This window comes from Myxine glutinosa, chromosome 1 (assembly GCF_964187855.1).
Source record: "Myxine glutinosa chromosome 1, kmMyxGlut1.1, whole genome shotgun sequence".
Classification (NCBI taxonomy): domain Eukaryota; kingdom Metazoa; phylum Chordata; class Myxini; order Myxiniformes; family Myxinidae; genus Myxine; species Myxine glutinosa.
In genome coordinates, this window is record NC_136261.1 from 26,454,271 (window position 1) to 26,593,991 (window position 139,721).

General features: G+C 45.2%; 1 protein-coding gene across 1 annotated transcript; it reads left to right on the top strand.

Moving 5' to 3' along the window:
* The first annotated feature begins 12,493 nt into the window (after positions 1 to 12,493).
* On the top strand, positions 12,494 to 121,290 carry LOC137422054 (uncharacterized). The gene is made up of 15 exons (XM_068108786.2): positions 12,494 to 12,624; positions 49,679 to 49,727; positions 64,097 to 64,177; positions 69,175 to 69,305; positions 76,041 to 76,143; positions 78,787 to 78,814; positions 79,853 to 79,912; positions 80,393 to 80,586; positions 81,754 to 81,967; positions 94,090 to 94,157; positions 110,493 to 110,721; positions 114,031 to 117,111; positions 117,337 to 117,461; positions 120,107 to 120,145; positions 120,348 to 121,290. The coding sequence occupies exons 2-15, from the start codon at positions 49,680 to 49,682 to the stop codon at positions 120,441 to 120,443; spliced, it is 4,497 nt and encodes a 1,498-aa protein (XP_067964887.2). The 5' UTR covers positions 12,494 to 12,624; position 49,679; the 3' UTR covers positions 120,444 to 121,290.
* Positions 121,291 to 139,721: the final 18,431 nt, after the last annotated feature.

The window sequence follows — 139,721 nt, forward strand, 5'->3', positions numbered from 1 at the left end:
GGCCACCCGCTCTAGGGGGGCCCCCACCTGGTGTAATTGAAGGGGGGCCCTCATCCTCCGTGCTGGTCCCTTTTTGGCAGTACAGGCGTCGCATCTCCGACACCAGTCCTGTATGTCGCGCCCCATATTCACCCAATAAAACCTCCGGCGTACCCGCGATATTGTCTTTGTCCTGCCCAAATGGCCGCCGGAGCGGGTACCATGCACCTGTTGCAATATGACGTTCTTGAATTTGTCAGGGACTATCACCAGCCAGGAGGTTCTATCAGAGGGAACCTCCACCCACTTGCGATACAAGATGTTATCCTTCAATTCCAGGGTCTGCCACTGAGCCCAATATGCCTTTGTTTGTGCCCCGAGGGGGGTGACCTCTTCCCCCTTTGGTCTTTGCCCCAATTTGACCCAATTGAACACTGGCCCCAGGACAGGATCCTCCTGCTGGGCCGTGCTCCATGCCAAAGTTCCGAATTCCTCATCTGCGGTTAGTGGCAAAATTGGCCCTCTCACCCGGGTTGCCCGGACAACGAGGGTCGGGTCCGAATCGCCCAATTGTTCCCTCTCCTCGTGTCTCGCACAAAATTTGCAGTTTTCCCCCAGACAAGGACGCCGAGAGAGTGCGTCCGCATTACCATGGGCCTTCCCGGCCCTATGGGCCACATCAAAATCGTACTGCTGCAACTTTTCCAACCACCTTGCAATTTGGCCCTCTGGTTCCTTGAACCGAAGGAGCCATTGCAAGGAGGAATGGTCAGTTCTAACCAAAAATTTCCGCCCGTACAAGTACGGGTGGAAATGGTTCATGGCAGCCAGCATAGCCAATAACTCTTTCAGAGTGACGCAATAATTTCGCTCGGGCCTACTTAAGGCCCGACTATAATAACCAATCACTCTCTCCACGCCCTCCTGTGTCTGGGACAAAACTGCGCCCAATCCTTCCTGGCTCGCATCCGTGTCCAGGGTAAATGCCCCGTTGCTAGTGGGGTACGCTAGAAGGGGTGCGGATGTTAGACACCCCTTCAATTTTTGGAAGGCCTCGTGGCACTCCCGTGTCCAATTAAATCGCGTCCCCTTCTCCGTAAGCCGGTGGAGGGGACGGGCCAACTCCGCAAATTTCGCCACAAAGCGCCGGTAGTAGGAGCAGAGTCCCAAGAATCCCCGCACCTCCTTGATGGTACGTGGTGCGGGCCACTCCTCTACCGCTTTAATTTTGTCTGGGTCCGTTTTTACCCCCTCGCGGCCGATCACGTGACCTAGATAGGCCACCTCTCTTGCAAACAAAGTGCACTTACTCGGGTTCAGCTTCAACCCTGCCTGTCTGAGGCACCCGAACACCTGGTCCAAATTAGCTACTGCCTGGGGGAACGTTTGGGCATGTACCAGGACGTCATCCAGGTACACCAGGCATGATTGCCATGGCATGCCGCCTAGTACATGCTCCATCAATCTTTCAAAGGTGGCGGGGGCGTTACACAAACCAAACGGCATCACAGTAAACTGATACAGTCCCTTACCTGTGGAAAATGCCGTTTTCTCCTTCCCTGCCCTATCCATCTCCACCTGCCAATACCCACTCTTGAGGTCCAAAGTTGTGAACCAATTTGAGCCCGCAACGGCATCGAGGGTGTCATCAATCCTTGGCAGGGGATATGAGTCCTTGAGTGTCACGTTGTTTAGCTGGCGATAGTCCACGCAGAACCGCGTGGTCCCATCCTTCTTTTTGACCAGCACAACAGGTGACATCCAAGGACTTCCCGAGGGCTCGATCACACCTGCGTCGAGCATTTTTTCAACCTGCTCGTCAGCTTCCGCCCTCTTGCTCCAAGGGAGCCGTCGGGCGGCCTGACGAATAGGCCGGGCCTCACCGGTGTGGATCTGATGTTTCACCAGGCCCGTACGTCCAATATCCTCGGTGGACAGGGAGAAGAGGTCCAAATGGGACCCAACCAGTTTGTGTAAGGCCTCCCTCTGAGTACCTCCCAACTCTACGCTACTACGATTTACCATCTCGCAAATGGGATCGGGCCAATTCCTACTTCTTATTGAAGGCTCCCCCCGGGGTCGGCTCGGCTGGACGTTCTCGCCCCTCACTGTCGCGACTTCCTCAACTGGGGTGCAGCCAGCTACCCTCGTGCCCCTTACTATAGTGCGTGGTTCTGTACTCATATTTATTACTCGGACGGCCACTACCGGTCCGTCCGTTTTTACAAGAGTGCGGCCCACGATTAAACCCGGTATGGACTGCGCTGCCACCGGTTCGACCAGGCCGCAGGACTCCTGCCATGTTGGGCGAGCTGCCCACCGGGCCGGCACTATCGCCTCGGCCCTTGGGGGGATGGTCACGGCCTCGGAAGCCTCCAGCTCCGCTCTCTCGGCCGTGCTCACTCCCCCTAACGGCAGCTCTTCTACTCCCACCTGCAGGATCCCCCGGCACAAGTCGATTTTACAGCCGCTGGCAGTCAACAGGTCCAACCCTATTAAACATGGGTCGCACACCTCCGCCACCCAAACATCTATCTCCCTCCTTACCGACCCTAACTTGAGGGTCACAGAACCACGCCCTATGATCGGGGCCGTTACCCCGGTAGCAAGCTGCAAACTATAATTTTGCAGGCGCTGGATCTTATCCCAGCCACCTGCGCTCGAATCAAGGACCACAGGGCTGATGATCGTGGCGCTAGCTCCTGTGTCCACTACGGCGTCTACCCCCACGCCGGCAATTTTGCATCTAATTGTCAGGCTACCGGTTCCAATTTGGCCACAATAAATGACCTGTCGCGTCAATGAGGGCTCTCCTCCATCCTCTGCTGCCGAACACCGCCCTACGTGCCCGACACCTTCTAGTTTCCCGGGGTCTGGCGGGGGGGTGTCTGGGGTCAGCTAACCCGCTCCCCCCTGGGCGGAGTTGAGGACCTCAACCGCCGGGGATCATCCCGGCGCACGGCTCGACAGTGCCGCGCCAGGTGACCCAGACGGTTGCAGGTATAGCACCTCACCTGATAAGGTGCTTGCCTCCGGAATTCCAAATTTCCCCCCCTGTAGGTCCGAATTGGATTACCCGCTCGTGGTCCACCGCGGGCCACCTCCGGGGCCGCCTGCCATGGTCCAGGTCCCGCCAGGCGCTGGTCCACCAGCCTCCGGACCATGCCCGCCAGGTCAGGACCCACGTCGGGGGCGGGCCCCCTAAGGGGTCCGCCCTCCATCGGGGGTCCCACCTGGCGGACCGCCATTGCGAGACGCTCGCCCCCCCGGGCCAGGGGCCTCGCTGCTTCCCAACGGGCCGCAGCGTCAGCCGCCTGGCTCAGAGTCTGCGGGCGCCACATGGCGAGCTGTTGCCGGAGCTCAATGTCCGGGAGGGCCTGGATAAAATGGTCCAGCGCCAGGCTTTCCCGGGAATCCGCTGCCATGCTAGCATGTGCGATCCCCACTGCGCGGCGAATGTCGTGGGCAAGTTCCCCGATGGCTTCCTGGGGCTTGCGTTTTCGCAGCGCGAGCTGAGCTTTAACAAGCTCGCTCTGCTGTTCAATGCCGAATCGATTAATTAGGGCGTCGCGGAGGGCTGGCAGGGTGAGAGCACCCGCTGGTAATGCCGTCAGCACCTCCGCCGCCGTGCCGCGCAATGCGGCCACCAGGTGTACTCCACCTTCGTCCTCACCCCAACCGTTGCCCTTACACACACAGTCGAACTGCGCCAGGTACGCGCGTAGATCACTCTTGCCGTCATACGGCGCGAGTGGGACCTTGTGGGACCACCTCGTATGCGAGTCGTTGCCCGCCTGCCGGACCCCGTGCGTCGCCCCTTGCGGGGTCAGCGCGGGGCCGAACCGGCCGGGCCCCCACAGTACATTACCCCCAAGGGGCTCCCGTGCCTCCCCGGTCCCTCCAACAACTACCCCTGTTGGTGTCGATGCATGGGTCACACCTCCGCAACCCGCTACCCATTCCATACCACCACAACCTTGCTCACCCACACCTCGCACCTCTCGTTCCATACCCTCCGGACCAGCCATACACCTCACTCGTGGCCTCTCACGAACATCCGGGTCTATCTCGACCCCCAAGCTTATTAAATCCCCTGGCGCATCATACGCACGACCATATTGGTCACCACTTACACCGGGTCCTCTTTCTCTTCGCTTCTCCTCCATCACCTGCGAATCCCTCATCCGGTTAATGAGCACATCATCACGATCCGAACACAGACTTTGGACCAATTCTTTTACTTCCTCCTTTATCTCTTTCTTATCCTCTCTCCGTCGCTTCTTAATTTCGCTCACCCCTTCTTCCACTTCTTCTAATTTCTGCTTCACCTCCTTCATCTCTTCGTGCGCCCCTTTAAGTTCTTCCTCTAACTCCACTTTATTTTTTTCTATGTGCTCCCGCACCTCCCGCTCTTTAACCTCCATCACCTCTACCACCTTGTCCATTTTCCTCGTCAGGTACTCATGTACCGTCTGACACTCTTTTTTAATTACCCCTACGTCCTTTTTCATCTCCTTCTGTGTCGATTTTAAACCCTCTATTACCGCTGTGTTCTTCTTTACCTGGTCCCCCAACTCCTTTTGTCCCACTGTCAGTTGTTCTACTCCCAGCGTCAACTCCTCTATACCCCCTTGCAGTTTTACAGTCCCCTTTCTCACCTCCTTCTCCATGCGCTCCTTACAGTGCCTCACCTCCTCGCGCACTCCTCCGACCTCCTCACTCACCTCTCTTCTGATCTCCTCTCCCATCACTTGCATCTCCTGCCCAGATGCCACCCTCATCTGCTCCATTTCCTCCCTGTGAGCATCCAGTTTGGTTTCTACCCCCATTCTGACCCCCTCTATCTGCTGCCCCATTTGTTTAACTTCCCTTTCCGCTTGGTCCCTCATGTCCCTCAATTTGCCTTCCATCCTGTTTTCTAACCCCTCTAACCCCTTTTGCATCCCTTCCATTTGATTCTCTTGAGCGGCCATTCTGTTTTCTACCCCCATTAACCCATTTTTCACCCCTTCTATCCCATTGTCTAACCCCTCTAATTTCTTGTCTAATCCCTCACCGGTACCCCTCGCTTCGTCCCTCATTACCCCCATTTGGCCCTCTAATCGCTCACTATCAGCCCTCATTTGCTCACTCTGAGCGTCCATCCGATTCCCCATTTGTCCCATACTGCTTTTCAAACCTCTAATTTGGTCTCCCAATTGCTCACTATTCTTTTCCATAAGGGCCGTCATTTGCATAAAAAAAAGATTCAAATCCCCCGGTGGCGTAACCACGGTCGCGGGCGTGTACGCCGTGGCCATCTGCGAGGCGCCATTTTGCGCGCCCGCAACGTCGGGCGCAACGACGCTATTTTGTGCGTCTGCTACCCTCACTGCTTCGCTCTCCTTATGTCCCTCATTTTGGTCCTGGACCGACCCTGCCTCACTCTCCTCTACCGGACCCCAGCCGACTTGGTCTGCCATAGCGCGACTTTCAAAATTCGGGTTTTTATATTTTGTAAAACACAATCAAATTTCGCCGTTATAATTTCGAGCGCGGGAAACGCGCTCCGGATCGAATTCTACCTCCCAACACCAATTGTTACCCTAGTGGTACAATTGGTGTTCCAAAATTTGGGCCTAATAAATTTAGTCCCAGGTCCGAATCCGACACTCCTGACACCAATTGTTACAGACGCGGTTGTGGATGTTGGTTTACCGAGCGGTTTGGTATGACCGCGTCTGCACGTTTACCTGATTATACTCGAACGTTGGCCGAGTCGCGCTACGCTAAATCAATTGAGGAAAAGGACACAACGGCTGGGTTAAAATGACACGACACCAAGGGTTCAGTTCTCAAGACCTCCGGAGGAGGTTATAATATTGCGGAAGGTCAGATTACAGGGATGAGAGAGGTACAGCATAGTAAGATAGGCACTTAATTACGGTCTTATAATAGCCCCGACAGACGACAGATAAACAGGACAAAACTGGCTCACACGGGGATTGATGGCAAGGAAAGCGGGTAGTCGATGGCTCAAGGTGCACCTTGGCTCAGGGACAGAATCGACCCGGTCCGGTCCAGTAGATGCGGGGAGGTCGCTCAGCGCTCGGAGGTCGCGACTTGTCTCTTCTTCAAGCTCGGGGCGCATCTGACGTCACGTCCGGTAGGCTGCGTATATCCGGCGGGGAGTGACACGCCCTCGGCTAGTTAGCTCCGCCCCAGATGGAATCGGTCCGCCCTTCTTATTGGGTGCGGGGGGGTTACCGGGCTCCGCCCTTGACGAGGAGCTGACAGTGAGCCCCTTCGTGGTAACCCCATCGGAGCGCATGGTCAATGGCGGCTAACCAAGCCGGTGTGAGGACGCACACTCCCCGCACGCCGTTGTTGTAGTTGTTGTTTCATGGGGAAGATGGGAGGAGGTATGGGGAGGTCCTAAACTCACTACTGGTGCCATACCATCACATTCTGGTGCAACGAAGAGTCAGAATTAATGGAAACGAGTCCTTAACTGACATAGACTAAGAATAACTAGCAAGATGTCCGAAAGTTGTCTACGTGAGATGCGGTGGACCTGGGTACGACATTTAATGGGGGGAAAAGGGGAAGGTCGGTTCTACAGAGTGTTGTTTACAGACAATGGGACTAGGGAATGGGGGATTGGGGATAGTTGGGGAGTATTGGGGAAATAGGGGAATATTTACAAGCGGATATGGAGGCCAAATTCCATATCCGCAACAATATATATATATATATATATATATATATATATATATATATATATATATATATTGTTGCGGAGATGAGGATTGTATTTTTTTGATTGTGTGCTGTACTATTATTATTATTGGTTATTCTGCGCCCCCCTACCTCCGGAGCTGTGTAAAGGTGAAAGGGCATCCCATAATTAGTCCACAAGCATACACGTCAGCCAAGTAATAGAATACCCCTGTTGATAGTTATCTCTTATTCTGTGTTCTAGGGTAAGGCTATGTCTCCCATTAATTGAAGTACTCCATTGCACCAGTGAAAGAGAATAGATCCCCTTTCATTCCCATCCCCAAAACCTCCATTTCCTATCACATCCCCTTTCGTCATTGCTGAGCCCTCGATTCTCAATTACCTCCCCTCCAATAACCGCCATTGACCACGAGGCTCGAGTCGGGGAAGAAAGGCGTGTCTCCACCTCGTAATAGAGGGGAGGAGGGGCGTGCCCGCCCGTCGTCATCCAGGGCGGAGCCCGAGGGTCGCGCGACCAACCAGGGCCGAGGTGAGCACCCCGATGGGCGTGTCCAAAACGCCGGCGGCTTAATCGCTGGAGGCGCTATAAAAGGCGCGCACGGAAGTGAGTCGTGAGTTGGTCTGAGTTGGTTGAGAGTCGGTCGTCAAGTGGAGAGTGGTGAAGAGTCAGTCAGTAGAGTCGGTGGTCAGTTGGTTGCGTTGGTTGCGGTGAGGAGTCGGTGGTGGTGGTCAAGTGGTTGCATTGGTTGCGGTGAGGAGTCGGTGGTAAAGAGTGAGGGACCAAGAAAGAGTTGAGGGTTTGGACCAACGAGTCAGACAAGTCCTGGGACCGCAGCGGAGGCCGCAGCAGCAAGAACACCCAACAGCCACTTGGGGCCTGAACGGCGGTTTGGAGCAGGGCCGAAAAGGAACGGCGGCTGCTAAACGCGCCGGTTGAGCTGCAGGACCCCCTTGGACCTCCCTCTCCCTCCAGCCATCCACCTCCTGCCTTTCCATCCTTCCTGTGTATGTGAGTTTGTTTTGTTTGTTCTGTCCCTGGGTATTTAATTAAGTCTGTAGGTAAGCTAAAATTTGCACTGTCACCTGCGTCTTATGTGTTGTAAATAAACCTTGATTGCTCCTTTTTGCTTGTGTAAATAATAAATCCAATTACTCTTCTGTCCGTCTTCTCGTTTTATTCCTTTTCCTCTTTGCATTCGTCGTTTTCGTCTTTTCCCTCATTGAGCAGCTGCGGTGCGATACGGCCAAAGTTCTGGGTGAATCGGGTGAGTCAGGGATCCTGTAACGGTCGCGGCAATACCACCGCTCGGTAAATAACATCTTAATCCGCGATCCGTAACAATATATATATATATATATATATATATATATATATATATATATATATATATATATATATATATATAGTCCTGTCCATGCCGATAAAAACCGGTCTCGGACGGATTGCCGATCGAGCATAACACTCCGAGGCATTCAGTCAAAATATAACGGAGTTAATACGCACGTGGGGGAGGGCGAGCTCTTACCTTCACGGTCCCGCCGGACGTCTTCGAACCTGGGATAATTAATGCCAACCGACACGGATTTAGAATGTACAAAAATACCGGCTTTATTGAAGAAATGCCGGTGAACCAGGAATCTACTATATAAGAGAGCCGTTGGTCTGTCTGTGTGTGTGTCGCCGTTTTTCTCAGAGATGGCCGAACGGATCTTTGTCAAACTCTTTGTGTGTCGCCTTTTTAACAAAAAGGTAAAATTATGATTTGACATTTGTGTTGGATTCTGATTTGGATGTAATTGCTTTTCCATTATATTTGCCCTCATTTCAAATGTTAATGTTTCTTTTTCGCTTGAGCAACGCCGGGTACTCCAGCTATAAACGCTTGTGGCGGACACAAAAGCCCACTGGCGTGGTGACATCATTCCACGCACCAAGTGGGCGGTGGCCACGCCCGAGGGGTAGGCGTGGCCTCATGATATACACCGGGCGACCAGCCCGGAGGAGTTCAGTGTTACAGTGTAGTCTTACAATAAAGACGTTTATATGTTACCGCTTGTCCGCTTCCTCCTTGCTCACAAGCAGCGCGCGTAACGCCGCGCTTTACTGGTGACCCCGACAGGCTCCCCTGGGTCCTGCTGGGCCTCCGGACGGCGCCCAAGGAGGACCTGCGCGCATCCGCGGCGGAGTTGGTCTTCGGGCAACCGCTGCGGGTGCCGGGCGAGTTCCTCCCCGACTCCACGGCACCATGGTCCGCGGCACAGCAGCGCTCCGCTCTGCAAGAGACCGCCCAGAGGTTCGCCCCGGTGCCAACGGCATGCCACGGGCACCCACCGACGCACGTCGCCCCGGAGCTTCGCACGGCGGAGTACGTCTTCGTCCGCCACGATGCCCATCGGACACCACTGCGGCCCCCGTACGACGGGCCTTTCCGCGTGCTGGAGACCGGGGCGAAGCACTTCACCCTGGACATCGGCGGTACTCCTGACCGCGTTTCGGTAGACCGCCTCAAGCCGGCCCACCTCGATGTGGACCATCCACCGCCAGTGGCCCGACCCCCACGTCGGGGCCGCCCTCCTGCGGGCGGACCCCCGGCACCGCCCAGCCCCGCCGCCACGGCGCCCCCCGGTCCTGCACCCATCCCAGGGGCAGCCAGGGGCATCCCACCTGGTATCCCTGCACCCCGGACGCCGCTGATCGCCAGGGGGCGCTTCGGCCGGGTCATTCGTCTGCCCCGCAAACTGGCCCTCCAGGTGCGCGGGAATTCTGGGGGGGCGCGTGTGGCGGACACAAAAGCCCACTGGCGTGGTGACATCATTCCACGCACCAAGTGGGCGGTGGCCACGCCCGAGGGGTAGGCGTGGCCTCATGATATACACCGGGCGACCAGCCCGGAGGAGTTCAGTGTTACAGTGTAGTCTTACAATAAAGACGTTTATATGTTACCACTTGTCCGCTTCCTCCTTGCTCACAAGCAGCGCGCGTAACGCCGCGCTTTACGCTTATATACTTTATTGGGGTACAAATCCAAATACAACTTTGGCTCGGGGGTAACATAGGCTATGTGGCCGAGGCCTAAATTCGGGGGTATGGGGGACCGGGAGAGGGACGTAAATTCTCTATGTAAATGTGTACCGTGCAGCGCCGTCCACCCATCAACCTGGTGATGGTGGCTGAGGGTATTACAATTTCCTTTTTTACCTGGGCAATACTGAGGTGAAAGCACTCTTTTCAAAGGTAAATTTTTCCTCCTTTCCTTCCCCCCTCCCCCAAAACGGAGGAGCTGTCAAAGCCCCCCCCCCCCCAAAAGATGTATATGTAGTATATCTTTCCCCTCCCACTCCCTTCCCCACCCCACCCCCTCGGCGGCGGGTGGACGTGGAACTCAACGACAGGTGGAACTCGGTGGTGGGTGGACGTGGAACTCAGCGGCGGGTGAACATGGAACTCTGCGGCAGGTGGAACTCGGTGGTGGGTGGACGTGGAACTCAGCGGCGGGTGAACGTGGAACTGTGCGGCAGGTGGAACTCGGTGGTGGGTGAACGTGGAACTCAACGGCAGGTGGAACTCGGTGGTGGGTGGACGTGGAACTCAGCGGCGGGTGAACGTGGAACTCAACGGCAGGTGGAACTCGGTGGTGGGTGGACGTGGAACTCAGTGGCGGGTGAACGTGGAACTCAACCGCCGGTGGAACTCGGTGGTGGATGGACGTGGAACTCAGCGGCGGGTGAACGTGGAACTCTGCGGCAGGTGGACATGGAAATTGGCAGCAGGTGGACGTGGAACTCTGCGGCGGGTGGACGTGGCATTTGGCGGCAGGTGGAACTTCACGGCGGGTGGAACTCTGCGGCGGGTGGACGTGGAACTTGGCGGCTAGTGGATGCGGAACACGGCGGCGGGTGAACGTGGAACTCGGTGGCCGGTGGAACTCGGCAGCAGGTGGATCTCGGCAGCGGGTGGAACTCGGCATCGGGTGGAACTCGGCGGCGGGTGGAACTCGGTGGCCGGTGGAACTCGGCAGCAGGTGGAACTCGGCAGCGGGTGGAACTCGGCATCGGGTGGAACTCGGCGGCGGGTGGAACTCGGTGGCCGGTGGAACTCGGCAGCGGGTGGAACTCGGCAGCGGGTGGAACTCGGCATCGGGTGGAACTCGGCATCGGGTGGAACTCGGCGGCGGGTGGAACTCGGTGGCCGGTGGGACTCGGCAGCAGGTGGAACTCGGCATCGGGTGGAACTCGGCATCGGGTGGAACTCGGCATCGGGTGGAACTCGGCGGCGGGTGGAACTCGGTGGCCGGTGGAACTCGGCAGCGGGTGGAACTCGGCAGCGGGTGGAACTCGGCAGCGGGTGGAACTCGGCATCGGGTGGAACTCGGCGGCGGGTGGAACTCGGCAGCGGGTGGAACTTGTCACTCGGCAGTGGGTGGAACTCTGCGGCGGGTGGACGTGGAACTGGGCGGCGAGTGGACGTGGAACTCGGCAGCAGGTGGAACTTGTAACTCGGCAGCGGGTGGAACTCTGCGGTGGGTGGACGTGGAACTCTGCGGTGGGTGGACGTGGAACTCTGCGGCGGGTGGAACTCGGCAGCGGGTGGAACTTGTAACTCGGCAGCGGGTGGAACTCGGCAGCGGGTGGAACTCGGCAGCGGGTGGAACTCGGCATCGGGTGGAACTCGGCATCGGGTGGAACTCGGCGGCGGGTGGAACTCGGCAGCGGGTGGAACTTGTCACTCGGCAGTGGGTGGAACTCTGCGGCGGGTGGACGTGGAACTGGGCGGCGAGTGGACGTGGAACTCGGCAGCAGGTGGAACTTGTAACTCGGCAGCGGGTGGAACTCTGCGGCGGGTGGACGTGGAACTCTGCGGCCGGTGGAACCCGGCGGCAGGTGGACCTTGTAACTCGGGAGCGGGTGGAACCCGGCGGCAGGTGGACCTTGTAACTCGGCAGCGGGTGGAACCCGGCGGCAGGTGGACCTTGTAACTCGGGAGCGGGTGGAACTCTCCCCCGGCTGAGTCATACAGTCATACCAAAGGCTTTGAAAGTGCTACGTGCTGCTTCCTTGCTTCCGCATTTTAAATGGATGGAGCATGGACAAGCAACCATATGTTGGCAACCATAGCGCCCGGCTTTGGTCCTGCGTTTTTTGTTCTTTTTAATGTCAAGCAAGCCGGAACAATCGTTCTTGTGATGGTTTCAAGGATTGTGGAAATGTGAGAGGAGTTTAGACATTTTTCTTCCGCTCTGCCTCTGGCAATGAATCCAGTAGTGGAGATGGGATAACTCGTGAGGTACAAACCAAGTAGCTGCTGCGTCACCGTGACTGGCGATGATGCAATTCCCGCCAAAGCGGCATCCCAAGCGCACCACGTATTTTAGAACTGGATTGAAAACAGAATGTTTTGAGTGAATCTGGTGGAGCCTCGACGCGTCGGCCTTACCAGGACGCCTGTTGTGTTAACGGATAGGTAACAGACTTGTGGCTGCATTTCGAGCTATCGCGATGAGGCGCCAGTCGTGGAGTCGACCTCGGTATATCGAGTTCCAGACGCATGAGCGGACTGAGGGGAGGGAGGAATCCTGAAAGCTCGAGTGTACGGACAAAGCCTTGCGTCGCCGGGCCGCCATTGGACCGACGTCAGGAAGCAGGGGGAGGGCTCAGCTTATGCTTCCAGTGAGGCGAAGAGCTGGGAATACGAGGGGATGCTGGAACAGATGAAAAGGTGGGGGCTCGGGCATGGAGCAAGGAGCCGGTTGTGGGAGGGAGACGGACACAGGCGGGAGCGGGGCGGTGGCTTTGAGTGGCTCATACGAGGCGGGAGCGAATATTACCAGCAGGAGCGACGTGCAGGCGACTCCACCGCGTCCGTGCTTTTTGGGTCCGTGCAGAGACGGAAAGAGGACGCTTTGATCCGAGGCAGTGGCTGCTCGGGTGAGAAATCGAGTTTACTCGGGCGACGTGAGCTTGCTGGTGAGAATGAGTGGAATAGGTGCGAGGAGTGAGGAATGGAGACGTGACAGGATGCGAGTTCGCGCCTTCGATGTGGAGCGGTCGTGATTTTTGGGGGATTTGCGAAGCTGGCTTCTCGTGCTCCCGGGAGTGAGATCGAGGGATGTGAGCCCGAATTGCGGGAGACTGAGTGGATCAGAGTGAGTGTGGCGGCTGACAGCTAGCTGGGTGTGGTTTAACATCGAGGCTCCTCAAGTGTCGCGCAAAGCTGAGAGAACGGCAGGAGCAACATAATAGCATATTCTGTCTCCGAAGAGCGACGGAGGAGTGATGGTCGGATCAGGGCGAAGACCTCCATTGGTGGTTTGGGCAGGATGAAGCAGGGATGGGTTGGATGTGATGTGCAGTGTTACAACTGGCTCGTTGTGGGATGCAGATATAGTTGTGTTAACACAAGGTGGTGGCAGTTGGAATGAGGCATTAGGTATTGGTGAAGGAGTAGAAGCAAAGATCATGGCTACCTACCTCGAAAAGGCACGAGGAGGGAGAAGGGCAGGAATTAATTAATGAATGAAGAAGAAGAAGAAGAAGATTGCTCCTGTATTTATGGATCGACATGAATGAAATGTAAAGATGGTTTTAAGGCATTAATAATAAATTAAACTTTATTTAACATAAATTATATATTTAATAAATTTAACATACATAATAAAATTGTACTTTATTCAACATAAATAATTAAATAAATAATTAATTATGAATCATCACGGTTGATTCGATATATCAATTGTGGGAATGGATATATGCAATTAATATATATATATATATATAAATATATTTCTGGATTTGTTCGGATTGTTTAACATTGGTAATGATCGTGCGGTGGTGGAATGATCAGACCTGACGACCATCAAGGAATAGACATTAGTTGCTCACGAAGAGAGAGATAGCGATAGAGAGAATAACTGTAAATTCTGTTGATGCGTTACTGTGAGTGTGATCAGTAATCATTGCCTGTTAGCAGAGCTGCCGCAATCTCACTACATCATCCAGGATGATCATCACCTCGGTCCAGGTGCTCCCAAATAGGAGGATGGAGCTGATTTTAACACTCCAATGTTTAGCTCTATTTGAGTGCATTTTGTATTTGCCACCCACGTCCTCCTCTGTGCATCTTGGCATTCCTTTTTGAGGATGATCTTAATGCGGAATCACAACATTTTGTGCATTGTGAGGCCACGTGACATAATAAGTTCATTTATGCTTTCATCTGGCTGCGTGGGCTGACATTGTGGCCTAGAGGTGTGCACACTCACATCTTAGCTGCACACTCACACCTTAGCCGCACACTCACATCTTAGACGTACACTCACATCTTAGCTGCACACTCACATCTTAGCAATACACTCACATCTTAGCTGCACATTCACATCTTAGCTGCACACTCACATATTAGCTGTACACTCACATCTTAACTGCACACTCACATCTTAGCCGTACACTCACACCTTAGCCGCACACTCACATCTTAGACGTACACTCACATCTTAGCCGCACACTCACATCTTAGCCACACACACATCTTAGCCATACACTCACATCTTAGCCACACACTCACATCTTAGCCACACACTCACATCTTAGCCGCACACTCACATCTTAGCCGCACACTCACATCTTAGCCGCACACACACACATCTTAGCCGCACACACACATCTTAGCCGCACACACACATCTTAGCCGCACACTCACATCTTAGCCGCACACACACATCTTAGCCGCACACACATATTAGCCGCACACACATCTTAGCCGCACACACATATTAGCCGCACACACATCTTAGCCACACACTCACATCTTAGCTGCACACACATCTTAGCCGCACACACACATCTTACCCGCACACTCACATCTTACCCGCACACTCACATCTTAGCCGCACACTCACATCTTAGCCGCACACTCACATCTTAGCCGAACACTCACATCTTAGCCGCACACTCACATCTTAGCCGCACACTCACATCTTAGTCGAACACTCACATCGTAGCCACACACTCACATCTTAGCCGCAGTCACATCTTAGCCGCACACACATCTTAGCCGCACACTCACATCTTAGCCGCATACACATCTTAGCCGCACACTCACATCTTAGCCCTACACTCACATCTTAGCCGCACACTCACATCTTACCCGCACACTCACATCTTACCCGCACACTCACATCTTTCCGCACACTCACATCTTACCCGCACACTCACATCTTAGCCGCACACTCACATCTTAGCCGCACACTCACATCTTAGCCGAACACTCACATCTTAGCCGCACACTCACATCTTAGCCGCACACTCACATCTTAGCCGCACACTCACATCTTAGCCGAACACTCACATCTTAGCCGAACACTCACATCTTAGCCGCACACTCGCATCTTAGCCGCACACTCACCCCTTAGCCGCACACTCACACCTTAGCCGCACACTCACATCTTAGACATACACTCACATCTTAGCCGCACACTCACATCTTGGCTGCACACACTTCTTAGCTGAACTCATATCTTAGCCGCACACACATCTTACCCACACACTCACATCTTACCCGCACACTCACATCTTACCCGCACACTCACATCTTTCCCGCACACTCACATCTTACCCGCACATTCACATCTTAGCCGCACACTCACACCTTAGCCGCACACTCACATCTTACCCGCACACTCACATGTTAGCCATCTACCCTGGGTTTCACCCCGACCCAGCTATAAAACTGTCATCCCGGTTTTTCCACGTGCACCTGTATCACAACCCTTGGATGGGCAAACGGTCGTCGGTCGTCCCACCTGACGGAATTATTCGGTGGACGTTAAAGTTCCCAACGGTGTCCTTCGCGAAGAGGGCGCGAGTTATCTCTGGCACCCTGAACAGATTACAAATTCCAGCCCTAACTACTGCTAGGAGAGGGATGGCAAACAGTTTTTAACAGATCGGGTTCCATGTTTGTTCTTCGACGACTTTGTGCGTACCTGGCATGTCGTCGTTCGGATAGGAATACCATGGCGCAATGGAACAAGCATGGCCTGATGAATTTGTCAAACCTTTCCTGCCACACCCATGAGAAGGGAAGCTATGAATGGGGGAATCGATATGAGGATGTCCAAAGGAACGAGCAAACATGATCATCATGCTTATCAAACTCACAACTCTAGGTGTTGCCATGGAGAGTTTAAAATGTCGCTTATGGACCACTCTTTGTCTGTATATCAAAGGGGAGCGAATGAGCGGAAGGAGATGTACGAAGGGGGGTTCTGAAGAGGTTAGAAGGTAGTTAGAATCTCATGATCAGAGATAACAATAATGCCGAAGGATGTAACCTCCACATATAAAGAATGGAACTTCGGCCCCACAGCAATAAAGGATCATTTGTTAAACCTCATCAAATCTCTTGCCGAGCCTTTTTGTGCCCTATCCCTTGTTGTTTGTACCCCATCCCTTGTTGTTTGTGCCCTATCCCTTGTTGTTTGTGCCTTATCCCTTGTTGTTTGTGCCCTATCCCTTGTTGTTTGTGCCCCATCCCTTGTTGTTTGTGCCCCATCCCTTGTTGTTTGTGCCCCATCCCTTGTTGTTTGTGCCCCATCCCTGGTTGTTTGTGCCCTATCCCTTGTTGTTTGTGCCCTATCCCTTGTTGTTTGTGCCCCATCCCTTGTTGTTTGTGCGCTATCCCTTATTGTTTGTGCCCTAGCCCTTGTTGTTTGTGCCCCATCCCTTGTTGTTTGTGCGCTATCCCTTATTGTTTGTGCCCTAGCCCTTGTTGTTTGTGCCCCATCCCTTGTTGTTTGTGCCCTATCCCTTATTGTTTGTGCCCCATCCCTAGTTGTTTGTGCCCTATCCCTGGTTGTTTGTGCCCCATCCCTTGTTGTTTGTGCCCTATCCCTTGTTGTTTGTGCCCTATCCCTTGTTGTTTGTGCCCTATCCCTTGTTGTTTGTGCCCTATCCCTTGTTGTGTGTGCCCTATCCCTTGTTGTGTATGCCCTATCCCTTGTTGTTTGTGCCCTATCCCTTGTTGTTTGTGCCCTATCCCTTGTTGTTTGTGCCCCATCCCTTGTTGTTTGTGCCCTATCCCTTGTTGTTTGTGCCCTATCCCTTGTTGTTTGTGCCCTATCCCTTGTTGTTTGTGCCCCATCCCTTGTTGTTTGTACCCCATCCCTTGTTGTTTGTGCCCTATCCCTTGTTCTTTGTGCCCCATCCCTTGTTGTTTGTGCCCTATCCCTTGTTGTTTGTGCCCTATCCCTTGTTGTTTGTGCCCTATCCCTTGTTGTGTGTGCCATATCCCTTGTTGTTTGTGCCCCATCCCTTGTTGTTTGTGCCCCATCCCTTGTTGTTTGTGCCCCATCCCTTGTTGTTTGTGCCCCATCCCTTGTTGTTTGTGCCCTATCCCTTGTTGGTTGTGCCCTATCCCTTGTTGTTTGTGCCCCATCCCTTGTTGGTTGTGCCCCATCCCTTGTTGTTTGTGCCCCATCCCTTGTTGTTTGTGCCCCATCCCTTGTTGTTTGTGCCCTATCCCTTGTTGTTTGTGCCCTATCCCTTGTTGTTTGTGCCCCATCCCTTGTTGTTTGTACCCCATCCCTTGTTGTTTGTGCCCTATCCCTTGTTCTTTGTGCCTCATCCCTTGGTGGTTGTGCCCTATCCCTTGTTGTTTGTGCCCTATCCCTTGTTGTTTGTGCCCTATCCCTTGTTGTTTGTGCCCTATCCCTTGTTGTTTGTGCCCTATCCCTTGTTGTGTGTGCCCTATCCCTTGTTGTGTGTGCCATATCCCTTGTTGTTTGTGCCCCATCCCTTGTTGTTTGTGCCCCATCCCTTGTTGTTTGTGCCCTATCCCTTGTTGGTTGTGCCCTATCCCTTGTTGTTTGTGCCCTATCCCTTGTTGTTTGTGCCCCATCCCTTGTTGGTTGTGCCCCATCCCTTGTTGTTTGTGCCCCATCCCTTGTTGTTTGTGCCCCATCCCTTGTTGTTTGTGCCCCATCCCTTGTTGTTTGTGCCCTATCCCTTGTTGTTTGTGCCCTATCCCTTGTTGTTTGTGCCCTATCCCTTGTTGTTTGTGCCCTATCCCTTGTTGTTTGTGCCCTATCCCTTGTTGTTTGTGCCCTATCCCTTGTTGTTTGTGCCCCATCCCTTGTTGTTTGTTCCCAGGCCCGGATTGAAGCTGCTTATTCATCTGTCGCAACTGAGACTCCTGGTTGTCCCTCTCCACAGGCAAATAACAGACTAAAATTTGACTAATAGCTCAGTGTGACCTCCTCTTCCTCCTGGTTCTCCCCCATTCTTCTTCTTCTTCTTTTTGACAGCACAAGGCTGTGGGGTAGTGTCATTGGCTGATGGTGTGGCTGTGCCGCTGATAAAATGCCCCCTGTTGGTTATGGCAGGAATCTGTAATTTGTCCATGGTGCCGAGGATAGCTCGCGAATGACATCATGGGATCTTGGATCTTTCGCCACTCTGAATTATCCTTCACCAGCCAATAGGGCTTCATGGAATGACCAATTACCCTGCGCTCGCCAAACGAAAAGCGGGGTTAAGCAATCGAGTGAGTACATGTGCCGTGCGTCTGCCGTGTGCCGTGTCTACATTTTAAAAACTCATTTTCTTCGCAACCGTTGGTCCGATTGAGATGAAATATTACCGTAGGAGTGCCGCTGCCTGTAGATTTCTTTGCTGATAATTATGACGTCATAGGTCACGTGGTACGGACGCCATCTTGGAAAAACGTTACACCTCTATATCTCCATAACCGCTTAATGCAAAAATTGAAACATGGCTTATTGTCAAGTACACCCCATGGGGAATAAGATATGTTAATGATGATGTCATAGGTGCCTCCATTATGACGTCATAATTCGACAAGTACAACGCTTGATCTGATAAGTATGAAAAAAAAAATTCCTCTGCAACTGTTAGTCCGATGAACACGAAATTTTCAGAATATGAGTGGCTCCTCCTGTAGAATTGTTCTAATGATAATTATTATTATTTTTTTTTTGTATACTGAATCGAGGCTCGTGAAAGAGCTAACATTTATTTCACAAACAAATCAACCAGACAAACAAAATATACAAAAAGAGGGAGCGGAAGACAAGATGGGGAGAGAAAGGGAAGCACACAACCACAACATTTGAGAGCAGGGAGAAGTGTGGGAGGGAGAGGGCTTGGGGGCAGGAGGCGTGGGAAGGGGGGGGGGGTGGGAGAAGTATAAAACACAAGAGGACCGAAATTAGCGGGGGTAGTAAAGATCAAGGTTTTGGATGGGGGAGGATAAGAGATGGTGGTGAACAGCTGTTTTAAAGACCTGGAGGGTGGAGTGGGATTGAAGAGAGTGAGGGAGTTTGTTCCAGAGGCGGGAGAAAAGAGGAATGAAGGAGTGAAGGTGAGCAGAAAGTCTTGATTTTGGCAGTTTAACCACAAGAGGGTTGCAGGCAGATCTTGTGCGACCTGTAGGAATATTTGGGGGACAGAGCCCAGAGAGGGCTGGGGGGGCAAGGCCAGAGAGGAGTCGGTAGAAGACGGAAAGACCACCAACCTGCCTGCGGTGAGTGAGTGAAAGGCCCTTGGAGTTAGCTTCATCGTGGGAGATTCCAATGATTCTGAACGCTTTGGTTTCAACAGCGTGAAGACGGGCTAGGTGTGAGGCAGGAGCACCAGACCAGAGGGGAGAGCAGTATTCCATAGAGCTGCGGATGAAAGCCTTGTATGTGGTGAGGAGCTCAGGTGTGCCAAGGAAGGACTTCGCACGACGGAGGATGCCCAGTCGGCGACTGGCTTTGGAGGCCAGATTTGAAATGTGGTTTTCCCAGGAAAGATCATGGCAAATAGTGAGACCCAAAAGCTTGAGTGACAGAACTTCTTGGAGAGGATTATTCAGAAAGTGGATGGGAGGGTTTTCCAGTCGGTCTTTTCGGAGAGACATCGTAAGAGTGTGAGATTTATCAGGATTGAAAGACATGTTCCATTTGTTTGCCCAGTCTGTGATTTTGTCCAGGTCTGCAGAGAGTGAGGAGGCTGCAGACTGCCGATCTGAGGGATGAGGAATGGAGCGACAGAGAGTAGAGTCGTCAGCAAAGAGATAGAGAGGATTTTCAAGAGAGTCAGAGAGATCATTGATGAAGACCAGAAAAAGCACAGGGCCCAGAACACTACCTTGGGGAACTCCAGCCTGAACAGGAAGAGGAGATGAGAGAAACCCATTCAGGGCCACACGTTGACTACGACCAGAGAGGAAGTCCGCCAGCCATGCGTGGAGATTTCCATGGATACCAAAGGAGGAGAGTTTGGTGAGCAGAGCAGGGTGCCAGACCGTATCGAAGGCACGTGAAATGTCAAGGGAGACGGCTCTAATTTCCTGTTTGGCGTTGAGGACCTCCATCCATTGTTGAGAAAGCAGAAGCAGCATGTCCAGAGTAGAGTGACCAGGTCTGAAACTAAATTGATGATCAGAGATTATGACGTCATTGGTCACGTTGTACAGGCGCCATCTTGGAAAAATCTTGGAAAATCTTCTCCTCTGAAACTGCTTAACCGATCAATGCAAATCTTTAACTAATTGATCAACTACCCATGGGAAATATAGTTTGATAAACGTGACATTATCAGTCACTGGTCTGGCAGCCATACTAGATTTAAAAAAAACAACCGTAAAAAAACAGTAGAGTTGGCTTGCACCAAGTCCTTCTCAAGACTGCGCAGGGTAAGTATTCTATGAATACCATCTAGTTATTCATGTAACTCATTCGTTCGATTACGATACACGTTTCCTCTTCTTCATAGGCCCCTCTACACACAGCATGATTAGTGCTATTCTCTATTCATAACTCGTTTGTGTGGATTTGAAATTACCCACAATTCGATGCGAACGTTTTTTTGTTGTTTTTACACATTTTCTCCATAATTCATCGGTGCCCCCTGGGTAGTGGGGTCTTTAATCGTTGCAACAGTCGCACCATTGTTTTTCTGGCTCTCCTTGTCCCAAAACAGCTGATTTTTAATATACACTCCTAATAACGTTTGACTTTTTCCTCTTTTATGAGCCTTCACTTCGGTGATAAAATGAGTGCCACAAAGGATCTGGCTTTTCGAGTAGTGCGGTGAGAATATGTTTGGGTTTTTGAGCAAGCCCCTTGAATATATGACCCGAGGCAGCAGAAATTTACGACTTTACGAAGCTGTGAGTCGGTGAAAAAACCAAAAAAAACCAACCGCTTTGCCTCAAAATCCTTCCAGAAAGAGAAGGTAAAACATTATTTTAAAGGAATGGTGACCAAGCTATAATCTGCAGGTATCAAAGTGGATTCAGTAGCCAAATTGTTCTTGTCCAATGCATATTGGACTTGGATTCAATTCCGAATTGCGTCAATTCCGAGGCGTGGCTGTGCCTGCTGAAACACTCCTTGATGCGCTGCCCTGAGATCTTCGAACCCAGGGCTAGACAAGTCGAGCATACCTCTCGGGCCTAGGCTATGGTGCCAGCCCACAATAACTCAGTGATGAAGCCAATTGTTTAACAACACTGACTATTCCCTGATGCATATCAAGACTAGAAGGGCACTCAGTAGAGAGCATACCTCCGCCTAGTTGGCCATATCACTCAATGGTGAAGAATCCCTTAAATTTTTTTACTAGCCGGATCCGGATCTTCCCCAGAATTGAATCGATTCTTCCTTGTCAGACATCAAACCTGTCCACCAAGTTTCGTCCAAATCGGTCCATAACTTTTTGAGATATCCTGCTATGTATCGTTTTTAGCCCCGTCTCCCAATGCTGAAGAATCACTTGAAAAATTAAATAATTCTCATATCCGGATGCATATTCAGATCTTCACCAAAATCGAATCGAATCGTCCTTGTCAGACACCAAACCGATCCACCAAGTTTCGTCCAAATCGGTCCATAACCTTTTGAGATATCCTGCTATGTATCGTTTTTGGCCCTATCTCCCAATGGTGAAAAATCACTTATGCATTAAATAATTCTCATATCCGAATCCATATTCAGATCTTCACCAAAATCGAATCGAATCGTCCTCGTCAGACATCAAACCGGTCCACCAAGCTTCGTCCAAATCCGTCCTTAACTTTTTGAGATATCCTGCTATGTATCGTTTTTGGCCCTATCTCCCAATGGTGAAAAATCACTTATGAATTAAATAATTCTCATATCCGAATCCATATTCAGATCTTCACCAAAATCGAATCGAATCGTCCTCGTCAGACATCAAACCTGTCCACCAAACTTCGTCCAAATCCGTCCTTAACTTTTTGAGATATCCTGCTATGTATCGTTTTTGGCCCTATCTCCCAATGGTGAAAAATCACTTATGAATTAAATAATTCTCATATCCGAATCCATATTCAGATCTTCACCAAAATCGAATCGAATCGTCCTCGTCAGACATCAAACCTGTCCACCAAACTTCGTCCAAATCCGTCCTTAACTTTTTGAGATATCCTGCTATGTATCGTTTTTGGCCCTATCTCCCAATGGTGAAAAATCACTTATGAATTAAATAATTCTCATATCCGAATCCATATTCAGATCTTCACCAAAATCGAATCGTCCTCGTCAGACATCAACCCGGTCCACCAAGCTTCGTCCAAATCCGTCCACAACTTTTTGTGATATTTTGTTCACAAACAAAGAAACAAACAGCCAAACGGACAGACAGGGGTGAAAACATAACCTCCATCCATCCACCTTTGGTGGCGGAGGTAAGAAGCGTTCGGACAACTATACCCACCTGAGATTGTGGAGGATGGGTTTGGGTGCAGAGCGAGGAGAGGATGTGCCTTCTGCAGAAGCAACAGGGCCAATTGCATGTGTGGAGGAAATGGTCCAGCCAGGAGTTCAGGAGGGTCTGGATGCCATTAACAGCAAGTCTGGCAAGTAAGGCCAGATGGCAGAGACCGTAAAGGCACAGGACACGTCGGCATAGTCAGACTTAGCTCCTTTGTTGTGATTCGAAGAATCCGTTCACTTCCAACAACCAGCCGAGAGCTTTAACTCGGACAAAGGCCAAACTAATAGTAATTAATCAGATGCTATAATGCTTGTGCTTTTAATTCCTCCCATATCATTTCAACATTACATTACGTGAACATTTTGCTCGATTAATTACGGACATTACCGCACAACGCCGACTATTTTTATCAGATCACTTGTACAAAAAGAAACAAATGGGAATTCCCGTTGAACAATGGAGGATTTGTTTTTTAATTGTTACCTTCGCCACCAAAGGTGGTATGGGAGGGGTATGTTTTCACCCCTGTTTGTCCATCCGTTTGTGAACGAAATATGTCAAAAAGTTGTGGACGGATTCAGCCGAGATTTGGCAGAGGAGTATGTCACAAGGACGAAATGATTCGATTTTGGAAAAGATCCGGATCCGGCGAACAGATTTTTAAAAAGTGATTCTTCACCATTGGGAGGTAGGGCCAAAAACGATACATAGCAGGATATCTGAGAAAGTTAAGGACGGATTTGGACGAAACTTGTTGGACCGGTTTGGTGTCTGACAAGGACGATCCCATTCGATTTTGGTGAAAATCTGAATATGGATTCGGATGTGAGAATTTTTTAATTGATTTTTCACCATTGGGAGATGTGGCCAAAAACGATACATAGCAGGATATGTCAAAAAGTTAAGGACGGATTTGGACGAAACTTGGTGGACCGGTTTGGTGTCTGACAAGGACGATCCGATTCGAATTTGGTAAAAATCTGAATATGGATTCGGATATGAGAATTATTTAATTTTTAATTGATTTTTCACCATTGGGAGATAGGGCCAAAAACGATACATGGCAGGATATCTCAAAAATTTATGGATGGATTTGGAAGAAACTTGTTGGACAGGTCTGCTGTCTGACAAGGATGATTCGATTTTGGCGAAGATCTGAATATGGATTCGAATATGAGCGTTATTTAATTTCTTCAGTGATTCTTCAACATTGGGCGATGGGGCCAAAAACGATACATAGCAGGATATCTCAAAAGGTTATGGACAGATTTGGACGAAACTTGGTGGACCGGTTTGGTCTCTGACAAGGACGATCCCGTTCGATTTTGGTGAAAATCTGAATATGGATTCGGATATGAGAATTTTTAAATTGATTTTTCACCATTGGGAGATGTGGCCAAAAACGATACATAGCAGGATATGTCAAAAAGTTAAGGACGGATTTGGACGAAACTTGGTGGACCGGTTTGGTGTCTGACAAGGACGATCCGATTCGATTTTGGTAAAAATCTGAATATGGATTCGGATATGAGAATTATTTAATTTTAAATTGATTTTTCACCATTGGGAGACGGGGCCAAAAACGATACATAGCATGATATCTCAAAAAATTATGGATGGATTTGGACGAAACTTGTTGGACAGGTCTGCTGTCTGACAAGGATGATTCGATTTTGGCGAAGATCTGAATATGGATTCGAATATGAGCGTTATTTAATTTCTTCAGTGTTTCTTCACCATTGGGCGATAGGGCCAAAAACGATACATAGCGGGATATCTCATAAAGTTATGGACAGATTTGGACGAAACCTGGTGGACCAGCTTGGTGTCTGACAAGGACGATTCGATTACTTTTTTGTGAAGATTTGAATGTGGATTCGGATATGAGAATTATTTAATTTTTAATTGATTTTTCACCATTGGGAGACGGGGCCAAAAACGATACATAGCATGATATCTCAAAAATTTATGGATGGATTTGGACGAAACTTGTTGGACAGGTCTGCTGTCTGACAAGGATGATTCGATTTTGGCGAAGATCTGAATATGGATTCGAATATGAGCGTTTTTTAATTTCTTCAGTGTTTCTTCACCATTGGGCGATAGGGCCAAAAACGATACATAGCGGGATATCTCATAAAGTTATGGACAGATTTGGACGAAACCTGGTGGACCAGCTTGGTGTCTGACAAGGACGATTCGATTCCTTTTTTGTGAAGATTTGAATGTGGATTCGGATATGAGAATTATTTAATTTTTTTCATGATTCTTCACCATTGGGAGATGTGGCCAAAAACGATACATAGCAGGATATCTCAAAAAGTTTAACGACGGATTTGGACGAAACTTGGTGGACCGGTTTGGTGTCTGCCAAGGACGATCCGATTCGATTTTGGTAAAAATCTGAATATGGATTCGGATATGAGAATTATTTAATTTTTCATTGATATTTCACCATTGGGAGATAGGGCCAAAAACGATATATAGCAGGATATCAAACATTTATGGATGGATTTGGACGAAACTTGTTGGACAGGTCTGCTGTCTGACAAGGATGATTCGATTTTGGCGAAGATCTGAATATGGATTCGAATATGAGCGTTATTTAATTTTTCAAGTGATTCTTCACCATTGGGCGATAGGGCCAAAAACGATACATAGCAGGATATCTCAAAAAGTTATGGACAGATTTGGACGAAACTTGGTGGACCGGCTTGGTGTCTGACAAGGACGATTCGATTCCTTTTTTGTGAAGATTTGAATGTGGATTCGGATATGAGAATTATTTAATTTTTTAAGTGAATCTTCACCATTGGGCGATCGGGCCAAAAACGATACATAGCAGGACATCTCAAAAAGTTTTGGATGGATTTGGACGAAACTCGTTGGACATGTTGTGTGTGCGACAAGGAAGAATCGGTTCAATTTTGGGGAAGATCCGGATCCGGCTAGTATAATTTTTTCAGGGATTCTTCACCATCGAGTGATATGGCCAACCAGGTGGAGGTATGCACCCGACTGAGTGCCGTTCTAGTTTTACCACTGATACCATCAGGCCCATAACTCTGATAACAGTTGCAAACTCACACGATGTTCAGCCAAACCCATAGACAAAAGCGACCCACACACTCGACTAAGAGACAAAGTTAATCAAAAGCTACTGGATTTTACGGGGTCTGGAACCGACATTCCAGACATGTCTGATTATTCCTCGGCATCCAGCTGTTCAAGGCACAGGAAGTGATCTGAATATCTCATCAGTTGGAATTTCGAAGAAACAACTGCTCCTCCATATGCTGCCCTGGTTTATAGCTTAAAAGGTGAGCAGGAAGGTCTTACTTATGATTGGATCAGCTGATTCAGGAGCAACCGGTTTGTGTAGAAACGACGAGGGGCAGCTGAGGGTGTCCAGGTGTGCTTTTCCTCGTGCGAGAAATGTAAAAATTGGGTCTTTTACGCTGGGCCCGATGGTCGAGCTTCCGGATTGCGTAGAATGAGACATGTTCTCTAATCGAGGGGTGGAGTCGGTGGACTTGCCATGGCTTTTCTGGCTGTCGATTGAAGGGAAAAAGGTCACCCGTGTCCTGCCAAGCCGGGTTGTCATAGGTAAGCAGTAAATTTACATTCTCACCTCCGATTGCTCGCACCTTCAGAAAAACCGACGTTCAGGAATTTGTATTTTGCTCAGGATGCTGGCGATAACTTGCCTGCTCTTCAGGAAGGACACCGTGGGGTATTTAACGTCCACCATGTAATTCTAGCAGATGGGTCATCCGGCTTAACGTCCTTAACGGAGAGTTTCCACAATATCCCCACCTATCCAGAAATCTTCATCTCTCATTCTTGTAACCAAGGCTTTTTAAGATCATTGGAATCTCTTGCGATGAAGCTGAGTCTATGGGCCTATCACGGTGTTCTCTCTCTGTCTTCCTCCGATTCATTTATGGTCTTGCACCCTCTGCCCCTCCATGCTTTGTCCTCTCCATGTTTCCGCAATGGTGCACCATCAACCCCCTTCTGGTGAAACTACCTAAATCCAGGCCCACTGCTTACTTCCACTCATTCGTTTCCTCTTTTTCCCCACATATGGAATCAACTTCCACTCCTCTTCAATCTCATTATACCCTCCAGGTCTTCAACACAGCTGTTCACGACCATCTCAGATTATCCCCCCACCACGCATCCAAAACCATGATCTTTTTGTCCCCCTTCGCACCGCAGAGCGAAAGGGGGACTATGGTTTTCCCCTCCGTCCGTGTGTGCGTCCGTCTGTGTGGGCGTGCATGCGTCCGTCCGTGCATGCGTCCGTCCGTCCGTCCGTGCGTGCGTAAGCGAAGGACTGAATTCTAATTTGGTGTGTGGGTGCAACCCAAGTCAAAATCCAACATGGCCGCCGCCATGTATGTCTGAACCTTGTGAGCGGAATATCTTGAAAAATAAACGAAGTACCAACTTCTAATCTGGTATGTGGGTGTATCTCGGCATAAGGAAGATCGCTGTAGAAAATTGGGTCGCCACGTCAAAATCCAAGATGGCCGCCACCATATATATATCTGAACTTTGTGAGCGGAATATCTTGAAAAATAAGCGAAGTACCAACTTCTAATCTGGTGTTTGGGTGTATCTAGCCATAAGGAAGAAAGCTATTGAAAATTGGGTCGCCACGTCAAAATCCAAGATGGCCGCCGCCATGTATGTCTGAACCTTGTGAGCGGAATATCTTGAAAAATAAGCGAAGTACCAACTTCTAATCTGGTGTTTGGGTGTATCTAGTCATAAGGAAGAAAGCTATTGAAAATTGGGTCGCCACGTCAAAATCCAAGATGGCCGCCGCCATGTATGTCTGAACCTTGTGAGCGGAATATCTTGAAAAATAAGCGAAGTACCAACTTCTAATCTGGTGTGTGGGTGTATCTAGTCATAAGGAAGAAAGCTATTGAAAATTGGGTCGCCACGTCAAAATCCAAGATGGCCGCCTTGCGTCTTCCACTTTGTCAACTCACATCACTTCACTGATAGGGGACCTAGGCGTAACGCTTGTTACGCTGTCAACCTCCCACCCCAATCCCATCTCCTTCCAAATTCCAGTTTTCCTTCCTGAGAATTTGCTTCTGTATCCAACTTGTCCACCCCATGCATCCAATTCCTCTACACATCCAATGTTTGTCCAGGTCTGCCTCTATGTTGTCCTTCAGACATGCTGTTGGCATTCCCCATCTTCTCTCTATCGTTCCTTTTGTTATGTTTGTGTCTTGATCCGTTCATTATTCCAGCTCTTCCATGAGCCTCGACTTTGTATTAAAAAAACTGCAGTTTGAAGATCTTTGGATTGATTGTTAGTTGAAGGTAAAGCTGTTTGTATGGATGAATGAAATCCACGGCTATTTTAAATCTTGGTTGTTTTTGCCCTGTGTATTCAAAGTGTAATTCGTCATTCGCCCACACATCACCTTTTGTCCTTTTGATTTTTCAACAATTCCGTTGCAAATTATAATTTAATTAAATATGTTCCTGATCTTATTTACTTCCTTCTAATTATTCAGTCTTCTCTCTTTATTAGTCCCCTATAAGTTTCACCAGATGGGACTATAGGCTTGCTCTCCGTCCGTCTGTCTGTCTGTCTGTCCGCCCCACTGTGGTTTTTCAAACTTTTTCCCATACCCTTTAACATATTCAAATGAAACTTGATACATAGCTTTAATATGATAATTTACAGAAATAGTTTGAGTTTCAGGTAGTTTAGTCAATTTTCCAGAGTTATGCCATTTTTGGATTTAGAAAATATCACACCTATTGGGGACATGTCTGTATATTGTTTCTATAGAAACTAGAACGGCCCTCGGTAGAGCGCATACCTCTGCCAGGCTCTTCAGTTTATGTTTTGTATCCCACTGATAGGCCGGATCTGGATTCCGACCTGAACCAAAATCTAATCGGCTTGTTCTTGTCACCGAATCAACTCATCCCCAAGTTTCGTCCAAATCCGTCCACAATTTTTTTTAAATATCATGTTATATATCGCTTTTCGCTCGATCTCTCAATAGTGAAGAATCACTTAAAAATTAAATAAGTCTCGCATCTGAATCCATATTCAGATCTTCACCAAATTCGAATCGAATCGTCCTTATAACACACCCAACTTATCCACCAAGTTTCGTCCAAATCCGTCCATAACTTTTTGAGATATCCTGCTACGTATCGTTTTTCGCCCTATCTCCCAATGGTGAAGAATCACTTAAAAACTTCTAGTAGTTGGATTCAAATCTTCACCAAAATTGAATCGATTCTTCCTTGTCACACACACAACCGGTCCAACAAGGTTCGTCCAAATCCATGCATAACTTTTTGAGATATCCTGCTCTGTATCGTTTTTGGCCCTATCTCCCAATGGTAAGGAATCACTTAAACATTCTAGTAGTCGGATCCGAATCCTGATCTTCACCAAAATTGAACCGATTAGTCCTTGTCACACACGTTTCGTCCAAATCTGTCGATAACTTTTTGAGATATCTTGTTCACAGACAAACAAACAAGAAATATGTCGTGCATAGCACGATACTTGCGAAATCCCTAAAATAAGTTGTTGGCCTATGATGACCTCAAAAATAATTGGTGGTTGAATTCAGTGACCTGGCATTCAAATCCTCTTAAAATTTCAGGTCAATCGGATGAAAATTGAGGATTTTAGAAATTTGGCATATGTTGACCTTTTGGCCTATGTTGACCTTTCGGCCTATGTTAACCTCAAAATAGTTGGTGGTTGAATTCATTGACCAGATATGCAAATCCTGTTGAAATTTCAAGTCAATCGGATGAAAATTGAGGATTTTAGAAATTCGACAAATTTGGTGACCTTTGACCTATGTTGACCTATTGGCCCCAAAAACAATAGGCTTCTTGTTTTCGACCAACTCCACCACTTGCTGAAGTTTCCTGAAGATCGGTTGAAAATTGTGACCTGTAGTTCGACTGACATACAGACAGACAAACAGAAAGACAGACAAACAGAATAACGCACAAGACCAACCAATATACATACTTGAAAAATCTTCGATTTTCGCAAGTAACAAACAGACAGTGGGGGGGGGGGGGGGGGGGGAGGGGGTGAAACGTAACCTCCGTTCACCTTCGGTGGTGGAGGTAACAATGCATGTACTGGGACATTCAGAAATTTATATGAACAACAGTAGAGCAGCAGCACAGCCACGCTCCCAGCAGTGATGCAACCAGCAGCCATAGGTTGCATACGAAATAGTAAACAATTGAGAAATGGCACCCAAAACGATACACAGCACGGATAATTCAAAAAGTTGCAGACGGATTATACCAAAAGTCGGTGGATGAGTTAGGGAGGTGCCAAGAACCAGCTGATGACAAGGACGAGTGGTCCAGATGCGGATCCGGCCTATCGGTGTGGTAGAAAATGTATACTGTTCAGCTTGGCAGAGGTACGCGCTCTACCGAGTGCTGTGCTAAGTCCTGGTGTAGGAATGGTGAAAGGCATTATAGTAGAGGAGTTTCAAGCTTTCCTGTTGTTTTTTTTGCATGTAAGATCGAGGCTCGTGTAAGAGCTAACATTATTCACAAAAAGATAAACTGACACATAAAACATGTAATAAAGGGAGCGGGAGACAAGATGGGGAGAGAGCGGGAAGCACACAAGTACAACAGGAGAGAACTGGGACATCGGGAGATCTGTGGGAGGGAGAGGACTTGGGGGAAGGAGGCATGGGAAGGGGAGGGAGGGGTGGGAGAGGTAAAAAAAAAAACACATGGACACTGCTAGGACTTCCAGGAAAGAAGTCGGAATTTTAAAAAAGTGTATCTGGGGTGAATTAACGGGGGTAGAAAAGATCAAGGTATTGAACGGGGGAAGGTAAGAGATGGTGGCTTATGGCTTACGGCAATTGCTTGCAATTTGAGACAATTGAAGTTTGAGACGAAAATGATCATTTTTTATTTATTTACAATGAAGAAACGTGGATGTTGATGTATCATGAGGGTGGTTGAGCAGCCTCATGATCCTCACACTGTAAATTACTTCATTGAAGGCACCGACCGTTGTCCTGTTGAGCTCCACACCCGTTTCTGAAAGTCCTCTGGGGGAAATATCACATCCAGGATTATGGGAACTGGGTGGCGTAGGCATTCCAGGCAAATTCCAAAGCGGATATTTATACTCGGTGTTGGAGATAAGGATACTGCGAGTCTGGTACTTGTCAGGTGTCTGAACGTAGCCCGGGCGAAGCCAAAAATGAAATGTCTGACTTTTAAAAACTAATCTCATCTTCAATGCTCGACACTTATCTTTAGCGGGGGTGAAGTGGCTAGGGAGACTTACATAGGCCTCATCAATATCTAATGCAGAGCCTGATTGCTTTGCCAGAGGGAGAATGGAGCTTGGTGCTTGGGAAAGATAATGGCGCACCACAAGATGGACCGAGAGAGGCGGACTATCCAGAACAAGGCCGAGGATGAAACAAATGCCTGTCCGAATCATGGTGTTCTGGAAAGTTTCCCAAACCCCTCTTGATAGGTGCACCACATGGTGATGTGTTTGGCTTGACCCTGAAAAAGGCCTTCAAGGAGTCAACCAGAGGTATGAACAGAATGTAAGGAATTTTGCGAAACATGGCTTCCTGCCCAAAGGCACCCAGGGCCCAGCTCGGTTTACAGACGTCGAGATTAATGTTTGCAGGAATACTGCCCGAGGCAATTACCCTTCTTCATGAAGCTTGTTTACAATGACAACAAATGATGTGTGACCAACAGCACACGTCATCCGAGCCATGCTTGGTCAGAACCACGGCACCGTTACCCCGCGCACGCACGCCGGGGTTAATCAATTGGTTCACCTCTGTCTGTCTGTATGTCCTTCTGTCCGCAGACGTCAGTTTCACGTACTTTTTTGTCCCCCGTCGCACCCGGAAGCGAAAGGGGGACTATGGTTTTCCCCTCCGTCCGTGTGTGCATCCGTCCGTCCGTCCGTGCGTTCGTCCGTCCGTCCATCCGTCCGTGTGTGCGGGCGGGCGTGCGTGCGTGCGTCGGGCGAAGGACCGAATTCTAATTTGGTGTGTGGGTGCAACCCACGTCAAAATCCAAGATGGCCACCGCCATGTATGTCTGAACATTGTGAGCGGAATATCTTGAAAAATAAGCGAAGTACCAACTTCTAATCCGGTGTGTGGGTGTATCTCGGCATAAGGAAGAACGCTATTGAAAATTGGGTCGCCATGTCAAAATCCAAGATGGCCGCCGCCATGTATGTCTGAACCTTGTGAGCGGAATATCTTGAAAAATAAGCGAAATACCAACGTCTAATCTTTTGTGTGGGTGTATCTAGGCATAAGGAAGAACGCTATTGAAAATTGGGTCGCCATGTCAAAATCCAAAATGGCCGCCACCATATATATGTCTGAACCTTGTGAGCGAAATATCTTGAAAAATAAGCGAAGTACTAACTTCTAATCTGGTGTGTGAGTGTATCTATGCATAAGGGAGAACGCTATTGAAAATTGGGTCACCACGTCAAAATCCAAGATGGCCGCCTTGCTTCTTCCACTTTGTCAATTCACATCACTTTACCGACCGGGGACCGGGGCGTAATTTTATTGTTACTCTGCTGTCTGGCAGTGAAAAAAAAAATGGAAAATCATTCCAGACATGAAGCTTACTGTTTTAGGGATGTTATAAAGGACACAAACAGGCATGAAAAATGAGCGTGACGTGTTAGAAATGTTGGCGTAAAAGACGCCGACCTTTTTGGCACTTTTAAAAACCTCTTGTTCAGCAGTACTTGGACAAAATATTACGTCATCAGGACCAATCAAATTTGCCACTCATAGACCCCGCCCGTGTCCTTTGTTTTTCGTGACAGTGCGTGGGTGGGTAAGGTGTTCTATGAACTCCTTAGTTCACTATGTTCTCTTGTTGGAGGCAAAATAAATGTGTTATTGTAATAACTTTATCAGGATTTCTGGCTGTGGATGTTTATATAACCTTTTGTAAGTGCAGAGTGAACAGCATATTGTGGGATTAGTGTCCACAGGGAAATTTGCGCAAGATGAACATGTCTATCTGGGCAGGGAAGCGAGTGGAAGCTGATTGGAGTTTGGAAGGTGTTGTGATCGTTTTTGAGAAAGTTTTTTTGTTTTGTTTTTGTATACAAGATCGAGGCTCGTGTAAGAGCTAACATTGATCACAAAAAAAAAAACAACAAACGGACACATAAAACATATTGTCGCGTGACTACCCTTGGTGAACACCGTAGGGTAACACGGATGACCGATTGCGAGACTTTACACTCCCGAGGCGAAAACTCAATGGCGGATTCAAGCTCAACACAAAGTTAAACGCGCGGGAGGCCAGACGCAACGAGCTCCACAGCCTTATCTATTAAAATGAAACACCCAGGAAACTGCGTTCAAATATGTACAGAAAATAATATAAGGATTTATTATTGAAAAGTAATAACAGTGAAAAAAACACGCGCCGGTAATACTAATAACTAAATCGGGACGTCCCCACACGACTGATATCAAACACAAAACGAGGGAGATTAATTACGAAAAGAACACGTCACGTCGTTCAAAATGTACGCGGATTCGGGCTTATCTGGTCTTTCGTCGTCTTTGTGGCTGCCGTCCAACACCGCTCCTTTCGGCCCGATCGCACACCTCGCTCCAAGTTCCACGGCCCTCTGCGTCCGCCTCCAAGCGCCACCAGGCCTCGTCGGTCCAAGTTCCACGGCCCTCTGCGTCCGCCTCCAAGCGCCACCAGGCCTCGTCGGTCCAACGGCCCACACACACCACGAGCTCCTTTGCTCCAACGGTCCACCGCAGGGCTGCACGAAGCAACCAAAACCAAGTGCCAACTGCCAACTGCAACGAGCTGTGGTCACGAATGTTCAACGAACCATGTCCTGTGCCAACTCCGACGAACTGTGCAACGAACCGTGTCCTGTGCCAACTGCCACGAACTCTGGTACGGAACTGTAACAACGAACTCTGCGACTCAACTCTCTCAACTCTGGACTCCACTCGAACTGCCGAAATGGCGTCCGACCGTCGCCTATATTGGTGGCCGATGACGTCACATTGGCGCGCTCCTCAGCCAATCATAGCCTCCCAACTCGCCCAGGTCACGCCCTCTGCGGCATGCGACTCCTGACATCTCCCGTCCGTGACCCCGCGGTCCTGGTGTAACACGTGCCAGCGAGGTTGGTAGGCCTTTGAGGTGCGCAGGCGAGGTTTTTAGGCCTTGGAGGTGTAAACGGTGGCGGTGTATTGTGGCGGTGTTCTTGGCCTGGTGGTGCCCATTTATTACGAAGTCAATGTCAGGGAAAGGGAATTATTTAATGTTGCACTAAGGACCTAACTAATGTTTATGTGGTTTGCAGTGCCATAAAGGACAAAGGTTTGATTACTAGGTGATACTCACAGGGGCGTTACCTTTAATCCCTCACTATTTAACACTCGAATCTCCAGGTAGATCCACACTCATACATCTTACCCCGACAACCGCCTGAACATCAATAACTTATTACATGTAGAGTCCCTGTCACGACAGCCGAATACCTACCTATTCAGATCTACCTAGCTCTAGATGTTGCATTACCAAATTCATAACACAGCCCCCCCCCCTGGAACCGTAGCTCCTGCAAGGTTCACCGCAGGGCTACCATTCCAGCCTTAACACTTACTGTCACACACTTAATTAACCTATGAAATAAATCAGGAAGGGCTGTGGGAAGTGAGTCGGACTACCTACCTACACTTCCTTAACATGCTGAACCCCTTAACCATCATGCAAGTATGTACATCTTCTTCGTTGTTCCTGTGGAGGGAGGAAACAACAACACACAACACTAACTTAACCACAAAACTTAACCATCTTTCCAAAACTCAAAACTCTAACCTTTGTACATACCCCGGTCTACAGACCGCGTCCCCCGGTGGATGCCACAAGACTCAACCTTACCTGCGGGGCCATCCCCAATGCATCCCCCTAAATTTCCTCGGGCCCTGTCCAGATGTTACAGGTGAGTGACACGGCTCGGTGGATTTCGCCCACATTCATGCTACACAGACCCCTTAACCACTCATTCTCATTCCATAGGTCATCAAGGCATTGCAAAAATCAACAAAGCACTTATTCCCAATACACCCCCTGCAGGACCATGGCATTGATGTCATTCACGTGTGTGTGCATTCCTCAACTAGGCAGCGGGGAGGTACCGCACAAAAATATGGTGGGGGCGCATCAGGCTGTGGTGCCCGCAGTCCCAAAAACAAGTCAACCGACTTACAAATTCATTGCCCCCCCCCCCCCCTTTACCTCTTGGCCCCGTGACAGCCCAACAGCCCCTTTCCGCCGTTACCTCGCCGGTGAGGGTCTCCACACACACCAGGCTCCTTTGCCTCCTGCTTTCGCGCAGCAACACGGGTCACCGGGGGACTTCCTCACCCCGCGGCGCCCAACCAGACCCTCCACCGACGAGCTCCAATTTCCAGTTACCACCGGCTGCCAGGGGTAATTGCCGCAGAGGGGGGCCCGCAGGCATCGCTCCTCAGAGCTTGCTCTGTACCTGCGGACACACACACCTTCCCCACCCACAAGACCCCAAAACACACTTCCTCCCCCGCTGCCATTCAATTCTCCACACAACTCAGCACAATTCAGTACAATTCCATAGATGGTGTAAAAGGTGTTACAAGGCTTGCCATGGCCTGCCACATGTGAAATCCCCCTTCACAGTTCGAATCATTGAATCCTTACACATTTCCATTAGCACATTTCCAAAAAGCACAATTATCGCCCCTCATTATCTCCAATAATCATCACACACTCTCCAGGTTCCACTCTCACGACCACATCAAAACACGTAACCACAATACAAAAACATACGCCACCCACAAGACACTGTGGCTCCCATTCCATCCCCTCACCGGCCATGTCATCACTCTCACCCGCCTCCCAACTCCAATTTACATGTCCCCAAGTTCCAAAGCAAGTCCTGAAGCCTGGGACAGTACTCCTCAAAACACTCACCTCAAGTTCAGGTAGTTGCAGGTTGGTCAGGTTCAAGGGTGTCATCCACCAGACAATTCCCAAAATTTCACATTGGGCCTACCAAATCCTTCCAGATTTCTCTTTTGTCCCCACTACACTGGCAGGTATGTGGATCCGCATCCAACGGTGATCATCACTACACAACTACCTGTGGCCACGACAGCTCTGCACCTCTACCGTGCAAGGGTCACCGGGACAAGGTGAGCAGTCAAAACGCCAACATGGCCCATGAGTGTCCATAAGGGTGCGACCCACCATCCATCCTTCGGCCCCCCTGCGAGGAACACAGCTGCAGCAGCCCCAGCTGGCCAATGTGGTGAGCACTTGCTGCCAAAACACACACTACCGCACACACAACCTCGGCCCTGGGGGGCACGGTCGCAGTGCGTGGCATCCCTACAGCCACGTCCCCTGCACCTCCCCATCATCCCCCAGTCCGACTACAGAACTGCAGCCCCCCAGTGCTCACCCACACTTGACCACACCAAGGTCCAGTCAACAGCCATGCTCCACCAGGAGACCCACCCAGAAGACATGGTCCACACACCTCGGACACGCACAGCACCACGTTGACCCTCAGGCTACACAACTACATCCCCATCATCCCGCGTCCCAAATATCAGCACAGTTGCCCCCGCAACCAGTTGAAAGCTGTGTCTTGCTACCCTATTAATTTTATCACAGCCTCCAACACTTTGGTCTACACACCTGGATCAATAATGGCGTCACTGTACAGTGTCCACCATGGCATTTCAAAATCCACCCTTAAATTTCCATCTAACCCCCAGATTACCCATGCTAAACATTTATCACATTTCACTAACCTCACCAAAGAAGGATGCTTTGCCATACACATGCCAGCCGAGCATGGCCCATATGCTCGGCTCGTTACACATCTCCCGATTCACATCCCCATGGCTCTCTTCCCAACCCGAGAGTCCATAAATCATAACGGAGCATCTGTGGAAGGTCACTCACACCATCACGTTCCACAGATGCCCCAATGGTTGTCCGGCAGGCTATCTCCATCCCTGTCCATTCGGTTTGACCCGCGTCCATAGACCAACCACCATGCCAGGTCACCACATGCTGGTTGTCCCAGAGTCTCAGGGAGAGGGTGTCAGGTCGCATGCCCGGGTGATCACTACATCAGGCCCAAGCTGGCCATCTGCGGTGCCACCACCAAAGCGCGACCCACAACACCTCCCCCTAGTGGTCCTCAATATTTGCCATCCCAGGCTTGAGAAACCACCTCGGACCTCCCTGGAGGTCTTAACCCCCACCAGGGTCCGGTGACCCTGCCGGCCCGAGCCACCAGCTCGGACGGCGCCCCGATGGACAAGGGACGCCACACTCCACCAGACCCCCCGTGGGACCCAGGTCGTACCTCGACACCCAAGGCTGGACCCCACGTCCAAATCTCGCCATCACAGCCCCCCAGCTGGCTGGCATACCCAAATTTTGAAAGGGGCAACTTTGGCCCGAGGCCATCACCCATGACCTCGCCATGTCCAGATCCCGCAGCCCGGGGACCAATCCCCACCATGGCTGCTCCAAATCAATTTCCCATTGTAATTTTATTTTAAATTTTCTTTTACAAATTTTCATTCCCACTGCCAAACCGCAGCTGCAGGGAACAACCTCTACCACCGGTTGTTCTGCCCCTCCCTGCAGTTGATCCAAATTCCCTACAGGGACCAAATCTCCAGAAGCTCTATCTCCCGATCCTCCAAGATCCAAATCCAGCCCGGAGCCAACACACTCCCCCAACTGGTTGTCCAATTTTGGAGCCTCTGTTTCCAAATAGCAGTGTACAGTGAGCGTCCCCTCGGTCATTCCAACCACCTCCTCGGACCAACTCACCTCATCACCCAGGCTCCTTTGGGCCTGAACAAGCTCTACCTCCATGGGACTGTCACAGGTCTCCAGCCGCTGGATCAAATCATCCTCATCATAAATCATTCCTGGCCCCGCCAGGCTTTGATCCATATCCCCAATAAATACCTGGTCCGGCTCCATTGCACGGACTCCCAAAAACTCTACCCCCTCTTGCTCCGCACCACCGCCCTGGTGCTGCACAATTCCAAATTCATCCCCCGGTTGGGGTGTTGTGACATCCACACGGTCCCGATAAACAACCAGGCCAGAATGTGGGAAACATTCCCCATTACAACTCTCACATTCCAAATTTCCTTCCCCGCTCACCTGTGGACACTCCACGTTTACCTGCAGGCATTCCACGTTTACCTGCGGGCATTCCCCATCTACCTGTACACATTCCCCATCGAACTGTGGACATTCTCCGCTCACCTGTACACTTACGGTCTCCCCATCATCCCCCATTTTATTTGCCAGCCCATTAATTTTAATACTCAATCGATCACTCATTTCCTTCATTCCTTCCCTCCATTCCTTACTCATTTTATTTTCCAGCCCGTCAATTTTTCGAAGCAATTGACCCAACATCTGGTCGGTTGTCGGGGCCGTTCCTACTGCTCCCGACTCCCCGGTGGGGGAGGGGGATAAGTTGGTGCTCGGGACGAGGGAGGTTCCAAGGCTCACCTCTGCATCTAATTCCCCTATTTCCGGCTCACTCCCGACGCTGACGGAGGCCTCGCTGCGTACTTCCATCTCATCAATTTCCGACATCCGCTTTCCGGAAGATTGTTTCCTGCGCGCGTATTTATTTTAATAATTCCTGAAACAATTTAAATTTGACGAAGACGCGATATCGCGCTCCGTTTGCCCGATTGATTATTAAATTTCTCCGCCTCGACTATAAAAAATTTTCGTTCGAACGTCGGGCGCAATGTACGCCCGACCGTGTCGATGTCTCCCCGCGGACAAAAAAATTTGTCCGACCGTGTCGATGTCTCGCCGCGGACAAAAAATTTGTCCGACGGGTTCAAATCCCACTCCTGACACCACTTGTCGCGTGACTACCCTTGGTGAACACCGTAGGGTAACACGGATGACCGATTGCGAGACTTTACACTCCCGAGGCGAAAACTCAATGGCGGATTCAAGCTCAACACAAAGTTAAACGCGCGGGAGGCCAGACGCAACGAGCTCCACAGCCTTATCTATTAAAATGAAACACCCAGGAAACTGCGTTCAAATATGTACAGAAAATAATATAAGGATTTATTATTGAAAAGTAATAACAGTGAAAAAAACACGCGCCGGTAATACTAATAACTAAATCGGGACGTCCCCACACGACTGATATCAAACACAAAACGAGGGAGATTAATTACGAAAAGAACACGTCACGTCGTTCAAAATGTACGCGGATTCGGGCTTATCTGGTCTTTCGTCGTCTTTGTGGCTGCCGTCCAACACCGCTCCTTTCGGCCCGATCGCACACCTCGCTCCAAGTTCCACGGCCCTCTGCGTCCGCCTCCAAGCGCCACCAGGCCTCGTCGGTCCAAGTTCCACGGCCCTCTGCGTCCGCCTCCAAGCGCCACCAGGCCTCGTCGGTCCAACGGCCCACACACACCACGAGCTCCTTTGCTCCAACGGTCCACCGCAGGGCTGCACGAAGCAACCAAAACCAAGTGCCAACTGCCAACTGCAACGAGCTGTGGTCACGAATGTTCAACGAACCGTGTCCTGTGCCAACTCCGACGAACTGTGCAACGAACCGTGTCCTGTGCCAACTGCCACGAACTCTGGTACGGAACTGTAACAACGAACTCTGCGACTCAACTCTCTCAACTCTGGACTCCACTCGAACTGCCGAAATGGCGTCCGACCGTCGCCTATATTGGTGGCCGATGACGTCACATTGGCGCGCTCCTCAGCCAATCATAGCCTCCCAACTCGCCCAGGTCACGCCCTCTGCGGCATGCGACTCCTGACATCTCCCGTCCGTGACCCCGCGGTCCTGGTGTAACACGTGCCAGCGAGGTTGGTAGGCCTTTGAGGTGCGCAGGCGAGGTTTTTAGGCCTTGGAGGTGTAAACGGTGGCGGTGTATTGTGGCGGTGTTCTTGGCCTGGTGGTGCCCATTTATTACGAAGTCAATGTCAGGGAAAGGGAATTATTTAATGTTGCACTAAGGACCTAACTAATGTTTATGTGGTTTGCAGTGCCATAAAGGACAAAGGTTTGATTACTAGGTGATACTCACAGGGGCGTTACCTTTAATCCCTCACTATTTAACACTCGAATCTCCAGGTAGATCCACACTCATACATCTTACCCCGACAACCGCCTGAACATCAATAACTTATTACATGTAGAGTCCCTGTCACGACAGCCGAATACCTACCTATTCAGATCTACCTAGCTCTAGATGTTGCATTACCAAATTCATAACAATATAATAAAGGGAGCAGGAGACAAGATGGGGAGAGAGAGGGAAGCACACAAGTAAAACATTTTAGAAGATTTTTTTGATTATTCTAAAAGATTTTAGAAGATTTTGGACAAGAGATTTTTTTTTTTTTTTTTTTGTATACTGAATCGAGGCTCGTGAAAGAGCTAACATTTATTTCGCAAACAAATCAACCAGACAAACAAAATATATAAAAAGAGGGAGCGGTAGACAAGATGGGGAGAGAAGGGGAAGCACACAAACACAACATTTGAGAGCAGGGAGATGTGTGGAAGGGAGAGGGGTTGGGGGGAGGAGGCGTGGGAAGGGGGGGGGCGGGTGGGAGAAGTATAAAATACAAGGACACCAAGGACTTCCAGGACAGAAGTTGGTATTTCAAAAAAGTGGATTTGGGGTGAAATTAGCGAGGGTAGAAAAGATCAAGGTTTTGGATGGGGGAAGATAGGAGATGGTGGTGAACAGCTGTTTTAAAGACCTGGAGGGTGGAGTGGGATTGAAGAGAGTGAGGGAGTTTGTTCCAGAGGTGGAGAAAAGAGGAATGAAGGAGTGAAGGTGAGCAGAGAGTCTTGATTTTGGCAGTTTAACCATAAGAGGGTTGCAGGCAGATCTTGTGCGACCTGCAGGAATATTTGGGGGACATAGCCTAGAGAGAGCTGGAGGAACAAGGCCGGAGAAGAGTCGGTAGAAGACCGAAAGACCACCAACCTGCCTGCGGTGAGTGTGTGAGAGGCCCTCGGAGTTAGCTTCATCGTGGGAGATTCCAATGATTCAAAGTGATTGATTTCATTCAAATGATTCAAAGAACACCTCGTAGTCAAAACACCAAAACAGTTTGAAACCCCATGAAGGTGTTTCTAAATCATGAGGTGTCCAGGTGTAGCGTGTCGCCAGGTAAGTGCAAATGAAAACGTGGGCGGCAATGGTAGATGTCGTTACTTTCCTGGGCATGAAGGGTTAAATCAAAAGGACACGAGTGACGTCGCCAGTATATTGACTGAACTGTGAGGAATTGTACTCGTATGTTGGATATTCGGACGAGGTACCTCACCGGCCTTCTTATCTTCCCAGTCTTTAAGTCGTCTCATGTGGGAGTGATCACCGATGGGATGGCATTACCTCACAAACCCGATTGTGGTGTGTGCGGCCGCCAAAGGTCCTTCCAAAACGAGTCGGCCATTTTGTGCCGGAAACATTGGCCAAATTCTTGCCCAGTTTGAATGTTCTCTTGACGTCGCCATGTCGTTGAGTCCCGCACTGCCATGTTCAGGGTACATTCCAGCCACGAGACATTCATCCACTTGTCAGGGTGCCCAGATGCCTGCAGCGCCTATTTGGAGTAATGGGATGATATTGAATATTTTCAGGTTACACGAGATTTTCCCCTCGTCTAAATAATCCATCTTAATCGACATTTTGCTTCGATAACTATATATTTTTTCCTGGTAGTTTATCCCCTTCTCAATTATCCTCCTCTAGGGGAGTCCAACTTCAAATTTTCTCGATTGAGAAATATCCCGGAGAGACTTTCCCTGTATTTCCATGCGGAGTTCATTAGTTGTGACATTTTGTGGAATTTGTTTGTAAGTATTCGGCGTTAACCTCCCTCTTGGTGTATTTCCCCCTTTAACAATGTCATCGGGTCCTTTTACTATTCCCCAATAATGTTTTGTCTCTGTATTTTTACCCTCGCCAGAGGAGAGGGTATTGCATTTGAGTCCATTTGTTTGTCTGTTTGTCGGTCTGTCTGTCTGTCTGTCTGTCTGTCTGTTTGTCCGCACAGAATAAATATGATTTTCTCTGCAACCGTTGGTCCGATTGACAGGAAATTTTCACCATAGGTGCAACTCCACCGGTATAATTTTTTCATGATAATTATGACATCATAGGTCACGTGGTTCGGCCGCCATCTTGGAAAAACCGAAAAAATCTGCACCTCTATATCTCCGAAAGCGCTGAATAGAAAAAATTGAGACATGGCTCATTGTAAAGAACTCTCCATCGGGAATAAAATATGTTAATGATGATGTCATACGTGCCTCCATCATGACGTCATAATTCTTTAAGTACAAAACTTCATCCAATCGAGATGAAATTTCTTGAGCGCCATGTCGGCATAAACTGGTGGAGAAAAAAAATGATGACGTCATGGGTCACGTGGTTCGGCCGCCATCTTTGAAAAACCGAAAAACTTTGCACCTGTATATCTCTGAAAGCGCTGAATATAAAAAATTGAGACATGGCTCATTGTAAAGAACTCTCCATGGGAAATAAAATACGTTAATGATGATGTCATAGGTGCCTCCATTATGACGTCATAATTCGACAAGTACAAAACTTCATCTGATCAAGATGAAATTTCTTGAGCATAATCTAGGAATAAATTAGTTTAGAAAAAATAATGACGTCATCGGTCATGTGGTTCGGCCGCCATATTTGATATAACACAAAAGCCTTAAAAACCACTGAAAATACATCCTGCCGAGGGTTTGCAATCTCTGATTGCTCTTTTTCTTGTTTTGTTTTGCAATCTTGGTCGCAATTAAGAGGTTAATTTTCTGTGTACTTGAGTCTTGTAGCGATGGTAGAATTTTAATCAACTCCGTTAGCTACGCTATAAAACCTTCAATATCTCCCTAATTAATTAATTCCATCATTCTCAGTTAATTTACTAAAATCGTTTCTTGATTAATTGACTTTTTTGTCTTTTATATATAATCTCTGGAAATATTTTTCAACTTCCTCTCTGAGTCGAGGTCAGCTGATATATCATGTTTAATGATCATGGAGGAGCTGGATATTTGGGGATGGATCCACGATTTTAAAGGAGGGAATAGATTGTTGTGTCTGTGTTTGGGGTGAAGGGGACATGACAGCACATACACCTACTTCCCTACCTTGAAACCATTCAAAATACGCCCCTTTCCCACTAAATCCCATGTAAAATCAAATACTCATTCCTCTTCCATTGCATTTCAGTACACTTTCATGTCACCTCCTAATCCTCCATGTTTAGACATTAAGACTTGTTAATATAATAGAGTGCTCAGGGTCCTGACAGGTGCAGAGGTAGGACATTTACCTCTGAGCATTTACCTCTGGGTTGGATTCTCGACCTGACAACAAACATTCGGGTTAGTATTCGCTGGCCGGACATTGCATGGCAAAGTGTGCCTGTCTGCTAACATTATTGGGCACCCATCTGCTCACATTAGCTGGTAGATGTTAAAGATACCACATTGTCTTTTGACAAAGCGTAGCTGAGTATCATTGGCATTGTCAATAAACTGCAAATTCCTGTCTACCCTCCAAGGAGGCACTGCATCAGCTGCACAGCTGGAAGAGGAGTAGAGTGGAGGGTAAAAGAGAGAGGAGAGGGAGGAGTGGAAAAGGGTGAGGATTGGAGGGAGGAGTGTTGAGGAGAGGGAGGTGAGGGAAGGGAGTGGAGAGAGGGTAGGTGAGGCGAGTGGGGAGTGGAGAAAGGATAGGGAGGGGAGGGGAGTGGAGAGAGGTGAGGAGAGAAAGGTAAGGAGAGAGCAGAGGGAAAAGAGATGAGAAAGAAGAGAGGTGGGGAGAGTGGGAAGTTGAGAGGTGAGGAGAAGGAGATCAGAGAGAGGAGAGGAGAAGTGAGGAGAGTTGGGAGTGGAGAGAGGATAGATGAGAAGTGAGGAAAGGTGAGGAGAGTGGGGAGTGGAGAAAGGAAAGGTGAGGAGAGTGGGGAGTGGAGAAAGGAAAGGTGAGGAGAGTGGGGAGTGGAGTGAGGAGAGGTGATAATACCTGCAGGTAATGTAAACATGCGATGAAATGGTGTTACTGGAATGAGTTTTTAATTTAAAAAAAAAACGAATGCTGGTCCCTTGAAGGAACCTGTGATGGTCTTCATCCGAACCTATTAATACAATAGTTGGTCCGAACCAAAGCTCCCCCCTCCCAACACCAAATTCACCAATGAGACAACAAGTTTTTAACGTTTTTTTATTTCTTCTTATTTTGTACACAGAGTCGAAGCTCGTGGAGGAGCCAGAACATAGAATGGACCAGGACATAACAGAACAAGAAGAACAGTGGAAATAGGGGACTGGGAGAATACACCAAGAAAGAAAAACAGGATAGGAAAATGAGGGAGCATTGGGAAACCCGATAACCTGGAAGCATGGAAAGAAGGGGGTTTGGGGAGGGTTGATGAGGGAAGAAGAGGTCGGGGGTATAGATGGTGGATGATATGAGATGGTGGTGAACAGCACTGGAGGAAAGAGTGAGATTCATCCGATTGAGGAAGTAAGTTCTACAGGTGAGAGAAAAGAGGAACGAATGAGCGAAGGTGAGCAGTGAGCCTGGAGTTTGAGGGTTTCAAACCGAAGTGCCTGCGCCCTGCAGATGAGGTGCTCCCTGCGAGAGACTCGGCTTCATCACGGGAGATTGCAATGATTTTGAAGGCCTTGGTTTACATGGCGTCAAGTGGAGCAGGGTGAGAGGCCAGGGTTGCCTGCCAAGTATGAAGAGCAGCGCTCCACGAGGCTGCGGATGAAGACCTAATTGTAAGTAGATAAAAGTTCAGACGTGCTAAGGAAAAACTAAATACCAGCTGGAGGAGATAGGACACAGAATTAGTGGACACCATTATAAAGATGTGGCTGTCTTTGGAGGCCATCTCGATGTGGTTTGCCCAAGAAAGATCATGGCTGATGGTGAGGCCAAAAGGTTTGAGGGAATTGACTTCTTCAAGCGGGTTTTTAAGGAAGTAGATGGGAATGTTTGCCAGATGGTCTTTCAGGAGAGACAGAGTGAGAGTGCGAGATTTGTCAGGATTGAAAGACATGTTCCAAGTGGTTGTTGGATCAGCTCCTTATTAGTCCCCTACCGGTGTACACCTGAGGGGACTATAGGTTTGCACACCGTCCCTCCGTCAGTCCGTCAGTCCGTCATGCAAAGAACAGTTTTCCGGACTTTTTTTTCTAAACTCTTAATGCTAATGGTTTGAAACTTGGCACATGGTTTCGTCATGATAAGTTACAGATCAAGTTCGAACCTCACGACGTTTCGATCATTTTTGACAACGTTATGGCACTTTGAACTTTGGTAATTTCCCCAAACGTTTTCCGGACTATAATTTCGAGTGCGGTAAGTCAAAGCTGTTAATATTCCTTGTTTTAACTCCGATTTACATTCTTTTTCCCCTTTTAGTGAGAAGTAGGGGTCTGTGCAACCATTCATGAACTTTATTTGGTGCAAATCGGATAAGTTTTAGCCGAGTTACCTCAGACCGTGAGTTGGTAATTATATAATTCACACATAGTGCAATACGTGCAGGCTGCTCCACGGAGCGACCTTGCAGGCTTATTTTAACTCCGATTTACATTCTTTTTCCCCTTTTAGTGTAAAGTAGGGTCTGTGCAACCATTCATGAACCTTATTTGGTGCAAGTCGGATAATTTTTAGCCGAGTTACCTCAGACCGTGAGTTGGTAATTATATAATTCACACAGTTTTCTGGACGACAGACTGCCGGTAGGGGACATGTATTGCAGCGCAATACTCAGAATGCTTGTTTTGTCAAGGTCTGCAGAGAGGGACGAGGCTGCTGCCTGCCTATGTGAGGGATGAGTGATGAGGGATGCCACCGCAGAGGGTGGAGTTGTCAGCAAAGAGATAAAGAGGATTTTCCAGATGGTCCGAGAGATCGTTGATGAAGATCAGGAATAAGACTGGGCCCAGGATACTGCCTTGGGGCACTCCAGCTTCGATAGGTCGAGGAGATCACAGTATCTCGTTGAGAGCCACACATTAGCTACCTGAGTGGAGGAAGTCGGTAACCCAAGAGTGGAGTTAGTCGGTAACCCAAGAGTGGAGTTGGCCTTGGATGCCATAGGCAGACAGTTTGGAGAGTAATCTGGGATGCCAGACTGCATCAAAAGCTTATTGAGATATTTGTTGAGAGACGAGCCTGGATCTCATGTCTGACATTGAGGGCCTTCGTCCATTGTTTGCAGAGCAGAAGCAGCATGTCCAGGTTGGAGTGACATGGTCTGAATCTGAACCGAATGGCTGAGATAATGGCGCAGGAGAAAACCAAGGATTTGATGTCAACTGCGGAAATGGCTTCCATGACCTTTCTGAGGATGAGGAATGATAGGTCTGTTCTGATAGGTCCTTTCTGAAGCTGATAGGTCTGTAGTTAAGATGATCTGTTTTTGCACCATGTTAATGTAATGCTGTGACTTTTGCTCACTCCCAGGCAGAAGAAAGATAACCTTGGGTAATGGATAAGGTGAACAGAGCAGAAAGAGGATGTGCAAGAGAAGCAGAGCAGGTTTACGAGGGTTTCCTGCCATAACCAACAGAGGGCGCTGCATCAGCGACACAGCCATGCCCTCAGTCAATGATGCTACCCCACAGCCTTATGCTGTGTATGAACGAAGAAGAAGATTGGAATTGCACACCCAAACCTGAAATGAGTTATCCCAGTCTGCAAAAGCACATTTGTTCCCACAATGCAAAGCAGGACATACATTATAAAGGTGTTTCATGGTGCCATTTTGGACTACGCTGTACTGCTGCTTTTAATTAATATGGTGACGTCACGTCTGACGTCATTGTCACATATCTTATAATCATATGTCTGTTAATTATATAATTGACGCAGCCAATGGCAAGCGCCGCATTCGACGTGTGCGGGGCGTGTGCCCGCCTGACGCCATGTTGGACACTGAATAAAGTGAGATGGACAAACTGGAATATCTGCTCATCTATTGTTGTGAATGTTAGACACGATAATGCACCTTGCTGTACTGCCATGTCTGTAATGTTTCGTTTGAGGACAACACTGCAAATCTGTATTGACCAGCCTGGAGCTTTTACTAAATTAAACCTGATGGAACACAAATAAAATCTGCAGTTTGTAAGGCTAATGGAGGATCTAGTAAATCACGTGCTGGACAAGGCCATTAGTAGACAGTTCAGTATACTTGTATACATGAATTACATTTGCACATTAGCAGACATCAATGTACTTTTACATGAATTACTAGGACATCAGTTCAAGGACATAACCACAAAGATAATAGTCTGGGATTTTTTTGGAGTGAGATCTTATAACATCAATGTCGCACATGGAGTCAATATCAATGACAGAGTCAATAACAGAGCACAATTCACGACTGAACTTGCTCTTGATGCGAAGGAGGAAGTGCACATTATTACACTTGATTTATTCACGATCGCAAAGTGTTAGTGACAGGGACACCTCGCGATGTGAATTAACAAGGCTGCATACTTTATTTTTTAATTAATTTTGGAAAAATCATTTTTGAGGTCAACACAGGCCAAAAGGTCAACATAGGTCAAAGGTCAACAACTTTGTCGAATTTCTATAATCCTCTATTTTCATCTGATTGACTTGAAATTTAAAGACGATTTGCATATTGCATCATTGATTTCAACCACAAATTATTTTTGAGGTCAACACAGGCCAAAAGGTCAACATAGGCATAAGGTCCTCAACTTTGTCGAATTTCTAAAATCCTCTATTTTCATCTGATTGACTTGAAATTTAAAGACGATTTGCATATTGTGTCATTGATTTCAACTACAAATTATTTTTGAGGTCAACACAGGCCAAAAGGTCAACATAGACCAAAGGTCAACAACTGTCGAATTTCTAAAATCCTCTATTTTCATCTGATTAATTTGAAATTTAAAGAGGACTTGCATATTGTGTTATTGATTTCAACCACAAATTATTTTTGAGGTCAACACAGGCCAAAAGGTCAACATAGGCATAAGGTCCTCAACTTTGTCGAATTTCTAAAATCCTCTATTTTCATCTGATTGACTTGAAATTTAAAGACGATTTGCATATTGTGTCATTGATTTCAACTACAAATTATTTTTGAGGTCAACACAGGCCAAAAGGTCAACATAGACCAAAGGTCAACAACTGTCGAATTTCTAAAATCCTCTATTTTCATCTGATTAATTTGAAATTTAAAGAGGACTTGCATATTGTGTTATTGATTTCAACCACAAATTATTTTTGAGGTCAACACAGGCCAAAAGGTCAACATAGGCATAAGGTCCTCAACTTTGTCGAATTTCTAAAATCCTCTATTTTCATCTGATTGACTTGAAATTTAAAGACGATTTGTATATTGTGTCATTGATTTCAACTACAAATTATTTTAGAGGTCAACACAGGCCAAAAGGTCAACATAGACTAAAGGTCAACAACTGTCGAATTTCTAAAATCCTCTATTTTCATCTGATTAATTTGAAATTTAAAGAGGACTTGCATGTTGTGTTATTGATTTCAAACACAAATTATTTTTGAGGTCAACACAGGCCAAAAGGTCAACATAGGCCAAAGGTCAACAACTTTGTCGAAATTCTAAAATCCTCCATTTTAATCTGATTGACAAAATTAGAGGATTTGCATATTGCATCATTGATTTCAACCACAAATTATTTTTGAGGTCAACACAGGCCAAAAGGTCAACATAGGCCAAAGGTCAACAACTTTGTCGAAATTCTAAAATCCTCCATTTTAATCTGATTGACAAAATTAAAGAGGATTTGCATATTGTGTCATTGATTTCAACCACAAATTATTTTTGAGGTCAACACAAGCCAAAAGGTAAACATAGGCCAAAGGTCAACAACTTTGTCGAAATTCTAAAATCCTCCATTTTAATCTGATTGACAAAATTAAAGAGGATTTGCATATTGTGTCATTGATTTCAACCACAAATTATTTTTGAGGTCAACATAGGCCAAAGGTCAACATATGCCAAAGGTCAACAACTTAGGTGTCATTTGTAAAATCCTCAATTTTCATTTAATTGACTTGAAATTTGAACAGGATTTGGATATTTGGTCATTGAATTCAACCACCAATTATTTTTAAAGTCAAATTTGTTTTATGGATTTTACATGTATCGTGCTCTGCGCAACGTCTTTCTTTTTTGTTTGTCTGTATTTGAGCAGTATATCTCAAAACGTTGTGGACGGATTCAGACGACATTTGTTTGACAGGTTGGGTGTGTGACAAGGACAACTTGATTAGATTTGGTTCAGGTCAGCAGATCCGGCCGATGAGTGGAATACAAAATGCAAACTGTTCAACCTGCAGATATGTGCGCTCTACCGAGTGCTGCTATAGTTTCTGTAGTGTTTGCATATAAAAAAATTTTGTGCCCATTAAAACTGAACATACGACATATTGAGATGTCTGTGGCCATGGGTCAGTAACTCACCGTACTGTGTTGCGCCAAAAGAACACAATGAACAGTGTATTGTTGACTGATTACTCATGTAGGCATGGTATTTCAACTGGGTCAGTTCGAGCCATCGGAAATGCCAAGATCCTTTGCGCACAAGTGGCATTTTCTGGCCACGATAATGGAGAGGAGGGAAATTGTTGGAAGGAGGGCATGGGTGGTGTGTGGGGGTGTGTGTGAATGTGAATAACCAGATCTGAAAAACAGCATTTTTTAAAAAACATTTAGCTGCCGTAAGTGTAACAAACAAGCATCATTTTATAGTGAAACTTTGTTTCTCCCACCCGGTTTCATTAGATAGTTCATGGACAGCCAAATGATGGTGGGGGCATTATTTGTATTGCTTCACCAGATTCCAATCATCATTGCTCTTCATTGATACCAACAGTTATCCATAAACAGAACCCTGATGAAACCCTGGTGAAAGAAACATGTTATTGTGTCCTTAAAAAAAATCTTTATTTATTTTGATGCCTTCAGAATTCACTGCTCCAACCAAACCTTTCCCGAGAGCAGCAAATAACACAGAAGGAAGTTCTAAGCTTGTGCATATTTCCCCCGACAGGATGGAGACCGTGGAAAATATCCAAGCGGCTCGGCTGGAAGCCACTACGGTACGTATAGGTGGAAGGAGACCTGGTCTGTAAACCTCTGATAATTATGAATGATATGTTTCAAGCAGAAATTAAATGCACTGCACCTTCCTGTTCTGTAGTATTGTCTCAGCCATCATTGTTCTTGGCATGTATACAGTGTATATATATATATATATACACACACACACACATTTCTTTATTAAAATATACATATATATATATCTTTTTTTTTTTTTTTTTTTTTTTTTTTTTTTTTTTTTTTACATATATCTATATATACACAAAGAATTAAGTTAAGCACCCCTACACAACGAATTAAGGTAAGCACCCCCTAATATATATTCTTTGTGTATATGTATACATTGGCATATATTCTAAGGTATGTGAGATCAAATAATGATTGGTATGACATTAGCAATTATCCATTGATGAAATGCAGATGAGTGCACTCATCTGTGACGCCCATCGCTCGTGCAGCACGTGTTATCATCCACGTGGTCGTGATTTTCTGTAAATGCACTATCATCACGGGTTATTGCAAGTCACGCCTGAGCTCGTGTGGGGGTTACATGGTCATTTTCTCGTAATGGTGGCTCGTAGACGGTTGTCGGACGGAGAACGATGGCGGATAATAGGCATGATCGAGTCCGGAATGTCCAGAAAAGCTGTAGCTCGAACGTTTGGTTACCACCATTCGGTGATCAGTCGGTTGGTGCAGAAACACCAGGAAACGGATGCGGTGAAGGACCGCTCAAGGTCTGGAAGACCTCGCGTGACAACAGTCCGCCAAGATAGAGCGCTTTTGAGACTGGTGCGACGATATCCCTTCGCCTCGAGCCATTTCCTGAAGGACAACTGGATGCCCAACAGAAGGCTATGTCACCGTACCGTGAGGAACCGCCTGAAATCGGCCGGTTTAAGGTCAAGACGAGTGATCAAGCGTCCAAGGCTACTCGAACGACATCGGAGGGAGCGTTTGGCATGGTGCCTAGCGCGACGTGGATGGAACATCCGGTCTTGGAGGCGAGTTCATTGGTCGGATGAAAGCCGGTTCTTGCTGTACGTGACAGATGGGCGTGTTCGGGTGTGGCGCCACAAAAACACCGCGTATGCACCTAAAAACATTCAACCAACGGTACCCTTTGGTGGTGGCTCGATTATGGTCTGGGGATGCTTCTCCCATGACTGTAAGTTGGACCTGATAACTGTGCGAGGTAACCTCAACGGAGAGCGATATGCCGAGGAAATCCTGAATACCACCGTAATCCCGCACTTCGATGACCACACCCTCGCCAGCAGACCCATCTTCATGGATGACAACGCCAGGCCTCACCGTGCGAGACGCGTCCGAGCCTTGCTGGAGCAAGGTGCTGTGACAACCATCCCCTGGCCTGCGTACAGTCCTGACCTGAACCCCCTCGAGCACGTTTGGGACATGTTGGGACGACAAATTGCGAAGATGGTCCCTCCAATAGCCAATCTGGATGAATTGGAACGTGCATTACATCGGGAATGGAACAACCTGCCACAGCAACGCATACGACGGCTTACAGGGTCTATGAGACGTAGGGTTGAGTCAGTGATCCGATCACGTGGGTCCTACACACGTTATTGACGCAAAGATCGCTAGAGGTCTTCTCAGAACAATGACTGTACGTTAGAAAACATAAACGTCATCCACACTGTCCGTGATGGACCTATAGCTCCATACTTAAATTGAGGTGAAAATATGCCTAAAATTCCCAAAAAATTTCACCTTAAATTATTCAGAATAAAATATTGAAAACGGCATGATTGTTATGTTTTTATGTGACCATAATATCACTTCTCCAGAAAATATAGCAATATCATGGGTATATTACACTGTTTTGACGACAACAAACTTGTAATGTGCGAGGTTGTAAAAAAACGGGGGGGGGGGGTGCTTAACTTAATTCTTTGTGTATATATAAAAGTGAAATGTCCGTTTGTTTGTTTGTTTGTGAACCTACTCCTCTGAGCTCCCAAGGTTAATCACCACAAAACTTTATAGGATAACATATTTTACCACCCTGCACCTAAATAGGGGTTTAAAACAGTTATTTTCTCACAATTCATAATTTATGGACATCCAAGCTGCCACCTGTTGCCATGATCTCCAAGGGTTGATCCACATATACAAAACTTTATAAAATGCCCAATTTTTATCATATTTAAACATGGATACCGATATAATTAGTGAGATTGTGACCTCCGATCATCAAATATGTTATCAGATGTGAAAAACAACTTTATTTGGTCATGCCGTTAACTGTGAAACTGCTTATGGCGTTAACTGGTCAACTGTGAAAAACAACAAAGGCGTTACCATGATCGGTAAGTTTGGCAAAGAAGGAGTCACACGACCTCTGAAATTCACGAATTTTTCAAAAACCGTAAATAGTACAAAGACAACCTTTACATAGATTTAAAGGGAATTTTACTGCTCATAAAACAACATAACTCTCAAGGGTGAAAAAATAGTTTGTACAAAAAATGACCCACCTGACACCATATACAAACCACCACATGCCAACGGGTGAACCCTCCAACAATCACATCACAACAAGGTGAGTTGTTACCCTGCGCTCGCGAAGCGAAAGGTAGGGTTAAGCATTCGGGTACGTACGTACATACTTACGTACGTGTCTGCATTTCAGTAAAATAAAGTGTGTGCCATGTCAGCATTTTAAAAATTCATTTTCTCGGCAACCGTTGTTCCGATTGACATTAAATTTTCACCATAGGAGGGCCTCCACCTGCAGAATATTTTAATGAATATTATGACGTCACAGGTCACGTGGTACTGGGCGCCATCTTGGAAAAACCAAAAGAAAATTGCACCTCTATATCTCAAAAAACGCTGCACATAAATAATTGAGACAGGTTTCATTGCAAAGAACTCTCCATGCGGAATAACATATATGAATGATGACGTCATATGTGCCGCCGTTATGACGTCATAATTCGACAAGTAAAAAACTTTATCCGATCAGGATGAAATTTCTTGAGCATCTTCTCGGTATAAATTGATGCAGAAATAAAATTATAATGACGTCGTAGGTCACGTGGTTCGGCCGCCATATTGTTTTGAGTGAAAAGCCTGAAAAACCACTAAAATCCAATTTTCTCCAAAACCACTGAACAGATCGAGGCCAAACTTTGCAGGCAAAATCGCATACCCATGACGAACAAAAAAGTCAGCGAGCATGACGCCATGCATCACATGGTTTTGCAGTTATGACGTTTTTAAGCATAAACTTTTAAAACCTAGCTCCTCCCTCATTCTTGATTCTATTGAGGGGACACTTCACAGATGTGTTCAGCATATCAGTCTACTAAAATGAACTTTTGGAATTTGCGATAGGTGACGTGGTTTGGCAAATATAAATAATTAAAAGAAAATATTTTTAAAATTATAACTCTCGCACCGCTTCATTGATCGACGTGAAACTTTACATTATAATAGAGGTAATGAAATGTAACAAGTGTGCAAAATTTCAAGATTATTGGATGTACTGTCTGGAAGCTAGAAGTTGTTATTGAGTGAAGAAGAAGAGTCTTAAAGAGGGGACATGGAATTAATTATCACACTGCACGTGACGAGCAGGCAAAGTACGGAGCAACCTCACGGGGTCATTTTGAGCTCAAATAAAATTCTGATTTCAGATTTGTCAATCGCTGTGGTAGATTAACACATGACCAAAACGGATTTGGCGAAATTCCGACGATTTTTGACGAAAATATAATATTTGTGTCTGCATTTCAGTAAAGTAAAGTGTGTGCCGTGTCAGCATTTTAAAAATAGAAACGTGGCTCATTGTAAATAACTCCATATTGGGAATAGGTGTTGTTAACGATGACGTCATTGGTGCCATAATTATGACGTCATAATTCGACAGGGACAACGCTTAGTCTGATCAGTTTGAAATTGATTGAGCATGATCTATGCAACAATTATTTAGAGAATATACATTTATGATGTCATCGCTCACGTGGTCTGGCAGCCATATTGGATAATAAAAAAAAGAAACGTTCAAAAATAGAGGAGTTGGCTCACATCAAGTTGATTGCGCAGGGTAAGTATTCTATGAATACCATCTAGTTGTTTTTCTGTTTGTTTGTGATCATACTGCTTTGAGCTCCCAAGGTTAATCACAAGGAAACTTTAACCATGATGTACCTTAATTGGGTTTATACTGTGATGAGGAGGTCATTTGGCCCGATATTACCGAGTTGAACACACGAGTTAATTTAATTACTAACCCGAGGTAATTTCTTTACTACAGCTTCACTCCTTTACATCCTTTAGAACCTTTACACCCCTTAGATCCCTTAGACTTGGACTCTTTACACCCCTTAAACCCTTTAAACCCCTTTGACACCTTTTGGCCCTTTACATCCTTAAGATACCTTTGACCCTTTTTATACTCCTTTGATCAATGTGGACCTTTTACACCTCTTAGATCCCTTTTGACCCTTTACACCTTCAGATACCTTTCGACCCATTAAACCCTCTACACCTCTTGGACCATTACACCCTTTCAACCCCTTCATACCCATTTCGACCGTTTTGAGACATATACACCTTCTTTGACACTTTTAAGACCTATTGACTTTTTAAGACACTTTGGACAACTTAAGACCATTTGGACACTTTTGTCCCCTTTTGCTCTTTCATCCATAGACAACTTTAGACCCCATTTGGCCCTTTTAAGAGCCATGATTCTTTAAATACTTTACTCCCCTTTATGACCCAAAAACACTTTAGACCCCTAAGAAAATATACGTGTATATAAAACAGTGTGTGTGTGTGTGTGTGTGTGTGTGTGTGTGTGTGTGTGTGTGTGTGTGTGTGTGTGTGTGTGTGTGTGTGTGTGTGTGTGTGTGTGTGTGTGTGTGTGTGTGTGTGTTCCCCTTCATAAGGTTCGGTTTTAAAGGCTTTGAGTAGTGCTTTAGGAGGGATTTGAGTGGGGGGGGTTTAATGGGCAATCTTTGAACACGACTGTGTGTCCACCGGTTAAAAGACCTAAAAGACTCTGAGGACCTAAAAGACCCCAAGGACTCTGAAGATCCAAAATACCCAGAAGACCCAATGGACCACAAAACACCCAAAATACCCGAAGACCCAAAATACCCTGTAGACTGTTAAACACAAAAGACCATGAAGTCCCAGAAGACCCCAAGGACTGTGAAGACCCAAAACACCCCGAAGACCCAAAATTCTCTGAGGACCCAAAAGAGCCTGAAGACCCAATGGACCCCAAAGACCCAAAAAATCCCAAGGCTCCAAAAGACCCAGAGGATCCAAAAGACCCAAACAATCCCAAGGACCCAAATGACAAAGAGGACCCAAAAGACCCCAAGGACACAGAAGACCCCGAAGACCCAATGGACCCCACACACCCAAAAAACCCTGTAGACTGTTAAAGACACAAAAGACCATGAAGGCCGAGAGGTCGCCAAGGACCCAGAAGACCCCAAGGACTCTGAAGACCCAAAATACCCCGAAGACCCAAAAGACAGAAAAGTCATTGAAGACCCAATGGACCCCAAACACCCAAAATGCCCCAAAGACCCCAAAAAAACCAAATGACCCTGAAGACTGTTGAAGACCCCGAAGAACCAAAATACCCCAAAATATTCTTAAATATCCAAAGGACCAAAAAAAACCCACCAAATTCCCCAAAGAACCATAAAGACCCCAAAGACCCAAAAGACTGTAAAGACCCCAAGACCCTTAAAGACCCCAAATACCCAAAATACACTAAATACCCTTAAAGACCCAAAATACCCTGAAGACCCAAAAGACCCTTAAATATCCAGAAGACCCAAAATACCCCAAAGACCCTAAATACCCCAAAGACCCAAGATACCCAAAATACCCCAAAGACCGCAAGACACTTTAAGACCCAAAATACAACAAAAACCCAAAGGCCTTGAAGACACAAAATTCCCCAAAGACCCAAAACACTGAAAAGACCCCAAGACCCTTAACACCCATAAAGACCCCGAATACCCCAAGGATTCTGAAGACCCAACATACCCTGAAGACCCAAAATACCCCTTAGACCCAGAAGACCCGAAGGACTCTCAAGACCCAAAAGTCCCCAAACACCCAAAAGACAGAAAAGTCATTGAATACCCAATGGACCCCAAACACCCAAAATACCCCAAAGACCCAAAAAACCCAAATGACCCTGAAGACCGTTAAAGACCCCGAAGAACCAAAAGACCCCAAAGACTCTTAAATATCCAAAAGACCAAAAAAAACCAAAATACACTGAAGACCCCAAATTCCCCAAAGACCCATAACGACCCCAAAGACCCAAAAGACTGTAAAAACCCCAAGACCCTTAAAGACCAAAAGTACCCCAAAGACCGAAAATACACTAAATACCCTTAAATATCCAGAAGACCCAAAAGATCCCAAAGACCCAAAATATCCAAAATACCCCAAAGACCACAAGACCATTAAACACCCAAAATACAACAAAAACCCAAAGGCCCTGAAGACCCAAAATTCCCCAAAGACTCATAAAGACCCCGAGGGCCCAAAACACTGAAAAAACCCCAAGACCCTTAAAGACCCAAAATACCACGAAGACCCAAAATAACCCAAAGACTCATAAAGACCACGAAGACCCAAAACACTGAAAAAAACCCCAAGACCCTTAAAGACCCAAAATACCACGAAGACCCAAAATAACACAAAGACCCCAAAACCCAAAAGACTCTGAACATCCAAAGACACTTAAATACCCAGAAGACCCCAAAGACCCAAAAGATCCTGAGGACCCAAAAGTCCCCAAGGACTCAGAAGACCCCAAAGGACTCTGAAGATCCAAAATAACCTGAAGACTGTTAAAGACCCAAAAGACCCTGAGGACCCCAAAGACCCAAAAGACTGAAAACATCCTGAAGACCCAATGGACCCCAAAGACCCAAAATATCCCAAAGACCAAAAAGACCATGAAGATCCAATGGACCCTAAACACCCAAAAGACCCTGAAGACCCAAAATACCCTGAGGATCCAAAAGACCCAAACAACCCAAGGACCCAAATGACCCAGAGGGCCCAACATACCCCAAGGACCCAGAAGACCCCAAGGACTCCGAAGACCCAAAATACCCCAAAGCCACAAAATACCCTGAAGACCCAATGGGCCGCAAATACCCTGAAGACCCTGAAAACACTGAAGACTGTTGAAGATCCAAAAACCCCAAAAGGCCTCTAGATCCTTAAAGACCCCCAAAACCATGAAGACTCTAAAGACCCTTAAAGACTCTGAAACCCCATAAATACCCTGAAGGCCCAAAATACCCCAAAGACCCTTAAATACCTGAAGACCCCAAAAGACCCTGAAGACTGTTAAACACCCAAAATACCCTGAAGACCCAAAATACCCCAAAGACCCAAAATACCCCAAAGACCCTTAAATACCCTGAAGACCCAAAATACCCCAAAGACCCTTAAAGATCCTGAAGACCCCAAGAACCCAAATGACCCTGAGGACTTAAAAGACCAACAAGTCCCTGAAAACCCAAAATACCCAAAAGACACCAAGACCCTTAAAGATCCAAAAGACCACAAAAACCGACAAGACCCTGAAGACCCAAAGACCCATGAAGACCCCGAATACCCAAAAGACCCCAAGACCCTTAAAGACCCAAAATACCACAAAGACCCTGATGACCCAAAAGACTCTGAAGAATGTTAAAGACCCAAATGACCACGAAGACCCAAAATATTCCAAAGACCCAAAATACTCCAAAAAGCCAAAATACCCCAAAGACCTTTAAATACCCGAAGACCAAAAATATTGAAAAGACCATGAAGACCACAAAGACACCGAAGACCCAAAGGACCCAAATAATCTTAAAGACCGAAAAGAGCCCGAAGATTTTATATGGTATATATATATATATATATATATATATATATATATATATATATATATATATATATATATATATATATATATATATATATATATATATATATATATATATATATATATATATATATATATATATATATGTATATATGTAGTATATATATATATACTATATATATATACTATATATATATACTATATATATATATATATATATATATATATATATATATATGTATGTATATATATATGTATATATATATATACTATATATATATACTATATATATATATATATATATATATATATATATATATATATATATATATATGTATGTATATATATATGTATATATATATATACTATATATATATACTATATATATATATATATATATATATATATATATATATATATATATATATATATATATATATATATATATATTGTTGCGGATCTCACCGTCGGCCCCTTTTCCCCTTACCAAGGGGGGATTAATCCCCTTGTCTGCGACTGACCGACGTGAGTCCTGGAGCTGCCCAGCTCCCTCCACGAGGCAGGTGAGCAACCTCGTTCGAGACCGCAGACAAGATGTTATTTTGCCGAGCGGATTAGCAGCCCGCGGCTCGAACCATTAACAAAAACTAAACCCGATCCTAAACGTTGGCCAAATCGTGCCACAGGTGTTCAATGATGGAAATCACGAAGACGAATGGATGTGAAGAAAGGAAGGCAAAGGTAGGAAGAACAGGGATTTATTACTAACTATTGTACAAGACCAAAGAAACCAAGGAGGAGGAAAGAAACGAAAATAATGACAGAAGGAGAAGACACAGTGCAATTCTACTTATCTATACAGGCTTACTTATACCCCAGGGACAAGAAACACAAAACAAACTCACGTACACAAAAGGATGGAATGGCAGGAATGGGTGGAGGGATGAGAAGGTTCAGGTCCGTGCAAACGGCAGGGCTGGAGGTGACAGCTCCGACTCCTCGCACTCTGGTTCACAGAACGGGCGACAGGGAGATCCGAAGACCGCGGCACGTCGAGGTTCGCGTGCCCGCACTGGTTGTTCTTCAGAGTGCTGGTTGGTATCGCGATCAGGGCGTGCCGATTCGCATTCGCTTTCCTCTCCAGAACTCACTCTCTCCTCCTCAACTGAACTCTCTCAACTGGGCTCCGGTGGACTGCGGTGGGAGGCTCCGGGCGACGGGTTATATAACCACGCCCATGGAACTTTCGAGAACCTCCTCGAACGCTCTCTCTCCGCCCTCTCAGGCCAAACCCCTCATCCTTGGTTGGTTGATCGGGGGCTGGCTCACTCCTTCTCATGATGAGGTGGAGACACGCCTTTCTTCTCTGAGCTGACCGCGTGCGTAATGGAGTTTGGGGTGAAGAAAACCGCCCAATGCACTGGCACTTCGAAGAGATGATTGGGGGAAACTTGAAAAGGGAACTATCTTATGTCATTTGGTGCAATGCAGAGTCTACTAGTGGGAAACAGGGCCTTAAACTAACACACATAATAAGGAAATAACTATGGTGAGGTCTATGGTGGCCTACGTGCTTGTACATGGACTAGCTACGGTGCACTCATTTCAATTAACAGCCAATTAAAAGGGGAAATGTACACAGGAAATTTAATACTAAATTTACAAAGTGAAGGTTCTAAAAACCGTAACAATATATATATATATATTCCAGTAGTACATGTGTACAAACAAAAGTTTACCAAAAATTGATCAACAGTTTTCAATAGTCAGGAGATTTGTTCATTGTTGTGCCAAGCATCTTTTAAGCAGAGCATCTGTTTATAACTTTACGATGAGCAACAAGGAGAGGAACTCTCTGAAGAGCAACTTTACAATGAGTTTATAACTTTACGAAGAATAACTTTCGTTGATAATATAGCCATTTAAACCCTCAGCTGGAAGCAGAATTCATCGAGACCCGTGCTTCTTATTTCACGACAGTCATGATGACGATAGCAAGAGTTGAAATGAAAACTTTTGTATTGTCTATTGATCAACAAATCAGGCAATCCTTGATCAACAGCACCCACCAAGCTGTTCAGAAAGCATGTGATATATACATTCCCCCAATATAAGAAATAAACAGACAACTTGATGATGTAATAAATAGGATGTAAAGTGTGAGATTTCACCCCAATCCACAGCAACCCTATAATAGTTAAACCTATAAGAGTTAAACATGATTATGAACCTATAATAGTTAAACATGATTATGAACCTATAATAGTTAAACATGATTATGAACCTATAATAGTTAAACATGATTATGAACCTATAATAGTTAAACATGATTATGAACCTATAATAGTTAAACATGATTATGAACCTATAATAGTTAAACATGATTATGAACCTATAATAGTTAAACATGATTATGAACCTATAATAGTTAAACATGATTATGAACCTATAAATAGTTAAACATGATTATGAACCTATAATAGTTAAACATGATTATGAACCTATAATAGTTAAACATGATTATGAACCTATAATAGTTAAACATGATTATGAACCTATAATAGTTAAACATGATTATGAACCTATAATAGTTAAACATGATTATGAACCTATAATAGTTAAACATGATTATGAACCTATAATAGTTAAACATGATTATGAACCTATAATAGTTAAACATGATTATGAACCTATAATAGTTAAACATGATTATGAACCTATAATAGTTAAACATGATTATGAACCTATAATAGTTAAACATGATTATGAACCTATAATAGTTAAACATGATTATGAACCTATAATAGTTAAACATGATTATGAACCTATAATAGTTAAACATGATTATGAACCTATAATAGTTAAACATGATTATGAACCTATAATAGTTAAACATGATTATGAACCTATAATAGTTAAACATGATTATGAACCTATAATAGTTAAACATGATTATGAACCTATAATAGTTAAACATGATTATGAACCTATAATAGTTAAACATGATTATGAACCTATAATAGTTAAACATGATTATGAACCTATAATAGTTAAACATGATTATGAACCTATAATAGTTAAACATGATTATGAACCTATAATAGTTAAACATGATTATGAACCTATAATAGTTAAACAATACATATCTTTGAGGAGGCTTTGTTCACTTGCAGGATAGAAACTATAAGTGGTCATAATGAAATCTTGAGGTTGCTGATGTTGTCCTTGATGACCAGATCAGTAGTTATTGGACCAGATTCAAAATAGACATGGGGCTCATTGTCGATGGGATAGATGAAATTAGAGAGTGGGACACTCGCCTTTGAGTGCGTCGTCTGGGTGCAATTCTGAATCGAACTAAAATCCATCATCCAGGTTCTGCACCAGAAGGGCATTGCGTCGATGAGCGTGTCATCCATCACAAGGCATGGTCCCATCTGTCAGCGGTAGCTGGTGGGAAGTAAAGATCCGATTTTGTCTTTTGCAAACATTAGCTGATGTCTTGGGCACACGGGTCAAATTCCTCTCCTAACTCAATAGGGTGATGCATCAGCAATGTAACCACACCCTCGGAGACGATGCAACCTGCAGCCAGGTGCCGCATACAAATGATGAGCAGAAAGAGGAAAACGGATCTTTGTTTCATGGTCTTCGGCATCTCCAAGCAGCTCGAACGTAAATCCCATGCGGAACAGACATTGGTGAACATCAATGTACTTTCATTTGAATTGCACGAGCATCGGCGGACAATGGACGGATGCGTACAGGAATTCTGAGCAGCACGAGCCAATTGCACACAGGTCAATAAAAACTCCATTGCAAGTCCATGGCCTATAAATAACGATGGCACTTGTTACCTCCGCCACCAAAGGTGTATGGAGATTATGTTTTCACCCCTGTCTGTTTGTCTATCCGTTTGTCTGTGAACAAGATATCTCAAAAGGTTGTGGACGGATTCGGACAAAGTTTGGCAGAGATGTAGCGTATGTGACAAGGACGAAATGATTAGATTTTGGTGAAGATCCGGATTCGGATCCGGCTACTAGAATTTTAAAGTCATTCTTCACCATTGGGAGATAGGGACAAAAACGATACATTGTGGGATATCTCAAAAAGTTATGGACAGATTTGGACGAATCTTGGTGGACAGGTTGGGTGTCTGACAAGCACGATTCGATTTTGGTGAAGATCTGAATATGGCTTCGGATATGAGGGTTATTTAATTATTTTTGAGTGATTCTTCACCATTGGGAGATAGGGCCAAAACGATACATAGCAGGATATCTCAAAAAGTGTGGATGGATTTGGACGAAACTTGGTGGACAGGTTGGGTGTCTGACAAGCACGATTCGATTCGATTTTGGTGAAGATATGAATATGGATTCGGATATGAGAGTTATTTAATTTTTTTGGGTGATTCTTCACTATTCGGAGATGGGGCCAAAACGATACATAGCAGGATATCTCAAAACGTTGTGGACAGATTTGGACGAAACTTGGTGGACTGGTTGGGTGTCTGACAAGGACGATTCGATTTTGGTGAAGATCTGAATATGGATTCGGATATGAGAGTTATTTAATTTTTTTGGAGTGATTCTTCACCATTGGGAGATCGGGCCAAAACGATACATAGGATATCTCAAAACGTTGTGGACAGATTTGGACGAAACTTGTTGGAGAGGTTAGGTGTCTGACAAGGACGATTCGATTCGATTTTGGTGAAGAGCCGGATCCGGATCCAGCTAATATAATTTTTTAACTGATTCTTCACCATTGAGTGATACGGCCAACCAGGTGGAGGTATGCTCTCTACTGAGTGCCGTTCTAGTTTAAGATGTACATATCCATCTCGCCATGAACCCAATGCTTTGTTGCTTCTATATTATTCATACAGCAGGGTAGCTCAGGTGTATGTTGTGTGCTCATCTCCAGCATTCTCTTCCTGGAGATGTGAACACGATAGGCCTTTGGTGCCTTTCTGCAGTGGAAGCAAATTGTCAGGTGTTCTGTCCAAATTTTAAATTATGCGTATGGGTCGAGCACGACGTTAGTCATCTTGTCTCATTCGAAGCACTCCCTGTCTACCCCACTCAGGCAGCCAATCGAGGCTCCATATTGTGTTTCTGATGAAAGATCGTGTGAAGTCAGGTGACCCTCCAACAATATTTTTATTCGGTTGATTCATGATAAATAATTATGGTTCCCGGAAGGAGGTATTAAGTGTTCAGTCTTGGTATCCATGGTGTCCCACTTTTTGAGGAATATTTTCATTATTCAATTGTTATTTTTAATTTTCCAATTTTCAATTGTTTAAATTTTTTCCCGAAATTTTCTTGTTTTTATTTTCTTCAAATTTTAAAAAATTATTGGAATTTTTTTTCAACATCTTTCATTTTTCAATTATCTATTGTAATTTTCAATTATTTAATTAAAATCCCAATTACTTAATTGTTTGCAAATTTCAATTATTTAAATATTTTCCTTTTTTTCTCATTTTTACCTCCGCCACAGAAGGAGGGCAGAGGTTTTGTTTTCGCCTCTGTCTGTCTGTGAACAGGATATCTCTAAAAGTTGGTGACATATTCAGACGATCAGGTGGTGGACAGGTTGTGTGTGCGACAAAGACGAAATAATTAGATTTTGGTGAAGATCCGGTCTGGATCCGTCTGCTATTATTTTTTAAGTGATTCTTCACCATAGAGAAATTTATATTATTTATATTTATTATTTGGTATTATAATATTATAATAATAATATTATAATATTATAATTTATATTTGGTATTATAATTATTATTATTAAATTTATTTATTTTATTTTATATTCTTCACCATAGAGAGATGGGGCCACCAAAAACGATTTATATGTCATGATATTTCAAAAGGTTGCGGACGAGTTATGACAAATCTACGTGGATGAGTTGGTTCGGTGACAAGAACGAGCCCATTCGATTTTCACGGTTCAGATCCGGATCCGGCCTATCTGTGGGAAAGAAAACGTAAACGGTTCAGCCTGGCGGAGGTATGCACTCCACTGAGTGTCCTTATAGTTTAATTATTGTTCCCAGATGGAGGGATCAAGTGTTTAATCTCGGTGCCCCGATTTTTGGGGCAAAAAAAGGTTTGTTTTCATTATGAGGCAGAATTTCATTGGTATTGTGGTGGAAGCATTTTTTGTTATATATTTTGTTATATATTTTGTTTGTCTGGTTGATTTGTTTGTGAAGTAAATGTTAGCTCTTTCACGAGCCTCGATTCAGTATACAAAAAAGAAAAGAAAAAAAGAAGAAAAAAAAAGAAGCAACGCAGCAACTGCTTTAACGTGGGAAATCACAAGCCCTTCCACACGAGTACTTTTGACCAATAATAAATTGTTTATTTGTCTGAATATGTTAATAACTTTATTTGCAGCTGTTCGTCAGCATAAACAACTTCAAAAACAATAAACAAGGTTGGTGTGACCATGCGGTTGCAGGAACGCCGACGGAACCAAAAGGAAATAGAAGAACGCCGTCGATGTCTTGAAGATGAGAAGCTCAATTTACAACATTGCAAGGTCCGTCGAGCTTCATCCATCTTGATTTTCTTTCGCCCTGTTCCACCAACATCTTTTTAACTGGATTGCCCACACTTGCTGTGCTCTCTCTTTCCGTTTCCTCCCTTTTATCCCCCTGTTTGAGCCTTTGTTTGCAAATGAAGTAAAATCTTTACCTGGCAGAGCCTTGCGTTGATACAAAATGATTAACAAGCTAGAGGTTTGCATGCATTTTCACAAGTTAATCATTTACATTTTTCTTTTTATTTGCATGACCATGGCCTATAGTGCATGTGATCAAGGTGGATGAAGGGTTACAGGGTCATAGGCTAGTGGCCAAATTTAAAAAGGGGCCTAAAATGTGAGAAACCCCTACCCACGGTAGAACAAGTCACAACCCATTTTTTCTTGAAGAGGGATGTTTGGGGAGTTAGAAAATCATGGTTGTGAACCTGAGATCATTGCACAACATTTTGAAAATCACGTTTACATGTGTACCACTGCAGACTGCAAAAATGGATTTAATCGCCACAGATTTTGGCTCATATTGGCTCATATATTTGTTAATACTGGTGCTACAAACACAAATTTGGTACCAAAATGTGCGGAATGATGACATATATATCTGTAAAAACCATTTGTGATGTAACAAAGGCTTTTGTGTGACCTACAGGCAAAAATAGTGGAATTTTGCGCAATAAATCAGCTTCGGGTTTACCAATAAATATCAACTAAACAATTAATTTCTTCATAAGTATTTGAGTTGTATTACTACATATTACATCAAAATAACCCTCTATCATTCTCCTTTTTAGAAATATAACTCATAAAGATAAATCCGTTGAATTAATAGAGTTATTACCGAAACCATATGTCACCCACCCTAAAAGTAACCGACATTGATTAATTTATAATACATGTATATGCATTAACCAAACAAGAATGATTTTAAATCCAGTTGCAGAAAATCAATTTTGAGCTTGATTGCCTTTTTCTAAAACTACTGATATATACTTATCTTTAATTATTTCATTTCAGATGCTTGTGCTGACAATTGATCTGCAATTATGGATCTGGAACCACCTGTTGTGAAGCGTCGTAAAATTGACACTGACCACTGCATCATATGCTTTAAACCCCTCAACCCTAAAAAGCAAGAAGTTGTAAAGAACCCAACATTTAATGGTTTGAGTGCAATCTTCAAAGCAAGTCAAATCAGAAAAGATGACGTTTATGAAAGTATCTGGCCTTTGCAACAAGACATATTGAGTCTTGATTTGAAAGTATCATTCCACAAATCATGTCGGGCCAAGTATACCAGCAAGTCAAATATCTCCACATCCAACCCCAGTGAGAGTGACCAGCAACCATGCGCGTCTGCGGCAACAGAACACACAAGAATCAGCAGAAATGAAACAGCTGGGTCTGACATCAGGACTAACTGCTTCATTTGTGGAAAATCCAACACTTCCAGAAACAAGCTTACACCGGTATCTACAGGAACTGGACAGTCCACCAGAGAAAAAGTTCTGGCAGCAGCTGACAAAAGACAAGACAATAAAATACACGTGCGCATGCTTGCCTTTCCAGATTTGTTCGCCTATGATGCCAAGTACCACAGGTTATGCTATTCACACTATATTTCAGAACGGAACATCACTGCTGCAATTCGTAAATCAGGAGAGGAAACAATGGGCACATTACATGATGAAGCTTTTGATGATCTGAAATGTTATCTGGAACAAACTGTGTTCTCCAAAACTAAGACAGTGACACCCCTCGTTCACCTGAAAGATGAATACGTTGGATATTTGGTTTCACTGGGTACCACGAATGCAGAACAGTATAAAACTTGGAAGTTGAAGGAGCGATTAACTAAATATTATGGTGACCAAATAGTCTGTGTAACATTTGATGGCCACACTGACATCATATGCTCTTCTTCTGTGACCTTAGGTGATGCCCTGAGAAAAGCCACGATTCTGCAGAGCATGACTGATGAACCAGAATATGAAGACATCCCGTCTGATGTACCATCAGCCATAGATAGTGAAATACATACTTTGCATGCTGCAGCTGGTATCCTGAGGAAGCACATGGCTGATATCGAGCATGTTGGAAATATGTATGCACCTGTCGAGGAAACAGATATTCAGCACTGTGCAGAATTCGTTCCTAATACACTCTACGACTTTATTCAGTGGTGCACCAGTGAGAAATCACACACGAATGTAACCAGCTGTAGTGATGAAGGTGTTATGAAGAACAACCTGAGGACGATCGCCATTTGTCACAATATAATATCACAGAGCCGTCGAGTGTACTCCACAATAACGCTTGGTTTAGCCTTGCAGGTGCATCATGAATTGGGAAGCAAGCATCTCATTGACATGCTTCATTAATTAGGACACTGTGTGTCCTATGATGAGGTGAGACGTTTCCTCACGTCTGTGGCTGTTGATCAAACTGCCTCGGAGGGTATTTACATGTCAAAACCCATGAAAACCAACAAACGAGATAAATTGATGGTGGATTCAGAAGTACTTTTCCGGCGGCTGCTTGCTGTCTCAAAGAAACGCGATGTCAGTCTGGAACAAGTCCTGACACATGAACTGGCTCCTGTGCCACCGTCCCTCTTCAACAATGATGGGACAATGCGAAAAACCAACAAGGAGGATCTGGCAAAGAAGTTAGAAGCTAATTGCGAGGAAGTCCAGGTGCTCGAACCCTCTGACCAACATGATACTGCTTATGTCATTGATGGGATGGCACTACTTCAGGCACTTGATGAAGCCCAGTTTGACACATTTGACGATCTCGGACGTACCATAATGCAGAAGATTCAGTCACTGCTTGCTAGTAACCAAGGTGTGACATCAGTTACATTGGTTTTTGACAGGTATGATGTACCACTCTCTATCAAGCAGCTGGAAAGAGAACGTCGCACTGGTGGAGAGTCAACACCCAGATATGTCATCGATGGACAACGCACAGTTCCAAACTACAGGAAGTTCCTGAAGAACACCACAAACAAATAAGCGCTTGCCGATTTCCTCTGCAGTTACTTGACAGTAGCCGCCCAATTGCAGCTTGAGGAAAACCAATCTGTCACACTGGCAGGAGGCTTTAACGATGGCCTGCTAGTTAAAGTTGTGGATCATAGAGGCATCCGGGAACTACCTGAATTGTTCAGCACACATGAGGAGGCTGACACACGGCTCCTGCTACATGCTATCCATCTCGCCAGAGCACACTCAAGGGTCATTGTACGATGTGATGACACCGACGTGTTGGTCCTACTCATCTATTATTGTGGGAAAGGCATGTTTGGGGACACCAAAGTGTACATGAATGCAGGTCACTGTACAAAAACAACGAATCGTCAGAGATTCATTCCTGTCAACAGAATAACGGACGACATCGGTCAGGATACGTCAAGTTGCTTGCCAGCATCACATGCTATAAGTGGCTGTGACACAACCTCCTCGCTGTTCAAAGTCGGGAAACGCACTGCATATTCGAAACTCAAGCAAAACGTTGCACACTTGGCACCACTGTCACGGTTAGGCCAAACCAGAGATACAACCAATGTCGTCAGCACTGCCACAAAATATGCTCTGTCGTTGTATGGTTCAAAGTCAAGTCACACTCGACCAACTTCGTTATGTTTATGCCTGCACAAGTGACAAACCAGCATCTCTCTTCCCACCAACAGACGATGCTTTCGAACAACATCTGAAGCAAGCAAATTACCAGGTGGCGATATGGACCCACAGCCATGTAGCGAAGCCTGTACTTTGGAACCCCGATGGTAATGGATGGCAGGTCAGAGACAACAAACTTGAGCCTGTCATGTTCCAAAAGGATGCAGCCCCAAGGGAGGTTCGAGATCTCACGCATCTCTACTGCACCGACGATGACTGTAGGCAGAGCAGAACATGTCATTGTATCTCTGCAGGACTGACCTGCACTGAATTCTGCTCGTGTAGTGCAGACGATTGTCCAAATGTTGATGATTCTGTTGTCTTTGACGACGGCACTGATGAAGAGCGTGACTGAACTTTTAAATGTATTACATGTATTACTTCATGTAATAGATGTACATAAGTTACAGTGCATGTTATGAATTCATTATCGTCATATGTGAAATAGCTTATATCAACATGATGTCTATAAAAGTCACTTTCACAATTGTGTCAGAATCTTAAGTCAATTCTTCATGTTGCATATCTGCTTCGGGATTTCTATCGGTCAGCATCAGTGGGGCGACGTATGATTTCAGTTATAACTATATCATTTCAGTGACAATTATATCATTAGATATATTTTTCAAAGGGTAAATAAACTTGGATTATGTTGATGTAACAAGTATGACTGCAAGTCCAATATTTTTGAAGTAATTAATGTTTTTGTTGATATTTATTGGTAAACCCGAAGCTGATTTGTTGAGTAAAATTCCACTATTTTTGCCTGTAGGTCACACAAAAGCCTTTGTTACATCACAAATGGTTTTTACACATATATATGTCATCATTCCGCACATTTTGGTACCAAATTTGTGTTTGTAGCACCAGTATTAACAAATATATGAGCCAATATGAGCCAAAATCTGTGGCGATTAAATCCATTTTTGCAGTCTGCAGTGGTACATATGTAAACGTGATTTTCAAAATGTTGTGCAATGATCTCAGGTTCACAACCATGATTTTCTAACTCCCCAAACATCCCTCTTCAAGAAAAAATAGGTTGTGACTTGTTCTACCTTGGGTAGGGGTATGCCACCCAAAACCTCATTTGGCCACTAGCCTATCATAGAACAATGAGCTTTGCTCACTCATACAACATGCGGAAGTGGCTTTTCGGGGCCTCTGAGAGAAGGAGTGAGCTTTGCTCACTCATACAACATGCGGAAGTGGCTTTTCGGGGCCTCTGAGAGAAGGAGTGAGATCACATTGAAAACACAACACTTGTGTCGATCAGTGTTGATGAAAAGTGCCTGTTATTTCTGTCTATCCCAGACCAAGGTTCTAAGGGAACGTTGGCTGCTCGAAGGCACGAGCTCCGAGGGGTCCGAGGAACCAGATGCTGCTCAGCGACTCCTCGCCGAGAGTGAAGAGCGGACGCAGCAACTTGAGGACAAAGTCTCTAGGTTAGAGCACAACATTATTCTCAACATCATCACAATTACCATCATACATGTTCATTTTATTTGTATTCTTATCCTATAAATATTATTCTGCATAAACCTTTGGTGATGAGAAAGTCAAATTCGACTCCAAAGACCTTTTATAACCTGTCATTGGCATGAATATTCCTTGAGGTTTGATGATTGTTTATCTATACACCCATCTATCCCCACATCAATTCAAATTGTCTGCTGATGTATTGATGCATTCAAAGTACTACCACTTGCAAAACAAAGAAACCAAAATGGGAGGGAATAGTACTTGCCATGTTAGAAATAATTTATATTGGTGATTATTTATTACAAGTTGTCATGGTTACTTATACTTTAGTCTTCTTTTTCTTCACTCGTATGGAGCACAAGGCTGCAGTGTAGCATCATTGGCTCAGGTCATGACTGTGCCGCTGATGCAATGCCCTCTGCTGGTAAGGGCAGGAATTTGGTGGCAGATGGGACGTCGGAATCTTGGGACTCATGACCACAACATAGTGTAGGAAAGGCTTCTGTTAAGAGTAGGACTATGGATAGTCAAGCTGAACATTATTGGGTTAGAGAAGGGCAAACTTTGAAATTATGACGAGAAAGTTTGGTGCTATAAACAGGGGTTGGGGGGGGGGAGCAGGGGAGGCATGGGGGAGCAGAGGGCATCATGCCAGAAGGGAAATCTGCAGCAGAGAAATGGTTTACCTTTAGGGGAACAAATGGGCAGAGTCCAGAGTAAATATATTGCAGTCAGGTGCAAATCAAGATGCAGGAAAAGACCAGGTTTTAATTAAACAAGGAGGTGACAACTAGTATGAGGGATAAGTAGAAGGCAATTACTCCATATAAAACTCGATGGTATTCATAGAATACTTACCCTGCGCAGTCAACTTGTTGCGAGCCAACTCTTCTGTTTTTTTACATTTTTTTTCTTTGATCCAATATGGCTGCCAGGCCACATGAGCGATGACATCATACATTTATATTCTCTAATATAATTGTTGCATAGATCACGCTCAATACATTTCAAACTGATCAGACTAAGCGTTGTCCCTGTCGAATTATGACGTCATAATTTTGGCACCAATGACGTCATTGTTAACAACACCTATTCCTCATATGGAGTTCTTTACAATGAGCCATGCTTCAATATTTTCCATAGAGCAGTTTTGGAGATATAGAGGTGCAACGTTTTTCGGTTTTTCCAAGATGGCGCCTGTACCACATGACCTATGACGTCATGATTATCATTAAAATATTCTACAGGAGGAGGAGCTCCTTTGGTGAAAATTTCGTGTCTATCAGACCAACAGTTGCTGAAAAAAAAAAGAATAATGATCGGATGGATAAGTGTTGTATTTGTCGAATGATGATGTCATACCGAAGGCACCGATGACATCATCATTAACATATCTTATTCCCCATGGAGAGTAGCTAACAATGAGCCATGTCTCAATTTTTTTCCATGGAGTGATTTCAGAGATATAGAGATGCGAAGTTTTTCCAAGATGCGCCTGTACCACGTGAACTATGACGTCATAATAATCATTAAAATATTCCGCAGGAGTGGCCCTCCTATGGTGAAAATTTCATGTCAATCGGACCAACGGTCACCGAGAAAATGAATTTTTAAAATGCAGACACGCACGTCACACGTACGGCACACGGACGCACCCGAATGCTTAACCCCGCTTTTCGCTTCGCGAGCGCAGGGTAATAACTGGGCTAGATGCAGGTTGGCGTAAATGTAAGAGTAAATGGAGAATAGTCAGGAAATGAATGTGAAATGCCTAGGGGTACAATTATACCTCACTTAACGCTGCCCCGTAGAACGCTGATTCGTTATATAGCTCTGTCCTGGCCAAATTATTTACTAAAAAAACAAAAATGAAGAAAACCAATACCACTCAGCACTAGCCAAGTAGACGCACCCGCATTGTTTGTACTGTGTGCACCCGCTCTGAGCCAATCAGCAATGTTTACTCTACCTTCGTTTTGCAGCAGGATGAGCCTTGTCCTCCGACCTTGTCTCTCCACCGCTGCCATGTAGGAGGAGGAGGAGCAGAGTAGCAGCAATGGCATTATTATTTTAATTGATGTTTGTACATCTATCTATAATTCCAGTAATCTCTGTGTGTGTGTCTGTGTGTATGTCTGTGTGTCTGTGTGTATGTCTGTGTGTCTGTGTGTTTGTCTGTGACCGCTGTTTCTCGACAACCACGGGTCCGATATACTTTAAACTTGCCAGGTATATTGCTGGGGACCCGAGGATGTGCCTTTTCAAGGTTTCATATTAATCGGAGAAGTAGTTACCGAGCTATGGCGATTTCTTTACCAAACTCCGCAAGCCGTTCGCTTTGGACCAAACCATTTCATGTAAATAGAGGGGGGGGATTGTCACCGTACTCGCAAGCCGTTCGCTTTGGACCAAACCATTTCATGTAAATAGAGGGGGGGATTGTCACCGTACTCGCAAGCCGTTCGCTTTGGCTTTGCGAATGGACCAAACCATTTCATGTACATAGAGGGGGGGGGATTGTCACCGTACTCGCAAGCCGTTCGCTTTGGCTTTGCGAATGGACCAAACCATTTCATGTAAATAGAGGGGGGGGATATAATTTTAGATATATATATAGTACGGGCATGCCCTAGTATTTTATGATTTTGTTACTACTTACTGATGCTATTACTGTATAATTAAAAAATATATTATTTTTGTTTATAAAATAGTCTGTTTATATATATACTAGGACGTGCCCGTACGTGGGTGCCCGTTCCTTGGTGCGGCCCAGCATCTAGTCGAGACCCAGTCACCTAGGCCGATCACCCATTCCGACCCCAAATTCCTCATCGACGATAACTAAACAATATATTATATGAATCGCACCGTACATACCTCCTTCTAGATCTTGTTCTTGTCTTGATATACTCACTCAGGCTCACTCTATCACGCTGAGTCCTCCCAGCTCCTCCAAATGGCGCCCGCTACGCCTCGAATTCACATCGGCCACGCCTACGCAACAACGTGTTCTGTGATTGGCTGGCCTACCCCGCAACCTGTTCTGTGATTAGTTTGGTAAATAAATCGCCATAGCTCGGTAACTACTTTTCCGATTAATATGAAACCTTGAAAAGGCACATCCTCAGGTCCCCAGCAATATACCTGGCAAGTTTCAAGTATATCGGACCCGTGGTTGTCGAGAAACAGCGGTCACAGACAAACACACAGACACACACACATACACACACACATACACACACACATACACACAGAGATTACTGGAATTATAGATAGATATAACCACCTTTAGAGGCCATTTTTCCCCACAAAGCGGGGGTTGGCCTTTTTCGGGAACCGTGGTTGTTGTTGTTTTTTGGTCCCCTTTTTTGAAGCAATGTTTTACGGCCGGATGCCCTTCCTGCCGCCAACCCTTTTTGCCGCCTTTAACGACAAACAGGGAATTACCAGTGAACTGGTACTCAATGGTCGTATTGTTGCGATGGTTGATGTTTGAACTTGTTTGATGATGTTTGATGTTGCGAACTGGTACTCAATGGTTGATGTTTACCATCTGTAAACGTGTTTACCATCTCCATTACACTGGTCAACAAAATTTTAACGGTTTTATGGTTCTAGTATATTTTGAGGTGATTCTAACCAACATGAACCTGTAGATTTCGATTATGATATCCAATTTTCACGAGCACATCCAGTTTTTGAGAACCAGTATACCATAGGAATACCAGCTACAGCCGAAATTCGTCTTGTACCCACTAATCAGGATTTTGTAACGAGACCATCTGAGCTGGAAAGCGTTGCTTGGGATAGCTTTGTGGCTCTTGCTAACAGTTACCTTGGAAATTTTCAAGCACCAAATTATGAAGAGCTTGTGGACAAGATGTTGAAGAGTTACCAGGCGCTCGGTGCTCGAATGTCACTCAAGATGCATTTCTTCCATTCTCATCTGGACTTCTTTCCACAAAATCTTGGTGATGTCAGTGATGAACATGGAGAAAGGTTTCACCAGGAAATTGCCATCATCGAGACTCGATATCAAGGCCGATTCAATCCAAACATGATGGGCGACTACTGTTGGACTTTACAGCGTGAAAGTGGTTGCTCCGACAAATGCAAAAGTAAAGTTCAGAAGCACTTTTAATGTGATGTAAATAAAAACTTAAAGTTCATATTCTTTTTGGAGATTTACATTTTTTTTATGTGATGTAAATAAAAACTTAAAGTTCATATTCTTTTTGGAGATTTACATTTTTTTTATGTGATGTAAATAAAAACTTTAAGTTCATATTATTTTTGGAGATTTACATTTTTTTATGTGATGTAAATAAAAACTTAAAGTTCATATTATTTTTGGAGATTTACATTTTTTTTATGTGATGTAAATAAAAACTTTAAGTTCATATTATTTTTGGAGATTTACATTTTTTTATGTGATGTAAATAAAAACTTAAAGTTCATATTATTTTTGGAGATTTCCATTTTTTTATGTGATGTAAATATAAACTTTAAGTTCATATTATTTTTTGTGATATTTTCTAAAGTTCATATTATTTTTGGAGATTTACATTTTTTTATGTGATGTAAATAAAAACTTTAAGTTCATATTTTTTGTGACAATAAATAGACTTATTGAGACTTAATCAAGAAATTCGCATGCTCTAAAGATTTTTTTCCACACTTATGATGTACTACGTCAAGGTTACGTCATAGCGACATTTTAAGGTCAGATTCGGATTCGTGGGCACCAAATTAGTTAGAAACAGTTGAAAATAAGTCAGAACCAATTTGGCTGTTGACCAGTGTTATCCAAAAGAGGTCTTAGGACGTAGTATCCAAAAAAAGAGAAGCTCTATAAAGCATGTACAGTTAGAAGGCGAGTATGTCTATAAAATAGGTACTATAAAACCACACAAAACAAGTCCTGATGAGGATCTGCAATCTGTGATTGGTCTTTCTAGTCTACCTCTAACATTTTTCAAAACGAACAAGAACAGGAATGTTGTTAACAACGGGAAGAAAGGGGGAAGAGATTGTGAATTTAATGATGCATCGTTAATTTATTTTAACAGTGTTCTTAACTAATGGGAACAGTAACAATGCGGGAACAACGCAGGCATGTTTTAATCGTATAGGCATTCACCTTCGTTGAGGACTTGAAGAAGAAAAGGGGAGGGGAAGACAAATAATTGGAGCTGGTCAGGGGCAAAGATGGGGGAAAAGAGCTGGAAGCAGGAGGTTGAGGCATTGGGTGGGGAAGGAAGGGGGTTGAGGACTTGAAGAAGAAAGGACTAGAGGACAGAGAGTTGGGGAGGAAGGAGCAGTGAGGGGACAATTGGGAGAGGGGGGTTGAGGCTTTGGGGGTGGGGAGGTGGTGGGAGTTGAGATCTTGGGTTGGAGAGGACGCTTGAGGACTTGGGGTCGGCATGTATAATTGAAGGTATTGGGCATGAGTAGCAATTATAGAAATATGGAATGGATAATGCAAGAGGCAGTTTTATATCGGGTAATGCAGCAGAAAATCAGACTCAGTGGTGTAATGGTTGGAGCATCCGCTCTGAGTTTGTGAGGCCGGTGCTCCGAACCCCGGCCAAGTCATACGGAAGACTTCAAAAATGGCACGTGCTCCTTCCTTGCTTTACGCTGGGCATTTAAAGGGATGGAGCACTTACAAACAATTCTTGGAAGGCAGTGACAAACTACCCCAATGTTTGGCAAACTGCCACAATCTCAACGAGAACGGCACTCAGTAGAGGGCATACCTCCGCCTGATTGGCCATATCACTCGATGGTGAAGAATCATTTTTAAAATTATACTAGCCGGATCTGGATCTTCACCGAAATTGAATCGATTCTTCTTTGTCACACACACAACCGGTCCAACAAGTTTCATCCAAATCCATCCATAACTTTTTGAGATATCCTGCTATGTATCGCTTTTGGCCCTTTGTCGGTGAAGAATCAATTAAAAATTAAATAATTCTCATATCCGAATCCATATTCAGATTTTCACCAAAATCGAATCGAATCGTCCTTGTCAGACACCAAACCGGTCCACCAAGTTTCGTCCAAATCCGTCCATAACATTTGAGATATCCTGCCATGTATCGTTTTTGGCCCTATCTCCCAATGGTGAAGAATCACTTCAAAAATTAAATAATTCTCCTATCCGAATCCAAATTCAGATCTTCACCAAAATTGAATCGAATCGTCCTTGTCAGAGATCTAACCTCTCCACCAAGATTCGTCGAAATCCGTCCATAACTTTTTGAGATATCCTGCTACGTATCGTTTTTGGTCCCATCTCCCAATGGTGAAGAATGACTTTAAAAATTCTAGTAGCCGAATCCGGATCTTCAGCAAAATTTAATCATTTCGTCCTTGTCACATACGCTACGTCTCTGCGAAATTTCGTCCGAATCCGTCCACAACTTTTTGAGATTTTTCGTTCACAGACAAACAGACAGACAGACAGACAGGGGTGAAAACATAACCTCCATGCACCTTTGGTGGCGCAGGTAATTAGCACCAAATCATTAAAACAGCAGTGTATTGGAATATTGCGATCGAGGAAAACATTGCACCAGTGCTTAAGGTACTGAGTCCTTGTCTCCTACCCCATGAAAGTGCAGTTATTTCCTCACTTGCGTACTGTGAAAATGATTGTGTGTACAACTTGTGTGCCCTGCATGGGAATTCAGACTGGAGGTGGAACTAATCGGCCTGCAGAAGGAGCAGGACGAATGGGCAACACGAGAACATGAGCTGGGCCAGAAGATTCGAGAAGCACAAAACACTGAGGAGGTTATACGTACAATCATGATGCTGTCTGTCTCAATGTTCCCATCTCCATCTTTGATATCGTTAACCACATAAGCAACAACACTTTGCTCCAAAATGTGATTGTGGTGGAATTTCGGTGGAAAATATTCATTCATCCAGCCCAATTCCCACGATACTTTATGACTGTGATCCAATCCACGCCCATTATTACACCTGTGCACGTGTGACTCTGTCCAGTGAAATATGACCTTCGGTCTTTATCCGTGTTGTACAGGGTGGGCCATAAAAAGGGACAACATTTGATCATCCTGGGATTTTCTTAGCAATAAGGTTGTGAGTAAATTTTAAATTTCCTTATCATTTCCTCTGACGCCTAGTTTTTTCCTTTAGGTTTTTTAATATATATATATATATATATATATATATATATACACAAGATCGAGGCTCGTGTAAGAGCTAACATCAATCACAAAAAGACAAACTGACACATAAAACATACAATAAAGGGAGCGGGAGACAAGATGGGGAGAGAGAGGGAAGCACACAAGCACAACAACAGAGAGCAGGGACAACGGAAGATCTGTGGGAGGGAGGGGGCTTGGGGGAGGATGCATGGGGAGGCGGGTGGGAAAGGTATAAAACTCATGGACATTGCTAGAACTTCCAGGAAAGAAAAGTCGGGATTTCCCCAAAAAAAAATTTAAAAAATAATAATGGGGCAATTCGGAGTATCTGGTGTTAGTTTCCAAGCGATTGTTGAAGCTATTCAGAAACACATGGAGAGAGGTCCACGTGGACCAACAAGACTACTCTCGGCTGAAACAGGAACCGCTGCACACAGTGCGATGAATACTGAAGGAAGACATTTGGCTTTTTCCTTACTAAATCCAGCTTTTCCAGGAAGATAGTATCAATGATCACGGAAGATGGAATTAATTTTAACTGCTTTTCTGAAGCATCATATAACAGTAACTAGAATGGCACTCGATTGAGCGCATACCTCTACCAAGCTGAACAGTTAATGTTTTGTATCCCACTGATAGGCCGGAGCTGGATTCGGACCTGAACCAAAATATAATCGCTTCTTCTTGTCACCGAACCAACTCTTCCTCCAAGTTTAGTCATAACTCGTCCATAACATTTTTAAACAATATGTTATATATCGCTTTTGGCCCGATGTCTCAATGGTGAAGAATCACTTAAAATTAAATAATTATCGTATCCGAATGCATATTCAAATCTTCACCAAAATCAAATCGATTAGTCCACCCAATCTGTCCACCAAGTTTCGTCCAAATCCGTCAACAACTTTTTGAGATATCCTGCTATGTATCGTTTTTGGCCCGATCTCCCAATGGTGAAGAATCACTTTAAAAATTCTAGTAGCCGGATCCGAATCCGGATCTTCACCAAAATCTAATAATTTCGTCCTCGTCACATACGCTACATCTCTGCCAAATTTCGTCCGAGTTCGTCCACATGTTTTTGAGATATTTTGTTCACAAACAAACAAATGAAAAATCACTCAAAGAGCGACACTTGGCAAAAGAGAACAAAGCAGAATGGCACTCAGTAGAGCATCCTTTGACCTCACAAATAATTGGGGGTTCAATTCAGTTAGCTGGTATGAAAATCCAATTCAAATTTCAAGTCAATCGGATGAAAATTGAGGCTTTTAGAAATTTGAAAAAAGTGGCTGACCTTTGGCCTATATTGACCTTTTGGCCTACGCTGATCTCAAAAATTGTTGGTGGTTGAATTCAGTGAGCTGATATGTAAATCACATTAAAATTCCAAGTCAATTGGATGAAAATTGAGGATTTTAGAAATTTGAAATTGTTGTTGACCTTTGTTGACCTTTGTTGACCCCAGGTACTCCGAATTGCCCCATTATTTTAAAATTATTATTATTATTATTTTTAATCCCGACTTATTTCTTTCCTGGAAGTTCTAGCAGTGTCCATGTGTTTTATACCTTTCCCACACCCCCCCCCCCCCCCGCCTTCCCATGCATCCTCCCCCAAGCCCTCTCCCTCCCACAGATCTTCCGTTGTCCCTGCTCTCTGCTGCTGTGCTTGTGTGCTTCCCTCTCTCTCCCCATCTTGTCCCCCGCTCCCTTCATTGTATGTTTTATGTGATGTTGACCTTTTGACCTCAAAAATATATAGGATTTTGTCGAACCACGAACTCCACCATTTGGTGAAGTTTCGTTAAGATCGGTTTAAAATTGTGACCTGTAGGCAACTATAAGTGAGCGGACAGACAAACACACAAACACACACAAATCGCAGTGATAAACATACTTGCAAACAAAAAAAAAAATTTGGGCCAAGTAACAGACAAATGGACAGACATGGGTAAAAACATAACCTCCATCCACCTTTGGTGGCGGAAGTAAAAAAATAATTTAATATCTCTCACTAGCGTCGAGTTATGAGTTTTACTTTTATTTACCTTTTTTATGGTCTACTCTGTATGTGCACTGGAAAGAGCTGAGATCTAAAATCCGTTATTGTTGCTTACACATTGTATCGATATTCCCTTACAAAAGGTGGCGATTTGTTCTGACATCAATGACGTGCACTAATATTCCATCAAATCAATTATAACTTCGGAAAAGAATATATGTGCATCAAGAGTGATACTTTTTTTCTCTTTCTGCAGAGTTTATCCCAAAGCAGCCAACTGACAGGTGAGGAGCGGCTTCGGGAGAGCATGTATTACACCTGTCGGTAATGTTCAAGCTGCACCAGTGAAACCCTGGGAAACTTTTCCTTACAATTACCTGAACAGGACCAGACAAGTAACTACTGAATTGTCAGTGAAAATAGCACGGGCCTGGACACTGGCACTCTGGATTGGCCATTTCCAAAGCACAATAAACTATGTCTTTATTTGTTCACTTGTTTATGACCTTATAGTATCTCTATGGGGTTGATAGGATGGCCTGGAGGTACGCACACTCGCCTCTGAGCTGTCTGGCCTGGGTTTGAATCCTGACCCAGCTACAAATTGTCATCCAACAGCGACAACTCTAAATAAATAATTAAATTATTGCTATAAATTGTCAGCAATAATTAATTTCAATAATTAATTAATAATAATTGTGTAGAATTAATTATTCAACAATTAATTATGAGTATAATTAATTATTAAATTAATTATTTAATTATTAGGTTAAATTAATAATTAAATTTTAAATTTAAATTATTAATTAATAAATAATTATTTAGTAATTACATTTAAATTATTATTTATTATTAATTATTTAATTATTAATTATTAAATTAATAATTTATTATTATTTCATTAAATTAATTTACTTAATTATTATTTAATAATTAATTAAATAATTAATTATTAAATAATAATAACAATAATATTTCAACAATAATTAATAATAATTGTCAATATATATAATTGTATAAATTGACGGCTATAAATTGTCAGCTCTAAATTGGAGCATCTTCCGATGGATGTTAAACTGGATGATCGGCTTCCAGAGAGGGACAGGAAGCAAGTAGATGCAAAACTTCTAAAGCAAGGATGAGCTCGGCTCGAATATAGATTCCCGGGTAAGAAAAAACAAAAAAAACCCAACGGGAGAATCGCTTTGTACAAATTTGTACAAATACAAATACAAATAAATTCAGCTTTGTACAAATAAATTCAGCTCTGTTGGCACAAAGCTAATTGTCGTCCCTTTCCGCCCTCATCATATCTTTAGCAGTCAAAGAGGAAACACCAGAGTCTGAGCAGGCCAGCTCCCTTGGGACTAATGAGAGTTCCGGTAAGCCCTCGGTTCCGCTTCCGAAGCAAGGTTTGCAGGTCAAACTTCCATCACACACTCCAATTGTTTTCTTTTCATGAGTACCGTAGGTCAGTGTTCCCCTACATTGATAGATATAATAACACATCTTCCACTACCCCCACCCCCCAAAGATTTAGGTGGGCACTTGCCCTTCCTCTCCCACACTTCTGGCACCCTTGTCAAGGGAGTAGGGAAACTTTTCAAAATGTCTGCCATACTTACATCCTTTTTTAAATAGATGGTCCTTTCCTAAAATTATGAATAATAATGTGTTTATGCAGCATGCACACACACACAGACACACACTCAAATGCTATTTCATTCTACTCAGCACTCACCAAGCCCTTAAAGGTAGCCCACACATGGTCAAAGTAAAATATTTGTAAATGCTTCTTCCTCCTCATTGTTTTCTCAGCATTTCCAAACACCTAATTTCACATCTTTTCTCTTGTTTTCTAGTGGTGCTTACTACAACAGTCAGGGTCGAACGTCAGGTGTGCACTGAAATCAAGACGTACTCATCAGGAGAGCGCTCTATCGAGGATGGGGGCTCATTGAGTGGAGGATCAACAGCAGGTCAAACACGGACTGGTAGCACTTCCCCTGGACCAGCAGCAGTCTCTGGCGACACAACAGGTGAAGATGATCAAAAGGTAAGAAACGCACACTCACCTCGAAGGTGTGTAGCCTGGGTTTCAATCCCGACCCAGCTATAAACCGTCGTCCCGGTGTTCCATCAATGCGTGCGTCGTTCCTGGAATGGACGTTAAACTGGGTGTCCTGTCTGCCTACATTAGTCGGTAGATGTTAAGGGTCACATGGTGTCCTTTTTTTTTTTTGTATACAAGATGGAGGCTCGTGTAAGAGCTAACATTAATGACAAAAAACAAACGGACACATAAGACGAAATAGAGGGAGCGAGAGACAAGATGGGGACAGAGGGGGAAGCACACAAGTACAACATTTGAGAGCAGGGACATCGGGAGATCTGTGGGAGGGAGAGGGCTTGGGGGTAGGAGGCATGGGAAGGTGGGGGTTTGGGTAAAAAAAAAAAACACATGGACACTGCGAGGACTTCCAGGAAAGAAGTTGGTATTTCAAAAAAAGTGGATCTGGGGTGAATTAACGGAGGTAGAAAAGATCAAGGTTTTGGATGGGGGAAGATAAGAGATGGTGGTGAACAGCTGTTTTAAAGACCTGGAGGGTGGAGTGGGATTGAAGAGAGTGAGGGAGTTTGTTCCAGAGGCGGGAGAAAAAGACGAATGAAAGAGTGAAGGTGAGCAGAGAGTCTTGATTTTGGCAGTTTAACCACAAGAGGGTTGCTGGCAGATCTTGTGCGACCTGTAGGAGTATTTGGGGGACAGAGCACAGACAGAGCAGGGGGAGCAAGGCCGGAGAGGAGTCGGTAGAAGACTACAAACAGGGACTTTGTGAAGAGTGGATGAGCTATCGCCAGCACCATGAACAAATTACAAATTCTAGTCCTAACTTACAGGGGACATTGCATCAGCAGCACAGCCTCTCAGCCAATAATGCTACCCGGCAGTCTAGGGCAAAATACAAAAGAAGAAGAATCTGTTTCTAGAGCACCAGCGTGACAGTTTGTAGTCGGTTCAATGCATTGTCACGAATCAAACAACTTAACCACAAATATACTAGATGTCGATGCACATGTTATATGTCTAAAAAAAGATGAACACCAAAATCTTGGTTACTCGGCAAATTAATCTGATTAAATGAGCCATTTTTTATTTGCCTCGTGCCATCTCTCATGTGGGTTCTTTACTAACCCGATCTATCCCTTCGTTTCCCGCCACAAGACTGTCACGTTGGTGTTTGCGGGCTACAAAGATGCGGGACCGGTCACCGAGGTGCAGGACGATGGACCAATCAGAGCGGAGCTCGTAATGATCGACGGCGGGGCAGGTGGCTCTCCTCCCGCCGTTGCCGTGCAGGATGGAGCCAAGACCGAAGGCGTCCCTGCAGAGACCGGAGAGGACGGTGGTGAAGGTGTGGTCGCTTTGACGATGGAAGGTACCAAGTCACCCAAAGGGAGGCGTCGTTGCTGTTTGGTCATGTGATGTGTGGACCTCACCGGTTTGGTGTCCCTGGGCTTGGGCAGGGAACGAGGCTTCTCATTGGAAACCTAGGTCAGCTCAGGTCTGATTTCCAAGAGCAGCTGATTTTATTCCATGCTCCATGTCGTACAAAAGCACGACACGATTAATCACCTGGAGTTCTGTGTCGATTTGAGATTTTCCAGGTTTTTAAGGATTGGAAAACTATGGTAAATGTAACGAAGGGTTTATGGTGCTGAGGAGTGCAGGTTACGACCATCGGTGATGTCACAGATCCACTGAGTAATTTTGGGAAGAGCATCATGGGAATTGAGGGGGGGTGTTAAAAGGACACGATGATTGATCGGGAAGTTATGTAATTGCTGTGACTGGGAACGACTGAAGAAACGGATCAAAATTCCTGTGAAGTTCATGAAACGGTGATGTGTGATGTGGGTGAGAAGGTTGACTGTCAGTGCGTTTACTATTATATGCTTGTGTGCAGTGAGCCAGTGGCGTTTGTGAGCGTGTTGTGGTAAATAATGGTTACTCGGTCAATGCCGCACAACCAGTAACCCAAAGAAGCCTCTCGTTTTAAATCCCGCTTGGGTTCAGACAAATCATCTGCCAGCAAATCATCCGTTCAGACACCGCATCCTTACCAGTGCACCCAGAGCATACACCGTGCCCCCATAAGAGTGACGTAGCAACAATTTCATTCATCCGATGGGACTTATGATAGAATAGCAGAGATATGGACTCGTGTGACAACATTTCATCCTTTCCCTCAACCTTAATTTGTACCCACTTGAGGCGGATTTGGACGAGTCCAACCCTTATCCCGGAAACCCATGGAAGGAGAGCGGTACACTTTACATTTTATTGTTTGGTGTCACATTCGAAACATTTGGACTAATCTGCAGATTTAGGCTTGGGAAGCTTGTTCGGCTTTTATCAAACCGGACAACGGAAAGGGCGAGGGATAATTTGCACCCACCTTGAGGCGGATTTGGTTGAGTCCAAACCTTATCCCAGAAACCCATAGAAGGAAAGCGGTACACTTTACCTTTTATTGTTTGGTGTCACATTCGAAACATTTAGACTAATCTGCAGATTTAGGCTTGGGAAGCTTGTTCAGCTTTTATCAAACCGGACAACGGAAAGGGCGAGGGATAATTTTCACCCACCTTGAGGCGGATTTGGTTGAGTCCAACCCTTGTCCCAAAAACCCATAGAAGGAAAGCGGTACACTTTACCTTTTATTGTTTGGTGTCACATTCGAAACATTTAAACTAATCTGCAGATTTAGGCTTGGGAAGCTTGTTCGGCTTTTATCAAACCGGACAACAGAAAGGGCGAGGGATAATTTGCACCCACCTTGAGGCAGATTTGGTTGAGTCCAACCCTTGTCCCAGAAACCCATAGAAGGAAAGCGGTACACTTTACCTTTTATTGTTTGGTGTCACATTCGAAACATTTAGACTAATCTGCAGATTTAGGCTTGGGAAGCTTGTTCGGCGTTTATCAAACCGGACAATGGAAAGGGCGAGGGATAATTTTCACCCACCTTGAGGCAGATTTGGTTGAGTCCAACCCTTGTCCCAGAAACCCATAGAAGGAAAGCGGTACACTTTACCTTTTATTGTTTGGTGTCACATTCGAAACATTTAGACTAATCTGCAGATTTAGGCTTGGGAAGCTTGTTCGGCGTTTATCAAACCGGACAACGGAAAGGGCGAGGGATAATTTTCACCCACCTTGAGGCGGATTTGGTTGAGTCCAAACCTTATCCCGGAAACCCATGGAAGGAGAGCGGTGCACTTTACGTTTTATTGTTTGGTGTCACATTCGAAACATTTAGACTAATTGCAGATTTAGGCTTGGGAAGCTTATTCGGCTTTTATCAAAACCGGACAACGGAATGGGCGAGGGATGTTTTTGTGTCGTGAAGCGTTGGGATTTAAGTTTGAGTAAACCGGAAATCTTTTTGCGTGATGGCGTTTCCAATTTACCAATCCCTATCTGTCGGATTGCGTCATGGGATTGGCTACTAGTTACCAATACGGGGGGAGGAATGACACAGGGTCAAGACCCGAGCTTTGCTCGAACTCGGCCTTCCCGTCCAAATGAATGCAGTCTCATACAAATCAGAGTCCGATGCACCATATCAAAAGAGCTCGTTTCAAGTGGCCCTTTTATTTCAATTTTAATGGGATTTATCCAGACCTACACATGCATAGGCCTTGTCAGACTGCCATTCTAATTGACAAATACATTTTTCCTTTCAGATGACCAGTTTATGATAGCTGGTGAAGTTTATGGCCCTTTTTAATGTAGTTTTAATTGTCTTTTTTTAAAACCGTTTTTCTCTTTCACGTTTTTGTTTTTAATCTCCTTTTTTACTCTACAAATTTACAAATTTTCGCTTTTAGCGAAAGTACGTAGGTTTTTAATATCATGGTGGACCTGAGTGGCCTGAAGTGCGGGAGACCACTTCCTCTCGATTTCAGAAATTTGTCAAGCTCAGCACACCTCTGCGTTATGGCCACAACAAAACGCCCTGTACACACAATAGGTCAGCTTAATTGCTCCTCCCTTGCATCGTAGAGCATCGATCCTACGCCGGTGACTCTTCTCACATAACGTAACCTCAATATATTGCATTTCGACTTTGCTGCAGCCTAGGCCTAGCATCACATTATTACATTGTGGTTTTGAGATACCTTTCTCTCTCTCTCTCTCTCTCTCTCTCTCTCTCTCTCTCTCTCGCTCTCGCTCTATCTCTCGCTCTATCTCTCGCCCTCTCTATCTCCCACTCTCTCTATCTCTCGCTCTCTCTATCTCTCACTCTCTCTCGGTCGGTCTCTCTCGGTCGATCTCTCTCGGTCGATCTCTCTCTCAATCTCTCACTCTCGATCTCCCTCTCTCGATCTCCCTCTCTAGATCTCTCTCTCTCGATCTCCCTCTCTCGATCTCTCTCTCTTGATCTCTCTCTCTCGATCTCTCTCTCTCGATCTCCCTCTCTCGATCTCCCTCTCTCGATCTCCCTCTCTCGATCTCTCTCTCTCGATCTCCCTCTCTCGATCTCTCTCTCTCGATCTCCCTCTCTTGATCTCTCTCTCTCGATCTCCCTCTCTCGATCTCTCTCTCTCGATCTCCCTCTCTCGATCTCCCTCTCTTGATCTCTCTCTCTCGATCTCCCTCTCTCGATCTCTCTCTCTCGATCTCCCTCTCTCGATCTCTCTCCCTCAATCTCTCTCTCTCTCTCGATCTCTCTCTCTCTCTCTCTCTCTCGATCTCTCTCTCTCTCTCTCGATCTCACTCTCTCGATCTCCCTCTCTCTCTCTCTCGATCTCCCTCTCTCGATCTCTCTCCCTCAATCTCTCTCTCTCTCTCTCTCTCTCTCTCTCTCTCTCTCTCACTCTCTCTCTCTCTCTCTCTATCTCTCTCTCTCTCTCTCTCTCTCTCTCTCTCTCTCTCACAATCTCTCGATCTCTCTCTCTCTCTCTCTCTCTCTCTCGATCTCTCTCTCGATCTCTCTCTCGATCTCTCTCTCTCTCGCTCGCTCTATCTCGGTCTCTCTCGCTCTCTCTATCTCGGGCTCTCTCGCTCTCTGTCTCTCTCACTCTCTAACTCTCGCTCTCTCTATCTCTCGCTCTCTCTATCTCTCGCTCTCTCTCTCTCTCGCTCTCTCGCTCTCTCTCTCGCTCTCTCTCTCACCCTCTCGCTCTCTCTATCTCTCACTCTCTCTATCTCTCTCTCTCTCTCTCTCTCTCTCTCTCACTCTCTCTATCTCGGTCTCTCTCGCTCTCTCTATCTCGGTCTCTCTCGCTCTCTCTATCTCGGGATCTCTCGCTCTCTATCTCTCTCACTCTCTCTCTCTCTCTCGCTCTCTCTATCTCGGTCTCTCTCGCTCTCTCTATCTCGGGATCTCTCGCTCTCTGTCTCTCTCACTCTCTCTATCTCTCGCTCTCTCTCGCTCTCTCTCGCTCTCTCTCTCTCTCTCTCTCTCGCTCTCTCTCTCTCGCTCTCTCTATCTCGGTCTCTCTCGCTCTCTCTATCTCGGTCTCTCTCGCTCTCTCTATCTCGGGATCTCTCGCTCTCTGTCTCTCTCACTCTCTCTATCTCTCGCTCTCTCTCGCTCTCTCTCTCTCTCACTCTCTCTATCTCTCGCTCTCTCTCGCTCTCTCTCTCTCTCTCTCTCTCGCCCTCCGCGCTCTCGCTCTATCTCTCGCTCTCTCTATCTATTGCTCTCTCTCTCTCTCCCTCTCTCCTCCTCTCCCTCTCTCCTCCCCACTCTCTCTTTCTGTTACACAACCCACCATAGCTCCACAATCTTCGGCCGTCTTTCCACTACTGTTAAATCACAGCCTCAAAAGCCTATCCTCCCTGTGTTGCACCGAGACCGACATGTTTATACTACATCTTTCTGTTACACTGCAGTTTAGACCTTCAGTTCATACATCACACCGTGGCCTGTACCACTCTCTTATTGCACCGACGCCTCTGGGCCAGTTGCCCTAAATTTTTACATGGGCTGAGAATTGATGAGCCCTGAGATATTTTAAGTACCGTACATTTTGGATTCTTATTTCTCAGTAAAGTTTTATTTTGTTGTCCACTTTAGCGAATAATTCTCCAGAAGCCTTTACTGTTCCCGTAGACCAAATTTAAAGGTAACCATGTTGTTCACTTTGCTATTTTCGAAGGAAACAATAATGCCGGATGCATTCCGTAAAAAACAAAATTATAATTGAGATAAACTATCTTCAGTGTATACACAAAGGCTATTCGGGAGAGGCCTGAAGGTTCGACACCTGGGGTTTTAACGCTTCCCTTAGTTGTATTCGCAGTTATGGTCTCTTTTTATGCTACACAATGAGCCTGTAGAGGTTTGCGGTGATGAAGGATGTGAGGAACACATGTTGAACAGACACAAGACTCTTCTCCAGTGAAGGTCTTGTGTCGTCGTCCGTGTGAGCGTTTTACTACATTGCACATGTCTGGGGTACGCTGGGATTGCCATAAGGATACGTGACCAATTATTTTCACAGTGTGATGTAAAAATGCAGTGGAAATCCATGCGGAGGATGTGAGTGCGTGTGGGTGTGTGTATGTGTGCGTGTGTGTGTGTGTGTGCTGTAGTCAATGTGCATTTGATGTTGGTAAACGATGAAAAGTCGTCCTTACGGTGCTTTCCTTGTTACTCATATATTAATATTGTGCCTGTGCTGTGGCCTTTGAACTGACGATGTCTGCCTGTTAATAAACTCACTTCACCACCTTTCTCTGCTGTCTGCCTGTCTATCTCTCTCTCTTTCCTGCTATTAACATTACTCTGCTTGATACTGTGTTTACGGCATCTAATCTTGTACTCACACCCCCAACACCGGCCTTTTTTAGGCCCAAGCTTCCTGCTGGCCTCCTTGTCCACTTGGTGCTTCTGTTGTGCTTACCTTTTTAGTTAACAACTCTGTCTTTCACTATCACTAAACTTTCCATCAAACTAATGGCAATATGATTGCAACTTTTACTGCACAATGATACAATTTCTGATGTTTTAACACAGAAAGAGGTTCAGGTATGTCTTCGCGCTTGTGCCTGACTTAGTGGCCTTTGCAACCAACAAGAGTCATGAACGCAGTCAAAGAACACAAAATGTCAGTAAAGGGGCCATCTATTTAATATGTGTGTAAATATAACAATATGTGAAGCCTCCAATGGAATTGCCTGCAAAACCTAATACCATATTGCCAGTGTCCTCTGCAATTTCCCAGGTCATGGGGACAAAAAATAGTCCCTGCACCTTTCCCTCTAAGCAATTCTCTGTATGTATGTAATGTGTAAATCTGAAAATGATAGGAAAACAAAAGAGTCCATAGAACACCTTACCCTGCGCCGTTTTGGAATACAAGAACATGGGCGGGGTCTACGAGTGGCAAATTTGATTGGTCGTGATGAGATAAAGTGCCGTAACATTTGTCCCCGAACTGCAAAACGGAAGGGTTTTTGAAAGTGCTAAAAGGTGATTTGTGTTCTACAGTGTTCTTGTATATTAATTTACTTGAAATAAAGTGAAGATTATAAGGGTTGTAGGAAAACAGTCGGAAGTTTACCGCCATTGGTGCACCATCTTTTACACCACCTTATTTAACACTTTACATTAGCACTTCGTGCCTGTTATTTGAGCCTTTTTTGACATTGTTAAAAGCTGCAAGTTTCCGGTTTGGAATGAGTTTCAATGCTGTTTGACTGCCAGACAAACAGAATAAATAGCACCGCAAAGCAGGCGTAACCCCTCAGCCCATGCATGGTGGAAACCAATTTCAAGATGGCTGCCGTGGCGGCCATATTGAAAATCGCGGCGCGCCCATTTTCGAAAGGAACCTTCCTCTACTCAACCCTAACACACACTGCAAAAATGGATTTAATCGGACAAGCCGTTCTGCTTGAAATTGACGGAAACCAATTTCAAGATGGCTGCCGTGGCTGCCATATTGAAAATCGCAGCGCGCCCATTTTCGAAAGGAACCTTCTTCTACTCAACCCCAACACACACTGCAAAAATGGATTTCATCGGACAAGCCGTTCTGCTCGAAATTGACGGAAACCAAAAGTTGACGGATGCCCGGATGGCTGCCGTGGCGGCCAAATTGAAAGTCGCAGCGCGCCCGTTTTCGAAAGGAACCTTCCTCTACTCAACCCCAACACACACTGCAAACATAGATTTAATCGGACAAGCCGTTCTGCTCGAAATTGACGGAAACCAAAAGTTGACGGACGCCCGGGCGCCGCCCGTGACGACAATACCCCTTAGCCCAATTTGGGCTGAGGGGTGAAAATTAAAATCATTATCTCACTCCTCTATGCGCATGCGTGATTGGGACAAATTCATAGGCAAAGTACATTCATATTGTTTTCCGATTGATGTTCTGATTTGTGTTCAATATATAACATTCGATGCACAGATAGACAGACAAAAGTCAAACATTGCTTAACCCCGCTTTTCGCTTCAGGTGCGTGGGATAAAAACTACAACATGAGACTGAGAAAAACTGACCTCAAACAGGGAAATTATGCCATTTGACACAACATTGGCGTGGTTCACTTCCGGGTTAATTTTTGCAACAGCTCTAAACATCAATCTTATTGATGTTTTGCTTAAGTCGAAATAACCCGATCTTGATCAGGGGAACAAACTTGTATAATAATATGAGTGCAATTAACTTCAGCAATGCCGGATACCTCCAGGCTGAAAAGTTTACATTTTGCATCTCACTGATAGGCCGTATCTGGATCCGGAGCTGAACCAAAGTCGAATTGGCTTGTTCTCGTCACCGAGCCAACTCATCCACCAAATTTTGTCATAATCCATCCACAACTTTTTGAGATAGCATGCTCACAGACAAACAGACAGACGGGTGATAGCACAATCTCCTCCACCTTCGTTGGTGGAGGTTATAGATCCGTCAAGATAACAACATAATTCAACTAGAACGGCACTCAGGAGAGAGCATACCTCCACCTGGTTGGCCATATCACTCAATGGTGAAGAATCACTTAAAAAATTAAATAATTCTCGTATCCGAATCCATATTCAGATCTTCACCAAAATCGAATCGATTCTTCCTTGTCAGACACCCAACTGGTCCACCAAGTTTCGTCCAAATCCGTCCACAACTTTTTGAGATATCCTGCTATGTATCATTTTTGGCCCTTTCTCCCAATGGTGGAGAATCACTTTAAAAAATTCGATTACCCGGATTCGAATCCGGATATTCACCAAAATCGAATAATTTCGTCCTTGTCACATACATTACCTCTCTGCCAAATTTCGTCCGAATCTGTCAACAACTTTTTGAGACAAACAAACAAACAGACAGACAGACAGGCGTGAAAACATAACCTCCACCCACTTTGGTGGCGGAGGTAATCAGGGGTGAGGGTGGGACCAATGGGGATGGGAAAAGTCTGACTGGCCCAGGGACATCACCAGTGTTTAAAATAAATAAATATAAATTTTGTTTGCCCTTTTTTTTTTCTTTTTTTTTCGTAGAGGGGCTCCATCATTTTAAAGCTCTGAGCGTCAAAGTAATATGGTGTTGATAGAGTCATGGCATGATGTCAGGCATGATGGAACAAATGGACTCTGCCTGTGTTGAAGTTCTTTATTTAACCCTTGGATGCAGTAATTGGGCCTCGAAGTCCCACAAGGTTTTTTTTGTTGCAAAAACTATGCTGTACAATTTTTTTGGGGGAATGAGCCTCATTTTCACCGACTTCCATGTTGTTACACAAAATTCAGTGACATAAATAAATAAAAAATTCATTCAGGCTCGTGGGAAAATCTTCATTCTTCACTTATAACCCGAAAATCCGACACGAATGCAGGCCTGGGGCCTTCGAGGCCCTGCATAAATGTAGTTGTACTATAATGTTATATCATTATTTTCTTGATATGAGCCTCATTATATGCTCCTATAACTTGGTTACAAATAATTCAGTGACAAAAATATGAAAATTTAAAAACTTTACACGAATACATTCGTGGGGCCTCAGAGGCCCAATGGCTGCTTAGGTGTAGGATTTTTAACAGTTGTGGACATATACATTATAAATAAAAGGATTAGTGAATCATATTTTTTGAGCAAATACTCCTCCATGAGCCTCAACTTTTTAGAGAGAAAAAAGTTGAAAAACCAAGAACAAATTTTTTTTTTAGCAAAAAAAAAAAAATCATTACTTTTATGGGATTCTTCCAACTAATAGGATCAATGATTCACATTTTCTGAGCAAATACACATCCATGAGCATCGAGTTGGATTGAAAAAGGATATGAAAGAAAAAAATCTATAAAAATAAATAAAAATAAATAAATAAATAAACTGTACACGAATACATCCGTTGGGCCTCCGAGGCCCAATAGTTGCGTTTATGTAGGATTTTTGACGCCTGCATCTAAGGGTTAAATAATCACAAGCATGGTCCAGGTCTACAACGGCTGAAAGCGCATGCGTAGTCCAAGCTCCACCCCTCTTCTGGCCTCGGTTATGACGAGACACCGCCAAAGCCATTGTACAATGACATACAAGGAACATGAGCCCATCATTCCTGCACTACATGCACACCAGATAACCATCACCCATCCACACACAAGTTACCTACAAATCCAGCAAATATCCCCTGTATGGCGCTGTACCCTACAATCTCCCATGTTTCTCGCTGTAGGTACCTATCTAATTCCAATTTAAACTTATGTCGTGTTTCTGCTGCCACTACCTTTCCAGAGAGACCATGCCATGCATTAACTACTCTTTGACTGAAAGACCCGTTGCCTTAATACTTTCATAACTCTCATCTTCTTTACTTTAAGACTATGGCCAATATTAGGTGCTTAATATATAACTCAACAACCTACAGGTAGTGGACAAAAAAAAAAAATGGAAACACCTGGGTAAATGACAGACAACAAGCAACTGTTTCCACACAGGTGTGGCCCATGTGTTAATTTAGCAAATAACATCCCCGCATGCTTAGGGTCATGCATAAAAATGCTGCACGGGCCTGGTTGCCTTTAATTGTGGCTGCAAGAGGAGACCTCCCAATGCCCCCATCCACAGAGCCCAATGGTTTGATGAGCATGACACTGATGTTATCCATACGTCATGGCCTTCGGTCAGAAGATCTGAACCAAATCGAGCATTTATGGGATATTCCGGAACGATGCCTGAGACTGCGTTTTCCAATTCCATCAAATGGGTGTGAGTCGATTGACTTTTTCGTGAAGGAATGGTGCCGCATCCCTCCTGCAGAATTCCAGACGATGGTGGACTATATGCCATGGCTCATACAGACCTTGGTGGCCGCACGTGGTGGCCCAACTACCCTATTAAGTGGCTTTACATTGGTGTTTCCATTTTTATGTTCCCTACCTGTAACAGACACGTATGCACTGACATGTAAAGTTATCTCTATCCCCTCCCCACACACTCATAACTCCTTTTACTAACTTTTAACTGATGCATATTCGTTTTTAAATTGTGCTTTAAAGTATACTTAGTTGATTTTTCAAAATGCAAGTTCATATGTTGCATGTTGTCTGAATGAAACACACAAATAAGAGGAAGGGAATGTGGGGATGAAACAGAAAAGGAACAAACCAAACGAGAACGAGCAGGAGTGAAGGAGAGGGGGGAAAATCACAATGACCAGGAAAAGGGAGTGCTTGGGAATGGGGTAATCTGGGGTGGAAAAGATGAGTATGGATGGGGGATGACCGGGGGTAGTGGTGAACCGATGTTCTGATGCCCTGGAAGGAATAATGGGACTGAACAGACTGGAGAAGTTCGTTCCACAGGTGAGAGAAGAGAGGAACAGATGAGTGGAGGAGAGCAGTGACCATGAATTTTGGGAGGTTAAGAAGAGGGTTACTGATAGACCATGTGCACCCTACAGAAACCTGGAAGGGAGAGAGCCAAGAGAGGGCACACACAGGGTGGCACCTAAATATAATTGGTTACCTTGATTGTTTTTGTTTACATCCATGTAATTGCTTTGTATATAATTATTGTATGGCATGTATGGTAGGATGTACATACATGCTTAGCTTGATTACTTTAATACAGGAAGAATGTGACTAGGATATAGAGGATAACTAAACTGATAGATTGTGTGTGTTTGTGATCGTGTGTGTGTGTGTGTGTTTGTGTGTGTGTGTGTGTGTTTGTGTGTGTTTGTGATCGTGTGTGTGTGTGTGTGTGTGTTTGTGATCGTGTGTGTGTGTGTGTGTGTTTGTGATCGTGTGTGTGTGTGTGTGTTTGTGTGTGTGTGTGTGATTGTGTGTGTGTGTGTGTGTGTATGTGTGTGTGTGTGTGTGATTGTGTGTGTTTGTGATCGTGTGTGTGTGTGTGTGTGTGTGTGATTGTGTGTGTTTGTGTGTGTTTGTGATCGTGTGTGTGTGTGTGTGTGTGTGTTTGTGATCATGTGTTTGTAATTGTGTGTGTTTGTGTGTGTGTGTGTGCGTTTGTGATCGTGTGTTTGTGAGTGTGTGTTTGTGTGTGTGTGTGTGTGCGTTTGTGATCGTGTGTGTTTGTGATTGTGTGTGTTTGTGTGTGTGTGTGCGTTTGTGATCGTGTGTGTTTGTGAGTGTGTGTGTTTGTGTGTGTGCGTTTGTGATCGTGTGTGTTTGTGAGTGTGTGTGTTTGTGTGTGTGTGCGTTTGTGATCGTGTGTGTGTGTGTGTTTGTGATCGTGTGTATTTGTGATTGTGTGTGTGTGTTTGTGATCGTGTGTGTGTGTGTGTGTGTGTGTGTGTGTGTGTGTGTGTGTGTGTGTGATCGTGTGTGTTTGTGACCGTGTGTGTGTGTTTGTGAGTGTGTGTTTGTGAGTGTGTGTGTTTGTGATCGTGTGTGTGATCGTGTGTGTGTGTGTGTGTGTGTGTGTGTGTGTGTGTGTGTGTGTGTGTGTGTGTGTGTGTGGGCTGTGCATGTTTGTGTGTGTGTTTACCTTACACAGACAGGACCTTGCAATCTTCATTGGTCACTATAACATTCAAACGCATTTTAAACTGTTCATAAAAATGCAACACGATGCTCGTGAGGTTTCAAAGAAATTGCCGAACTTCCAATAAACCTGAATCGACATTTAATTGACATAAACAATTTAAATTTATCAAGAAAATTCAAAGGAAATACTAAAAAAAAAAAACGCTATATATATATATATATATTGTGCTTTATACTGGTCCTGACAATGTTGTGGTTAATTTGGCCACAACAAACCACAACCCCCTTCCCTGCATGGAAATTATGATCCCACCCAGAACCTCCTCCCCACCTCCATTACAATCACAAGTTTGTACGTTATAAATGGATAGCTCCAGACGTCACTCCAGATGTCACAGAGTATAAATCAATGGCGAATCCGATGAATATCATGAAGTTTACTGAAGTTATTTTATATCCATTCATTTAGTCCATTTTCAGTATATCCATTTTATATCCATTTAGTTATTAATCGAATTAGAAAGTTCCAATTTGTCGAACCGTCGTCTGGTTGTCGTGTGTCCCGGATGTCCCCGCTGTCCCCCACCTCGCTGCAGATCCGGTGGACGGTGCAGACGACGAGCAGGCCAGAAGAGGGAGCCGGCACACCAGCTGTTCACCCCAGGTGGGTAAAGCAAACAAGGAGCTGTTTGGGAATGGATTGCATTAAGTTTGGAGGTGTCTAGGTATGTCACCCTCATCGGGCTGCAGATTATTGTCAAAAAGTGCCTTTAAAATGGCGGAACTGGCAACCAGCTTCCTTCCAGCTACTTTTGGTATTTTTATAAAGTAGGGGCCTTGACAAGTTCACAAACCAAAAATACCCAGAATACCTCTGGGGGAACATGCTTAAATGACGTCATCAAAATGGCTGCCAAAATTGTAAGGTTTGGCATTGTGTACAGGTGCTGACCTCAGTGACGTGGTGTACAGGTGCTGACCTCAGTGACGTGGTGTACAGGTGCTGACCTCAGTGACGTGGTACCTAACCGTTTATATAGTAGTTTTACTGTCAAGAGAAAAAAACATCAGCCTTTTCCTGGGATGAACACCGTTTCATTTGTGGAGAACCAGAGAATAAAAAGAAAGGAATAAAACTTACAGCAGCGAATATGAAGCCAGCAGAAGTTCGTGAGAATGTGCTTACAACAATGGTTCTGATTACAAAATACTTCACCGTGCACTTAGTATTATTCGCAGAGACATAGAAAAATGACAACCAACAACTGAATACCCGCATACCCAAGAGATTGATCTTAATGCATCAGCTGCGTTTAATTTAAATATTATTTAAATATTGTTTAAATATTTAAATTAAATTAATTTAAATGCATTGCATGCATGCATTTAAATTAATTTATTATTTTGAATATTATTTAAATATTGTTTAAATATTTAAATTAAATTAATTTAAATGCATTGCATGCATGCATTTAAATTAATTTATTATTTAAATATTATTTTAAATATTATTAAATATAATGATAATGTTATTTTTAAGTATTATTCAATATTAATATTATTAAATAGAATATTTAAATCAGATGCTAGTATCATTTTATTACAGATCAGGACACAGGGACCCTCAATGTAAAAATAAAATACAAAAACTTAATAAAAATGGAAGCCATCTTGATGACGTCACTTGAACATGTTCCCCCAAGGGGATTCTGGGTATTTTTGGTGTGTGAAGTAGTCAGGGCCCATACTTTATAAAAAATATCAAAATTACCTGGTAGGAAGCTAGTTGCCACTTCACCCTCATTTTCATGCTCAATCTGCAGCCTATCATTATTGATTGGGAACGTGGAAATTACTTCTGTCTTCTTCTTCTATGTAAGACTGTAAGAAGCCGTTGGTCTGTCTGCCTGTGTGTCGCCATTTTTCTCAGAGATGGCTGAACGGATCTATGTCAAACTTTTAGAGCTTCATCAGTGACTGCCTGGGAATGTTTTAGGCCAAAAAAAAAACGTTTATTAAAAAAAAAACAAATCGCTCTGTAGTGCCTAAACATTTTTGATTAATGACAGTTATATACAAGTACACATTCGCATAAATAAATACAAAACGATCACCAGACATTTGAACACAAATAAATCAAACAATTCCGGAAGTGTACAAAGTTGGAACTGATTCTGCAACTGGACCTGACGGCATCAGCCCACGGGTCCTAAAATCCTGTTCTTCCGCTCTTTCACTCCCTCTCTCTGTTCTCTTCACCCTCTGTTTTGCTCAAGGTCAGCCACTTGGAAAACATCTTGGAAAACAGACACTTGGAAATCAGCCAACATCACCGCTTTGCACAAAAAAGGTGCAAAAACAGATCCCAGCAACTACAGACCAATCAGCCTTCTCCCAATTATCAGCAAAGTCATGGAATCCATCATTGCTTCAGATATGAAATCTTTCCTCTTCTCCATTGGCTTGATCTCTTCACATCAATTTGGTTTCAGACCTGGTCACTCGACTCTGGACATGCTGCTTCTGCTTTCTCAACAATGGATGGAGGTCCTCAATGCCAAACAGGAAATTAGAGCTATCTCCCTTGACATATCACGTGCCTTCGATACGGTCTGGCACCCCGCTCTGCTCTCCAAACTCTCCTCTTTTGGTATCCATGGAAATCTCCACGCATGGCTGGCGGACTTCCTCTCTAGTCGTAGTCAACGTGTGGCCCTGAATGGGTTTCTCTCATCTCCTCTTCCTGTTCAGGCTGGAGTTCCCCAAGGCAGTGTTCTGGGCCCTGTGCTTTTTCTGGTCTTCATCAATGATCTCTCTGACTCTCTTGAAAATCTTCTCTATCTCTTTGCTGATGACTCTACTCTCCGTCGCTCCATTCTTCATCCCTCAGATCGGCAGTCTGCAGCCTCCTCACTCTCTGCAGACCTGGACAAAATCACAGACTGGGCATACAAGTGGAACATGTCTTTCAATCCTGACAAATCTCACACTCTTACGATGTCTCTCCGAAAAGACCGACTGGACAACCCTCCCATCCACTTTCTGAATAATCCTCTCCAAGAAGTTCTGTCACTCAAGCTTTTGGGTCTCACTATCTGCCATGATCTTTCCTGGGAAAACCACATTTCAAATCTGGCCTCCAAAGCCAGTCGCCGACTGGGCATCCTCCGTCGTGCGAAGTCCTTCCTTGGCACACCTGAGCTCCTCACCACATACAAGGCTTTCATCCGCAGCTCAATGGAATACTGCTCTCCCCTCTGGGCTGATGCACCTGCCTCACATCTAGCTCGTCTTCACGCTGTTGAAACCAAAGCATTCAGAATCATTGGAATCTCCCGCGATGAAGCTAACTCCAAGGGCCTCTCACTCACTCACCGCAGGCAGGTACCGACTCCTTTCTGGCCTTGCCCCCCCCCCCCCCCCCAGCTCTCTCTGGGCTCTGTCCAGCAAATATTCCTACAGGTCGCACAAGATCTGCCTGCAACCCTCTTATGGTTAAACTGCCAAAAGCAAGACTCTCTGCTCACCTTCACTCCTTCATTCCTCTTTTCTCCCGCCTCTGGAACAAACTCCCTCCATCTCTTCAATCCCACTCCACCCTCCAGGTCTTTAAAACAGCTGGTCACCACCATCTCTTATCTTCCCCCATCCAAAACGTTGATCTTTTCTATCCCCGCTAATTTCACCCCAATTCCACTTTTTTGAAATACCAACTTCTGTCCTGGAAGTCCTTGGTGTCCTTGTGTTTGATACTTCTGCCACCCCCCTCCCCCCAAGCTCTCTCCCTCCCACACATCTCCCTGCTCTTAAATGTTGTGTGCCCTCAAGTGTTTGTGTGCTTCCCCTTCTCTTGTCTTCCGCTCCCTCTTTTTATATATTTTGTTTGTCTGGTTGATTTGTTTGTGAAGTAAATGTCAGCTCTTTCACGAGCCTCGATTCAGTATACAAAAAATAAAAATAAAAAATAAAAGAAATAATTAAAGTTGGTAGTACGGCTTCTTCTTCTGCCTGATCAGCATCACACTTAACGCAGAAACGTGATGAACGGCACATTCACCAGTAGATATTCAACTAAAAGATGAAATGATGATTTGACATTTGTGATGGATCGTGCTTTGGATGTAATTGCTTTTCCATTATATTTGTCCTCATTACCTTCGCAAAAGCGGAAGGTTATGTTTTGATCGCTGTGTATTTATTTGTATGTCTGTGTGTGTGTGTGTATGTTATTCGCATAACTCAAAAAGTATTCAACCGAATTGCATGAAATTTGGTGGGATGATTGGTTATTATACGGGACACATTTGATTAGATTTTGGGAGCAATCGGGTCAAAGGTCAAGGTCAAGGTCACGAAAAGGTCAAAATCGTATTTTTGTTGTTCTGTTCCCTACACTCCCATGCCAAGTACAGAACAGTAGCTGCGGCGAAGGTATGCGCTCTACCGAGTGCCCGTTCTAGTTTAAAATATTTTAATGTTTCTTTTTAGCTTGAGCAACGCCGGGTACTCCAGCTATAAACACTTTTATACTTTACTCGGGGTACAAATACAACTTTGCCTGGGGGGTAACATCGGCTATGTGGCCGTGACCTCATGCAGGGATGTGGGGGACCGGGAGAGGTGTAAATGTTCTCTCTGTAAATTCTCTATGTAAATGTGTAAAATTCTCTAAAATGTAAAATTCTCTAAAAATCTCTATGTAAAATTCTCTAAAACCTGGGGATGGTGGCAGATGGTATTACAATTTCCTTTTTTACCTGTGCAACACTGAGGTTATGAAGCACTCTTTGCACGGGAAAAATTTCCCCCCTTCCCTTCCCTTCCCTTCCCTTCCCTTCCCTTCCCTTCCCTTCCCTTCCCTTCCCTTCCCTTCCCTTCCCTTCCCTTCCCTTCCCTTCCCTTCCCTTCCCTTCCCTTCGCTTCGCTTCGCTTCCCTTCCCTTGTTGGCCTAATGGTTAGGGTGGAGGGCTTGGGATCCTAAGGTCCTGAGTTGGAATCCCGTTCAGCTGTTGAATTAATACCATGTGGGGTTGACTCAGCCTGTCATCTTTCCGAGGTCGACGAAATCGGTACTCCTGCTAGTAACAGATAAAGTTCATTAATAATGTCTTATTTCCTTCATTAGGATGGTGTGGTAAAAAGTGAGGATTGGTGTGTGTGTTATTTGAGAACATCAGTGTTGGTGCTCGAATGCCAGTTTGAAATCACATTAACAAAGACTGGTGTTCGCTTAACGGTTAAGGCATCTGGCTTAAGATCTTAGGGTCTTGAGTTTGAGCCCCTGTCGTGCCAACAAATAACACCAAGTGGGGTGACTCATCCTGTCATCCTTCCGAGGTCAACAAAATGAGCACCAGCTTACTGGAAACAAGGGGCACTGCATCAACGACACAGCCACACTCCCACAAAATGATGCAACCAGCAGACACAGACTGCATACGAAACAACCACAACACATTTACAGGACAGGCAAATGCATACGCACACACACACACACACACACACACACACACACACACACATACACATACACATAATAATTCTCAATTGCACGTTGACAACAACCTTATAAACACGAATAAGGATCTTTGCACCAACATTTGCATTACTGTAACATCAAATTAATAACTTCGCTATGGTGAAGGTACAGCAAACTGGAACCAATTCGTTTTCCACTCTTACGTCTTATACCATCTAAATGTGAAATACGCGTGTGTGGACTATCCAGGCCTGGGATGAGAATTTTTCCATCGCAGAAAGTCCTTTAAAAGTTACCAATAAGACTGAACGACTGTGCATTGGAGGTCATTGCCAGAGGACGGCGAATTATCAGTTGCCATGACAACCGGCGAGTCGGGCACGAGCCCGACCAATGAGGTCGGAATCCAATTAAAGAGGTGCGGGAACTTGTTCAAGGATAAAAGTCGGCAAACCCTTTCCCGGCCTTCTTCGGTTTCTTTCCTTTCCAACAAGGTGTCGGGTTCGTTCGGAAAAGGATTCCGCATGGTATGAGACAGGCGCAAGGCATTGTGGGATAGCGGTTTCTCGGGGAGGGTAACGCTGAAAGGTAAGTAACCTGGGCAGGGGGTAAGTGTCGTGAATACCTTCACCCATTTGGTTAACGCGAGTTGAGGTTCCTGTAGTCGGGTAGTTGTGTGAAGCTCAGCACGCCGCGGTCGGCGTGGTTGTCGTGATCCGTCAGGACCACGACAAAGGATATTCCTCGGCCTGGGCTCCGGCGGGGATCGTGGTGTGGAGGGCCGAGGCCGGGCAACATCGGCCATTCGGTCGATTGTCGTTATAACAATCCCTTAATGCCACTATTCCCTGGGTGAGTCAAGTTGCCCAATTGTGTTGCTGTTTATGAAATAACTTTTCTTCGTGTCGTCCTACAGTGTCTGCACTTGCATGAAAATATGTCTTTTTCTGATAATTAAATGTTTTTTGTTAACTTTCCGTTAATCACATGGATGACGACGGCCCCGAATTGACTCGAAACGTATTTTTCGTATTCATATTTAATATAGTGATTAATGAGAGAGATATCTATTTATTATCCCGCATGTCAACCAGGGTCATATACTCTCTGTCAGTCTATTTATATGATGGAGGAACGACGAAATTTCAATTGAAATTTATATTTTGAGCCCTGGAGATCACGAATCGGAACATGAACCAGAACAAGAACCTGCAGTTTAGTAGTACTTTGGCTCTGAATTTGGCAAATTGTATGGAATCTCATCCCGAGCGCGCATGCGGCCCAGCGGTAAAGCAATTGCTTCAGTCAGTCTGACAATCAAACAACATTGAAAATCATTCCAAACAGGAAACTTCCTGTGTGAGAGACGTCATAAAGGACAAAGACACAAATAAAGACACAAACGTCACACAGACGTCAAACACACAGACGTCATAAAGATACAAATAACAGGCACAAATCACTAATTTAATGTGATAAATAAGGCGGTGTAAAAGATGGTGCATCAACGGCGGTAAACGTCCGATTAAATGTTTTTGTTTTTCCTACAGCTTTTCAAACTTTAATTTTATTTAAATTGATTTACATATTGGAACACAAGAACACAACTCGCCTTGTTTGCACTTCCAAAAACCCTCTGTTCGGCAGTACTTGGGGCAAATGTTGCGCCGTCTTGACCAATCAAATTTGTCGCGTGCATTGAGGGCGGAGCAGCAGGGAGATTTAGACAAAATGGCGGCCTCTGGCGATGCAACCACACTGCTAACTTCATCCAAATGGTCTATTTGTTTCGTGCATCCTTTTTCTCAAAGAGTTCCAAAATTGTCAGTTTCTGAGAGGAGTTGCAGAAGGATCAGCTCTAGACCAATCCATTTTCTTTTTTTTTGTATACAAGATCGAGGCTCGTGTAAGAGCTAACATTAATGACAAAAAAAACAAACGGACACATAAAACACAAAAAATAAGGGGAGCGGTAGACAAGATGGGGAGAGAGGGGGAAGGACACAAACAAAACATTTGAGAGCAGGGACATCGGGAGAAATGTGGGAGGGGGAGGGCTTGCGGGGAGGAGGCGTGGGAAAGGGGGAGGGGGTGGGAGAGGTATAAAACACATGGACACTGAAAGGACTTCCAGGAAAGAAGTTGTTATTTCAAAAAAGTGGATCTGGGGTGAAATTAGCGGGGGTAGAAAAGATCAATGTTTTGGATGGGGGAAGATAAGAGATGGTGGTGAACAGCTGTTTTAAAGACCTGGAGGGAGGAGCGGGATTGAAGAGAGTGAGGGAGTTTGTTCCAGAGGTGGGAGAAAAGAGGAATGAAAGAGTGAAGGTGAGCAGAGAGTCTTGAATTTGGCAGTTTCACCAGAAGAGGGTTACTGGCAGATCTTCTGCGACCTGTGAGAATATTTGGATGACAGAGCACAAACAGAGCTGGGGGGGTGGGGGTGAGGGGGGAGGCGGCTAGGCCAGAGACGAGTTGGTAGAAGATAGAAGACAGAAAGACCATCAACCTGCCTGCGGTGAGTGAGTTAGCTTCATCGCGGGAGATTCCAATGATTTGACCCAACAGCTTCGTATGGTTGCCATCGAGCCTATCATTCAACGTTCACGAAGAAAGGTAATATAGATAGTGTTCAGAAATGCAATAAGCAGGAGCTTAAAAGACCCTTCCCATGCCCTTTTTCTCAAGACTGTGTGGGGCAAGGTGAGGAGGGAATAGATAAGAAGTTTGAGACAGGAGGGAAGAGCTATGCGTAGAGCATGTGAGGGTGGAGGACAAAATATTCCATCTTATTTGCGTAGTCTTTCTTTTAACATGATCTAAGGCTCGAAGTGGAGCTGAAACCCACACCCATGAACATACATACAAGTACACGAGACATCAGAGGACTTTAAGATGACTCAAACACTGCCACTGAGCTTGGGAGAAGTGCCCTCTCTTCCCCGGGGCACTCTGGGTACAGGATACACCACAACGATGCAGACGCCGCCTTTCTCACCGTACTTAGCGGGGCATTTCCTAAGGATGACTTTCCGCCAACTTATGGAGATTTTCTGTGCTCTTAACCTTTAAATGCTGAATGCCAAGCAAGGAAGCAGCACGTACCATCGTCTTGCATTAGAATATCCTACTACTGCTCCTACTACGACGGCCCCAATTATTCCCACCTTGTGGGGTTGGCCAGGGAAAGCTTTTGGCCCAACTCTTTCATGAACCAGCCTGTCTGAGGGTCATGTTTTTGGTATGAATTTGTAATTTGTTCATGCTGCCGGAGATAACTCACCTAATTTTCGAGAGAGGCCCTGTGGGATCTTTAACTCCGACCAGGTAACGCTGGCCCACAGGACACAATCAGACCAAGTCAAAGCCCGGATCTAAATCCCATCGAGATGTTGTGGGGGGATTCGAAACGAGCTGTGCATGCAAGAAACCCCTCAAACATCACACAGGTGAAAGAATTCTGCATGGAGGAGTGGGCAAAAATTTCTCCCAGTCGATGTCAGAGAGTGGTAGACAGTTATAAGAAACGCCTACTTGAGGTTGTTTCTGCCAAAGGGGGCAATACCACCTATTAGAGCCAAGGGTGTACTTACTTTTTCCACATGCGAAATTTGCATTTATGTTTATTTAAATTATACAATGGACTACAAAATGTAAATGTTTCATGATATTTGTTATATTATATCACCTTTGTCTATCAATATTGTTGAAATGAAGATCAAATAGCTGTATGTTGAAATATGTTGAAAAAGTCAAAACTTTACATGGGGTGTACTTACTTTTTCACGTGACTGTATATATATATATTTATATATATTTATAAATAAAATGAATTGTCATCGGTTACCTGGTTGTTAGACATCAAAAGCAATTCGTATGTCGGCAGCAACGTTCCCAGCTTTTTGTGCTGAGTCATAAACGTTGGATGACACATTGGTGTGCTGAAGGTGCTGACTCATCCGTATGGATTTAGACTAGGCTTCATTTAATTTTGGGACTGTGCTTGGCCTAAAAAATAATAGATGTTCTGCTTAAAATAAACACTTTTGAAGGAAAGAATCTCATTTTTAAAACTTACCAAGTATTTCGAGCTTTCATCCTCCCCAACTAAATGTGCACCAGGAGGGAGTAAACTAAAGGTTATAACATCAACGTAAGTAAATTGAATAGTTGTCACGTATTGTCCTTTAACTTTTTTTCACTTTTTCGTTTTTTTCATTCTTTTTGAGATTGTAAATTCCTGAACTCAGTACTTTTCACTTGCCGTCAATCTATCATACCTACAAGTTACCATCTCATTCAGCTATGCTTAAATAACATATGAATGAAGACAGATCGGCTTCCAGCCGAGCATTGTGGAAGAAATCCAACTATGTGCTGGTTGATTCAGCCTCCTGGAATGTAGAGACCAGAGTGATGTATTAACTTTCCAAAGAAACAGTGGACTCATGGTTGCAATCGCTTCGACTCACAGAATGTTTTCAATAAATAATTAAATAACTCAAAAAGTTGAAAACTTTCAAAGAATGCTGCGAAAATACATGAGTCATGTTAAAACTATGCAGATTGGTTGATTGCTCAACAAACCAGGAAAAGGTTGTTTGCTGATAAGGTTCACATTTGATACTTCAGCTATGCTACAATCTGAACACAATGTCTTCCCAACTATGCTCATTTTTTGTAGTTTATTTTTTATTTTTTGGATGCAAAGTCTAAGCTCATGGAAGAACACGATCAATATCGCATGATCGAGGGAAGGAAAGCAACCAGCAGAAAATGAGAGAACAGATGGATGTAACAAATAAGGGGATGAATAATGAAAGGAAGGAAAGTGGAAGAACATAGTGAGTAAGAGAGCTTGTATATGGAGGGTTAGTGGGGGCACAAAGGATCGAGTCTGGATCTTCGGAGTTTCACAAGGAGGGAGTTGCTGGAGGAACATGTCCGTGCTTGAGGAACTGAGGAGTGTTGGAGGGTTGAAAGAGGAGAGGGGAGCAAGACCAGAAGAGAGGCAGTGAAATACAGAGAGGCCACTAACCTGTCTGCGGTGGAACAGCAGGCCTCTGGGTTCTTCTTCTTTGTAGGAGATGCCCATGAGGTTGAGAGCTTTTGGATTCTAACTGCATCTGTATGAGATAAAGAGAAAAGCAGGCTTACCGGACTAAAGAGGAGACCAGTATTCCATAGAGCAACAGACAAAGGTTTTGTAGGTCATAAGAAGTTCAGATTTATCAAGGAAGGACTTGGTCTGGTGGAGGATTCCCAATATGTGGCTGACAATGGACGCCAACTTGAATGAACGGTCTGGCCATGAGAGGTTATGAGTGATGGTGAGGGCCGGAAGCTCCAGAAACTGATCCTTTGTAGGTCAACTAAGAGGGAAACAGCTGCTGTCATCCTGTCTTTAAGGTCGGGGTACCATGCGGCATAAAGTGGAGTCATCTGCAAAGAGGAAAAAGAGTTATCAAATGCATCAGAGAGGTTATTCAAGTAGATGTGGATCATGATTGTGCCAAAAATGCTGCCTTAGGGAGCTCCATTTATACAGGGAGAGGAGATGACAGGATTCCATCGAGATCTATGAGCTCACTGAGTGTATGGGGGAAGTCGGCAAGCCAGAAAGAAAGTGCTCTTTGATACCGCAGGCAGAAAGTTTGACAAGAAGAGCAGGGTGCCAGACTGTGTCAAATGCTATAGACATCTCCAGGGAGAACCCTCATGTTTAAGATTCAGGGCCTCCATCCATTGTTTAGAGAGAAGCAGCAGCACATCCAAGTATACGTGACTGGGATGGATTCCAAACTGATGATCAGAGAATTGGCTTTTTTGGAAGAGGAAAGGACTGGATCCTTCCTCTTTGATTGGAAATTAGAATAGCTTTTTGTTGATATTACCTATTGAAAATATTGTTAAATTCTTCTAAATAAATAGGCCTTAGTTTTCCCATCTTCATGAGGAACATGCTTTCTTTATTTGGCACTGGTTACATGAAGGTAACGCTAAAATTCTTGGAACACCTTTAACAAATAAACACCGTGCTCAGGAAAAACCATTTCAATTGAAATAAAGAAAAATATCTGAGACCTAAATCAGGGTTTGAAAAGATCTCGTTGGAAATGAGAAAAACATCAGAAATATTAAAGAAAAATATATGATTTGACACAAACGTGTCCATGGATATGCCTCCACCCACTTTAGTTGTCAACCACCCACTGTTATGCTTGATCTCAATTAGAGTTCACATGAAAACATTCAGGTCACGTGAGATAGAGCATGAGAGTAAAGCCCCTGTCACACCTCGACGCTTTAGCCAGCGTATGCCGACGTATGAAAAATTTGGCTACGTTAAGGGCACGCTGAAGCACGCTGGCATACGTCGTAGTACGCCGAGCTCGTCGACAAATTTCGTGCATGCACAAAATTTGTCGACGTATGCCAGCGTATGACTCACACCAGCACTCAATTTTGATACGTCGGCATACGCTGGCTAAATCGCCAAGGTGTGACAGGGGCTTAAGTAGAAGGAAGACAACATCAAATGATTCTAACTAGAGTTTTGGTCTGCAAAATTATTTTCAAAGGGCACCATGACCTTCGACCTGAGAGATATTGAAGCCAAAATCGAATCAATTCATGTGTTTATGACAGTCCATAGTTGTGCCAAGTTTGGTGAAAACCCCATCAGTGGTTCACACGTTATCCCAACAAAAACCCAGTAACGGACGGAAGGACCGACCCACCCATGCACGGATGGACGGGCAGCTGGACGGACGACCAAAAAATATAATGCCTCCGGCCTTCGGTTCTGGAGGCATCAGGATACTAAAAACTGATATCTGAAAATTGGACTTCTAAACTAAAAATGTGGATGAGCTGATGGAGAATAAAAATATCTTGTTTAATAAAATGAATAACCGCTGCTTTGTGTCGGCTTCTCGAACTGACACGAAGTTCTCGAACACGTCGAACAAAAAGTCACAAAATACCTCCAATGTCTGAGTAAATGTGAACAAAAAAGAAAACATAACTGAAAAACTAGAGAGTTCATGGAACACATCAACCCGTCTTGAGAAGAAGGGAAGGGTCTTTTAAACATGGGATGTGTCCTTAAAACTGTTGCTTTGCATTTTGCAAGTCCAGCAATATTTTTTTTCCAATAGTCCTGAAATATCCTGCAAAACATTTTGCAGTATTTTGTCCACGTCCTGCTAAACTGAGGGTTTATGGAAGTGCTAAGATGGTGATTTGTGGTCGACAGTGTTCAAGTATATAATTCAATTTAAATGAACCACCTTTAGAGGCCATCTTTCCCCGCAGAGCAGGCGTTGGCCTTTTTCGGGCACCATGGTTCCCTTTTTTGAAGCAATGTTTTATGGCCGGATGCCCTTCTTGCCGCCAACCCTGTTAGTCGCCTCTTGCGACACACAGGGAATTACCAGTAAACTGGTACTCAATTTTAAACGGACTTCCGTTGAACTTGGGGACGACTAAGAAGAAAACCTTTGTTGGTCGAAAGCTTGTCGAAAATTAAAGATCGACGTCCTGAAGCTACGTCCGCGTCTGATTTAACCTCCCGATTATTTATATAATGCAAATGAGACGCCCTGCTCGAACTGTGGAGTTTCTACTATTTTTCACAGTTGTATATACTAGGGCATGCCCGTACTATATCTATATCTAAAATTATATCCCCCCCCTCTATTTACATGAAATGGTTTGGTCCAAAGCGAACGGCTTGCGAGTGGTGACAATCCCCCCCCTCTATTTACATGCAATGGTTTGGTCCAAAGCGAACGGCTTCCGGAGTTTGGTAAAGAAATCGCCATCGCGTGCACAAACGCGCAGGAAAGCGAATGAATCGCAAATTCGTTTTTATTAGTTGTAAAACATAGTTTAACGCCAACATAGTTTGCAAACGTGAAATAAATGAATACGCTCTCAAATGTGCCATCCGAGGCAGAGTGTGTCCGCCACGTTCGGCACACGCGATCGTTCGCTGCTCTCTGATTGGTTGAATCGTTTTTTGGACATAGCTCGGTAAGTAATTGTCCGATTAATATGAAACCTTGAAAAGGCACATCCTCGGGTCCCCAGCAATATACCTGGCAAGTTAAAAGTATATCGGACCCGTGGTTGTCGAGAAACAGCGGTCACAGACAAACGTACAGACAGAGATTACTGGAATTATAGATAGATATATATATATATATACAGTATCCTAAACATCAGCACCAGAGAGATCTCTGGCTGATGGAATCATGGGTAATCTCAAATGAAATATGTTGAGTATCTATATAAATAATACATCTGTCTGTGACGATGTCACGTTAAAAACGTCTCGCATTTCTGTTTATCGGCATCTAAATTTACTTCCAACGCTTATTCCATTCATCCCAGTCCGGAAGTCAACTTTTGTACAAGTGCTATGCGAGATGATGTCATGGTATTCTAGTTGGTGTTCTATTCAGCCCAACTGTCATGGGATTGTTTCCTCAATTTATTCCATTCAGCATGAGATTGTTGTTGTTGTTGTTGTTGTTCTGTATCTCTCCTGTGCTATCAACCGCCATTCCTTAAGAGGTAAGTCCACTAGTAGGGAATAACATGACCAGGGAGGATGAAATACATAGTATGGAAACAGATTCTTTAAAAGATGGGAGGGATATATTGGTGGTTCCATGCTCACTTTTGAGCTGTCTTGTTTTGGGTTTGATCCTGGGTGGACAAATCTTCTGCTGATTTATTTGTTTTAAGTTTATACAGACGTCAGCTGTAAGTAACTGCTGATTTGGCATTATACCAGCTGGGGGCGCTAGATCATAGCACTCCATTGAAAACTAGAACGGCACTCGGTAGAACACATTCCTTTGCCAGGCCGACCAATTTACGTTTTGTATCCACTGATAGGCCGGATACACATCCGGACCATCCGGACCTGTCACCTACCCAACGCATCCACCAAGTTTTCTCATAAGCCATGGAAAACTTATTTAAAATATCATACTCGATATCATTTTTGGCCCTATCTCTCAATTATGAAGAATCACTTTAAAATAATAGTATCCAGATCTGGATCCTCACCAAACTCATCAATTCGTCCTTGTCGTACACCCAACCTGTCTACCAAATTTCATCCGCATCCGTCCATAACTATTTGAGATATCCTGCTCACAGATAAACAGATAGCCAAACACGGGTGAAAACAGAACCTCCATCTACCTTCGGTGCAGGAGGTAAAAAAAAAAAAAAATCCTTTAGCATTGATCGAAGGCTCGTGGTGTGGCTTGCACAAAAATCACATGACAAGGACATTAACAGGCATCAATGCACTTTATTTTAAGTTACAATCATTACTTGGCAATGGATAAACACATTGTATATGAGATTTGAACTTGCGTTTTGAACCTTGTGTGCTATCGGTTCATTTCTTTCAATTTCAGAAGATCCCTTCGGATGAATATCTGCGCACACTCGGTAGACCTTCCAAGGAGTATCATTCCCAAAGAAATCCCACAAATAGTGAATGGGATTATTAATTGGACTTCAGAATGTAAAGTAAGACACATACACTAAGTAAATGGGACGTAAATTTAAGGTTGATAAGTAAAATTGCAAACTGATGTATGTATGGCTAGACATGGGTTGTGGCTGGACCGTGGTGGACCAGACTACTTTGGCTCTTGAAAGAACATTCACAAAATTTGATGTCCACATTGAATATGATAGATAATCACAACATAATTCCCCATCCGACCAATCTTCTCTCCACCAGTAAACCAAATCTTCGACACATTGCACACTGGAAATTTATTAAATATTTACTCCCCTCACCCCGTTTTCTCTGGCTCTTCGAATGCATCCGTGCGTTCCTCTGCACCTGTTTCCTTTCCATCCCACTGTCTGTGTTGACCCTTCACCCTCTTGCTTTGCTTTTCCATGAGCTCCGACAACCGACATCTGTATAAACTTAGAGGGGAAAAAAAAAGTGGCGGTAGCACCTAAAATAAGCAAAGTGCAAAAGACTCGATCAGCAATAATAGATGGAAATCGAAAGGAAAGAGTTATTATGTAAATACAATATTTCATGTGTCTTTGCCCAATTTGTACATGAATTACGTACAGGACGAGACCTTCAGGAGACATCAGTCTACCTTTCCATGAATTGCAAGGACATTAGTAGCCAATGGACAAATCAACATTGGCAGAGTATATGGAATTCGAACCTGGGTTCTCAATATCACGTGCGTTAGGTTCACGTAGCAATTCTAAACGGGTCAAACCAAAATTCTCAAACGTGCTCAATGAACTCTCTAGTTACTCTGCGCTCGTGAAGCAAAATGCGAGGTTAAGTGATCGGTTGCGTACATACGTACATACATGTCTGCATTTTTCAAATTCATTTTCTCGGCAACCGTTGGTTCGATTGACGATAAATTTTTGCCATAATATCTATTATTACGTGATAATTATTACGTCATAAGTCACATGGTACTGGTGCCATCTTGGAAAAACCAAAAAACTTTGGACCTCTATATCTCCAAAACCGCTCCATGGAAAAAATTGAAACGTCGCTCATTGTAAATAACTCCGCATGAGGAATACGTATTGTTAACGATGACGGCATTGGTGCCTTTATTATGACGTCATAATTCGACAAGTACAACAGTCCGATCAGTTTGAAATTTCTTGAGAATGAGCTATGCAACAATTATATTGCAGAATGTAACTTTATGATGTCATAGGTCACATGGTCTGGCAACCATATTGGATCAAAGAAAAATAAACCTTAAAAAAACTAAAGAGTTGGCTCACACCAAGTCGACTGTCTGGGGTAAGTATTCTATGAATACCATCTAGTTTGACGTTGGTAATCCAGTTGCTCAATGTAGTTTTATGGTTTCTAACACTGTATCGGAGAGCATTATTTCTTGAACTCAACTACGAACTATTCTGTGAGAATGGGAAAGCCTAATTGTGAACTTAGTTGCCCTGCAACCTGCAATGTCAAAAGATCTTTCCATCAGATGTATTTGGTAAAATCTTCGAATAAAAAAAAAAAAAAATAACCACCTTTAGAGGCCATTTTTCCCCGCAAAGCGGGGGTTGGCCTTTTTCGGGAACCGTGGTTGTTGTTGTTTTTTGGTCCCCTTTTTGAAGCAATGTTTTACGGCCGGATGCCCTTCCTGACGCCAACCCTTTTTGCTGCCTTTAACGACAAGCAGGGAATTACCAGCGAACTGGTACTCAATTAGCCGACCTCGGAAGGATGACAGGCTGAGTCAACCCCCCTGGCGTTAATTCAGCAATCGACCGGGATTCGAACCCAGGATCCCTAGGATCCTAAGCCGGCACCCTAGCCGCTAGCCCAACACCAGGGCTTCTTCTTCTTCGAATGAAATGTTTATTTTCTTTATATTTTTTCCGTGGTGCTTTTCTTTTATGTAATGTATTCATAAATTACTTTGTAATGTCGAAGACATCTTGCATACGCAAAATTTCCTCCTTTCACTTCCCTGCCAGGACCTGCCGGGTGCAGACATGACAGAGTCATTGAGTCGAGAAGGCACGCCAATGGCCAGTGACATTTCGGGCCGTGTCTCTGGGGATATTCCTCTTCTCGAATCGAGGAATAATGATACAGCGGTTGTCGCAAAAATGGTGAATATCAGAGAAGATGGCAATGCAGTTTCTCATCCAACTTCAGCATCGAGGGAAAAAGAGAAGCACGTCGGCAATAATTCCACTCAAGGTTGGATTTCTTCAATTGAAATGGATTTGATGATATTTGTCCATCTGAATTTAAGCTTCACAAAGACATGTGTGGTGATAACAAGTGAAATGCTCACTACAATTGTAAGTAACGTATGTAGCGCGAGGACCTTATGGGTAACAGGTCTGCAGGAGACTGAAATATGAACAGCAGACCAACCATCTTCCCAGTAGGCCATCTAATGTTTAAAAAGGGAAAAGTTTTAACCTCCCACCCCTGACCTCAATCCCTTATATTCCATACATGCACCTTTCCTTCTTCCTATTGCTGATTCGCTTCATCTTATTTTCCTTTTCTCAATCCGCCCACCCCTTCCACCCCATTCAATGCTACATATTAAATAGATGGCCCCTTATTTATTTATTTTTTTAACATTTCTAGCCTCATTTCAAACTCTTAGCACTAAGTCATGCCCACAAGGCTGCTCCATCCAATCTTCCTTCACCTCCTCTGCTGTTTGCACTCCATCACAATCTTATCTTTCCTCCAATTTTCCCTAAACTTTATCTCAAGCCATGTCTGAAAATAGACCCAACAGCTGGTATGTAACCAAGCAGGATTTAAAATCTGGCGATTGTCTATGGTGACTCTTTGAGGCCATAGGGGTCTCTGCAGGCCAATAACCAGACAAAAGCTGCTCATCGGCAATAGGGTTCATGAATTAATTATTTTTTTAATGGATATATGGATGGGGGAGAGAAGGAGGAGTGGGGTAGGGAGGTGGAAGAAAAGACGAGTGGGGGAAGGGGAAGTAAGTGGAGAGCGAGTGGTGTGTGTGTGTGTGTGTGTGTGTGTGTGTGCGCTCAACAATAGGCTAGGGTAGTAGGTTCAATGGGTGAGCCCAGGCAGCGCTGCTGATTGATGACCAGAACATCCCAAAATGATCAAAATGGTACTAGCTTTGCCAGTTAGCGATTCAGAAGCAAGATCCGGCTAAGTAGCCTGAATGTGGGATCAATGGAGGGGAGAGGAGTGGAGGTGGTAGAAATGATGTAGATAATGAGTTTTCACGTGTTGTATGTTCAGGAGACCAGATGGAAAAAGGACAAGGCAAGGATATTGGTAAGAGGGTACAAGCTATTACATGTGGGAGGGAATGGAAGGAGTAATGGCATGGGAATAATAGTATCGGAAGAGATCAGCAAGGATGTGGTCGAGCCAGGTGAAAAGTAATCTGTTAGTAAATGTGAATGGGGAACAAGGAATAGAGAGGGCTGATGGAGCTGATGGAGCTGGTGGCGCTGATGGAGCTGGTGGAGCTGATTGAGCTGATGGAGCTGGTGGCAACAAATGGATTAGACGTAGTTCGTTTGTTCTTCCAGATGATGGACGGCCACAAGATTACCTATAGGAGTAGACATCACAAAACATAACTGGACTTGTTGGTAGTTAGGAAGCAACCATTGTAGAGGATCAACAACTGTAAGGTGGTGGCACGAGTGCAGGTTACCACCCAACAGGCCTGTGGTGTTTGTTGCACGCATGCAAAAAAGGAAGGAAGTTAAGAGCAGGCGTCAGAAGATTATATAGTGCGGGAAGTGCAGGGACAACATCACTGAAGAGTACAAGGAGAGGGTGAGGACCAAGTTTGAGGAACTTAGCGAAGAGCAAAGGTAATCAGTGAGAAGATCAAGGATAGAGCGGCACAACCGGATCCAGGGTTGAAGCACTGGTACGGGAAAAAAACGGGCCAAATAAGTTGGTTCACCTGATCAAGATTGGGTTATTTAGATTTTATTAAAACATCAAGAAGATTTATGTTTAAATCTGTAGCAAAAATTAACGTGGGAATGCATCAGGTTGGGCCAATTGGCCTAAATTCCTTGTTTTGGGTCGGTTTCCTCATCACTATCACTTTGTCGAGCAGTCTGTTGTCTTTCTTTATTGTAACTAGCATTACGCGCTTCCTTAGGGAGTGGAATATGGAGTCTATGCGACGATACCCCTCCATTAGGCGCGGATCAATGGCGAAACCACTTGCACTATTCCACATGAACGGGTGAAAGTTGGAAGTCGTCTCACCAGATTGGCCCAGACGGTTTTTTTCACCACCGCCACTGAAGGTGGATGTAGGTTGTTTTCACCCCTGTCTGTCTGTCTGCAAGGTATCTCATAAGGTTATGGATGGATTGAGACGAATTGCTATGTACCAAGGACAAATTGATTAGATTTTGGTGAAGGTCTGAACCCGGATCCGGATACGAGAATATTTTACGCGAGTCTTTCCCATTGGGAGATGGTATAAAAAAAACCTTATATTGCACGATATCTCAAACATTTGTCGATGGATTCTGACGAAATTTGGTGGATGAGTTGGTTAGGTGACGAGAACAAACCGATTCGATTTTGGTTCAGGTCCGAATCCAGATCAGGCCTATCAGTGGGATACAAAATGTAAACTGTTCAGCCTGGCGGAGGTATGCGTACCATACCAGTTGGCATTGTATGCACGCCATGTCAGTGTTATGTGCTTACTTTCCTCATCCTCTCCCTTTGTACCATCCCAGTTTTCCTTAATTCATTAATGAATCAGAACGAACATCCCGATGCCAACCCGTTGTGATTTATTCCCACAAATATCAATAAAGTAAACGGACGCCCTTGTCATGGAGTCATGGAGACCTATATATCGTCCTCTTGGGAGAGATATTGCGAATGGTATTGGGTTCATGTAAACCAGCATGAGGTTTTTTTGTTTTTTTTTGTATACAAGATCGAGGCTCGTGTAAGAGCTAACTAACATCAATCACAGAAAACAAACAAACGAACACACAAAACATACAATAAAGGGAGCGGGAGACAAGATGGGGAGAGAGAGGGAAGCATACAAGTACAACATTAGAAAGCAGCGACAACGGAAGATCTGTGGGAGGGAGAGGGCTTGGGGGGAGGAGGCATGGGAAGGCGGGGGGCGAGGAAGGGGGGTGGTGGGAGAGGTATAAAACACATGGACACTGCTAGAACGTCTAGGAAAGAAAGAAGTCGGGATTTCAAAAAAAAAGTGCATCTGGGGTGAATTAACAGGGTAGAAGACATCAAGGTTTTGGATGGGGGAAGATAAGAGATGGTGGTGAACAGCTGTTTTAAAGACCTGGAGGGAGGAGTGGGATTGAAGAGAGTGAGGGAGTTTGTTCCAGAGGCGGGAGAAAAGGGGAATGAAGGAGTGAAAACTAACAGTTCCATAAAGTATGCAAATGTACAACTTTCATTAGATGTGTCTTATTGTTAAATAGGAATGTGTCGCATGAAGCACGGAAAGAAAAAGGGAGATGCGTGTTTTTGTTGCAGGCATCAAATGTCCCCTGGTTACACCACGTTTTGTCATCAAGGCAAGCCGCGTTGAGCGTAAGCCAGGGCGACTCTTTGATGACAGCGATGAAGATGATGGGCACTCGGTGCCACCACGAAGTGCACTGAACAGTGAGCACACTACGGTGGTTCAGGCACTGGGGAAGAACAGAGGTGGAGTCTGGGCTGCCATTGGCCCATGTGAACAGCAGAATGATAACTCGATGAGGTCTTCACCTCAACAGTGTCGCGACGAGCGCAAACGCTGTGGATTGATGGTTGATGGCTTGCGCTTGGGAGAAGCTGCAGCCAAAAGGGCGGCAGGGCTGGCCACGGCTTCCGCTCAGCCTGGAAAGGTTTCAGAAATTCAAGCAACATGCGGTAAACGTCACGTTTCTGAAGGCCAAGTGCAGGGAACTAATGAGAGTGTTGCTTTTGAAAATGTGGATTATGCGGCAGCACGTCGGCAGTTCCTGCAGATGGAACAGGCCAGTCCTCCGTCATCTCCTCGAATATCACCACCATCACCTGCTCCTCGATGCTGCAGCCCTCAACCGTTGTCACCTAGCCCCACTAAAACCCTATTCCCCTCCTTCGGCCCCTTTGATTTTGGTGGGCCTGTTGCTCCTGGATTTATATTTTCTGGCTTATCTCAGCATCATCCAAATTCATCAGGCCAAACTCAGGTTAAACAGCGTTTTCCACCTCCTCCAGTCCAAGCCACTAGGTGGGCCAATGTACTTGCGTCAAATTCTGAGCCCATCCCACCTCATGCTCACAGTAACGTTACTCCTGGAAGAAGTCCCGGCATCACAACTACAACTAAGGCACCAGGGATGGATGTTCTAACTAATAGGAAACAAGAGGAACCAGAAAATGGGAAGTTTGGGAATGAAAAACAAGAAGGTTACACCACCACTTGTCTAGTGAATGATTTGGATGTCACAACAGCAGTAGCCATAACCAAAAATGAAAACATTAGCCAGTGTGAAGCACCTGAAGATGAGAGAATTTTGGACAAAGCCAGTGAATGTGAAGCGGATACATATTCAGGTGTAAGCACGTCCTCTGAACAGTCCATGTCATGTGATGTGCATTGGGATTGTCCCACCGAGAAGATGATAAGTGAGTGTGAGCAGAAAGCGGAAGATGAATCTAGCAAGTATTCCAGCATAGACTTGCTGCAGTCGGAGCGAGGGATGGAAGAGAATGGTGGTGCTGTTGCACAAATTGACTCCTCGGATAATTTAACGAAAAATGTAATCGATTTGGATGTGGAGCAAATTGAAGAGAACGAGGACAACCAAGGAAGCCGGACAGGGGTGAAGCTGCGGGATGGAAAAAGAGATACCCAAGAGGAGGAAAGAAAGGATGAGTGCAAAACTGAAACTGGAATTGAAAAGGAATCTCAACGTACTTTTGATAAGATATTGAATCCAAAAAATGTTGACTTTGATTCTATTGTCTCCATCCAATATGGCATTCCTTTAGATGATGACATTACTGCATCAGAAAAGACGTTTGCACTGACAAGTCGTCAAGAGGTCCTACCTGAACCGTCTACAGAAGTCGACGATGCCGGACGCACGACAGTGCAGAAATCCACTAGAGAGAGTAAAGCACAACAATCATATTGTGAAGATTTGCTCAAAATGGTCCCTGTAGAAAACGAAACGTCTTTCAAAGATCAGGATCAAAAGATCAATCAATCGGCGGATAATTATCCAATGGAAATGAATGATAACTTTTCAAAAAGCATCCTCGATGAAGATTTGCACAAGGCCAAGAGCCCAACAAGACCTTCACGGAACAATGATGCACAGAGTTGTTTAGATGGTGTGGATCCAAATGACATCACTACAGTTAAAGTTGGTCATGCAGATCCGGCAAATGAAAAATTTCAGGAAGGTGGTTTGAATACTATGGGATACGGTGACGGAATGTTATTCATGGGAGGTGATGCACCGAAGGAGTTGGAAACCGAAGCCTCGAGTTGTACTTCTAAAGAAGAATCCATTACCGATGCTCTGGAGGACAGCTTGGTGAACAAGATGGAAAAGGCAAGTATTGTGGACACCGTGTCTGGAAGGATGTTTGACGTGGAAAAGCAGGTAGAAGAAGTTGTAAATGCTGATGCACAACATATGGGGCATTGTGAAGTTGGTCAATTGGCAAATAGTAGCTCCGAAAAGGGAATCGATTTCCTGATGGAAAGTGAAGAAGCCGGAGTACCTGGTAATATGATTATCTTGAGTAAAAACGGTAATGCAAACAGATCAGGAAACGAGGATATGCTGCAGGAGGATGGGATGCCTGACCAGAAGGATGAAGAGGAAGATCACAGCGAAGAACAAGAAGATGAGCACATTCTGTTGGAAAATAAGGAGCAAGAAGAGCAGAATCAGGAGGAAGTTCAGCAGGACGGGAGGTTGTGCATGATAACTGCAGACACAGACCCAGTAGCTGAAAAGAAGAAGCAGGAGATTGTTGAGAGAAGGATTTTGGATCCGGAATCAAATCTTCCAGGAAACGTCACAATTGATATTGCATCGAAACAAATAACTTCACTTGACGCACGTGACGTGCAAAGTACAGTAAGCAAGCAGAACCTCGCAAACCGCATGGATGTGCATGAGAGGGAAATGGAATCCACGACTGACGTCGACAAAAATAGTCTGATGGACCATATGGTGAGACCGGAAGGAGATAAGGACAATCAGTGTCTTCTACCATCACTCAAGTACTCCACTGGAAACAAGATGGAGATGGAGGGAACCAAAGAAAACTTGACATTTCCAGATGGCACCGAAGAAGAATCTGCAAGTGTGAACAGAAGCGTGATAGGTTTGTCGAGTTTAAAGGAGAAGCCTGAAGGTGAGAATTCTGGGAGGTTGCAGAAGACAGGTCAGGGAACAAAAGGTCGTTGCTTCCAGTTACGGCCACGAAAGCAACACACGCTCTCTCTGATTGAGCAGGAGATCCGGGAGGCTCAGGACCGGGAGGACGAACTACGGCAGCAAAGGCTCTATCTCTATTCTGGAGAAGAAGGATCGACACAAATCCGAACACCATCGCCTTCTGGTGAGATGCCTGTAGTTTCTGTCCAGACCTTGCTTGGCTACAGTAAATATTTGTTTTTCTTAATGGTTTTTGTTAAAGTTTTGACTTTTTGCCTGGAATTTATTTTCATGAAAATCAATTTATAATTCTATTCTGGTACTATAATGACATGAAGAAGATGATGTAAGACTGTCACCGTGAATGACTTTCTCATGTGTTCACCGTTGCTTGCATGAATGGGGATAGGATGGCATCGCCCTGTTTCTCCTTCATCGTCCTGTTCATCCGCATCATCGACAAGTGGACACCCTTCTCCACCTTGTACCCGAAAGCCCTTCAGCCCACCCAAGCCACGAAGGGATGATGCCAAGGTGAGCGTGGCATCAACACGTACATGTGACTTACAAAATATTCTGATTCTGATGTACCAAAGTCTGTTACAGAGCATCGTTGCTGCCGATATCGTTGGCGATAGCTCGCGTACTATTCGCGAAGGACACCGTAGCATCTTTAACATCCACCAACTAATTCCGGCACACGGGATGCCAATTTAACATCCATCTGAGGGACGGCACACACACATTGATGAACCATCTTACCTGTGAAACACCGCGGGATGAAAGTTTATAGCTGGGTCGGGATTCAAACCCAGGCTAGACAGCTTAGAGGCGAGTGTGCGTACCTATAGGCCATCAGTTGCACTCTATGAAAGACACGGAACCACCGACTGTGAATTGCAGTATCAGCAACGAACAGACTTCAGGAGCGTTTGTGGCAATGCCAGCCCACTCCTTGGGAAAGGAATCGGTCCATAAATGTGTTTCTGGCCTACTGGCCATTTTGCAGAATGATCGTTTTAAGGCCATTTTTCCCATGACAATCATGGTTCCCTGTTTGAGGCAATGTTTTTATGGCCGGAGGCCCTTCCTGACGCCAACCCTTAGTCGCCTCTTATGATGCACAGGGATACGGTGTACCTATTCTAAATCGGGGTACGCACCGGGATCATTCATCCTAGCAAGCTGATACTCAATTTGCCGACCTTGGAGGGATGACAGGCTGAGTCAACCCCCCTGGCATTAATTCAACGATCGACCGGGATTCAAGCTCAGGATCCTAGGATCCCAAGCCAGCACCCTAATCGCTAAGCCAACACCAGGCAGGATGGAACATATTTACTGCAGGAAGATGGTGCTGCACATGCCATGTGCCCAGAACCACCTGTGCCTGTAATAGATTGAATAGGTTGTAGGTGACGACAAACCGCGCAGAATACCTCTTGTCAAGACAATGCTTCAGCAGCACCTACGCTGTGTCAGGATTATGGTACATACTGAGTATTTAAAGTGATATAACTTCTATAATGGGTCATCAGGTTGTTTTTGTTTCTGCTACAAAGTTAGAAACGTATTTCATTTTGCTGAGCAATACTTATTTGTCAATAGTAATGCGGTACCACAACTGTGTTTAGCGACAGTGTTCAAGGACACACTTCAATTTTAATTAAATAATGATTTTTTTAATCCGGAAGTTTAGCGCAACTGAAACAGTCTTACACGCTGTAATAAGACGACGTTGAGTCACACTTGATGGAGGCTTTATTTATCACCATGGAACACAGCGTCAATTGGCATATCGTACATAGCCGTATTGGCCGGCGGCCTCTTCTTCACCCCGATATGCACCCTCTCACATGGCACGCCCTCTCATGCTATATATAGATATAGCATGATTCTATGAAGGCGATTTGTGTTCTACTGTGTTCAAGTATATAATTCAATTTAAATACAGATTTAAAGAGTTTTAAAGGCGTATAAATAAATAAATTCCAGGTTTTACCGCCGTTTTACCCAGCGTCTATTACATCACCCTATCTGACATGTTACATTCGTTTTTCATGCCTGTTGTTTGTATCCTTTATAGCATCCTTAAAAGAGACAAGTTTCATGATTGCAATGATTTTCTATTTTGTTTGACCACCAGGCAGGTAGACAGAATAAAGATATTATCTCATGCGTCTGCGCATGTGCTGTCGGGACAAATCCAAGGCCACAGTAGGGTAAAACGAGAAACTTGTCTTTGGATTCATGTTCTGATTTGTGTTCAAAATATAACATTCGATTTAAATAAGTTGTCACAATAAATAAACTGACCAGACAGACAGACAGACGGACGGACGGACATGAACCAATTGCTTAACCCCACTTTTCACTTTGCATCCGTGGGGTAATAAGAAAGCAAATCGAGTATGGTACTACTCCTCCTTCTTTAAGGGTCTCAATTATTCCCACCTTCTTGTGGGGTTGGCAGAAGAATGTTTTTGGCCCAAGTCTTTCACGAACTGGTTGGCTAGGCCTGACGTTTGTCTGAAGGTGCCAGGAATTTGGAATCTATTCGCAGAAGGGAAGGGAAGCCCAGTTTATGGTCAGGTCGGGAATGTAATCCAGACTAGGCGGTTCAAAGATGAGTGCGCAGACCTCGAAGCTATCCCACCAGCCCCTTCATCAAGCCAGGAAAGGCAAAACAAATAAAACCATCATCAGGTGACCCCTCTAGACCAATGATGCTCACACGTACTGCCTGTAGTTGATTGCATGTCCAACAGTGCATGATGTGATCTGAATTTTGAACTTCAAAAGGCATAAATGTTCCGTAACTATGAATTGGCTTTCGAAATACAACAACAATGAAGCCAATCATGTCTTGTTTGTAAATCAACTTAATAACACTCGTCCGCTTCTCAAAGGTCAACCTGTGAGATCCACTAGCTCTGTCAGCCATGAATATCAAGCCGATCCAAAAAATAATGAAAAAGAAACGTCGTTGAAGACATCATGTCGGACAGAAAAGTATTTTGAAATTGCCATGTTTACCCGGTACCTTAGGGTCACCCGTCGTCTAGTGTTGCAGAGCTTTAGGTCGAAGCAATCTCCATTGTGTTTACAAGATCTTTGTGCTTCTGGAATTTTTATGAGGAAGCACAAAATTGCTTTGACTCCCTCTTGTGTTTCCTCAGTATGCAAACATCGCCTCAACCGACGACGCTTCTTCTGAGGTAAGCCAGAATTCCCAGTAAGAGAATGTGATGTATGTAAGATTTAATCAAAGTAATTACTCCCTCGATGCCCGCTATCTAAAGAATTCTCCAAATGTTCCGTGATGCATGTAGAAACTATTCCATGAGCTGAATGCATCTTGGAATCGATTCATTGTCGTGTTCCGTAGTATTTCTGATCACCAGCTGAATTTGCACCCAGGTCGTCGTTGCTACACGGGTTACGCGGCACAAGAGCGCGATGGCCGTGCGCTGGGAGGCAGGACTGTACTCGAATCACGGCGAGGAGGCCGAGTGAGCCGGCGGGACCGAGCGGCAGCGTTTACGTGCATAGGGTCACCATCGCGACCGGGCCACTCTGCACCCATCGCGTCAGTCACCAGTAAATAATGGCGGCAACTCGCGCGCCGCCCTGTGTTTGTAAATATATGCAATCGGAGAAGGTCGTTCGCCTTCCTGGCCACCACTGTAAGTATCCCTGCCTCGAAGGCTCGGTTCCTCATTCCGACTCGACGTGCAACCACGGATACGATCATCGGAGTATAGCTGCCGTTTTACCGCCCCGGCCGATTGGGGTTTGTCGTTCCTAAAAGGGCGCTGTGCGGCGTACGCTTTAAGAATCGGTCGCTGCGGGATCCAGCGTCCTCTGCGAAGATGCTGCGCAGGCCAATTCCGGGACTGCGGACCGCTCATCTTGCTGGATGGATAATGAGTCAGGAATGTATAAATTAAACCTACAATCAATACAAGTATTTGACAGTATTTTATTGCCGTGGCATTTAGGCATTTGTTTGTTTTTTTATCCCGTCGAGCTTTTCCACATTCTTGTCTTGTGCATAAAGCCTGTTCTGTTTTGAGGGGTTTTTTTCATCGTTCTTAGCAAAATGTGCTCTTTGTGATCGTCTTTGACCAGAACCAAGGCCTCCGAGTTTAAACTCCCGAAGCATAAACTACTTCTTGTATCGGTTTGATTTAGAACCCGAGAATGGACTGGATTGTCGTACCGTCGGACATTATCAAACATTATCTTTGTTTTCATCGTACTCTTTTCATGAAGCGTCTCCGCGTAATGGAAATGTTGCTCGCTCAAAGGCAAAATGCACAAGAAAACACCAAAGAAGGAAGAAATAAACTTTTAAACTTTACCACTGCCGTGGTTTTACTTTGTGAGCAAGATGCGTCGTTCAGATATTATAATTCGTGTGATTAAAAATGTATTTATTTGATGAGATTTATTTGATGCCCATGGCCTGGACCTGGGTTCCCCAATTACTAATGAAAAATTTGGTGTCGTTCTGCCAAGCCGTTTTGGCTTCCATAAGGAACGGACGTACGGACATTGGCATATCTATCTGTAACGGAGCATATATGTCTAACATGTATGCAGGTAGTGGGCACAAAAAGGTAAGTGCCAACAGAATGTCACTTAGTAGGGTGTTGAAGCACCACGTGCGTCCAGGTGCGATTTGTGTTTAAAAGGTGAAAAAAAAAATACTCCTCTCCGACAACGTTTCCCTTCTTTCCTTTTGCCAATTTGAACTGTTCCACTTTCCATGCTCCCAACCCGATCTGTGGCCGAGAGTATTCCGCTGCAGAATATTACGTATTAAATAGACATGGGTCCTGAGCTGAAATGAGGAATTTTCGTGACATCATCAAGAACAAACATTCATGGGATGGGAACAGAGGATGATCTAACCTGCTGATACAATATGAACATACCGTTCCGTCATGGCACATGTGTGCGTGGATCCGCCCTATCGAACATGTATGTAGTCGTGATAACAACAATAGACTGATGATGATGACAACAGTGAATGCAGTAAAAAAAACAAAAGAACAACAGGTGTATGAGGGCTTTGGAGTTTACCTTGGGGGATGAGTGGTCCATCACACTGAACAGTGAGTACAACGGCAAGATGTGTGTGTGTGTGTGTGTGTGTGTGTGTGTGTGTGTGTATGTTAGTGTGTGTGTGTGTGTGTGTGTATATGTTAGTGTGTGTGTGTGTGTGTGTGTGTGTCAGTCCATGTGTGTGTGTGTGTGTGTGTGTCCATGTGTGTGCATATGTCAGTGTGTGTGTTTGTGTGTGTGTGTATATGTCAGTGTGTGTGTGTGTGTGTTTGTGTGTGTGTGTATATGTCAGTGTGTGTGTGTGTGTGTGTGTGTATATATATATATATATGTCAGTGTGTGTGTGTGTGTGCATACAGTCACGTGAAAAAGTAAGTACACCCCATGGAAAGTTTTGACTTTTTCAACATATTTCAACATACGGCTATTTGATCTTCATTTCAACAATATTGATAGATAAAGGTGATATAATATAACAAATATCATGAAACATTTACATTTTGTAGTCCATTGTATAATTTAAATAAACATAAATGCAAATTTCGCATGTGGAAAAAGTAAGTACACCCCTACATTTATCACTACTTCAAATACCTAAAATTAGAATCAGGTGCACCAGCTCAGGTGCAAATGATTAGAACATCGTTAGAGAGGATCTTGGAGGAAACCTGTCTTATTTAAACCTCAGACATTTAGTTTGGTTTGCTCTTTGTTGTTGAAGTGTGTGGCGTCACCATGCCTAGATCAAAAGAGCTCTCTGAGGCCTTCAGGAAGAAGGTTATAGATGCCTACGAGTCTGGGAAGGGATATAAAAAGATCTCCGAACAATTTGAAATCAATCATTCGACTGTCCGGAAGATCATCTACAAGTGGAGAAGATTCCAAACAACTGCCAACTTGTTCAGGCCCGGCCGCCGCAGCAGGTTCAGCCCGAGAGCAGACCGCAAGATGCTGAAAGAAGTCTCTAAGAACCCCAGAATGTCATCACGGGACCTTCAGGTAGCTCTTGCCACTATTGTCAAAGTGCACGAGTCTACCATTAGAAAGAGGCTGCACAAATTTGATCTACATGGGAGGTGTGCCAGGAGGAAACCTTTGCTGTCCAGAAAGAACATCAGGGCAAGACTAAAGTTTGCCAATGAACACCTCGGCAAAGACCACCACTTCTGGAACAATGTGCTCTGAACAGATAAGTCAAAGGTAGAGCTATTTGGCCACAGTACCAGAAGACAAGTTTGGCGAAAACCAAAGACAGCATTTGCCCACAAGAACCTGATACCAACTGTAAAGCATGGTGGTGGAAATATTATGGTTTGGGGCAGCTTTGCTGCATCAGGGCCTGGGCAGCTCACCATCATAGAATCCACTATGAATTCTTCATTGTACCAGAGGGTGCTTGAGGATGATGTGAGGCCATCTGTCAGAAAGTTGAAGCTCAACCGAAGGTGGACCTTGCAACATGACAATGACCCTAAACATACCAGTAAATCCACCAAGGAATGGCTGAAAAGAAAGAAATGGAGGGTTCTGGAATGGCCAAGTCAACGCCCGGATCTAAATCCCATCGAGATGTTGTGGGGGGATTTGAAACGAGCTGTGCATGCAAGAAACCTCTCAAACATCGCACAGCTGAAAGAATTCTGCATGGAGGAGTGGGCAAAAATTTCTCCCAGTCGATGTCAGAGACTGGTAGACAGTTATAAGAAACGCCTACTTGAGGTTGTTTCTGCCAAAGGGGGCAATACCACCTATTAGAGCCAAGGGTGTACTTACTTTTTCCACATGCGAAATTTGCATTTATGTTTATTTAAATTATACAATGGACTACAAAATGTAAATGTTTCATGGTATTTGTTATATTATATCACCTTTATTTATCAATATTGTTGAAATGAAGATCAAATAGCTGTATGTTGAAATATGTTGAAAAAGTCAAAACTTTACACGAATCCACGTTCCACGCAAAAGGAACATGTGGAGAAAACATGGAGAGACTGAAAAAAGTCTCCCAAGGAAACGGGTAAAGGGTACCGAGACTTTGTCTGTGTGATACGTGGACAGCGTGGGAATTACGTCGTTTTTATGGCTCAAGGAACTCCATAGGTTGGGTGCTGCTCCCCACACATACCATAGGTTGGGTGCTGCTCCCCACACATACCATAGGTTGGGTGCTGCTCCCCACACATACCATAGGTTGGGTGCTGCTCCCCACACATACCATAGGTTGGGTGCTGCTCTCCACACATACCATAGGTTGGGTGCTGCTCCCAACATATACCATAGGTTGGGTGCTGCTCTCCACATATACCATAGGTTGGGTGCTGCTCTCCCCACATATACCATAGGTTGGGTGCTGCTCTCCACATATACCATAGGTTGGGTGCTGCTCCCCACATATACCATAGGTTGGGTGCTGCTCTCCACATATACCATAGGTTGGGTGCTGCTCCCCACATATACCATAGGTTGGGTGCTGCTCCACACATACCATAGGTTGGGTGCTGCTCCCCACATATACCATAGGTTGGGTGCTGCTCCCCACATATACCATAGGTTGGGTGCTGCTCTCCACACATACCATAGGTTGGGTGCTGCTCTCCACAGATACCATAGGTTGGGTGCTGCTCCCCACATATACCATAGGTTGGGTGCTGCTCCCCACATATACCATAGGTTGGGTGCTGCTCCCCACACATACCATAGGTTGGGTGCTGCTCTCCACACATACCATAGGTTGGGTGCTGCTCCCCACACATTCCATAGGTTGGGTGCTGCTCCCCACACACACCATAGGTTGGGTGCTGCTCCCCACATATACCATAGGTTGGGGGCGGCTCCCCACACATTCCATAGGTTGGGTGCTGCTCCCCACATATACCATAGGTTGGGTGCTGCTCCCCACACACACCATAGGTTGGGTTCTGGTCCCCACACATACCATAGGTTGGGTGCTGCTCCCCACATATACCATAGGTTGGGTGCTGCTCCCCACACATACCATAGGTTGGGTGCTGCTCCCCACACATTCCATAGGTTGGGTGCTGCTCCCCACACACACCATAGGTTGGGTGCTGCTCCCCACATATACCATAGGTTGGGTGCTGCTCCCCACACATTCCATAGGTTGGGTGCTGCTCCCCACACATACCATAGGTTGGGTGCTGCTCCCCACACATACCATAGGTTGGGTGCTGCTCCCCACACATACCATAGGTTGGGTGCTGCTCCCCACATATACCATAGGTTGGGTGCTGCTCCCCACATATACCATAGGTTGGGCGCTGCTCCCCACATATACCATAGGTTGGGTGCTGCTCCCCACATATACCATAGGTTGGGTGCTGCTCTCCACACATTCCATAGGTTGGGTGCTGCTCTCCACACATACCATAGGTTGGGTGCTGCTCCCCACACATTCCATAGGTTGGGTGCTGCTCTCCACACATACCATAGGTTGGGTGCTGCTCCCCACATATACCATAGGTTGGGTGCTGCTCCCCACACATACCATAGGTTGGGTGCTGCTCCCCACATATACCATAGGTTGGATGCTGCTCCCCACACATTCCATAGGTTGGGTGCTGCTCCCCACACATAACATAGGTTGGGTGCTGCTCCCCACATATACCACAGGTTGGGTGCTGCTCCCCACACATTCCATAGGTTGGGTGCTGCTCCCCACATATACCATTGTTGGGTGCTGCTCCCCACACACACCATAGGTTGGGTGCTGCTCCCCACATATACCATAGATTGGGTGCTGCTCCCCACACATTCCAGAGGTTGGGTGCTGCTCCTCACATATACCACAGGTTGGGTGCTGCTCCCCACACACACCATAGGTTGGGTGCTGCTCCCCACACACACCATAGGTTGGGTGCTGCTCCCCACACACACCACAGGTTGGGTGCCGCTCCCCACATATACCATAGGTTGGGTGCTGCTCCCCACACACACCATAGGTTGGGTGCTGCTCCCCACATATACCATAGGTTGGGTGCTGCTCCCCACACACACACCATAGGTTGTGTGCTGCTCCCCACACACACCATAGGTTGGGTGCTGCTCCCCACACACACCATAGGTTGGGTGCTGCTCCCCACATATACCATAGGTTGGGTGCTGCTCCCCACACCTTCCATAGGTTGGGTGCTGCTCCCCACACATTCCATAGGTTGGGTGCTGCTCCCCACATATACCATAGGTTGGGTGCTGCTCCCCACATATACCATAGGTTGGGTGCTGCTCCCCACATATACCATAGGTTGGGTGCTGCTCCCCACATATACCATAGGTTGGGTGCTGCTCTCCACACATACCATAGGTTGGGTGCTGCTCCCCACATATACCATAGGTTGGGTGCTGCTCCCCACATATACCATAGGTTGGGTGCTGTGCTCCACACATACCATAGGTTGGGTGCTGCTCCCCACATATACCATAGGTTGGGTGCTGCTCTCCACATATACCATAGGTTGGGTGCTGCTCTCCACACATACGATAGGTTGGGTGCTGCTCCCCACACACACCATAGGTTGGGTGCTGCTCCCCACATATACCATAGGTTGGGTGCTGCTCCCCACACATTCCATAGGTTGGGTGATGCTCCCCACATATACCATAGGTTGGGTGCTGCTCCCCACACACACCATAGGTTGGGTGCTGCTCCCCACACACACCATAGGTTGGGTGCTGCTCCCCACACATACCATAGGTTGGGTGCTGCTCCCCACATATACCATAGGTTGGGTGCTGCTCCCCACACATACCATAGGTTGGGTGCTGCTCCCCACACATACCATAGGTTGGGTGCTGCTCCCCACACATTCCATAGGTTGGGTGCTGCTCCCCACATATACCATAGGTTGGGTGCTGCTCCCCACACATACCATAGGTTGGGTGCTGCTCCCCACACATACCATAGGTTGGGTGCTGCTCCCCACATATACCATAGGTTGGGTGCTGCTCCCCACACATACCATAGGTTGGGTGCTGCTCCCCACACATACCATAGGTTGGGTGTTGCTCCCCACACATACCATAGGTTTGGTGCTGCTCCCCACATATACCATAGGTTGGGTGCTGCTCCCCACACATACCATAGGTTGGGTGCTGCTCCCCACACATGCCATAGGTTGGGTGCTGCTCCCCACATATACCATAGTTTGGGTGCTGCTCCCCACACACACCATATGTTGGGTGCTGCTCCCCACACATACCGTGAGCGTGTAGGGAGTACGGGAAGTGAGACCCGAGTTGTGTGAGACAAAGGGGGGTGCATGCGGGGCTTGCTCATGAAATTCGGACTGTTAGCTCAGTAAACACAGTGACATTCCACGCATTCCACGCCTTATAAGGTAAGTAGCAGCCGCTGACGTCATGTCTTGGATGATGTCATCTTTCGTACCTCCAGTAGGCTAAGACCGCAGGCAAAGGAATGAAGGTCCCGGGGGGATCTCGCTGGACCCTCTACAGCAGATGAAAGCCACTGACAGGACATCGGGGACATCCACGGCTCCATATCGGGATGTATGAAGATCTCCAGGATGCAGGAAGCCGCCAACCGAGCCCCCATTGGGAGACAGACAGAGGGGGAAACACACTATGCAGTGGGGGAAACACACTATGCAGTGGGGGAAACACTATGCAGTGGGGGAAACGCACTATGCAGTGGGTGAAACGCACTATGCAGTGGGGGAAACGCACTATGCAGTGGAGAAACTCACTATGCAGTGGGGGAAACGCACTATGCAGTGGGGGAAACTCACTATGCAGTGGGGGAAACTCACTATGCAGTGGGGGAAACGCACTATGCAGTGGGGGAAACTCACTATGCAGTGGGGGAAACTCTATGCAGTGGGGGAAACGCACTATGCAGTGGGGGAAACGCACTATGCAGTGGGGGAAACTCACTATGCAGTGGGGGAAACTCTATGCAGTGGGGGAAACGCACTATGCAGTGGGGGAAACTCACTATGCAGTGGGGGAAACTCACTATGCAGTGGGGGAAACTCACTATGCAGTGGGGGAAACGCACTATGCAGTGGGGGAAACTCACTATGCAGTGGGGGAAACGCACTATGCAGTGGGGGAAACGCACTATGCAGTGGGGGAAACTCACTATGCAGTGGGGGAAACTCACTATGCAGTGGGGGAAACTCACTATGCAGTGGGGGAAACGCACTATGCAGTGGGGGAAACTCACTATGCAGTGGGGGAAACTCACTATGCAGTGGGGGAAACGCACTATGCAGTGGGGGAAACTCACTATGCAGTGGGGGAAACTCACTATGCAGTGGGGGAAACGCACTATGCAGTGGGGGAAACGCACGATGCAGTGGGGGAAACACACTATGCAGTGGGGGAAACGCAGTATGCAGTGGGGGAAACGCACTGTGCAGTGGGGAAACTCACTATGCAGTGGGGGAAACTCACTATGCAGTGGGGGAAATGCACTATGCAGTGGGGGAAACTCACTATGCAGTGGGGGAAACTCACTATGCAATTTTTTATTTTTTTTATTTTGTGTACAAGTTCGAGGCTCGTGAAACAGCGAACATTAATCACACAAAAAGTCAAACCGATACATAAAACACAAAAAATAAGGGGAGCTGTAGGCAAGATGGGGAGAGAGGGGGAAGGACACAAACAACACTTGAGAGCAGGGACATCGGGAGAAATGTGGGTTGGGGAGGGCTTTGGGAGAGGTGGGAGAGGTATAAAACATATGAACACTGCAAGGACTTCCAGGAAAGAAGTTGGAATTTCGAAAAAAGAAAAAAAAAAAGTTTATCTGGGGTGAATTAGCGGGGGTAGAAAAGATCAAGGTTTTGGATGGGGAAAGATAAGAGATGGTGGTGAACAGCTGTTTTAAAGACCTGGAGGGAGGAGTGGGATTGAAGGGAGTGTGGGAGTTTGTTCCAGAGGCGGGAGAAAAGGGGAATGAAGGAGTGAAGGTGAGCAGAGAGCCTAGATTTTGGCAGTTTAACCAGAAGAGGGTTGCTGGAAGATCTTGTGTGACCTGTAGGAATATTTGGGGGACAGAGCACAGAGAGAGCTGGGGGAGCAAGGCCGGAGAGGAGTCGGTAGAAGACAGAAAGACCACCAACCTGCCTGCGGTGAGTGAAAGGCCCTCAGAGTTAACTTCATCGCAGGAGATTCCAATGATTCTGAAAGCTTTGGTTTCAAGCTTGGTGTGAGGCAGAAGCACCAGCCCAGAGGGGAGAGCAGTATTCCATTGAGCTGCGGATGAAAGCCTTGTTTGTGGTGAGGAGCTCAGGTGTGCCAAAGAAGGACTTCGCACGACGGAGGATGCCCAGTCGGCGACTGGCTTTGGAGGCCAGCTTGGAAACTTGGTTTTCCCAAGAAAGATCATGGCAGATAGTGAGACCCAAAAGCTTGAGCGACAGAACTTCTTGGAGAGGATTTTTTTTATTTTTTTTTGTATACTGAATCGAGGCTCGTGAAAGAGCTAACATTTACTTCACAAACAAATCAACCAGACAAACAAAACACACAAAAAGAGGGAGCGGAAAACAAGATGGGGAGAGAAGGGGAAGCACACAAACACAACATTTGAGAGCAGGGAGATGTGTGGAAGGGAGAGGGCTTGGGGGGAGGAGGCGTGGGAAGGGGGGGGGGGGTGGAGGGAGAAGTATAAAACACAAGGACACCAAGGACTTCCAGGACAGAAGTTGGTATTTCAAAAAAGTGGAATTGGGGTGAAATTAGCGGGGGTAGAAAAGATCAAGGTTTTGGATGGGGAAAGATAAGAGATGGTGGTGAACAGCTGTTTTAAAGACCTGGAGGGAGGAGTGGGATTGAAGGGAGTGTGGGAGTTTGTTCCAGAGGCGGGAGAAAAGGGGAATGAAGGAGTGAAGGTGAGCAGAGAGCCTAGATTTTGGCAGTTTAACCAGAAGAGGGTTGCTGGAAGATCTTGTGTGACCTGTAGGAATATTTGGGGGACAGAGCACAGAGAGAGCTGGGGGAGCAAGGCCGGAGAGGAGTCGGTAGAAGACAGAAAGACCACCAACCTGCCTGCGGTGAGTGAAAGGCCCTCAGAGTTAACTTCATCGCAGGAGATTCCAATGATTCTGAAAGCTTTGGTTTCAAGCTTGGTGTGAGGCAGAAGCACCAGCCCAGAGGGGAGAGCAGTATTCCATTGAGCTGCGGATGAAAGCCTTGTTTGTGGTGAGGAGCTCAGGTGTGCCAAAGAAGGACTTCGCACGACGGAGGATGCCCAGTCGGCGACTGGCTTTGGAGGCCAGCTTGGAAACTTGGTTTTCCCAAGAAAGATCATGGCAGATAGTGAGACCCAAAAGCTTGAGCGACAGACCTTCTTGGAGAGGTTTTATTTTTATTTTTTTTATTTTTTTTGTATACTGAATCGAGGCTCGTGAAAGAGCTAACATTTACTTCACAAACAAATCAACCAGACAAACAAAACACACAAAAAGAGGGAGCGGAAAACAAGATGGGGAGAGAAGGGGAAGCACACAAACACAACATTTGAGAGCAGGGAGATGTGTGGAAGGGAGAGGGCTTGGGGGGAGGAGGCGTGGGAAGGGGGGGGGGGGGGTGGAGGGAGAAGTATAAAACACAAGGACACCAAGGACTTCCAGGACAGAAGTTGGTATTTCAAAAAAGTGGAATTGGGGTGAAATTAGCAGGGGTAGAAAAGATCAAGGTTTTGGATGGGGGAAGATAAGAGATGGTGGTGAACAGCAGTTTTAAAGACCTGGAGGGTGGAGTGGGATTGAAGAGAGTGAGGGAGTTTGTTCCAGAGGTGGGAGAAGAGAGGAATGAAGGAGTGAAGGTGAGCAGAGAGTGTTGATTTTGGCAGTTTGACCATAAGAGGGTTGCAGGCAGATCTTGTGCGACCTGTAGGAATATTTGCGGGACAGAGCCCAGAGAGAGCTGGGGGGGCAAGGCCAGAGAGGAGTCGGTAGAAGATGGAAAGACCACCAACCTGCCTGCGGTGAGTGAGTGAAAGGCCCTCGAAGTTAGCTTCATCGCGGGAGATTCCAATGATTCTGAATGCTTTGGTTTCAACAGCGTGAAGACGAGCTAGGTGTGAGGCAGGAGCACCAGCCCAGAGGGGAGAGCAATATTCCATTGAGCTGCGGATGAAAGCCTTGTATGTGGTGAGGAGCTCAGGTGTGCCAAGGAAGGACTTTGCACGACGGAGGATGCCCAGTCGGCGACTGGCTTTGGAGGCCAGATTTGAAATGTGATTTTCCCAGGAAAGATCATGGCAGATAGTGAGACCCAAAAGCTTGAGTGACAGAACTTCTTGGAGAGGATTATTCAGAAAGTGGATGGGAGGGTTGTCCAGTCGGTCTTTTCGGAGAGACATCGTAAGAGTGTGAGATTTGTCAGGATTGAAAGACATGTTCCACTTGTTTGCCCAGTCTGTGATTTTGTCCAGGTCTGCAGAGAGTGAGGAGGCAGCAGACTGCCGATCTGAGGGATGAAGAAAGGAGCGACAGAGAGTAGAGTCATCAGCAAAGAGATACAGAGGATTTTCAAGAGAGTCAGAGAGATCATTGATGAAGACCAGAAAAAGCACAGGGCCCAGAACACTGCCTTCTGGAACTCCAGCCTGAACAGGAAGAGGAGATGAGAGAAACCCATTCAGGGCCACACGTTGACTACGACTAGAGAGGAAGTCCGCCAGCCATGCGTGGAGATTTCCATTGATACCAAAAGAGGAGAGTTTGGTGAGCAGAGCGGGGTGCCAGACCGTATCGAAGGCACGTGATATGTCAAGGGAGACTGCTCTAATTTCCTGTTTGGCATTGAGGACCTCCATCCATTGTTGAGAAAGCAGAAGCAGCATGCCCAGAGGAGAGTGTCCAGGTCTGAAACCAAATTGATGATCAGAGATCAAGCCATTGGAGAAGAGGAAAGATTTCATATCTGAAGCAATGATGGATTCCATGACTTTGCTGATAATTGAGAGAAGGCTGATTGGTCTGTAGTTGCTGGGATCTGTTTTTGCACCTTTTTTGTGCAAAGCGGTGATGTTGGCAGATTTCCAAGCAGATGGAAGATGACCTTGAGCAAAAGAGAGGGTGAAGAGAACAGAGAGAGGGAGTGAAAGAGCGGAAGAACAGGATTTTAGGACCCGTGGGCTGATGCCGTCAGGTCCAGTTGCAGAATCCGAGTCGAGGGTTGACAGAAACTTTTCCACCTTGTCAGGAGGAAAGGACACAGAGTCCAGGAGCAGCTGGGTACGACTGGGTATGGTGGGTACAGAGAGGGATGGGTTTGGGACAGAAGATTTAGAGGCAAACACAGAGTTGAGGCATTCAGCTTTTTCACGCGCGGAGTCAGCCGTGTGGCCATTTGAGGTGAGGGAGGGGATGGAGGGGGAACAAACACCAGAAACAGATTTGACCAGACGCCACCAGGATTTGGAAGAGGGAGGCAGATAAGAGAGTTCGGTCCTGAGAACGGAGAGATATTGTTTCCTAGCTCTCCTGAGGGTGGACACACACTTGTTTCGGGCTTTGTGAAAGGAAATGAGATTTCCTTCCGTTGGATTTGCTTTCCAGGAGACGAAAGCAAGTTGTTTCTGGGCAATAGCCTCACCACAAGATTCCGTGTACCATGGACGGGAGGAAGGGTAAGACAACAGAAGACGAGATGGGATAAATCTGTGCATGAGAGAGAGCAGTTTGCTTTGGAAGAATTCCCAGGAAGAATTTATGTCAGAGGCAGTAGAGATGGGAGACCAGTCCAGATGATTGATGGCTGCTTGAAGACCGTGCCAGTTGGCCTGAGTGAAATGCCAGACTCGTCGACGCTGAGGAGGCTCTCTGAGAATGGTCAGAGAGATGTCCACTTTAACAAGCACATGATCAGAAGAGCCGATTGGAGCAGAAGAAGAGCAGCAGACATTTTCAGGGAAGTTAGTCATAACCAAGTCCAGAAGAGAAGATGCTCCGTTGACTGAAATCCGGGTCGGGAAATTGACAGATTGTGTCAGTCCCAGTGAGTCACAGAAGTCCTTTGCTGAAGAGCCATGGCTGGTGAGAGCGGTACCCACACCCAGCCAACTGGCATGGTGACAGTTGAAATCACCACATATGAGGAAGAGAGAGTTGGGATGGGTAGATAGAAGTTGGTCCATATTCTCAGACAGCGAGATGTAGATGGAGTCATCACTGTTTGGTGGACGGTACAACACACATATGAACAAAAGGTGGGAGCGAAGGGGAAGCCGTAGCCAAAGGTATTCCCGGGGGTGAGGTGGAGAGAGGGCAGTGCAGGGCGAGTGAGGAAGAGAGTTTTTTATAAAGATAGCAACCCCACCTCCAGGACGAGGCTCAGGTCTATCATACCGGAGGAGGGAGTAACCTGGGAGAGATACCAAGGAATCAGAGACATCATGAAGGAGGAAAGTTTCTGTTAAGCAGATCACGTCTGGTTTGTCAGAAGCAACCTGTATGGAGAGATCAGACAAGTTTGAGCGAAGGCCCCGGATGTTTGAGGTCCATACTGTTAAGGAAGAGGAAGGGGGAGCATCGGATACAGAACAGGGGGGGGGGGAGCGGTAGGGTAAGATGTGGAAGAGGAGGAAGAGGTAGGGAGAGCTGTTGAAGGTGTGTCGGAGATTACAGAATAGCTTGGAGAAAGGGAAGAATGGGGCAGACAAAAGGTTTGATGGTGATTGGGAGAGGCGCAGTGAGGTGTTATTTGACGAGGGGGAAGAGCGAGGCAGAAGGTTGAGGGAGATGAAGGTGAAAGTTGGAAGGGGGAAGAAGCGGGGAGGACGCTTTGAGGGGGAGGGGTGAGAGGGGAGTCTAGGAGGGGAGGAGCGAGGGAGAGTCTCGGAGCGGAGGGGTGTGGGGGGAGATTTGAAAGGAATGGGTGATTGGGAAGATTTGGAGGGGAGGGGCAAGGGGGAAGATTTGAAAGAGATGGGTGATGGGGATGATTTGGAGGGGATGGGCAAGGGGGTAGATTTAGAGGGGAGGGGTGATGGGAAATGGGATTTTGGGGTGATGGGATTTTGAAAAATGTACGATTAATGGGAAACGAACATTTATTGCAAAATGAGTTTCTTGAGACATTCGAGTCAAAAATACGTTTGAGGACGCTGGAGGGAGGATGGAGTGCTGGAGAGTTTAGGGAATGAATGAAAGATGCACTTCTCACATAATCTCTATGCATAAGAGATGGAATTTTTTTTTGGAATGAATGGATTTGGTGAGCAAGTCGAAAGCATCCTTTTATAGAAGAAGAAGAAAAAGGTGTTATAGAATATGACAGAATATAGGTCTTCAGGGGTCAGATGAGACATTTTTTAACAACGTGATCACAAACGAAACAACGTGGTCGAAAAACGAACGAACGAACAAATAAGAACGAATAAACGAATAAGAACAGAAGGAAATGTTTTTGGGTTTTTTTGTTTTTTTTGAGATTTTAAAACAAGGAAGTATGGGATGAAAAGACCGTGAAAAACAGAGACCGGAAAATAATTGCAGCGCGATCAGAGAACCGCTGAGACAAAAACGAAGCCTCAAGCCAAGGTTGGACACAGTAGCCTAGTACTACACTTAGGCCTCAGAATACACAATAAGAGAGACCGACGATTCTGTACACAGGTATGAAAAACCAACGCCAAGAATACTATTCAAGACACCCCAATAGGTACATACAAGACCAGTTTCGACAAAAACACAATTGAGAAAAGTTACTTAACTTCGAAAGCGAGCGTGCATGGACAGCTTTGAAGAGACAAGACCTCCAATCTTGCGCATGCACATCAATTCCTCTCCATTATCATCAATTCCATCAATTCCGCATGCGCAGGATTGTTGAGAAAGCAGATGGGAGGGTTTTCCAGTCGGTCCTTTCGGAGAGATATTGTAAGAGTGTGAGATTTATCAGGATTGAAAGACATGTTCCACTTGTTTGACCAGTCTGTGATTTTGTCCAGGTCTGCAGAGAGTGAGGAGGCTGCAGACTGCCGATCTGAGGGATGAGGAATGGAGCGGCAGAGAGTGGAGTCATCAGCAAAGAGATAGAGAGGATTTTCAAGAGAGTCAGAGAGATCATTGATGAAGACCAGAAAAAGCACAGGGCCCAGAACACTACCTTGGGTGAACTCCAGCCAGAACAGGAAGGGGAGATGAGAGAAATCCATTCAGGGCCACACGTTGACTACGACCAGAGAGGAAGTCCACAAGTCAAGCGTGGAGATTTCCATGGATACCATAGGAGGAGAGTTTGGTGAGCAGAGCTGGGTGCCAGACCGTATCGAAGGCACGTGATATGTCAAGTGAGACAGCTCTGATTTCCTGTTTGGCATTGAGGACCTCCATCCATTGTTGAGACAGCAGAAACAACATGTCCAGAGTAGAATGACCTGGTCTGAATCCAAATTGATGATCAGAGATCAAGCCATTGGAGAAGAGGAAGGATTTGATATCCGAAGCAATGATGGATTCCATGACTTTGCTGATAATTGGAAGCAGGCTGATTGGTCTGTCGTTGCAAGGATCTGTTTTTGCACGTTTTTCTGTAAAGCGGTGATGTTTGCTGATTTCCAAGATGCTGGCAGATGACCTTGAGCAAAAGATAGGGTGAAAAGAACAGAGAGAGGGTGAGATAGAGCGGCAGAGCAGGATTTTAGGACCTGTGGGCTGATGCTGTCTGGTCCAGTTGCAGAATCAGAGTCGAGATGATGATGAATCAGAATCAACGCATTGGTGGAAACGCACTATTCAGCGGCGGAAACGCATTATGCAGCAAGGGAAACGCACTATGCAGCAGTGGAAACGCACTATGCAGTGGGGGAAACGCACGATGCAGTGGTGGAAACGCACTATGCAGTGGGGGAAACGCACTATGCAGTGGGGGAAACTCACGATGCAGTGGGGGAAAAACACTATGCAGTGGGGGAAACTCACTATGCAGCAGGGGAACTCACTATGCAGTGGGGGAAACACACGATGCAGTGGGGGAAACACACTATGCAGTGGGTAGAAACACACTATGCAGCAGGGGAAACGTACACTATGCAGCGGGGGGAACAGTCTATGCAGCGGGGGAAACTCACTATGCAGCGGGGGAAATGTGCACTATGCAGTGAGGGAATCACACTATGCAGCCGGAGAAACTCACTATGCAGCGAGGGAAACGCACTATGCAGTGGGGGAAACGCACTATGCAGCAGGGGAAACACACTATGCAGTGGGGGGAAACACACTATGCAGCAAGGGAAACGCACTATGCTGTGGCAGAAACGCACTATGCAGCGGGGGAAACGCACTATGCAGCGGGGGAAACGCACTATGCAGTGGGGGAAACGCACTATGCAGTTGGGGGAAACACACTATGCAGTGGGGGAAACACACTATGCAGTGGGGGAAACACACTATGCAGTGGGGGAAACACACTATGCAGTGGGGGAAACACACTATGCAGTGGGGCAAACACACTATGCAGTGGGGCAAACACACTATGAAGCGGGGGAAACACACTATGAAGCGGGGGAAACACACTATGCCGCGGGGGAAACGCACTATGCAGCGGGGGAAACGCACTATGCAGTGGGGGAAACGCACTATGCAGCGGGGGATATGCACTATGCAGTGGGGGAAACGCACTATGCAGCGGGGGAAACTCACTATGCAGTGGGGGAAACACACTATGCAGCGGAGGAAACACACTATGCAGCGGGGGAAACTCACTATGCAGTGGGGGAAACACACTATGCAGTGAGGGAAACGCACTATGCAGTGGGGAAAACACACTATGCGGCGGGGGAAACACACTTTGTAGCAGGGGAAACGTACACTATGCAGCAGGGGAAATGTACACTATGCAGCGGGGGAAACTCACTATGCAGCGGGGGAAATGTGCACTATGCAGCAGGGGAAACACACTATGTAGCAGGGGAAACGCACTATGCAGCGGGGGAAACACACTATGCAGCGGGGGAAATGCACTATGCAGTGGGGGAAACACACTATGCAGTGGGGGAAACGCACTATACAGTGGGGGAACACAATATGCAGTGGGGGAAACACAATATGCAGTGGGGGAAACACACTATGCAGTGGGGGAAACACACTATGCAGTGGGGGAAACACACTATGCAGTGGGGGAAACACACTATGCAGTGGGGGAAACGCACTATGCATTGGTGGAAACGCACTATTCAGTGGTGGAAACACACTATGCAGCAAGGGAAACGCACTATGCAGCGGGGGAAACGCACGATGAAGTGGGGGGAAGGTACTATGCGGTGGGGGAAACACACTATGCAGCGGGGAAAACTCACTATGCAGCGGGAGAAACTCACTATGCAGTGGGGGAAACAGTGTTCATCGACAATCTCAGTGTGTTCTTCTATAATCTCACAGTGTTGATCTACAATCTCACAGTGTTCATCTACAATCTCTCAGTGTTCATTGACAATCTCACAGTGTTCATCTACAATCTCACAGTGTTGATCTACAATCTCACAGTGTTCATCTACAATCTCAGTGTTCATCTACAATCTCAGTGTTCATCTACAATCTCACAGTGTTCATCTACAATCTCAGTGTTCATCTGCAATCTCACAGTGTTCATCTACAATCTCAGTGTTCATCTACAATCTCACAGTGTTCATCTACAATCTCACAGTGTTCATCTACAATCTCAGTGTTCATCTACAATCTCAGTGTTCATCTACAATCTCACAGTGTTCATCTACAATCTCACAGTGTTCATATACAATCTCAGTGTTCATCTACAATCTCACAGTGTTCATCTACAATCTCAGTGTTCATCTAAAATCACAGTGTTCATCTAAAATCTCACAATGTTCATCTAAAATATCAGTGTTCATCTAAAATCTCAGTGTTCATCTGCAATCTCACAGTGTTCATCTACGATCTCAGTGTTCATCTACAATCTCACAGTGTTCATCTACAATCTCAGTGTTCATCTACAATCTCACTGTTCATCTACAATCTCACTGTTCATCTACAATCTCAGTGTTCATCTACAATCTCACAGTGTTCATCTACAATCTCAGTGTTCATCTACAATCTCACAGTGTTCATCTACAATCTCAGTGTTCATCTAAAATCACAGTGTTCATCTAAAATCTCACAGTGTTCATCTAAAATATCAGTGTTCATCTAAAATCTCAGTGTTCATCTACAATCTCACAGTGTTCATCTACAATCTCAGTGTTCATCTACAATCTCACAGTGTTCATCTACAATCTCAGTGTTCATCTAAAATCACAGTGTTCATCTAAAATCTCACAGTGTTCATCTAAAATATCAGTGTTCATCTAAAATCTCAGTGTTCCTCTACAATCTCACAGTGTTCATCTATAATCTCACAGTGTTCATCTATAATCTGACTGTGTTCATCTATAATCTCACAGTGTTCATTTATAATCTCACTGTGTTCATCTACAATCTCACTGTGTTCATCTACAATCGCACAGTGCTCATCTATAATCTCAGTGTTCATCTATATTCTATACTCTCACAGTGTTCATCTACAATCTCAGGACAACGCCGGCATGAGTGGCCAAGCTTCCCGCAAGAAGTCAAGAAAAATCAGCATCCGACATTTGTCTGCCTTGCCTTGTCGGCCCTGCGGACAAAGCCTCTTCCACTAGCAGACGAATAGAGCCGCCTTTGTGAGGCCAGAATTCCAGCTCCCGTACGTAGAAAGCTCAAGAGCCCCTCTGTTGCCCACTCATTCGGCCCTTGCCCTGGAAACCTCATGGATCTCAAATGAATGGATTCAAAACTTCGTCTTGGCCGCTCCCCGACCTGGCTCACACTCTGGAAGTCATTCATCCATACAATTAACCCAAGCAACTCAATTGGCTCGAACATCCGTGAGCTCTTATTCCACAATTATTTGGCAATTCCATTTGCCTATCGGATACAAGATGCTTTTGGAATTATCAGCAGTTCCCTCTTTGCTTTTGGAATAACAACAATTACTCGACGTTCTTTTGATAGCATGAGTACTCGGTACCACCATCTCCGCCTATCTTAGCTCAACTGATTAAATATCTCGTCCATTCTTTTGGTTGGGAAAAATGCAGGAATTTTTTACTTCTCCTTTTGTCGAAGGGTCATCTATTCCTTAAAGAAGAGAGACAGAGAGAGAGAGAGAGACAGAGAGAGAGAGAGACAGAGAGAGACAGAGAGAGAGAGAGAGAGAGAGAGAGAGAGAGAGAGAGAGAGAGAGAGAGAGAGAGAGAGAAAGAAAAGGAAAGAAAGCAGGATTGGGGAGTGTGGGAAGAGATATGGAAAATCCTTTTGGAAGACAGAGGAACACACAACACAAGGAGCACAAGGACACCCAGACATGGGAGGAAGCCAGTCGTCCCATTAAGCCGGTGTTATCTCCACATTCCCGACAACTCAGGGCTCCTATCCCCCGTCCAAAGATGGACGAAGGTTTTGTTTTCACCCTTGTCTGTTTGTGAGCAGTCTCCAGCTATCCAGTATTCCTGCCAATATCCCTGTACCCGTCTAGGGCCTGTGCGTTTTAGTACTTATCCAAAGCCGGTTTAAAGCTATCAAACATCCATGCTCCCACCACCATCCATGGAAGACCATTCCGTGCATTGACAACTCTTTATGAATTGAATAATAGACCTTGGTTGTTTTTGTTCAAACACTCCTTACATTCTCCAACTATTCCCACTGGTTCTGCCAGCGTCCATCTTACCTCTCCCCTTCCTTA

Bases quoted from the DNA above. Each gene is read 5' to 3' on its own strand.
- LOC137422054 (XM_068108786.2), top strand. From the start codon at position 49,680: ATGGAGACCGTGGAAAATATCCAAGCGGCTCGGCTGGAAGCCACTACG. The intron at 49,728-64,096 runs GTACGTATAGGT...ATGCGGTTGCAG, and splicing joins CTCGGCTGGAAGCCACTACG to GAACGCCGACGGAACCAAAA. The intron at 69,306-76,040 runs GTTAGAGCACAA...ATGGGAATTCAG, and splicing joins CTTGAGGACAAAGTCTCTAG to ACTGGAGGTGGAACTAATCG.